General features: G+C 35.8%; 2 protein-coding genes across 2 annotated transcripts; both read left to right on the plus strand.

Moving 5' to 3' along the window:
- Positions 1 to 45,137: 45,137 nt before the first annotated feature.
- On the plus strand, positions 45,138 to 67,577 carry LOC145681957 (sodium channel protein Nach-like). The gene is made up of 4 exons (XM_081753559.1): positions 45,138 to 45,407; positions 49,684 to 49,890; positions 65,643 to 65,799; positions 67,428 to 67,577. Exons 1-4 carry the CDS (start codon positions 45,220 to 45,222, stop codon positions 67,575 to 67,577), a joined length of 702 nt encoding a protein of 233 aa, XP_081609685.1. The 5' UTR covers positions 45,138 to 45,219.
- Positions 67,578 to 69,216: 1,639 nt separating this feature from the next.
- LOC145681512 (sodium channel protein Nach-like) lies at positions 69,217 to 107,754 on the plus strand. The gene is made up of 6 exons (XM_081753158.1): positions 69,217 to 69,348; positions 73,516 to 73,792; positions 82,146 to 82,199; positions 90,181 to 90,346; positions 101,903 to 102,009; positions 107,308 to 107,754. Exons 1-6 carry the CDS (start codon positions 69,274 to 69,276, stop codon positions 107,532 to 107,534), a joined length of 906 nt encoding a protein of 301 aa, XP_081609284.1. The 5' UTR covers positions 69,217 to 69,273; the 3' UTR covers positions 107,535 to 107,754.
- Positions 107,755 to 122,410: the final 14,656 nt, after the last annotated feature.

Here is a 122,410-nt window from a genome sequence, read left to right on the forward strand (position 1 = left end):
CACTTAGCACGGATTTTATTTTCAGTCTACATACATTTTTCAAGTTTTCGTTAAAAATTAAGTAACTAAAGTTCTTTACCATTTTTTTCAGATAGTTTTATGTTGTGACTTTTCAAGTTCGTCAGTTCTCAACTTTTGTCACATCTTGAACCTTATTTTTTCTCACAGACAATCAAGGGGTCACGGTTTCAGATGACTTTATTGTGGAGAACATTGTGTCCGTAAGTGTCGGGATTCTCATTCTTCTTCCCACGATCTCATTTCAACGTCTTAACAGTAATTTTTCCATTATTATTTACTTTTTTTAATCATCCATCTCCTTAGCCTAACGGAAAAACATTTGGACGTTAGTCTTTTCTTTTTCTGATAGACAACCAAATTATTTGCATAATTCTTCTGTGTGTCATCAAAGGAGAGAAGAAAAAGTATGACACTATCTCACTCAGCGAAGAAAATTTCCGTCTCACTCAGGGAAGAAACTTTCCGTAATGTTTAAAATCGGAATACTTCACCTGTGTGTGGTACAGTATCTGAACCCCTCACGAGTTCTGATTCTGTTGGATGTGCTTTTTTCACACACGCATTTTCCTTAGTGTTCACTGCTGAGCTGGTTGCAATTTTACAAACTTTACACTCTCTGAACGTCATATACACAGGACCCTAATTTGATGTGACACTTGAGTATCCTCCTTGATGTGCGAAGTAAACGTCCTTTCGTCTTTCAAGTCCTCTTATAGTTGCTACCCAGAAGGAAGAGAGCTCTATGTCCCCATACCCAGCACGAATCTCCGTTCGCTGTTCACTTCTCAGTTCCATCAGCGCAGGCAGCACGAATAGGACCACATTGTCAATAAATTGCACATATTCAAACCTGCATTTGGTTTCTGAATCACCAATTCAGGATCACCTCACAAGAGGAACAAATTGTAACTCGACTTCGCATCGGCCATTCACACTTAACATACGGATTTCTGCTTCATGATGACGATTCATCGTTGTGTGCATCCTATGGATCTAGGTAAAGGTTTGTAGGTTGTCCTAATCATGCTCAGCCTCGAACTGACCCTTCCTTAGTAGCAAGTCTTACCAACACTGCTCAGAGATAACCACCGAAGATTCAAACTTTTGTGTTTCTTCGTCACCTCCTATTTGTGTTGTAATTGTCTTAGTGTTTATACTTACGTTAAACCATCTATACTCTTTAGTACAGCTTATTGGACCATTTTTGATGTATGCATTCTTCAGCGATGAGGGATCACTGGTCTTGCTACTGTGAAACTGGCCATAAATGTTCAATAAAGTCGGGGAATTGAGTGGGTGGGAAGAGGCATTGAACTTCATCCAGATGTTCCTCAAACTATGCCTGAACAGTTCTGACAAGGTACATTCGCGAAGTGTCCCTTCGGGATTCATTTAAAATTGATTCAGATGCAAAGTTCTCCGCGGCCCAATCATTTTAGCGGCCTATACCGGTAATTTGCATATTTATGGACCATATCTGGAATTCAATCATACACTACTATAACGCTCGGACACAAAATTTCTTTTAGTTTCTTTAGATGTAAATGAACATGAATGTGGGCATATGCAAAACAAATTGGATCAAGTATTGCTTCTCTGATACATGTTAACCACCCTAGCCGCCATCTTGGATCCTCTATATTGGATTCAACTTTCGGCTTTTCAAATGGGAATAGGTGCAAGTGATCCATCAAATTCATGTACAACTTTCTCGGAAATTCATTGGTGTAGTGATTTTTACCGTAGCTTGTACCGTTTGCAACGTATTGCATATAGAATGTCAGACGCTTCACGAATATTGAACCAGATAGAAAGTTGAGCAGAGTCCGTGTGTATATGTGATCTTTTGCGTGATTTATCGTTGACGAAATATTCTCGGAACGTACGTTTATACATATAGACTCACAGACAGCAATACGGAAATGGTAGGTCTTCACCCAAATCCAATCAATGCCTATTTGGATTTACAATAGGCATTTTGACCGTAATACAGTACTTTCTTGTTATATTCCCATTTGAAAAACCGGAAGTTGAATCCAATATGGCGAATCCAAGATGGCAGCCGGGGTGGATAACATGTAACAGAAGCAGTACTTGATCCGACTTGTTTTGCGTATGCCCACATTCATGTCCAGTTTCATCTAAAGAAACTAAAAGCAAATTTGTGTCTGAGCGTTATAGTAGTGTATGATTGGATTCCAGATATATGAAGGCCCATAAATATGCAAATTACCGGTATGGGCCGCTAAAATTAGTACATCACACACTGGGCTGCGGAGAACTTTCCATTTGAATCAATTTAACACGAATCCTGAGGGACACTTCGCGAATGTGCCTTATGTGTATTTTCTCTTTCTTCCTAAGGAAACATCTGTACACACCTGTTCACAAAAAGCTGGAAACTCGTTCAGAAACTAAGTCCGAAAAAGTGAGCCTAGATCCGTCGCAGTTCCCGCAGATCTATACACAGGGAATTGCATGTTCCCGCCGTTCTTTATATAGACACTAGCTGCAAACCGTACTATCATCCGAGCGATGTGAAAATGTAAAAACAAAATCAAACTACTTATTTCTGAGAGTAATATTGATTGCACACCTCATACACAGTTCCAATATGCAAAATCAACCATTATCTTAAGTAGAAATTGCTGAAAACGACAGAAAATGGATATTTAAACCTCCAAGTAGGAACCTGTGCTTGGAGCTATTCTATTATCAATATTATAACACAATCTCTTGTAAGTTGCGTCTGTAGTCAAGCGGGTTTAGTACTGCTACTGACATTTCTGAAACGAAGGGGGACGGTTTGAGCCTCCGTGCGGAAAGTTATGGTTTTTCTTTAAAAAAAAAAAAAAAAAAAAAAAAAGTTTTTATAAATATAAATTTGTACTGTTAAATGATTGGAAATACATTATCCGACGAACTGTCACTTTTCAAATCCCTGTCACATTTTACTAGCCCGCCATGCCCATAATTCATATACGAAAACGCTAAAATGAGAAATGTGAACACAGTTGAATACCTAAAACCACACGTCCAACATGATAATTATTCATATATATATTTCGGGGGACTTTGCTAACTTCATTCTTGGAAATGTGAACTTTCTACAAGATATTTCATTCACTTTACAATATTTTATTTGAATAAACATAAAATTTCGAGGGGGAGGGGCATCAAGCCCGGAAGTCCCCTAAAATACACTACATATATATGCTTGTTTTTTGCATTACAAAAACTTAGGGTACCTCATAATCTGGATTCTTATAAAGCAATTTGAACAATTATTTAAAAAAATATGTACAGCTTAAAATCGGATTAAATCGCAATGCCAGTAATCTGTAATATCTTACATTTATATTTAATTACATTGAATGTGTACTTCTTTTTTACTGTATAGCATGAATATTAGCTGCTACATAATGGGGCGTTTACACTTAGTCGATTTGCGTTCGATTCAGTTGAATTGACGTCACTTTCAACTTAATCGACCGTGTAAACAGGAATTCAACTTAATCGCTTGTTGATCGAAGGCGACTAATCGACTGGCAACTGAATTGAAAGACGTTCTATTTTCTGTGGTTGAAATAATTGAACACATCCATCGATCTGATTCGGCCTAGTTGCTTCGATTTAGTGGCAAATGCAGTGAGTCGATTTAGTCGTGCGACTAAATCGACAAAGTGTAAACGCCCCATAAGAAACAATTATCTATAATTGAATTTAAGTAGGAAATCGATATAGTTATAAGAAGCTTGTGAAAATGAAGTGTATAATAATGGTTGTATCTGAAATAGATGTTTCGTAATGGTGTAATTGGTTACCCCGCCAGCTTTGGAATACTGGGCTCTTCAAACTGTCCATTTTTAGGGATGCGCAGAGTCGAGTCGAGACAGAATTTTCCTGACAAAATTCAAGTCGAGACGCAGCTCTTCCAATAGAAAAATATACATTTGTCGAGTCGAGACATCACTTTTACAGCATATTGTCGAGACGAGACGGCCTCAAATCTTGTCTCTTGCGCATCCCTATCCATCCTACCTAGATAAAATCAATTTTGGATGCAAATATTCAATTTCTTTTAACGATAATTGTAATCTACGATACAGATCGAAGTAAGATATTTGCTTGAACTGCTTTATCACTCACTCAACCTTCGTATACTGCAATTATATCTAATTGTGGCATAAATATTTATTATTAGAATGTAAACACTGAAGAATATATATTAACACACAGGGAGGAAGAACTCAATGCTCGTAGTAATTAACAAATTGGTCGCAAGGCTATTTAAAATTAACTCTCTTGAAATCTAAATCATCATTATTAGAAAGCAAGAGAACCGTTTTCTTAATGTGAACATCATATAAGAGATTGAGGAATGTGTATTTGATCGAACAGAATATATGAAACTAAATGGAATGGCATGTGGAACTGAACTTGAAAGAGGATAGGATGTGTAAATGAAAAATGAAAGAAAGCAATGGTTAATAGCAGTAGTCACTACTTACAGCAGATTAGTAATCTAACCCCCCTCCCCCCCAAAAAAAAGTTCAATTCTGAAACATAAGTGCGTCACATTTTCGTTTCCTAACAAAATTGAAAAATGGATTTTGCATATTGTTCGTCTATACCCCTTCGATATAGTTAGCTAACAAACCAAGTACGGCCGACTGACTAGACGTCAAGTGAGTGAAATTTATATAGGAAGTTTCGATACAGCGTTCACCGAAGTGACGTAGACGTGGTGTTGAAGCTTCTGGTAGGTCCTATTTCGTAATGGATTTTAGGTCGGTGAGATTTCTTTATACGTATCAGAAAGCTCTTTAACTCCATACTAAAGGCGTGTCGTATGATATATATTCAAATCGTCAGGTATTCAGACAACCATGAGCCCAATTCGTTTTGCTTCACTGTTCAAAAGTTTAACTTGAAATAAATTCTTACTTTTCCACGGAAACACAAACTGTTTTAATGCTCATTTTATTATGGGTGAAATGTATAATTCTGCAAGTAATAAAAATTTACATGTCCCTCTCCGAGATTCGATCCCTCATCCTTTGGCTCAGCAGTTTGACACGTAGACAACTAGACTAATTGTTGTGTAACAGCTTGCAGGAGAATCGGTTTGGATTGCACGAAGGAAATTGAGGGCATTGATTATAGCTGGATTGAGGCAACTACCATGTGCTCCCATGTATACATAATTTCGAAATACTTTATCCTTAAGATTACAATGATGAATTGTTTCTACAGTACAGTTAATAACGGCTCAACATATTACACTTAAAAGAGGAAAATGCAGATTTACTGAATGTTTTCGATTGTGAACGTTGGAATGTGGGTTCGAACCTATCATCTTTGGTTTACTGTTTCCTGAAGACGCTCGAAGTTGAACTGTTTGCCTCAAAAGACCAATATTACACAGTCCAAGTTCAAAAACTAGTTCTTATAGCAACTATAGTGATTTTCTAATTAAATTAAATTTGGAGTTAGCCCGTGCCGTAAGCGTCGGTGGACTATCGATGGATATCTAGCGACCTCTCGCCAAAAATTGGTGGCCCCACTTCCATTTTGAAAATTATACCATCAGTGGGCCACCGGTGGCAGAGACGCGACGAAATGCCAATGAATTACAAAATTACTCCACCAAAATGTTAAATAGTCTATATGCATGATTCATTTACAATGCAATGAGTCTAAGAAGCACTTACAAAATATATATAAAGTTCTCCCGGAATGGCGCGAAACAGCAACCTTGTGATGTAGAAGCATGGGTTACTCTTGACCCCGGAGCTCACTTTAGGAACATTCGTGAGGAAAAACAAATATATAATAATAAACGCATGCACATAACTGGCGATAAGTCGTTTCGGTCCCTTCGCCGATTCTCCGCGACGAATCGAAAGACGGACCGAAAAGAAGTCATCGCCGCTACGTGGTGGTAACTGTATCACCCCTATTCTAGATATCTGTTTCGACTCGACGAAACCCTGCCACCAGGGACACTAGCGGCAATCTTTCGATGCGTCGCTATATCGACGATCGACATTTACCGGCAAGTGGGCCATTAGATATTGGCGACGTTAACGGCATTGGGTCAAGTTTCATCTCGCAAATGTGAGATATTCTATTTTTGGCATAAATTTTAACTCCTCTCCTGTGTTAGGATACGTATCTTAATAAAAATGGCGTGACAACAAGCCAGTCCGCGCATGGCACCCTAAAATGTTCTAGGAGGGTCTATCTTCATGGTTGCTATATATTATGTTTGGTATTTCTGTTTGTATACATTTCATGAGTCAGAGGGCGGCCCATCCTGCCCCCTTCGGGTGCCCATGAGTCAGAGGTAGGTGAAAGTGTTAACTAATAAAACTCATTTCAAATGGTTAAGCCATTTTTTGTTCTGATAGACGTCTTTTTCATTTATATCCTATGTAGATAGATAAAGATTAATAGCATTATTAGTGTCTTATTATTTGTTTCATTTTTACCAAATACTTTTTTCAACGTTTAAGTCCTTTAGGCTAAAGAAGACGGGTAATTCATGCAAATAAATTCTAGTTCAAGTAAAATTTTAATGGACCCTTAACGGGAATTGAACCCGCGACTATAAGACCCAACAACGAACGCGCTAGGCATTAGATATTAAAACAAAACTGACTTACGGAACTGTCCTCAGTAACTGATTTTTTTTTTTATTTGTAATTGTTTTAGTCGGTTTTATAGTTTTAGCAGTACCTCTTTAACAACAGGGGCACGAACATAGAATGATCACAGATAGGTAAAAACACAAGCCTCTCCCTGCGGGAATAGAACCTGGTATCCCGTACACCAAAGCAGGCCCTATCCATTGGGGGGCTAGGGTAGTCCAGCCCCCCCTAAATTTTTACTGGCCCCCTAAAATTTTCATGGTAGGCTTGCAAATGAACTATAATAGGGTGATGAACTATGATATGGTTGGGTCGGCCCCCCTAACTTATACCGCCCCCCTAAATTCTTGGATGCTACCGGCCTGCACCAAAGGCACACGTGCTAACCAGTGGACTATCTGTGTAGGAGCAGAAATAAATATATATTGCACATTCCGACGAAACGAAAACGTCCCAATGAAAGCAATATTAAAGGAAAAATGGAAGAACAGTGAGCTCTTGACATCAACTAGGGCCCGATCTTGTGGAGTTGAAACCCTTTGAAGGCCAGTGCCAGGTTTTCTAGACACGTTACCTGTTTCTGAGTATTTCTTCCACCAAGTATATGCTGTAGAACAGGGAACACCAAGACGTTCGCTAGCTTGTCTCACACTCATACCACCAAATTCAACAAGAGCAGTAAGCTGCTCGCGAACATTCTGACCACGATGAGCCATGACTAATGAATGAATTGCAGCCGTTTGGCTGTAGGTGATTTCGTTACTTGTAGGCTTAAGTGGAGATACTCGTCTACTGCGACAAGGCATACGTCATGTTTTCGTAGTTCAGCATTTTTCACGAAAAAAAGTGTTAGAGTTGTGTGACACACACACACACACACACACACACACATATATATATATATATATATAATCTCAGGAACATGACTAATTTACATTTTTGACGTCTGTGTTAATGTTTTCATACATAAATTCTGGAAATGGCGGACTAGTAAATGTAACAGAGAATTGAAAAGGGACAGTTCATCTGATTGTTTTTCCAAGCACTTCAAAGTAGAAATTTATAACAATGTTCCCATATATTAAAAAAAAAAAAAAAAGGAAGAAATAAAAAGGCACTCCGCACGGAGGCTCGAACTGTCGCCCTTCGCTTCAGAAATTTCAATCATCATTACTAAACCCTCTTGGCTACGGAAGCACTTAGAAGGAAGTGTGTTATAATATTGATAATTGTATCGCTCCAAGCGCAGGTGGACACTTAAAGTTTTAAATAGTCATTTTCGGTCTTTTTCAGTAATTTCTACTTAAGATTAGAGATGCAAGGGCTCGGAAAAAAACCGGCTTTTTTGGGAAAAAACTCGGTTTTTTCTGCTTTGCTTTTTTGCTTCGGAAATTTTGGGCTTTTTTCAAAATACTGCTTTAAATTGATAAAACGGACTTTGTATCGCTTCTCTATAACACAAAAACTCATTTAATTAGTGGTTGATGCTGATAATAATATAAAACATCGAAAATAAACTATGAATTTCGAAAAAATATTTCAAACAATTTTTTTTCAACATATTTACATTATGAATTCCACAGGATTAACCAATGTATATAATAAGAATTTTTTAACCTCCTATATACAAAAGTAAGCAGAGTTGGCAAGAACCGTGGTTGTTTTTGAATATGCCAAAAACCCGTTTTTTGGGGGATGTTTAAACCAGGCTGTTTTGGTTTAAACCAGGCTTTTTTGACTTAGATTTTTTGCTTTATGTATTTATATTACATATTCACAGAAATAGCCTAAGTTTGTTTCGCCTTGATGTTATTATGCAACAGCGGGGTTATGCCGGAAAAACTCCCATAAGCTTAAAGAAGTGCGGTCAGTAAATTTCTTAAGTTGAGAATCTCCCGCCCTAGCCATTGGGAAAATCCCGTCATTACTTGAAATGTAAGACAATAACGGGAAAATCCTGTTATTGCTTTGCATGTAAAATTTAAAGGTCAACGTACCATAATCAGTACGCTAAAACTGAGGTATTAAATTACAAATTTAGTACGTACGTATCATTGAAAGTCCAATCCAAGCTAATGTTGGAAGCTACGTAGGCAATCGATAAATTTTGCCAATTTCTATCAATATATTTAAGCAATATTGGCTTCTTTATAAAACAACACGCATTTAGGCATGTAGAAATATACAATTTGGTTTGTTTCGTATATTTAGGCTTAACATCCTTACGAAATACCGAGGTTATCAAGGAGAAGACTCGCTTAAACTGACATCCGAACCGCTACTTGGGTTACGCATGAAAGAAGGATTGTGGTTCGACCGAGAATTGAACATGGGACACCTTGATTAAAAGGTGAAAGGGAAATAAAACTATTGCAGGTGGTTTGATATCTGGAAACGTTACCATGAAGTTCACACGATTCGCATTTTTCATTCTTTTTATTTTTTTTGGTTTAAACCAGTTATTAAAAAAAAAGTTGGTGTAAATCAGCCAACCCTAAAAGTAAACACTTCTTTTTAAAGAATACACAAATAACTAGCAAAATAGTATGTAGTATTTTTAATTCAAAATATTCCATACCCTCTTTTTGAAACAAAATAAAATTAAAATAAAACATAAGAGAAATACTTAGATTTATATGATACACTTAAAGGCTGCACATCTAGAGCTTTTGGTTCTGTATATTCTGGAAATTCTACAGTTAAGTTTTATAGAACCACCATCACAGTTTACCCAATCCTCAAGTTTTCTGAATTTTTAACAAGAGGGATTCAACATATCATTACGGAACTCCCCCCCCCCCCAAAAAAAAAGACTACGGAATATATTTAAGTTAAGCTAAATACAACTGCACAACAAACATGACTGAGTGATTAGCTTTTGCGCTTCTATCGGGAAGTCCGGGATTCAACCAGCATTCGACCATTCTGACAAAGCTTTTCTTCATTCCATCTGTAAATGTAGAAATAGTGCGTGTACTGTGAGTTGGACGACTTCCTTTTTTATTGTTTTTAAATCGTTATTATTACTAATTACCAGCAGTGACGGTTTTGCGAAGGTTAGGGGGCGGTCTTTCGGACTGAAGCCCGTTCCCCAAAGTTACGGAATGTCTGCAACAAACGAAATATCTATTATTTATGCCTTTACTCATAAACTTTAAGCTCCCGTCAAATAAAAATTACAAATGTTTAAAAAAACTAAACACTAGTAAGAAACCCTTCCCAAAATACTTTTCTAAATCCGCCACTGATTCTCAGTATAAAATGATTTTTAAAGTTGTATCCGGAAGATTATTGCTAAACATATAAACGAAACGAAATATTAGTTATGCCTGTACTCATAAACTTCAAGCACTTCCCAAATAAAATTAGGACTTTTTAGGAAACGAAACAATCAGAAAAAACCCTCCTAAAGTACTTTTCTAAATCCGCTACTGATTATTTGTATAAATTGGTATTCAAGGTTGTGTCCGGAAAATTATTGCTAAATCACTTCACAGCTACAGTATAACAGAAATGTGGAAGTACGGTTTGACGGATATATTGAAAAACGTACGCTTTGACGGATAAATAGAAAAACGGGCAAGTTTAACTTTTGCGCTAGAAGCTAGAGTACTAAAAGCTCTTAGAAATGAAACACGGATGGCAAACTAGAGAAGAAAAAAGATGTCGATAACTCAAAAGTTAAAATAAAGTTGAATAGCCTCTAAAATTACCCTCAAATACTACATTCTTCATGTTAGCTTTAATTCGTAAAACATGTGCTCCATCCATCTTGATGGTGAATTTCAGAGCGAAATATCACATTCAGGTCATGGAATTTTTATCTAACTATAGAATATACTATAAGAAAGCTATTTAGATAGAAAAATCATGAAGTTGAAAAAAGCCAAAATTTCCAAAATTCTCGTTTTTTTTCCAAAAAAGCCGGCTTTTTATGTGAAAAAAACCATCGATTCAAAAAAGCCGGCTTTTTTGCATCTCTACTTAAGATATTGATTGTTTTTGCATATTGGAACTGTGCATGAAGTGTGCAATCAATATTAATCTCAGAAAAAAGTAGTTTGATTTTGTTTTTACATTTTCACATCGCTCGGATGACAGTACGGTTTGCAGCTAGTGTCTATATAAAGAACGGAGGGAAAATGCAATTCCCTGTGTATAGATCTGCGGGAATTGTGACGGATCTAGGCTCACTTTTACGGACTTAGTTTCTGAACGAGTTTCCAGCTTTTTGTGAATAGGTGTATACCATAAGATACATATGGTTACCACAAATATACAAACACTGGTATCAATTAGTTCTTAGAAAGTAATAATAGGACCACGAAATTGTAGCCTAGATCAGCACCTGATGGTGATACTGTTTAATCGTACCTAACATGACTAAATCAAAATTAAATTCGTGTGGGCTGTACGAAACTTCAAATAGTGCAGTAACGAAGTACCGGTTGTAATATACCTTACGCTCTGGATTTAAGCAAATTGACTTTTTTGGATTTCTTCCAAATGACCCACAACCTTATTCAGTATCTTTCATTTTTCTCTGATCACCTACTTTTTGTGTCAAGATCAGAAATAGTTTCGGTAAAGTTTTGTATCAATCGTTACTGCTGTTTGCAGATGGTGCGTTCCGCTGGATTCGAAATTCCTTTGTGTGTAGGTAATACATTTGAACTTATATACCACTACACGCATTTTATATGAAGACATAACACGTTGTGCACCTCCGTTTTATACTTAACAAACTCCAGATATTGAACAGTACTATACGAAACCTCGTGAGTTGGAAGATGAAATGTTTGTTAGTCGTTTTCGAATTATTGAGGAATTAATTCCATAAGAGACTTACGTTGTAGGAACCACTTTCATTACAGTGTTCTACGGATCACCTTATTCTTGCTCCCTTCGAAATCAAATTTATATATTTGGTCTAGGAATTAATTCGTGCGGGTGGACAAGAGATGGCGCAACGAACGGAGCGTCCCACAGTTCCGTGTATCCACACATGGGTTGCAAACCCCTGTCATCGCGTATCGTTCGTAGTATAGGGCAGTGGATTAAAGCGTCAACAACACCAGTTTGTAGTTAAGTGAACATGGCGCAATTTGTGCCTGATAAAGTGTTTTTGCGGGATGTCCTGCTGCATTACTTTAACATGCAGAAAAGTGCGACTGAAAGTCATCGTATTTTGGTGGAAGCGTATGGTGACCATGCTCTAGCTGAGCGAACGTGTCAGAAGTGGTTTGCACGGTTTAGAAGTGGTGATTTCGGCTTGGCAGACCAAGAGCGAGCTGGACAGCCAAAAAAATTTCAAGACGAAGAATTGACAGCATTGCTCAAGCAGGATTCGTGTCAAACGCAGGAAAAACTTGCAGCAGCATTAAGCGTTGATCAAACAACAGTCTCCAAACGCTTGAAAGCCATGGGAATGATTCAAAAGATGTCACATTGGGTTCCACATGAATTGAAAGACAGAGACGTTGAAAGACGAAAAACCATTTGCGAATTGCTGCTTCAACGACAGAGCAGAAAGGGGTTTCTGCATCGAATTATTACGGGTGATGAGAAGTGGATCCATTACGAGAACCCTAAACGAAAAAAGGCCTGGGTGAAACCAGGTGAACCAGGTCCATCACAACCAAAACGAGATATTCACTGTGCAAAGGTTATGCTGTGCATATGGTGGGATATGAAAGGTGTGGTGTACTATGAGCTGCTGCAACCGGGTGAAACTATGAATGGAGAACGTTATCGACGACAATTAATGCGTTTGAAGCAAGCTCTGGCCAGAACACGACCAGAATGGGAGAACAGACATGATAAACTTATTGTTCAATATGATAACGCTCGCCCACATGTCGCAAAACCGGTCAAAACCTATTTAGAAAATGTCGGATGGGAAGTTTTACCCCACCCGCCGTATTCACCAGACGTTGCTCCTTCGGACTACTACTTGTTCGATTGCATGAACAACGATTTGATTGGACAGCGGTTTACTTCTTCAGAAGATATCGAAACATGGGTCTCTGACTGGATCGCTTCCAAGGATGAGGACTTCTTTCGCCACGGAATCCGTACATTGCCTGACAGATGGGCGAAAGTGGTGGCTAGCGATGGACAATATTTTTCTTAAGGTATTTATGTATTTTGTGTTTGTACTACAGCTTCAATGTGTGCGTACCAACCGCACGAATTAATTCCTAGACCAAATATATTTTAAATTGTTTGAGCATATGCCAGTTCAAGTATGTTTATATATTTTTAAAGTATTAATTAAAATTCCATTAATTTTATTTGTATTAACAGAAACAAAGAAATTATTTTCTAAAAATAATTCAAACCTATCCAGAATACTTTATAATACAGCTACGTAAATTATATTAGAATCTGGTTAATTGTACCTTATTAAATAATACCGGTATCTTATTATTTATATAATCCATACCTGTTTCAGATTCTCAATCATTGTATGTGAAACGCAGTTAACTTGAAAATATATATTTTTTTTTAATCAATCTAAAAGTACCACAAAAGCAGACCTCGAGGATGACTTGTGGTTCGCCAACCACAGTTTGAGTAACTGTGACCTAAAATATAAATTAAGTATGAAGTATTATGATTTGTTTCTGGTTTTATGGATACTTTCAATTTGAGAGTGTAAGTGAAGTTGTATGAACAAATGTAACGTTAACAAGTATATTACTACAATCACGCGACACAGATCAACAAGGGCGGGAAACTTATTACTTGAGATACTGAAGATGAAAGTACTTTTCCTTGTATCTGATGAAAAGACTAATTTTCCATAGTTTTCGTCGCTCTCTGGTATCTTCGTCAGTGTCGTCAATTGCGCTGCTAGGCGATTATATATATATATATATATATATAAAATATATTCCTTCCTATCCCTGGTGTCCCTTTTCTTAAACGTGGCCATTTGAAAAATACGTTGTAATGATAGCGAGACGTAGTGCACCTTGACGATTGGGCAGTATTTTCATGTACTCTTAATATGTGTTGCACTATCTACCGAAGCATAAAAGATTTATGTAGTATGTTGCAAAAGCAATGAGAACTTGGAGACGACGTCTCATTGGGTACAAGGTAAAGATACATTTTTCTGCAGTATTAAATTTGTATCCTAGTCTGTGTCTGTTTAACATGTCTGAGACTTACGATATATTTTTGTAAGACTTTTTTTCAGTTACATATCTATTGTTCCTTGTTCAAAATTAAAAAGAAAAGGTATTTTTTTTTTCGTTCTTCGATGTCGCATGTTAATCGTAGTGCTCTGGCGTTATGTGCTTAATTGTGTTTGCTTTTGGCTTGTAGTACAATGAAATTGCGTAAATACGGATAGCACCGTACAATTTTCAATCGTCTTCTGTTGAAGTAGTCACTCACTTAGCAGTTGTCTACCGAATGTAAAATATGCAAATTATGATTTACATCACTGTTGCGGACCTTTCTGAACTAACTGGAGTTTAAGGAACTCAGCTCAAGGATTAAGCTAAGATTGCTCATATGTGAGGGAATCTCGTAGTTTTTTTTTTTTTTTTTTTCATAGCTCTGGCCGTGATTTGGCTGCAGACAATCGCACCACGAGGGCCGTAACTCGTGATAGAGAATACTGAGCGACGTAAGTTAAACTCGACAAATATAGGGTCTATTGTATCTTTTTATTGAACTAAAATACGTAAAACTTGTATATATAGAAAGAATTAACATTAAAACATATTAAAAAGTCATTTTAAAAGTTATGGGTGAAATAGCCGCTGTACAGTCTTCTGCTATCGGCAAGAGTTTGGATACAAATTTTGCAAATCTTGTGTGTATATGTTCTGGGCTGGAACTCAGAACTAGGATGTCAGCGCCTCCATATAGCCATCATCCTCGCAGGGGAAAGTTTGTGACATATCCTTCCGCAGGTGTTCTTGTATTGTTGAATCACACCTTCCGCTGGATAGTGAAGAGACTTTGTATTAAATAACTTAGTATACCAATGCATGGGCTTTCTTGCCAATGCTAGGCACAACCTACAGGTAATTCATCTTTCCTATTCTCATTAAATGCTGGTATAGAATTTTTAATCATATATAAATAAAAGAAATTAATAATAGAGAACTGAGTGCATCCTTATTAATCAGTTCCATGTTGAATAGACTACGATGTGGTCAAGTACCAGTTATAGTTTATAAAGACGTACACATTGTAGGTGTGTGCTTATTTTACCTAATTTTGTTTTGTAATTGGATGTAAAGTTGTTTAGTGGAATGATGGTTTTCACTTGAGCGAATTGATATTGCTGAATTTACATTAACAATTCGTTCCGTGAAGGAAATTAAAGAAGTTTGCAAGTTTTAACAAGATCTCCACAATTAGAACAGTTCAAGGTTAACATAAAATGAGAACAGGATCCACTCTGAATGCAAAGAAAAATAAGCCTCGAAAAGTGAGGACATTGGAGGTAACCGGTATAATTTGCAGTGATATAACTAGTAATCCCAGAAAATCTGTCGAGATCAGACTTGTGTATGTATTTCAACATGCCACTTAAAAAAATTAAAAGAACAGGCACCACTAAAACTAGTTACTTCTTGCAATCAGCTCTTGAAAGACAGGCGGTGGATGGTTATATCTCCTGTTCTTCATTTTGACATGTAATATGTGTAGTCTGCCATGTTACGTCATTTCTCACAATGCCAGATTGTAGCTGCAGAATTATCTACTTAGTATGAAGAACCTCTTCACCTGGAAAAGAGGTGTGTCAAGAGTGTACGTTAGCGTTTCGATATTCACTTAAACTAGCAACAGCTAACAATATCTAGGATAATCAGTTGTTCTGCTCACAATTAACTGAAAATTAAGAGCAGCATGACACATTTTAACAAGATGATGCGATTTGCTCACATCTAATAAAAAGTACAGTGCTTCTAAACACGCTTGTCAGCAAAGGCCTGCGTTTTATATTTATGGGGAGCTTTGAGTCAAGATTTATGCTGGTAAACCTTGGGCCACAATCACTTGAAAGAATATTACACTTATCGTTTAAAATCTATCGCCACATAAACACGGTAATAGACAGCGAGAAGAGTTTTTCTGCAAACGATTCTATCACAAGACAAAAACATAATGCAGGATTCCTACTGGTCAGGGAAAATGGTGCAGGTGTGGGAAGTTCAGGAAAAAAGACTGGAAATCAGGGAAAGCAAGGGAAAATTTTATAAAATATGTTTTCTAACATTAATTGTATACCAATTTCAGCTTAGTCAACCATTATAATGGACGTTGTTCAGGAACCTCTTTATTTCCCTTGGAATACATGTTCCAAAAAATCCTTTCTTATTTCTTGCCTTCGTGATAAAAGGAATAGGTCTAGGCCGGGAGCGCACAAACAAGGGCCGCTGTGCGATCATGACATAAATAACAAACCTCGAGTGCACAAAATATGATGCGATGATACTCCATTGTCAAACAGTTTTTGGCAATAGTGATTTTTTTTTTCTTTCCAAAATCACTATCGAAACAAATATTGCATTATCACTAGGCACAAAATTAGTTAACTTATTTAGTGCTGGAGAAGAAAACAGAATTTGGAGATAGATCAACATACTACGTATCATGTCTTTATACCTTCATATTGTCAGCATATACTTAAAGTAAATTGCTGTTCTCTATTAACATAAGTTAATCATTTTCAAAGTAAACAGCAAGGATAATTGTGCATAAATGAAATTCAAGAAACCTGTTTTAAATTGTCTAAAACTGATACACAAACAAACTTAAATCTTCCCCTTGACGAAAGTTGCACATTTAGCGGCACATACTGTGGTGGTTGCTGGTGATGCTCACTTTTTCGATTTTATAAATGCGAGCTAAAAATTGGTAAATGTCAATTAAAGACAGATCTTTGATATAAAATTTACTATATAATAATATTACGTACGTATGTGTTATACTTCTTGCTATTTATCATTTCATACAAAAACATCTTCCCATATTTTTCAAAAATTGAAATAAATGTGGCAATTAATCGTGTTACAATAAACGTCCAGCGGCGCAAATCTGTCTTCAACATTGAGAACGGGGGGGGGGGGGCATCTAAGACCGTTTTTTGTTAAGCGATGCTCAAAATATTTGTGAAGTTGAGAAACAATCCTGTGGAGGATCAGGGAGCAGAGTTGTCTTCAACATTAGAAGGCGGGCAGATTTCAGGCTTATTCTGGGGGGATATCAATTTCATCTCACTTTCCTTCGTGGTAATCGGACACAAATCATCAGTTTTTCCCAAAAAGCACATTTCAAATCGGATTATTGGGGAGGACAGTCCCCCAGTTCCAAGATTGGAGGGGACATGTCCCTCTCATTCCCCCAGGATTTGCGCCAGTGGGAAAAGGGGTTTATAAATCCGCAATGACAATTTTTTTTTTTTTTTTTTTTAAATAAACACCAACAATCAAATTGTTGCTAAGAGTTAAGTTTTTCTTATTCGTGTGGCAAAATTCAGTGAGTGTATTCAGGTACCGGTAAGTAGAGGGGTCTATTTTATTCCCCTATTTCCCCAATTTTTTTCTAGTTGCGTTGAAGTTAAAAACGTTACTAGGCGTTACTAGGAATGAGGGAACAGCATATATATAAGAACTAGCATGAATGATAAATCAATATGCTAGTTTGTAACTTGGGTGTTAATATTACTTAGGAGCAACAGAGGGAAGAGGAATAGCGCCCTGGAATAAATTCCTCTATGGAAAGGAAGCTTCGACGGTTGTTTACCTTAATGGTATCTTCTTCACGTTCCTTTCCCCTTTGTAATTTGCAGCGCTGAGGCCCTATATACAATCAATTGGCATCTTTTCAGGCCCGGCAAATTCCCGAAAGATGCCTGGATGTTTATGTAAATGTAAGTTATCTTCATATTTCTCAAACATTAGTATTTTAAAACATGTAGATACTATTTAAGAGCACTGAATGATTTATTATTATTATTATATTTTAAAAATCCAAAGTTGCAGCAAACCAGCTTTTTTGTTTGTTTGTTTGTTTTAAGTAATTTATTCTCTCAGCAACTTCTGTTCTTCATAGATTCATGCAATCCATAAGGTACTAAATCGAGAGTATACATTTCTGAGTTTTAAAAGAAGTTTTGTTTTGTTTGAAACTTTGTTTCCGTTTGTCACAGCCAGCGGTGCAAATCTGTCTTCAACATTGGGGGCGGGGGGACAGGTAAGATCATTCCCATTTTTTAATTATTTTTTTTTTATTTTAAGCGATGTTCGAAATATTTATGAAGTTGAGAAACAATGCTGTGGAGGATTAGGGAAGCAGAGTTGCCTTCAACATTGGGAGGCTGGCAGATTTGAGGCTTATTCTTGGCGGGACATTAATTTCATCACATTTTTCTTTGTGACAATCGGACACAAGTCATCACATTTCTCTCTCAAAAAAAAAAAAAAAAAAAAAAAAAAATCGGATTATTGGGGGACAGTCCCCTTCAGTTCCAAGATTGGAGGGAACATATCCCCCTCATCACCCCGGGATTTGCATCAGTGTAAACGTCTATTATGTTTCTTGATATTTGTCTCTCTATGTAACAGAAACAATCTCTCATATAATTTGTAAAACAAATCCAAAAATGACAACGCAGCATCGAATATTGTGTGTTCGCGATACCATAAGCACTTTCTTTCGTTTCTTTGTGAGCTAGTGGAACACACCCAAGGAATATTCTGTTCAAATTTCACGTTTATTTTTACCTAAAGAAGTACGATCTAAGTGATGATGAGCGAATCACTTCCACTCTTTTATATAGATTATGGTATTAGTGTTACCCAACATAACGTCGAGGAAGAATTTTCGACCGAACTCTTCCAATAAACACGTTTTTAAAGATACTTTCACACTTTTTTTTTTTTTTTTAAGACGAAACAGCCTTAAATTTCGTCTCTTGTCTAACACTATTCTTAATCTTTGTTATACTCCGCATAAAACATTTTGTTTCAAACAATGGAAAATTTAATATAACATCCTTTAATACAGCTCATTTGAATTATACTGACATAACCTAAGAAATTAATGTGATTTATTGAAGAATCCGTACATACAGCGTAAAAGGACAGTTTGTTTTAAATAAATATCGTCTGTAATTAATTATTTTCTTTTTCTTAAGTCTTTTAAGCAATCTTATTATTAAAAATCATAGTAATTTTTTTATCTACCTTGTGGCAACCCTGCGTATATTTTAACATATATGAAAATCTCAACCCCCGTTCTGGTCATTAGCCAAGATTTTCGCGCCTGTCATGGATTTCCAGTTCATGATCAATAGCAAGATAAGATACTTGAGGAAATGTCCAACATTTTAACGGTTGGGCAAAACATACTTAGGCAACTGACCCGATCCCCCTGGTTTAATGTTTGTACTTAAAATCCAAAATATAGTTTTGCTACTACATGTGTTTGAAATTATAGTAATTACTTAATTTCTTATTGAATGAAAATTCTGAATTTAAGTTTGGGGGCCGTCCACATATTACGTAACGTTATTTTTGACCAATTTACACCCCCTCCCTCCCCTTGTCACATTTCGTAACGCAAGGTGGAATCCCTCCCCTTTGTTACATAACCCAACGAATTTTGTCTCTTTCAAAGACTCATCACTGCCAGTGATTTTTTTATTCCATTGGCATATGATATGCTTCCAATTTGAAGAAATTTATTGGAATAATTTCTCCATCAACTACTTGTATTGCCAGGATATTTTGGGGCATACGTACAGTATTTGCGTGTGTGATATTTTTATCTATCTATCTACATTAACCCCATAAGATTGTTTAGTTAACAATTTTTAATTCTTCGAAATTGCATGTTGACCTTTCTCCAAGGAGATCATATGTCGCCGGTGATTGGCAAGGAGAAAATACTGCCAGAAAATACAGGTGAAACAGGATCTAAATAACTGACATCGGCCTCATTTTCGAGGATCCAGATTGCTTCGTGTATTTGAAGTTCGCCACTGTCGACGATGCAAAGAAATTCTCTAATTCGTAGATCACAGATTCGAAGTGGCTACACATGTGAAGGAGGAGGGACATCTTTGAGAACAAGCTTTCGAGCATCATCTTAGGACTTTGGACTTCAGTTTACCTTTTTTTTTTTTTTTTTTTTTTCAAAATTATTATTGTTCTCAATCAGTACCAGAATCCGAATAAACCCGATTTCACCAAAAATATTCGAATCCAAAAGTTAATTCATCGGATATTGTTTTTTTTTTTTTAAGTTTTTAATATTTTTTTTTTGCTTCAAATCGTGGATCGTTCCGTCGTGGAAAATATTATTTCACGAAAAAGTGTTTCTTCTGTTTCATATGCGAAACATCTTACAGGAATAGAGTAGGCTAATGATTCAAATCTAAAGTTTTAAATAATATTCTCAGAAATAGCGATACGAGTAGGAACGCGAGGACATTTTCAAGCTGTGGTTACGATCACTAACAACTAACTCCAGAAAAGCGTGTGCCGTAAATTCATTGCGGCGGTAACCACAAAACGGAGTTTTATTTTAATGTAATATACGAAGTGTTCATCACCAGTAATGCTGGTGTCTAGTAGCATATTCGAATCCCTTCTTCATGATTCAATTGATATAGGCTATATGTTCGCAATTTCTCAAAACAATAGAAATATTTCTTTATTTTTTAAAAAGAAAAGAACTAAATAAAATTATTTGTTTAAAATATTGCATATAAACCTGAAAATAAAAATAGAAATTACAGCAAAAAGAAAACATGCGTTACGTACACCCTCCTTCGCTCTTGTTACACCTCGTAACGTAAGGCCAAACACACTGCCCCCCTTTGCCGCGTTATGTAATATGTGGACGACTCCTTACTTATTATTAATTGCCATATTAAAAATACACTAGCTCACATACTCACACATAGGTATATTTAATGTGTGTATATCCTTTGTATGTAGATAGATAGATAAAAATATCACACACGCAAATACTGTACGTATGCCCCAAAATATCCTGGCAATACAAGTAGTTGATGGAGAAATTATTCCAATAAATTTCTTCAAATTGGAAGCATATCATATGCCAATGGAATAAAAAAATCACTGGCAGTGAGGAGTCTTTGAAAGAGACAAAATTCGTTGGGTTAAGTTCTGACCCGTTAAGCTCGTATTCTATAACTGCTTTAAGTTCGAAAATGTTATTCCCCTTGTTTACCCCCATTTTTAGTATTTCTGCGCAAACAGCGGCTTGCATGTGCCTCTAACGGCCGAACTTTGACCGTTCTTGATTTTAGAAACGCTCATGCGTACACTAGTTGTAAGTAATTACTTGGCGACATGTGTACCACATTGTCATTAAGAAATCATAAGTAATAAAAAAATAAAAAAAACTTGCTGCGACACATTGAAACGTTTCGATTGCGAGCCTAGCGAGCAAGAAAATTTTTAACAAATTTATTTCTTTGATACCGACAACAATGTTGATTTAATAGGGCGCGAGTACTTTTCCGGGATGGCGCGTCGTTTACTCATTTTCAGCATTCTTTCTTCTTGCTCGTTCGGCGCCCAATTGCTATCAACGCCCGGGGCAATCGCCCCGCTCGTACCCCCAGGATACGGCTCTGTTAATGTGATAGTTATCTCTGCATTTCTCTAGGCAGTTTTTCGGAATAAAGCCTTTTGAAAGAAGTAAAATTTCCAATCCCTTCTTATTTCCTGTTTATTAGAAATACGTCACATCATGATTGTAGCATTTGGATGTATATTGCGCCGCGCCGCACCTTACACTTGCATTAGTACAGTTGGATAATCTTCGCTTGTGAAACCGTAGTATCCTTAGATTGTAACACTGAATAATTAATGAGATATTGTAAGTTTTCGTTTAATATGTAATAGTCTGATGTAGAGTTCTATGAACAGCTTTAGTAGGGTTGGCAATACTGCTAATGTAGTGCTATTGTATAGTAAGTCAAACAACATCCTCATGTCAATATTTGTATCGTATAAAATTTCAGTTTTTTTAACCTTTTAATTTTAATGTTACAAGTATATTTGATAAATGATCCAACCTATAGTTCTATGATAAATTGAATCGTTGAGTTCGAAAACCGGTCATCTCTATGGAAGCTAATTTGAGAGGAGTGACAAACAAAACTAAATTAATCAATATGTATCTGACATATATGGTTATTTCCATTTTTGGAATGTAGACAAATGTCAGTTCTACGGTCCAAAAATGAAAACAGCTCTATATGCCAGATGCATATTGACTAATTTAGTTTTGTTCGTCACTTCTTTCAAATTAGCTTCGATGGAGATGACCAGTTTTCGAACTCAACGATTCAATTATAGAACTGTTTCTTTAATAGTTTTGTGATGTTACATGTTTTATTTTCCCTGGCATTATGGTGGATAATTGGAATCGATTATACATTAAGAAAACTGTTTTGTTGTTTTGTTCACTTTAGTAGTCATTTAAATGCGGTTGTACTCAACAATTTTGTTTGCAGACACTTTGCGTGACTTCTTGAAGAGGCAGAAGGCGTAACACTGTTTTACACAAGTAGCGTGATCCTAATTGTTCAATACCAATTGCAAACATATAACCTAGCTTCAGAATTATCATTCAAGACTGACTTCTTGAGAAAGAGAAGCTACTGAAATGACAAAATAAACTTTCACAACTATTCGTCTCTCGTTAAAGACAACCTTTTTTATATATACTTCTTAGTTTGTTCTTTGGTAGTAAAATGACCGAAAACAAAAGAACAGCAATCTTTCAAATGGAATAGAGAAGTGCGACGCAGCGACGATGATAGATGTTGTTAGGATAGGGAAAAAAATGTACATTCAAGAAGAGTCAAAGAAAGCTATTACAGCACATGCCACTTTGAAGCCTGACAGAGATCTTCTCTTAACAGGGAAGAAAGAAAAGAAAACTGGTCTGAAACTAACTTCTACAACGACACGTGTGCACGCAATGAACAGACATATTTATTTATGTGCTTTAAAATTGCTTTAAACTTCAATGAATTGTGTGTTATTTATGTTTAAAGTTTATTTCTTTGATTCAGACGCAAGAACATACCTTTGATTTTTATCAAAAGTTAGTCTCAAATGGTCTCTGCCATAATCACTGCAGTTAAGTGCTAATGTAAATAAGTAAGTATTAATCTAAGTATTAATTATTGTTATCATTAAAAATAATATAATATTTTGAAAATAAATTAAGATATTTATTTTAGTTCAGGTTTTAAATTGAGTGACTATTTGAGATTTCCCTAATGAGCATATAGAACTTTCTTCTAGTGATTTTGTCTCAATTTGACGTAGTTTTTTTTTTCATGGAATTCAAGTATTAATGTCTTAAATATTAACAAGCTTGACAACTGAAGTACATGTAGCCAATAAAAATCGTCCTTATGTTACTATGTTTCAATGTTCTCGATACAAAAATACATGAAGTTTTAGCAGTGGAAAAAATTCTATAACAATTACAGTAGTACATATACTGCTCGCCGTTAAAAATGTAATACTAAGAAGAACACATAAAGGTAAGTTCAAACTTTCAGAATATGTAGAGCGTGGAAGAATAAACAATTGATTAGCATGACAGCACTATGAAGCAGCAGAAGCATCGAGTATGCCATCTAGTGATATAAAACAATGACAGGCCAAAGAGCAATAGTGAAGTGGTAGACGAAGATTGGTGTTACGTAAATGTATGTGCACCTGCACACAGTCACAATATGCATTGTCTACTATATTAACTATCGAATGTTTAAATGTTGATTTTTCTTGGCAGAGAGGCTAACCTTATGATTATACTGCTTATGCCATGGTATGCGAATGGAAATGAAAAATGTTTGGCTCAAAGCCCTGAAAAAAATTAAGCTGACCAGCCGAGGATTTAACTTGGGATTGTGTGGGCAGCACATTGTAAAGCCCACGGCATATATTTTTTAAAAGCCTTACACAATAGTCTTGTTTCATATAGATGCTGAACACAAATATTAAGTTCCAATCAATTAATTAATACTTGAAATTATCCGGTTTAAAACAATTGCATTATAATGATGGAACATGTATGGGAAGGATTTTGTAAGTGTAATATTGAAGTTCGTTAATATCCTGCCCAAATGTGATACTATTTGTCTTAAGGACAAGATAAAGCATATTTCCCGTCTTTTCACTTTATGAAGATTATCAGCCAAAAACAAAAATTCCTTGCACAAGGTCATTTAATCCATATCTTAATACGTTATCGGGTGACTCAAATTTAATATTAATTTTAGGATTGTACTGAATTCGGTTTAGAGTAGGGGAACTCATTTTAAGGTATAATCTTCAACTGATTAGGGGAGAGGGAGGACATTGGTACGATTTATTATTTACCTGAGTTTTTAGAAGATATCGTCAGCTTGAGAAACATGATTTTCTTCGTACTTAAACTGTGAGTCTTTACCTTTCATTTACAATGTACAATATTGCTTCTACTAATGTCCTACCTGGAGTAAATTACATTTTACGAAAGATCTGCAATCTGTACCAATCTTCCCCATGTAAGGGCAGATTGGTACTGGCTTGCAGCACATTGGTACGAGTAAAGTGAAATATCACACAGACATGTTGATAATAGAAATAACTTAATTTGTTGTTTTATTTTTCCATGAAATATTTTGAGATATAATATTCTATTAAATTTCCACAAACTCAAGTATTTTAACAATAGATTTAAGGACCTACAGCAGCAAAAATGCAAAATAAAAACATGTTTCATAAAAAGAATATGAAGATTTGTAAGAATCTTTAGTAGTTCAACAGATCTAGTTCAACCTGTTACAAAAAGGTAAAAAATAAAATAAAAATCCAATGCTTGCTTGGGCTTTCATCAAAATTTAAAAGTTCCGCAACCTATTTACAAAGATAAAAACGTACTATAAATGAGGTTCTGTCTCTATAAGGAAAAATAGAAGTAAATAATCCAACGGCTACCTACAGTTTATAAAATTTTGAAATCTTTCATACCTCAACTACAACTACTAACTGGAAAATATGTTGTACTTTTGGTTCGAGTGTACCCCTTGTCTCCAAATGAGGCGGAGCTTTGTTATTATAAAGGTAACCAAGAAAATTCTGTCGCTTTTTCACCCACAACCTTCGAACGTCGATATGTCACCTAACACGTACTTGGAACATGAAAAATTGTCCCATTAGCATCGACGACCTTCTGCCAATGTTCTGGAAGGACATGGATTCCATCGCGATAGAACAGGTGATAATTGGATCGTGCAATGTCCGGGGAGTATGGCGGATGCAGTAGTTTTCCATCCAAGACATAGAATGGTGTACCGGGTCATCCTAGCAACGTGGGGCTTAGCGTTGTCCTGTAACAGGAGGACCGCTTTGTGATTCAGATGTGCTGGCTCCAGAGTTTTGAGTTGTTCTTGAATACAAGCCAACTGCTGACAGTGCACAGTTGCATTGATGCTCTGACCAGCTGGTAGCAGTTCCCGATGCACAATGCCACAAGCATTTCACCAATCAAACAGGAGGACCTTCTTTGGTGCAGTGCTGGTTCCGGCTGTTTTTGAAACGGTGGATGGGATGCTAACATATGATGACGGCGCCGTGGAGCTTTGTACAGGCCTACTTCTCATTATATGGCAACACCCTGTCCAGAAATGGCTCCTTCCTCAAACAAGACAACAAAGAAACACAGGTGTCTGCTCGCGTCGCCTTCTGGCCCGGATCCAATCATATGGAACCCATCAACCCAACTTATAGTGCTTCCCAAGTTGATAGAGGTGCAGCCGAACGGTTTCTTCACTCACAGTCAATTGTAGTCTTAGTTCCTTACATGTCTGGCCACTGTTCGCCTTAATTGGTGCCTGAAGATCTTCATTTTGTACATGTGTTGGTCTTTCGGCACGTGGTGCGTCTTCCAATGTTTCATCACCGTCTTTAAATTTGTTAAATACCCGTTGCACTGTCCGCGTATTCATGACACCCTCCCCAAAGGCCTGGCATATCTTCTCCCTTGCTACAGCAGCGTTTGACCCCAGTTTGAACTCGTACACCATACTCGCCATTAGGGCTCTGTGGAGATCTCATGTTCACTATGTCATTACGCAAGTTTACTGTGTAACTGAACTGCCACAATCAAATAGTATGTTTGGTATATCCACACCAACAACTGACCTTCGCATTATCTCCATTCGCATTCAACTCACGGCGTGAGAGCAAATTGAACACAGACCTCCACAAAAAGCGACAGAACTTTCTTGGTTACCTTTATAATAATAAAGTTTCAAGAACTTTGCCGAATAAGTCAAATAGTTTGCTGAAAGTCGAATAAATGACGCTTACTATATGCTGGCCTCCATGTAAACACGACTCCAAAAGTGCATTACCACCTGCAATTCTCCTTTTCCTGCAATAGCAGGCAACCCAAAAGCTCAGCGGTTGAAAAAGCAAATTCGAAAGGCGTTGGACTAAACGTCAATTTTGTCACAAATATATCAGTGTGGCAAACTGCAAATAAGAGAATAAAACAAATTGTTAAGAATGACAATTTTTTTATTGTGACGGAGTTGGATGACATCAAAAGTTACAAAATGACTTACTTAAGCAGTTCAAACAAGATGAATGGTAAGAAACAGATATAAGAAGAAAATATTTCTCTCTTTCCTCCCTCCCCACCCAAAAAAGAAAATCATAAAAAGAAAGAGTTATATAATATAAAGGTTTCATATAAAAGCCTAACAGCACAAAAACAAATTGCTAAACGAAATGAAAAAGAGAGAAACACAGAATAGGGGACACCAGTGGCGTACCAGACTTGCGACCCTCCCATGCAAGATAAAGAAATGGGACCCTAGTTGTAAACCCCATTGTTATAATAATAATAATAATAATAATAATAATAATAAGGGTCCCTTATACCTCGCCGTCCCCCGAATATCGATATCGAAAATTTAGAATGATATATTCATGTCCATATATTCGTGATATCGAATGTTGATATATGATAATATAGATATCGACGATAGCGATGCATCGACATATCACAGGCCCAGATCCGAGAAGTGATGCTTGAAATATACTGGAATCAACAATCAAATTCTAAATAAGTTCTCCATTTCCGTATTCAATGTTGAGGGGGAAGGGTGTGAATCCGAGTAGAAATTTTAAGAAAAACAAATGTTAAGATAAAAGTAGGTTTTCCGTCTCCCCTTGAACACAAAAATTAACAGAAATCAACGGTATCACAAATCAGCGACAGTAAACATATTTAACATAGTATACCAATACACACTATAACTTTCCACAACCAAGCAAGCCAGAAGATGAATTTCCTGTGATATTAAAGTGGAATGTTCTACAAAATAGTCATAATTCATTGGCCATATTTCTATCAGTACTTTGGTACGGACTAAGAGCTACAAGACTAACAAAACTAGAAATTCGAGATTTCATTCCTTTTTTCTCTCAGACTAAAAGACTTCTGCATTTTCCTGAGATTTTCATTTTCTTAATATGTCCCCTATCCTGGGCTAATTCTAGCTACCGCGGTTTCGAGGTAATCGGTAAACGAAAAAGTAAAGTTTGTCGACTCTCAACTCTCGACAGTTTGTGAGAAGATATTTCACAGTTCATTTTGTTATTTCTTCGTTACAAAAACACTTCTAGTTGACTCTATTCATGGTAAATTACTGAACTTATAAACATTTACAATTATTGAAAAATGAATAATTATTTTTTAAGATAAAATTCCTTACAGTTCAGTAGAAAGCAGTAGTAGATGGAAGTGAATGAAAACATTGTTTATTTGTTGAGATGTGCAAACTGAATGTGAATAATAAGTGTTTCATATTCTCTTGTCCAGAGGCGGATCTACGATGGACTTCTGGGGGCTCGGTGGTTGATAATACTCCTACTTAGAGCTACTTTTAAGAGCTTCAAACTCTGGAATGGGTTTTATTTATATATAAAATAAGAAATATTCCCTTTCTGGGAGGCAATCGCCATGATCGCCCCCTGGATGCACCCCTGCTCTTGTGTAGCAGAGTTTGAAGACATTTAGTTCGTGTATGCTTCTGATGATGCCTATTAGGGATGGCCACATATGGATAATTTTTTATTCTGATATCGGATAGAAACTTATCCGGTTGATGGATAACAAAACGGATGACGGATAACGGATAATATCCGGATAACGGATGATATCCGGATGACGGATAATATCTGGATATCGGATAATATCCGGATATTGGATTTATCCGGATAATTTATAAAATTAAGATAACATAAATTAAGATATCTAGATAATAGAACATTCGGATAACTGATTACATCCGGATGACGAATAAAGGATAATATCCGGATAAAGTATATGGTTTTAAAAAGACATAATAGGAGAGGGACGTATCAGTCCTTTCTGCTCATGGAGTTATTAAAAGACGATTATCGGGCACTGGTCTTTATCATAGAAAGATATAGCTTCTTAAAATGTTTCCTAGTAACTTCCAATTTCCTTCCTCTTGTTGTGGGGCGCGGTGGCTCAATGGTAGACCGCTTACTCTGGTGCGTGGGGTACTTATTATTTCGATCCCGGCAAGAAAGTTTGCGGTGGACAAGATCGTATCCGTAGGTTCTCTCAGGGTACTCCCGCTACTTGCCACTTTTCATTCCATCAATTCTTCTATTATCATTGACTTGCTGTAATCATTGGGCGCGGTGGCTCAGTGGTAGAGCGCTTCCTCTCGTGCGTGGGGTCCTTATTTTTTCGAACCCCAGCCAAGTAAGTTGTGTGGTGGACAGGATCGTATCCGTGGGTATTCTCAGGGTAGACCCACTTCTTCCCGCTTTTCATTCCAACAATTCCTCTATTATAACTGACTTACTTTATTCATTGGGAACGTTGGCTCAGTGGTAGAGCCCTTCCTCTGGTGCGTGGGGTCCTTATTGTTTCGATTCCCGGCCAATAAAGTTTGTGGTGGACAAGATCGTATTAATCGGTTTTCTCAGGGTACTCGCGCTTCTTCTCACTTTTCATTCCACCAATTCCTTTATCATTGACTTGCTTTAATCATTGGACACGGTGGCTCAGTGGTAGAGCGCTTCCTCTCGTGCATGGGGTCCTAAATCTTTCGTTCCCCAGTCAAGTAAGTTGTGTGTTGGACAGGATCGTATCCGTGGTTTTTCTCAGGGTTCTTCCAATGTTGCCATATTTCATTCCACCAATTCCTCTATCATCATTGACTTGCTTTAATCATTGGGCGCGGCGGCTTAGTGGTAGAGCGCTTCCTCTGGTGCGTGGGGTCCTTATTGTTTCGCTTCCCACCTAAGTAAATTTGTAGTGGACAAGATTGTATACGTGTTTTTTCTCAGTGTACTCTCGCTTCTTCCCACTTTTCATTCCACCAATTCCTCAATTATCATTGACTTGGTTTAATCATTGGGCGAGGTGGCTCAGTGGTAAAGCGCTTCCTATGGTGGCCTAATTAAGTTTGTGGTTGACAAGATCGTATCCCTGAGTTTACTCAGGGTACTCCAGTTTCTTCCCACTTTTCATTTCACCAATTCTTCTATTATCAGTGACCTACCTTAATCATTAGGCGCGATGGCTCAGTGGTAAACCGCTTCCGCAGGTGGGCCAAGTAAGTTTGTGGTGTACAAGATCGTATCAATGGGTTTTCTCAGGGCATTCCCGCTTCTTTACACTTTTCATTCCACCAATTCCTCTATTATCATTAACTTGGTTTAATCATCGGGTGCGGTGGCTCAGTGGTAGAGCGCTTCTTCTGGTGGGCCAATTTAGTTTGGGGTGGACAAGATGGTATCTGTGTTTTCTCAGGGTACTCCCGCTTCTTCCCACTTTTCACTTCACCAATTCCCCTTTTATCATTGACTTCATTCAATCATTAGGCACAGTGACTCAGTGGTAGAACGCTTCCTCTGGTGCGTGGGGTTCTTACTGTTTCGATCCCCTGCCTGATAATTTATGGTAGATAATATCGTATCTTTGGTTTTTTTCAGGGTACTCCTTCTTCCTTCCACATTTCATTCCACCAATTCTTCTATTATCATTGATTGCTTCAATCATTTGGCGCAGTGGGTCACTGGTAAAGCGGTTCCTCTGATGGACCAAGTAAGTTTTGATGGACAAGATCGTATCCGTGGGTTTTCTGGGGGTACTCCCGGTCCTTCCCAGTTTTCATTCCAGCAATACCTCTATTATCATTGACTTACATTAATCATTGGGCGCGGTGGCTCACTGGTAGAGCGCTTCCTCTGGTGGGCCAATTAAGTTTTTAGTGGACAAGATCGAAACCATTGTTATTTTCAGGGTACTCCCGCTTCCTCCCATATTTCATTCCACCAATTCCTCTATTAATATTGACCTACCTTAATCATTGGGCGCGGTAGTTCCGTGGTAGAGCGCTTCATCTGGTGGGCCAAGTAAGTTTGTGGTTTACAAGATTGTATCCGTGGGTTTTGTCAGGGTACTCTCGCTTCCTCCGACATTTCATTCCACCAATACCTCTATTATCATTGACTTATTTTAATCATTGGACGCGGTGGCTCAGTGTTGGAGCGCTTCGTATGGTGTGCTAAGTAACTTTGTAATGGACAAGCTCGTATCCGTGGTTTTTGTCAAGGTACTCCCGATTCTTCCCACTTTTCATTCCACCAATTCCTCTATTATCAGTGACCTACCTTAATCATTAGGCGCGATTCCTCTGGTGGGCCAAGTAAGTTTGTGGTGGACAAGATCGTATCCGTGGGTTTTCTCAGGGTACTCCCGCTTCTTCCCACTTTTCATTCCACCAATTCCTCTATTATCATTGACTTACTTTAATCATTGGGCGTGATGGCTCAGTGGTAGACCGCTTCTTCTGGTAGACCAAGTAGGTTTGAAGTAGACAAGATCGTATCCGTGGGTTTTGTGGGTTTTGTCAGGGTACTCCTTCTTCCTCCCATTCTACCAATTCCTCTATTATCATTGACTTGCTTCAATCATTGGGCGCAGTAGCAGGGTGCTTTTTCAGGTTGGCCAAGTAAGTTTATTGTGGAGAAGATCGTATTCGTGGGTTTTCTCAGGGTACTGCCACTTCTTTTCACTTTTCATTCCATCAATTCTTCTATTATTATTCACTTGTTATAATCATTTGGAGCGGTGTCAAATTGATAGTTTTCTAGGGTCGCGAAAGCGTTTCTAATAACTTTGGAATGTAGTATGTACCCAATTCAAGATAGGCTTTTTAATCGTATCAATTTCTCACTTTAAGATGAGGTTTCTTACCACCTCAACTAGTATATGTATCAAGCCAGCCTTCGCAATCGAGAAAAATTATGTAGATGTATGTTTCGTCTTTTAAATGATATACTACATGTTAAAGTCAGAGATTGAGTGGGTCGGTGGGTCAAATGGATCAAGATTTGTGAGTAGGTTTGCGGATCGTTGGTCAACAAGACGTGATCCACTGCGGAATACCACTCACCGTGACTCACACTGACCCATTGACCCACTGACCCATTCTGCTCAGTGCCTTGTAGATACCATTTTCTGAACACTGGTGAATTTATCTACGTTTTGCTTTCAATACCTCCATTTTTCTTCTTTTTTCATTTGGCTCTAATGAAAAAAGTTCGGGCTCTTTTGGATTTTGATATTTGCAATTGTAACAATGGCAATAGGACTTAATACTTGGATTTTAAGATGCAGGCTGTGAGTTGTTAGATTAGCTAACTACTAGAGAAAATTGGTTTATTATAAATATAACTTCTTTAGTCACTAGAGATGATGGCGGATCATGGATGAAAGTTAATGACGATGTATTTTAGTTGATCACAGTTGATCACAATGGTTCAGAGTTGTTTATAGTTGGTGGTGGGTCAGAGTGGGTGAATGGGTTACGTTGGGTGGTGAGTCATTGTGAGTCGCGGTTTGTCGTGGGTCACGATGTGTGGTGAGTCAGTCTGTTGTGGATCAAGGTTTCATTGACCTGCCCCATCTCTGGTTAACATTGTACTAAAGAGGAGAGGCTCCGAAGGTGTTCGTCGGCGATTTTCTCAAATTTTACACATAGATAGTACCCCACCAGAAAGCTATAAATCTCGAAACGGTTGACAGTACCATCTCACAGAACTCGAGATAAAGGGATTTGTTTGATTGGCTAAATTAAGACCTTAACAATTTATCTTTCTACAAGCGAGATTTTCTTCGTTGTTTTCGTGGCGAAGTCAGAAGAATACGCGGCTAGTAAACTTAAGGTTGAAGGTTGGCGCCATCCTCGGGGTACTTGTTTTTTCTAGTGTTTTTACTCACCTGAATATAAACAAATCAGGCATATAGGCGATTTAACATATTTTGGGGGAGTAATTTTGTGGTTCGTTGGCGTTTCGTCGAGTCTTTGCCGATGGTGGTATAATTTTCAAAACAGAAGTGGGGCCACCACGTATTGTAGTTGTAGGATCCCCAACTTTTTTCGAAAGGTCGTCAGTTGCGCATCGGTGGTCCACTGACGCTTACGGCATGAGGTCTTGTCTCTGAAAACTAAGAGAATAAAGAAGCATGGTATCCATGAAGCCCGTTGGTACACATAAAAGTCTGAAACGATGAAACAGATGTCAAAACTGGAAAACACGTATTTTATAAATTCAATGGTGCCCCGTATCGAGGTAAAAGATTTGCACCAAGGTCCCCCGAGGGTCTCAGGAGTGGTGCAACTCAAAATTTGAAAATGGCAAGGAGAATCAAGTAGTATATCATTTAAAAGTATTGCTAAAATTAAAAAAGATGGTAAGAGTATCGAGTCTTTATGCTAAACTTGCGCAAAGTTGCGAGCGTTCAAGATGGTAATAAATCCTTCATTGAAAACTCCGTGATCACCTCTAGAAATGTGAAACTGATATCAGAAGAGGTAAACACTTGTCTTACCATTGCAAAAGTATAATGCACCAAGGTAAAACAAGAAGTGCCACATTGTGGGTTTATTACGTCACTAATATTAAATTCTACGTTCCATGGTTGTGTCTTTAGGCTAAAGGACAGGGTAATTGTGAATTATAAAATTAATGGTAGAATACAGAAATGAAAGGGACGTTGGAGCATTATACTTTTTGTTCTACGTTGGTGCATTATACTTTGCAATGATAAGACAAGTGTTTACTTCTGATATCGGTTTCACAGTTTCATATTTCTAGAGGAGGCCATGGAATTTTCAATGAAGGATTTATTACCATCTTGAATACTCGCTATTTTGCTCAAGTTTAGCTTGGAGACTCGAGACTCTTAAAATCTTCCTTCTTCTAGCAATATTTTCAAATGATTTACTACTTAATTCCCCTTGCCATGTTCAAATTTTGGGTTGGACCCCTCCTGGGACCCTCCGGGGGCCCTCGGGAAAATGTTTTACCTCGACACGGGGTACCTTTGAAAATACTAAATATGTGTTACCCGATTTTAACATCTGTTTCACCGTTCAAGATTTTTAGGGGTGCCAACGGACTTCACGGATACCATGCCGTAAGCGTCGCTGGACTACCGATGGGCAACTAACGATCTCTCGTCAAAAATTGACGGCCACGCAACAACGATCTGCGATTGCTCCACTTCCGTTTTGAAAAATATAGCACCAGCGTCAGAGACACGACGGAACACCAACGAACCACAAATCTACTGTACATCTCCAAAATACGTTAAATCGCCGAATATGCGTGATTTGTTTATATTTAGGTGAGTAAAAAAACACTAAAACAAGTACCCCGGGGTGGCCGCGAACAATCAACGTTACGATTACTACCCACGTGTTCTTCTGACTTCCTCACGGAAACGATTATAAAAAGCTTGCTTGTTGAAGGATAAATCATTGAGGTCTTATTAGCCGAACAAACTCCTATGTCTCGAGGTGGTACTACCGTGAATCCTTTCTGATTTATTGCTTTCTGGTGGGGTATTATCTATGCGCAAAATTTGAGCATAATTTGGTGCCTCTTCTCTTCAGTACAATTTTAACCAGAGATGGTGTGAGTCAATGAAAATTTGATCCACGACTCACCATGACCCACTCTCACCCACCACTCAAATGACCCATTGGCCTACTCTGACCCACCACCCATCGTGACTCACTCTGACTCACCACCAACTAGAAACCATTCTGAACCATTGTGACCAACTCTGACCCACCAAAACCCATCGTCATCAACTCTGACTCATGGTCTACGTCCTCTTCATTGACTAAAGAGGTTACACTTGTAATAAAGCTAGACTGTGAAATTATCACTTATCGGAGTTTGAATTCCTACCGTCAATCGCTCAAACACCTCTCAGTTACAACACCGGTGGATCTAACCTTTACGATATACAATAATAAAGTGCTTATCATCTTCCAAATTAAGATGAATTTAAATTTAACATATATAATTATTTCTTTGTTGGCTTACAGATACATTTCAGTAGAAAATAGGATGACATTTGAAAGTATTAAATCAAGATAAAGTAGGCCAACGTAAAAAAGGAAAAAATAGTTTTTCATATAATTAAGCATGCCGTACTAATTTCAAAATGCCGATGTAATTAAGCTTGGAATACAAATTTTATGGACATTTTTCTCACAACTTTATGGCTTGATTGACTTATGCTCTGAACGCTATATATATATTAAACACCAGCTCTAGCAATTATTATAATAGAAAGCAGTTGGTATAAAATTCGAGGAACTGTAGTTTTCATTTCTCAATTTGTTTCTCAACTGATATCAATCGTTTTCGATTATTTAAAAAATCAACCCACTAACGATTTCCAATATATAGAGAATGCCCCCGGTCATAAAAGAAAATTTTTAAAAATGCCGGTCACGTTCTGTTTATTTTTAATAAAGAGTTATATACTGAATTTCAGCTAAGTTGAACAGCTTGTGAGATACTCAATTTTTAGCAAAAATTCGGACCCCTACTCCTTCCAAGGATATATAATATAATGAAAGTGATACGCGTATGATAACTTCCCAGTTGGGATTGGGGCCTGATTATATACCAAACGTCATTTCATTTGACTTTGCAATTTGACTGTGATGATCATGCAAACATAGTTACTTTTAATTTTTATATAATAATTCATATATTACAGGTGATTCAAAAATATGTTTTTCCAGCAGTTAGCTCCTCTAAAATCTCACAGGCTGCATCTCAAAATCGAACTACTATTGCTATTGCCACTCTTAGAATTGCAAATATCAAAATCTAAAAGTGCCTGAACTTTTTTCATTAGAAACAAATGAAAAAAGAAGAAAAATGAAGACCTTGAAAGTAAAACGTAGACAAGCTCACCAGTGTTCAGAAGATCCTGTCTACAATACAGTCAACAGAATGGGTCAGTGTGAGTCATGGTGAGTGCTGTTTCGCAGTAGGTCACATCCTTTTGACCCACGATCTACTGACCTACCCACAAATCTTGACCCATTTCACCCACTTACCAACCGACTCATTGACCCACTCCATCTTTGATTTTAACATGTCTTATTTCATTTAAAAGTCGAAACATACATCGAGACAATTTTTCATCGATTGCAAAGGTTGGCTTAATATAATAGATGAAACGGTCATTTCTTCTCATGGTGAGAAATTGATATGATTAAAAAGCCCATTTTGAAGTGGGTACAAACTACCTTTCAAAGTTATTAGAAACGCTTTCTCAACCCCGAAAACTACGAATTCGATAAATATTTCAGTAATTTTTGATGTTTTATTTTAGCTCTCCCAGGCCATCATCCTGTGAAGATGGGAATGAATTTGGATGTAAACTCCATTGTGGACGTCACTATCCATCTCAACGACGGAGAAAATTATTGGGTAAAACACTAAGATCAGTCGTTCTACATTATTTTTCCATGTCACACATCCCAACTTCCATAACTTCATACTACTACAATATTTTCTTCTTAGATTGAAAGTAATATGTCCCCAAAGTTTCGTAAAGGTTGTCCCAGACATTCCGGAGTTACGTTGGACCATTAGTTGGGTCCATTTCCTGATAATTTTGTGTTCGTATAACACAAATTTGTTATAATTTCATTTGTATTTCTTTACGTCACATTGGTCCATAGACTTCTCATATCTTCTGGTTTGAAATACATAATTACAAGTAGAATCTTCAAACTTCAGAAAGATTGCGGGATGCTTATCCCAACACTATTCACGAACTGACAAATCGCAACTCTTAAAAAATTGTAATAAATTTAGAAAACATGAGCCATGGCAACAATAATTGCAAAGTGCCAGTTGTAATATTAAAACATGCGGAGAATATCAGGGGTGTTGGCAATTTGAAAGATCTAATAATGAAAGTTTGGTGCACAATAGAAGCAGTCCTAAATACATACTGGTTAACTATAGAACAAAAATAAGCACACCATTGGTTTTTTGGGGAAATTTGCTATTAAAATGAGGTATCACATGCTATTTTTCATTTTTCAAACTTCACTTTAATTCAAAATGGCGGATTTCAAAATGGCTGCCGTCAAGGATACCCTTACCGTATTACTTACTTCTAGGCATAATAATTATTACCGAAACTTTTATCCACTTATTATCATTAATACGCGGGTTAGAAGCGGAGGTAAGGGACTTTCGCACGTAGTAAGTGAACAATTAAATGCTTGTAACTTTTCTCCAAATCAGCATATCTTAAAAAAGAGCTTCACCAATGTCTTCCTGATTAAATTCTAGCCAGAAATTATGTACCATATTACCCTATTCGCATTTAAAAAACTTGATCTTAACTTGAAATGGCGGATTTCAAGATGGCTGCCGTCAAGGTCATACCTACCATACAACTTTCCCTTAGGCCTTATATGTATCTACATGGTTTTCTTTCATTAACGCTTCGTTTACAAAGGTTAGTAAGGAACTTCTGCAGTAATCTCTAATAACCACATCACAACTCTTAAAAATTATAAAAAAAATAGAAAACATGCGCCATGGCAAAAATTTCTGTCATCACAAATAATTTATATATGCTAGAAAAAGTTCATTGAAATCGGAGCCGGACAATTGGGTGATGTCCCTTGTGAGCCATATTTGGGTGTGATTTTGCACCGGAAGTTTTACTCACACTAATATAAATTTACACAAGTTCAGCCACAGTTTACTCGAGACAGAATATCTTGCAGTTCACCAGAAGACGTCCTTTTGCCTTACTGGTTTGCGATCTAAAAGTTTTTTTTCTGTAATAAGCTTGCACAGTTATAAATGGTGGCCGACGGGACGATGATTCTTTCGAAAGAATTATCAGAACCCTGGAAATTTATGAATTGTAATCTTCTTCAATGTTCTTGAACATTACATCTCGATGAAATTAATTAAAGTCACCGAAACGTGAAACACGAATTCGGAAAACGCGATATGGGCTATTTACGTATACGAAATGGGCTTTTGATTTAAAAGTTTATGAGTCCTTTTTTTGTTAATATTGTTAATTCTTTTGTTGAACACTGTTCAACATTATTTATGCAAACACTAGAAAATATAATTAAACATAAAGAACATTACATTAAACAACTTTTTTACATACCATTTTGTTTGTGCTTAAGTCTGGCCTCTCTTTTCTTTCTTTGTTTTACTTAAAACTACACATTCGAACAGAAATACGAAATTACAAACAAAATAATAACTTCATGTAAAAATTATTATTAAATATTAAATTAGAACAGATAAACATAATTTATTCTTTCCTTTCCAAAGTTTCATTACTACATTAAACATTATTATACGATATACGAGATATTGATGACATAAGAAATATAATTAAATATATGCATATATATTTCACATGATATCAAAATATTTTCTATGAACTATTAATTTCACTTCGTGAAATATATTCATATTCAATAACATCAACACAAAATTTTATTAATATGTAATATACAACAAAATATATTTTCACTTTGTCGAGATTTAATTTAAAATAATTTCGGCGCATTCGAGTTTCACAACTAAATCTTTACAGAGTAATAATTCAGTTGTAATTCTCTCTGACCACTCAACAAGGCCTGTCTTGCAAAATTTTAAGATACCTACCCACTTTAAAATCATTTATTACCCAACCCGGAGATGAGTGTAGAGGACAGAACATAAGGTTAAAAACTTAAAATAATAAAGATAGGGATTTTAAGAAAATAGCCTACGCCGGGCTTCACAAAATATAATATTACCCAATAGTTGGAGGGAACCTCATCTCAATGTTTTAGCGTTCAGCTTGGCTTGTCTTTCCATTACTTAGGAAAACAATATTAACGGCCATCTGGATATCGCATAGCTGGTCACAGATGCCTACTCAAATAACTCTAAAAACTTAACATGTTGTCATTCCTTTTCCTTTTTTTTTACCATGATGTTATTTGCTTTAAGTACACTTATTCAACAAGATATAAGGATTTTGTAGACTGATCAATGCAAATTCCAACACGTCGGACGAACATTGATTTTTGCAATACAAGAAATTCAAATATTGATCGATATCTGACAGCTTTTCTAAAGTTTTAATTACTCTACTATGATTGACACGTGACTTTACGTTTTGGGACAAAAATACAGGTAATGCATTGCAAGTGACAGTTTCAACAGTACTTTCCAAATCTGAATCTTTTAACTCATTTGAAATTACATTGTGATATTTTTCTGAACTATGGTTCACTGCTAAGTCAAGCCAAAGTTTCTAGTTAATGAATCAAACAACTTAAAAGTTTTGCAAACTCTAATACGGTTCAAAAAGAATTTTTATATTTTTTATAATTTTCAAAAATTTTAAACATAGCTAAGGTCAAATTTCCAAAATGTATACACAGTCCGGCTTTTTGCAAACATTTTTTTATCCTATTCCCATTCTTGGTTTCTCGAGCGCAACAGGAGTTTTGAGTTTTGTTCCAAAATACTTAATGAACATTTCCTTGTAATTAACTGTGTGGTTTCTACTACAAATATTCACTTTGACAAACATTAACTTCGCATACGATTTTTCACCGTCAACAATGATGACACCGAATTGTATAGTGGCAGACACTTTAGCTTTCGACTTACCACATTGCTTCACTATCTTGCGATTTCTACGTATTTTGTAATTTCGTTCACTACATTAGTTTCCTTTCAAAATTTTAGTGCAGGAAACTTTCTGCCTGATTTTGAATGAAACACTAAATTCACTTTCCTGATCAAAATGGTTTTTCATTTTCCCTGCATGATTACGCGTTGATACGGTAACCAGATGTTTGGACCATCTAGCACAAGTTCGTTTGACTAAACTAGCTTTGGCTTTCCTGTCACATCTGATTTCAATTTTCAAAGTTTTGCTACAACACGGTTTTCTCACCTGATTATTAAGTTTTTCACTCAGTCATTCAGTCATTTTCATTCAGTCATTCACATTGAAGCACAAACATTACAAATTTAGCATGCAGATAAAACTAACCATACAAATAAATAGGAACATTTCATTAAACAAAATCAATTTAGATTAACATGTATATTTTCGGGCTGTCGTAGAGACGTTTGTTTTACTGCCTTCTTTACTGTTCACAAATACTTACATGTTTATATCTCAAAAGATTATAAATTAATCTTTATAACATCAGTTTTCAATTCAAACCTGTATTATATTGATCGATTTTTAGTTTTAGCCCATAATACTATTCACTAACGCGGAACGCACATGAACAATAACGGTACCGACGCGAAATTCGCAATGTTTGTTATTAGATTACATATTGAATATGTATTCGTGATCACTGTTGAAGTATTAACGATTTGCATTCACTAAGCTTTTATAATATTGCCAATTTCACAATTTTACATTATATCATCAGTGCCTTTCAACATCCGTCGCTCCGTTTTTCTGTGTGTTCTGAATGAACCCATAAGCAGAATTGGTTCGACTGTATCCCTCCGCCACTGCTATATTGCCACATCATGTCTTATTTACACGTGATATAACTAATTCACTAATTAGAAATATTTCTTCAGCCTTAATGCAGTGGTGCCCACCCCCCTTATGTCCATGACGCACCCCCCCAAGTGTCTATCCGTAGGTGTTCTTCCATGAAAAAATCTTCTTTTCGATTAATTTTACCCCCCCCATCAAACATATTTATATGGATTTTTAACCCCCCCACAATATTTCAATGACGCAGTTTGCGTCATAGCCCCCCCTTGTGGGCACCCCTGCTTAATGAATTAATATTGAAGGGAAAGGTAACTAAATTTTATATTTTGATGATTATAGTCCGATGATTGGCGATATACAGGGGGACTACTTTTTATAAATCATTCTAGTCCTCCGCAAGTTTACTCACTGTTTCTTGCCGCATATCTGGGCCATATTTGGGTGCGATTTTGAACCGGAAGTTTTACTCATACTAATACAAATTTACACAAGTTCAGTCGCAGATTACTCAAAACAGAATATCTTGCTGTTCACCAGAAGACGTCCTTTTTCCTTACTAGTTTGCGATCTAAAATGTTTTTCCTGTAATAAGCTTGCACATTTATAGATGGTGATCAGAAAAATTGAAACACCTGAACGAAATTGCAACTTATTCAATTCGTATACGTATTACACAATTCATAGCTACATATAAGTAACAACACCTGCTAAGAAAAAGGTTTATCGTACGGTTTTTCACGTGAAAGAGCCCTGGTTCAATTCCCGACGCGAATTCTCATGACTTCCTGTTATGTCATACACAATTCATAGCTATATATAAGCAAAAACTCCACACTGCAAGCAAAAATTTAGCGTATGGTGGGAGAGGCCTGGTTCGAGTCCCGGTGCAATGAAAAATCTAAATTCTCTGTACCCCCCATATTACATTATACTATATCTTAGTGAAGTTATAATTCCATAAAAGTACACCGAGTCATATGGTATTCAATGCCGGAAAATTTGCAATCAAATTCCGATTAAAAGAAACACTTCTTTTCCCTTATACTTCAGACAATTACAATATGTTTTTACATGTATTTCATTTGCCAATATCCCTTCCCATATAAAAAATGAACAAATATAATACAAGAAAACTACAAAGTTGGTACCTATTAATATTTTTTCTTCCGGTGCCTTCTATGTATCAATTTCCTTCTTCCTACAGTATACTTGCGTTTCTTATCTCTTATACGTTGTATGAATCATGCAAATAAATCGTTATTTTTATACGTCTAATAACCTTAAATCTTTCCAGAAGCTTCGAAACTGTTCTTTCCCCTATTCCAACGATAATAACCAAATAAAATCTGGAACTTTCCAGCAATTTCTTTCACTCATTCAAACGACCAACATCAGCTGCTGCGTTACATGTGATGCATATAAATGAATCAAACTTTATATTACCTTGTTCTACGTGTGTGATCTGCATATTTTATTTTCGAAAGGTCTTTGTGTATTTTGCTTGTCCAATTAGCGTTTCTTTAGCCGGAAAACATTTATTATATGTCATGTTCTGTTTTCCATATACAATATCCGTACGCGTGTGTATATATTCATTTCCGAAAGGTCTTTCTGTATTCTGCTTGTCCAACTAGCATTTCTTTAACCGGAAATATTTATTATTTGTCATGTTCTATTTCCATTTACAATATCCTCACGCAGGTGCATACATTATCGTATTTCTTGTGTCATTTACAAGATCATTACTATGCGGAAAAGGGTGTATCTATTCTTCAAACTGACAACCGCCCGTGTATTAGAAACTGCTAAAATATCAAAATTATCGACACTTATTAATATTTATGAATGTCGAATAGTGTCCCCAGATCTACTACATACAAAGGACGCGATGACTCATTAGTAGATGATGCATTGTCCTGCCCAAAGGTCGATCTTTGACCCGAAGGTTCCTGGGCAAAGTGAACCCATGATGGCTTGCCATAGCCTTCCATGTAATGATGATAACGTCCCAAGAAACGGAACTAGAGTAGGATCCAAATAACTTGTGTTCCCACTGGGACTCGAATCCAGGATTCACCGGGAGCACTGGATGGTCAATAGGAGTAACATTATTTCGCTTGTGCTTATTTTCATGGTAACTGTGGGGGCAAAATGTGGGCTAGTAATAATCTTCGATAACTACAGCAGGAAGCGCGCGTTAATCCGAATATTTGCTTGAGCTGTTCGGGTTATTAAATTGTTTGGCGAAGAAGGGGAGTGCTCAAAAGCCACGAATCCAGTTACAAACGAATATTTGTCAAGGCTTAGTTCTAATCTAAAACATGTACAGTACCGTATATGTAGTTCAGCATTCAAAAGTCATTTGAAACCGTTTTGTATTCAAGAAAAGTAACCTGATATAGTCCAATAATTCACAACTGTTTCTGTTTGAGAAACCAGTCTAAAAATATCAACTCCGCTAAATGTCATTCGGGCAAGCGCAGGTTTCGGATTACGGTGGGTTTGGATTAACACGAGCATCCTGTACTGCTAATGGAGAAACAAAATACGGAAATGTGTAATTAAATGAGTTCGAATATAAGCAAGTCACCTATACTCATGAACAGTAAAACAAGCTACCAATCATGTTTACCCCATGCGAGGGGAAACAATATTAGCAATTTTAGCCGTGCTAACTTTATTGGTCCACAGCAATTTGCAAATTATCTGGGAATGTTGGGGAAATCCCCCTTTAAAACTAGATACACCATGTAAGTTTTATTTTTTTCTTGTTATTTTCTCCTGGAGTAAAAAGTAGAATTAGAAAGGAAGGTTTACATGGATTGTAATGTCAAATAACAAAATTCAAGGAATAATAAACACATATTCCTCCTATCAGTATATTTGAGGGGCGGAGGAAGACATTTTAGTTTTCTTTCCTAAAAGGAACTTTACAGTAACAATACTAATAATGTATAAAACAATAAAAGCACGTATATGTCAATAACTGAAATTCAAGTAGAGATACTAACAAAAGTTATTTTTTTTGTTTCATGTGTCTGCGGCAATTACCAGTGATTATTTTTTTAAAATATTTTCTTCCAACCCTACCAATTCGGTTTAAATTGCTTCGTAGTTCACGAGGTCCTGGAATGTAAAACCTGCATAATTTAAAGGTTAATCACGACTTTTGGCATCATTATATTACTACAAGTATCTGTCTTAAAATCATTGTTCATTGCAGAGTTAAACAGAGTCCTAGAACATTTTACATTACAATCCAAAGTAATACCTATAGCTTTTGTAGTACAGGATGTCACCTTCATTACTATACTTCTATTGGGGTGAGCGGATGGGTGGACGAGGCCATCCATCGGGTGGGCAGGCGCCCACCCTCGCCCACCCTTGATACCGTCCCTGGCTGTAATATGAATGTTGAGAAGTAACCTCTATATGACAAATAGCTGCAAATAAATACACTATATAACCTATTTATTGCTATGGTATTATTTTCTTACTTTGTATTTAACTTTCTCATATAGAATACCGACCTACTGTGAACACCTATATCAGATGTTATATTTTAACCATAATAATTACTATGTTCTGCAATGATTATGTTATATATATATATATATATATATATATATATATATATATATATATATATGATGTATTTTAATGTAATTATTTTATGTAATTTTTCATGCATTGCGGAAAATAGAATTTAATAAAATAAGCATTGATCCAGATGGGAATCGAACTCACAACCTTACGATTTGAAATCCAACAGCTTCCTACTGAGCTAACACAATCAGTCTTCGGAAGATGCTTCTAGCGATGTATAACGGTTCTCTAGATAATTATGACATTTATATCCACTGCAAACGCTGTTTTTTTCTACTTTGACTTTTATTTTACTACTTAGGCGAGAATTATATTCTATGTCTTAACTTTCAGCATTATTTTACATATGGAAAGATTCGTTTACGTATCTAAATGTTCTATTACGTATGGAGAGCTAAATGACAAACAAGCTTGTGCTGACATTAATACAAAGTTTCTAAATATTGTATCATTAAGTATTTCAATCAATGTTGCTTTTTATATACAATTGGTAACAAGTCTTATTATATTTAAAAGAAGAAAAACACATCTGCAAAATTTTTCTCGATTGCAAAGGTTGGCTTCGATGTTCGAACCTGGTTTACTTTTTTCCGAAGATACCCGAATTTTTGCCTCAAAACAGCAATAAAAAATGCGCTCAACCTTTTCGAGACAAGGGGTACATTTTTTGTCTTTCTTGATTGTTGCTATATTTCTATTATGTGTTGCGTAAACTGCATTAGCTAATGTAATATGCTTTATTATTATTATTATTATTATTATTATTTTAAATAAAGATTCACAGCTTCAAAAGTTTTAGTACGGCCAATAAAATGTTGAAGTGAATTTATGTTGTATAGATTGTCTCATACCATCACAAGAGGCAGTGTATCCGTCTACCCATTTATGAGAGAAAATCTCAAGAACTGCTTGATGTACCATCATCACAAATGTTTGGGAATCGAGTTCGTTGATGGACATAATATTCAAACCCAAAATGGTAGGAATCAACCAGTGGCGGATCCAGGATATGATCAAGGGAGGCGCTAAACCATAGTTTACCGTTTTATCCAGTGTAAAGCAGAATTGAAGCCCATTTTATCCAGTGTAAACCTTAGCGTCAAGGAGGGGGGGGCTATAGCCCCTATAGCCCCCTTGGATCCGCCACTGGCAATCAACCATTTCCAGTTTTAACCTTGATCACTATAGAGTTTAAACGGTAATAATAACGAATTTAGATAACGAGAAGCGGTTTTCTGCAGTCGATCCACTTCCTGATATTTTACTTACATCATTAACTCACTATTAAACCGAGAAATGATAGGAATCCAGTACATCTTCCGGTTCTATATTGATCTTCTCTTCGCAGAGCAAAAACAATAAGAGACAGCCGGAAGCATTCTTTCTTGCAATCTATTCAGCTTTTTACGAATAGGTATCATCTCTCTTAACTCTCTATTCAAACCAGAAGCTGCAGAAATCACAAACTTCCGGTTTAATGTAGAATTTCTATAGAGTAAAAACGATAATAAGTAGCGATAAACTGTTTTCTGCAATCAATTAAGCGTCTTAAGAATATACTTCATCTCTACTTTAATCTCTCTACTAAAACCGGAAGTGGTAGAAATCTATTACCACTTCCGATTTCAATATTAATTCTTTAGGAAATATCACACCGTATATAAACCAAACTTACTTACGTGGTATACACGTGATACTATTACTTGTTCTTTGTGACAGACAATATAAGTTTAACCCCTAGGATGATATGTTCGAAAAACTTCTAAAATGTTCTTCCAATACAAATCATAACAAAAAAAAAAAAAAAAACTTACAAGTACTTCACACCTATAAGAGAAAGAGTAGTTTTGTCATTATTTTGTAGTTAATAAAGTTTCTTGGTCTTTTTCAGATTTTTACAATGAGTCAGACCAAACAGTTATCTTTGGTAAAGTCAATTTTCTGTCAACATGAAAGTATAGTATACATTTGGTTATAGAGAATGCTGCACAAAGGAAAACCTAAAACTAAATTAAACGGCAATACTGTTGAGTACTTCCGAAGAAACATTTCTCAGAAAACACACAAATGGAGATGTGATATTTTACCACATGTGAAGGACTACTGTACTAAGTCATCATTGCATGGTCTCAAATACATATTTGAAGAAAATCGTCATTGGACCGAAAGGTAAAAGAAATTAGATTAAAAAAAATACATCCATATGTTAAATATTAATTGAATTATACATGTTTCTTTAAGACTTCGTGTAATTATGCTATCCTGGTTTCGTATAGCATACCGTGAATAAGTAGTAGCGAAAATTCAATTTTATAAAATGTAATATTTTAAAGAGAATTAAGTTCAAACTTGCTTACTCTTAATACTTTAGCTTTTAAGTTGGTATGTACTAGTAGCGTGCACAAGGGAGTGTTTCTAGGCTGTAATCGCTTTTCAATAAAAAAGTTATGAGAAATAAACATTGCTATATTATGCTATGTATAGGCCTATAGAAATCTTGAAACGATATGAGCTTGAGAACATCTATCTCTATAGACATTAGAAATTATGCTTTTTTTGTTTGTTTCAATAAATTACATTAGCTATTATAAGGAAGTTTTGAAATTAATAAACATGTATGGAATTAATAATGAACTTGTGTAGGAGTAGGAAATGTGCCGGAAATGGAAAATTAACTTAGCTCATCCACGACTAATTAAGAATCACTATATTGGGGCCGCAGTGACTGAGTGGTAGAGCAAGCGTTCACCTCTGGTGCATGGGACTCTTGGTTCGATTCCAGCTCAAGCCGATTGAGAAATAAAATCTTCGAGTTTTTGTCCCACGATTATGCCGGTCAAGCTAAAGGAGTCGGTGATTATGAGAAATGAATGAAATGGTAGAATGAAGAAAGTTTGAGGAAACGGGAGAACCCCGAGAAAACCCACGAGCACGGTGTTTGTCCACCACAAAGTCCACACGGCGCGAGCTGGGATCGAACCAGGGACCCCAAGCACAGGAGGTGAACGCTCTACCACTGAGCCTCCTGTTACAAGACATCAATAAGCCGCACATGGCTAGGATGATCCGGAACATCATTCTACGTCCTGGATGGAGAACACTATTGCATCCGCCATACTCACCGGACATTGTATACCGTCCGGTTATCACCTGTTCCATTCCCTGGACAATCACCTTAGAGGACTCCAGTTCAAATCCCTATTAGAGGTGGAAAATTCACTTGATACTTCTTCGCTTCACGGTCCACTATTTCCTACCGCGATGGAATCCATGGCCTTCCAGAACGTTGGCAGAAGGTCGTCGATGCTAATGGGGATTATTTTTGATCCTCCAGGTACGTCTTAGGTGACATATCGATGTTTAAAGGAGGTGGATGAAAAAGCACAGAGGTTTCTCGGTTACCTTATACATATATTCATTTATTTATATTGATACCAATTTTTATGCTTGTAGCTCCTTTGAGATAATTTTAAAGATAATTTGAGTTGGTATTATGGATAACATTTTTTGAAATGCATCTTTAGTTGTAAAACCATTATCATATTGTTATTAAATGTAACTCAAATAAAAAATAACATTAGTATTACAACGGCTTTATTTGCACTTACCTTCATTTGTTGAACATATGTGTGCCTGATGTTAATCCAGTCAATTTCGAATGACAAATAACACTAACATTTTCACGTGTTGTTTAATAACACTTCTTAATTTCACAAACGAATTGTTATTGATTTTCAAAATTTCCACCTTTTTAACTAAACATTAATCACTTAAGGCCTAACGTATGGTAGCTATTGCCCTAAAGTTTGCATATCAATTTAAAAGATACATCTAATAATGGTTGGTTCTTAATTATTGCATTTGAGTATAATTTACTGTCACTATTGGCTTCTTCGCAGAGATATTTTGTCACAGAATTTTAGCGATTGTCGTTAGAAGCACAATAACTGCAGCAAGACGACTTACTGACAAAACATCTGCAAGACAGTGTTTTGCAGGTTGGTTTTGCGTGTGCTAGGTGGAATTAAGATATCTGGTATGGCAGGCTGTGTTATCAGAAGTGGACGTATGGTTTTATTGTCATCTAAGAAAAAAACAAACTTGGTTAAATCTAAAGGCTCTGCAAACTGAATGGTGGAGTTATTCCAATAGTAGAGTTGAGCTGTGCATCTCAGTACATGTTGTCGGAAATAGTTGTAGGTGACCGGTAAACAAACAATGTTATTAATTGCTGATGGGGATTGTAGGAAGTGAATGTATCTACTTGCATCACAAGAGTTTCCGTTTTTTTTTAACAATCTTTAAATAGACAAGCTCTAGTTGGTGAAGTTGAGATAACATTCAGGTCTTGTTGCTGTAACAACTGTAGCACATGTAAAACAGAATCCGATTCTCTTGCTAAACTGAAAGCATACTGTTTGTTTCCTACTTTGCTCGTCGAGTCACAGCCTGTAAAGTCATGAAGAGCTGGTAAACTTTAGGAGAATTTTATTCCAAGTGCTTCTGAAGCTATATGACATCCTAAACCTCTTTTCCTTTATCCAACACCAGTGACTAACCACACACTCTGGCAACCGTCGTCTTTCAAATTATGCCAGTATGGTATGGCTAACACGAACACACCCGTATCTAGGCTGTAAATTATTAGGGTTACACTTCCTTTGTTTCTAACTGAATCAAACACATGAAGAAAAATTCTTGTGTCTGCTTCATTCTGGTTAGTTTTCAGGTTTTCATACGTTCTCATTAATTGATCTTCATGTTTTAGGCCACTGTCGTTTTCGTTGTCAACACTATCAGACACTGCAAATTGGCTGGATTAACATCAGGAACACAAATGTTCAACAAATGAAGGTAAATTCAAATAAAGTTGTTGTAATACTAATATTATATTTTCATTTCAGTTACATGTATTAACAACATGATAATGGCTTTAAACTAAAGTTGCATTTGAAAAAATGTTATCCATACCAAACTCAAAATGTCTTTAAACTTATCCCAAAGGAGCTACAAGCATAAAAATTTGGTATCAATTAAATAAATTAATATTCTAACTAGTGATACCCTGTATTTGGTCATTGGGCTTACGAAGGGTAAATGCGGGGTTGAGTATTGAATTTGCCCATTTCTCCAGTGTATATTTTCTTATAAAAGAAAGCCACATATTTGAACTTTGAGGAACGATGACAACACTGTTATTTGTCGTACGCAGGAAAAAAATCTCACATGTACGCCAGACATTTGAAACAGTCATATGAAAACAATGAAGTACTTAGGTGCAATAGCAAGGGAGATAAAAATTCGGAAGCTCGTACCACTCTCCACTCCCCTTATATATTTGTCGTCTACCTTCACGTTGTCTGGCAGCCCTAGCGACGCCCCTATTAGTCACAGGACCATGAACAATACCTCGTTGGAAAGCTTATAGAACACAGATTCCAAATAGGTAACTTTTATGTCCCCATGACCAACTTGTAAAAGAAGAAGAAAAGAAAAACATAAAAACACGTTTTTAAGTTCGTGGAGCTCTGGCAACGCTGTTGTTTTTCTTACGCAGGGGAAGCACAAAAGTTAGCTCTCTGAAATCTGTGTCCCACGTGCTTTCCAAAGAGGTATAGTTCATGTCCCTGTGACAATTAGGGGCGTCGCTAGGGCTGCCAACGTGACGATAGTCCATCGAAAAATATGTACAGAGTGACCATCGGAAGTAGGTACTTCTAAAATTTTATCTGAATTGTTATTGTATCTACGCCATTCATTTTATTATATGATTGTTACCTATGTATGTTGTACATGTGAGGTTATTTTTTTCCTGGTATGACAAACAATAATGTTGCCAGCGTCCCACAAATTTTACAAAAATAGTTTTTCATCCTATTTTTATTTTCTTCTTCTTCTTTTACGTGTTCGGAACTGGGGCACAAAAGTTACCTCGTCAGAATTTGTGTTTTCTAAGCTTTCCAACGAGGCTCATGTCACTGTGAAAATTTGAAGGGACACTAGGATCGCCAACGTGAAGATCTAAGATTTTCTGCGCTCCACCACTTTCCTCCCTCCTCCAAGTTGTCGACCACGCTGGTGGACGACGACATCGGTTTTCACGATCACTATAGTGCCTATAACAATAATCAGCAATAAAATTGCGTTAGGCTTTCCATGCATGCTCAACCCCCTTCAGATCCCGGCCTAATATTATGCAGAACACTAAACTTGCTGTTCATTACAAAACTCATCAGCCTTTGGTAATCAATAACCCGCGTAGCTTGATATGAGGCTTTATTTTGTTATGGATATTTGAAACAAGTGACCTAGAAATGTAATTACCTTGACATCACAATTGTTGTGAATCAATTTGGAAATGCGTAAAATTCGTCACGTTATCATTAGAAATTGTGTATTTTTTTGAAAAAATGTTAGTGTTTCTTTTTCTTTTCTTTGTTTACAGAGCTTTATGGTTGTCATTGAGTGCAATGGGACTAATTGCATCTGTCATGCTCGTATCCTTACTTTATGACGAATACAGAAACAGGCCAACAGTTACAAGTCTAGAAACAATCAATTATCCAATATGGAATATTCCATTTCCAGCAGTAAGCGTCTGCAACTTGAATCGCATTTTGAGATCTAAAGTTTATCAATTTGTACAACAGCTGTAAGTATCTTCTAATTTAATAATTTTGGTTTAATAAAATACAGACAGATTGCAGTAGGTAGGGTTCTCTGTTTTGAAATAATGCATATATTTGTACTGTTATTATGGTATATGTTTCATTTGATTCTTCTAGACCCATTATAATCTCTTTTATGATAATCTACAGCAGTTAAACATGTTTGTTAAGGAAGGCATCTACAATGTAACGCAATAAACGGATACAATGACTTGAAAAAGTATTCGTACAGTTACTATTTTGTAAAGAATGAAAATCTGTTTACGATTGTTTAACGAGTAAATTAAGTTGAGATGATATATGTCATATGTATGAACCCTATGCATTTATGTCCACACTATCTTACATCTTACTGTACCAGTTGCGCCATGTATTCAGTATAGTTTGTTGGTTTTACGTCTTACTCCCGTCGAAAAAGTATTTGTACATCGTAATTTTGTTCATAGTAAAATACTTGCGAAGCACTCTTATAGTAGAGGCGGTGTATGAAACTCCATTACACTTTTTTGAACACGGAATGCCGCTTTGGTCACTTCTAATTGGAACCTAAGAGAGTAATTTAAGAAGATGCGCCATTCAAATTTTCTCTTAGGATCCAAGATGACTGCTGTTTTACAAAATGGCGTCCGCAAATCGAAATTGCGTTAACGTTGACTAATTATACCGTGTAAAATTCGGCAGTATAGATATGAGCCATAGTTTGAAACAAACCTTCTGATTTATATAAAGGTATGTCATTATCTATTAACAAGGAATGTTAACATTTTAAAATCAGAATTGTATTTACTAATAAAATATATCATATTGAAATTTGGAAATAAATTTTTTATCATTTTATATTATTTGTTTTCATTATTATTTCCTTTCATGTGGGTTTTTAAAAAAATTTTCGTACGTGTAAATACGTTTTACATTATCGTACTTAAAATATTCTGTGAAAAAATTATTTCTTGCAACTAAAACTTTAACATGTTTATATCAAAAATAAGTTTCTGCATTTTATAATACGTGCATGTGAAAAAACTTTCAGCAGTTAAATGCATGTATGCGAATAAACAAACTTTCTGCATTTTACGATTTACGTATGTAAAAACAGTTTCTGCAGTTTTATAACGTTAAAAAGCTTTCTGCACGTTATGATACGTGTATATAAAAAACGTTCTGCATTTTATAATATGAAAAAACTTTCTGAATTTTATATTGCATGCATGTGAAAAATAAGTTTCTGCATTTTATAATGCATGCGTGTGAAAAATTGGTTTCTGCATTTTATATTGCACATGTGAAAAATAACTTTCTGCATTTTTGATTCACGTATGTAAAAACACTTTCTGCATTTTATATTTCAGGCATGTAAAAAAAACTTTCTGCATTTTATAATGCACGTATGTGAAAAATATGTTTCTGCATTTTATGATTCACGTATGTAGAAACATTTTCTGCATTTTATATTGCACGTATGTGACAAATTACTTTCTGCATTTTTATGATTCACGTATGTGAAAAACTGCATTATATGTATATAAAATAAAAATGATAATATAACATTACGGAGTTTTTAAATTAATTACTAGATCAGTTTCGGTCTTTTATATTTTCCTTTCCCAATGGAAAGTCGGTGTTAAGATTTTGATTGTCAATATTTTATTCCCTCGCATTTTTTAATATCTCGTAATTATTTTTAATTGGATCGTTTCCCTTGGAAACTCGTTAAATTTTCGTGTATGTATGTATATAAAATAAAAAATCATACTATAACATTACGGAGTTTTAAAATTAATTATTAGATCAGTTTCAGTCTTTTATATTCTCCTTTCCCAATGAAAAGTTGGTGTTAAGTTTTTGATTGTGAATATTTTATTCTCTCGTATTGTTTAATATCTCGTAATTATTTTTAATGGGATCGTTTCCCTTGGAAATTCGTTGTTAAATTTTCATGTGAACGTATTAAGAACTCGATGAACAATCTTCGATTGTGACATTTTATTCGTTCGTTTGCTGTGCAAACTCAGCTTATTTTTTCCGTGTTATTTGTAATAACACACGATGTTAAAATAGTTGCGAGAATAAAATTCTTGTAGAAACTCAGTTTGTTTTCTTTCGTTTGGAAATTCATTCTTATGTATATTCTCCTAATTTTTAATGGATCGCTTCCATAGGGAGCTCACAGGAATTATATTCCCAAAATACTAAAAAAAAATGCGAACTTGTAAATAATTCAATGTAAAATTTTCAAGAAAGCAAAAAATACCCAGCAAACTTTTTAAAAATACTTCAAAGTAATAGTAAAAATTTCTAGAAAAATAAAATACACTAATCAAATATCATTTAAAAAAACGAGTTTTCAAAAGGAAACGATAGAATATATAAATAAGTTTCACCTTGTAAAATACCGATGATACCTTTTATTTAGGAAAAGTTTTTAGTAAATAAAAATCAAAGAGTGAATTTTCTGTATATATTTATTTAATATTATATATCTATAAGCAAAGATACAAAAAGAATAATATATATACAAATAACACACACACTCAATTATAAAAAAATATTATACTGACACATTAATACACACATAACTATAGAAAAATATATATACAAATAATGTTATATACAAAAAGAAATCAGAGTGCATCGTTTCTGTCCTTTTCTAGTAAAATGTCCACTAATATTTCAATATATTTTGTGTTTTTAGTAAGTTGTTATATGTTTTCACAAACAATTCTTCGTTTATTTCACTATTAAGATGTGATCTCACATAATCAGCATACACATCATTTCTCACATTTTTACTTGCAATAAAGCTCCAGGCTTCAGCCTCAAGTGTTAATTTATTTCTAAAGCGACATCGATGCGCGAATTGATTGTAATAGCTCATATAACATCAATAGCAAAGTAAAACGCTCTTTGCTCTCCAATTTATAACACTGTTTTTATGTAGTTTTCATCTATGAGCTCACACTTGCACTCGCACTTTTCTTCTTTGCGCCACACTGATAAATCTAGTGGATATTTTTGCGGTGAACATACAAAATCCAACGGTAAAACTTGGCGGTGGTGTATCTGGTTTGCAATCGTCAAATTCTTCAAATAAGAAGAATTTCATCTTCCTCTCCTTCGATAAATAGGTCTGCAAATGATGGTCTTTCTTCCTCTTCTTCTTCTTCTTCTTTTTCCACTAAGGTCGATTTCATTGAAGGATTTTTTAATACTGATGATACTGCTGATGGCAATGATGGACCAAGTGAAGCCTGTGGCAACCCATCTAAAGATGGTGGACCAAGGGAAGCCGGTGGCGACCCATCTGAAGTTGCTAGTGGTAATGTTGAATCTACTGCCAATAATTATGGAGATCAAAGTAGAGATGTAGGAACTAAAACTGGATTATTTCTTAAATCAATAATTTCTCTTTCTATAATAATATCTGGAGAAGCCGGCGAAAAATAGCACGTTTCCTCCTCGATAAACAAGTCCGGATATTCACTTATGGTTTAAACTTTTCTTGGGGGATTCAACAAGCTCAAACGATAAATCCCAGTCTTCTTCCTTGCGGAGCTCAATTTCTCGCTGTAACTGAGTGTAAAACGACTCCATGATGATACTGTGCCAGTCTTGTCTTCATACCCCATATATAAGGAAAACTACCTACGACGTCATATCAGGTGGTACTTTAAAACAATTTTTCAAACACTCCTCCTCCAACAATTAAAATATTTTCACATATACTTTCCTAATCATCTATAGAATTTTCATAGGTATAGGGGCGGAGAAAACGTGTACTTACATTTTAGTTATGTTCTCATATCATTCAGCTAATCAAAACATTCTTTTGAAACAACATCATTAGTGTTATTTACATTGTGCTGCAATCATTCACATCATACAGCGGTATTCCTTCAATAATGTTATTCATATCGCGCACTAATCAATCACTTGTCATCTAGGTACAAAGAAAAGATTTACATGGTCTGTGTGCAAATAAATAGTTCACATGTTTTTAAAAGAAAATCTGTTATTCATGTGGTCATTTACATCTTCTATTACAACAACATTCCATCATTATTCTTATTAAACACAACATCTACCAACCATTCACATATTGTCGCTTTCAATACACAAGGGCGTAACTTACTTTTTTTGTGATTTTGAGATTTTCAATTCTTCCGATAAATGTCAATCGTGTCTAGCTGCTGGGAAATTTTTGTGGCTGTACGGCGAACCATTCAGCTGTGCGGGGGTCATTTTCATAAGGTCGTTAAGAGATATAAAAGCAAGTTGTTCAAAGCATAAGGGCTTAAATGACACATACGCCCTTCTGTATTAAACAATCTGAATACACAATAATATGGTCTGGCGCTCATACGCCACAATGCGAACCGCATTTTTTTAGTCTCTGTATGTAAATGCCGCCATGGATTGTTTAGATTGTTGATTTGGATTTGTTTAGGGGTTTGATTGTTAAAAGAGACTTAGTTAGTGACGTACACTGGATGTCAGTGACAAAGTTTGCCGCGTCACGATTCAGAAAGGACTTATACATGGAACTGCTGGTTCAGAGTTGCGAGATAAGCATGTTCCGAATGCATTGGGACAGGAAACAATCGAAGTTGCGAAATCACACATAACATCAATACCTCGGGTCGAATCCCATTACTGCCGAGCTTCTACATCCCAAGTTTATTACAGAAACCCTGGCCTCTCTCTCTTTAAATTGTACGATCTCTACAAACTTTACTGTGAAGAAAAGGGTCTGGATAAAACACGTATAATTGGTCGTACGTCTTACTGGAAGCTATTGAAAGAGATGAATGTAAAAATTCACAAACCGAAAAAATATCAGTGTAAAGTATGTGTCAAGTTTAGTAAGTTGTCCGAAGATGAAAAAAGAGCAGAACTGCAAAATTACGAGGAGCACAAACAAAAGAAGGATCAATCAAGGCTAGAAAAGAGACTAGACAAGGAGAATGCATTCAAAGATAGAACTCATAAGGTGATTTGTTTTGATCTTCAAGTGTTAACAACGCCATCCTGCAAAACCGGAGTTGTGTACTACGCGATTAAACTAAACGTTTACAATCTTACTATTTACGATGTTGCTACTCACGAGGGCTAGTTATTTTGCGGACGAAACAAAGGCAAACAGGGGCCCAGATGAAATTGCATCATGTGTTTTTAAATACTTACGCAAATTATCAACAGAAGTTGAACACGTGACCATGTATTCCGACTGCTGCTGAGGACAAAATTTAAACAAGAAATTCGCATCAATGTGTATATATGCGGTGAGTAGTACTCATATAAAAACGATTGATCATAAATTTCTTGAGCCGGGAAATACGGAAATGGAAGTTCATTTCATGCATAGTGCCATTGAGCATTCGAAAAAATATAGATGTGTTCGTTCCAACACAGTGGTTGACTGTTGCTCGAATGTCGCGCAAAAAGCCGTTTCCATACGAGGTACACTCGATGACAATAGATGATTTCTTTGACTTCGAGGAAGCACGAAAAACTTTTCTACCATGGAGCAAAGATCAAAAAGGCAATGAGATTGGATGGCAAAAATTGCGATGGATAGGATTCAGTCAAGACGATTTGGGGACAGTTTTGTTCAAAACCCGAATGAGGGATGAGTTTTCCAGATTTTCGGTACGCAAAGATTCCCTGAGAAGCTGTACACTAAACCAGCCTACACTCTACCCCGGTATTCGACCTATTTCTCAGAAAAAAAGAAAGTCTTGGAAAATTTGTGCGATATAGGAGTAATATTGCTAGATTACCACGCATACTTCTGAAATCTACAAAGTGATGAAAATGTCGAAAATTTTGTTGAGGTCCATCGTTGAAAGGATTTTCCTTTGTGTCAACACAGCCATAATGCTTACCTAAAAGCATATTTTTTATATTCTATAGTGTGTAGTCAAAGTTATAGTTTTCATACAAAAATATTATATACAACATAATAAACACTCTTATAATTATAACAAAAGAAAAAACATTAACTGTAGCATCAATGCTCATTATGTACAAAACTGTAAAATATGTGAAAAATAAAGTTACTAAACATACGCCATTATTGTTATTTTAGAACTGGAATTTAACATATATGTGTTCACAGCATAAGGGCGTAAGTTAAAACTTCGCAATTTTATCAAGACATACGAACAGCTGGAAAGTCATATCTACGCGGAAAAGAACATTTGTCCCTCGCCAATAAGCGTCCAAAAAATTAAAGCTCTCCTGAAAATAGTAAAAACGTTATGTTAACTTGAACATACTACAAAATCTTCTTTCGCTTCTCCTGTAAAACTTTGAAAATGTTAGTTACGCCTTATGTATTGAAAGCGATGATATCATCTACGTAAAATAAAAGGGTCAATATCCTTCATACTACCAAACTTCCTTTGTATTTGCATTCGGTATCACATAAATGTGACAATCTTCTATTGTATTCGCATTCAGTACCGCATCATGTTTCAACAGGATCATCAGTTCTTTTGTATTTGCGTTCAGTGTCGAGTCATGTTCTACCATTCGTGGTGCCAAACTTCTTTTGTATTCTCCGCTGACACTGTCTTATTTTCATCTAGCATGCCATTAAACTTGTTTTTATTACTCTAACGGTATTTTATGATGTTTATCTACCGCAAACTTAATCTTCTTTATATTCTCCGCCGACAATGTCTTGTGTTCATCTACAGCGGCACCAAACATGTTTTTATTACTCTGTCGGCATTCTGGGGGTGGCGGTGGCTCAGTGGTAGAGCGTTCACCTCCGGTGCTTGGGGTCCCTGGTTCGATCCCAGCTCACGCCGTGTGGACTTTGTGGTGGACAAACACCGTGCTCGTGGGTTTTCTCGGGGTTCTCCCGTTTCCTCCCACTTTCTTCATTCCATCATTTCATTCATTTCTCATCATCACCGTCTCCTTTAGCCTAACCGGTATAACCGTGGTACGTAAAATTAAAGATTTCATTTCATTTTTTCTGTCGACATTCTGTGACGTTTACCCGCGGTGGCGTCGGTCTTCTTTTGTATTTGTCTTCATGTTTTAACATGTACCTGCAAGGTCATTACCCAGCAACGCCATCTTTCACTCCCACCCAACCGGTTTCCAAAAAGGGCGCGAAAAGTTCAGTTCGTGCCTTGAGCATACCAGTATAAGACGTACGAGAACCACGCTCTATACGAACCAGCATAGCGTATCATGCCAGAGTATACGTACTGCGTAAAAGAGTAATATTTTACATATTACAAATGAATAAAAAAGTCCCGCATGAATAAAGTTTATTCCCTCCCATCTCTTAGTATTTCGAAACAAAGTTTCCCTTGAGTATGTATAACATACGATTTGCGAAAAATAATATGATCACAACATAGCTGTTCTTCGGAGTATGCCTTACGATACGACCAAATTTAAAAATTAATATAATCACATCATAGCTGTTCTACAGAGCATGGTTTAACATGCGAACAAATTAAATAAAATAATTAATCAGCTTCATTTCGAAGCGAAAGAATAATAATTACCAATGAGTATGCTATGCATACGAACGAATAAAATAAAATAGAATAATATTATTGAATTAAATAAAAATAATGCCATTTTGATTTTTCCCAAGAGTATGTTATGCATATTTTCACAAGAGTATGTAATGCATATTATTCTGTAAAGTTTTCTGATCCATGTCTCAAGTTTTCTGCACCTCTGATAGCTAAAATACATTCACTAGAAAATAGTGCGTATGCACACGGCCAAGTACGTACACTTCCGGGCAAAGCAATTTTATGTCAAATATTAGTACTTAACAGTAGCATTAGTTTTAGAAATTGTCGGCGCAGTGGATTTATATATATATATATATATATATATATATATATATATATATATATATATATATATATATATATATATATATATATATATATATATATATATATATATATAGCATATTTATTAACATGAGAGGGGTGGGATATAGCCCACATAATTTTTCCTTTGTAATACCTCCAGGGTAGTAAGAGGAAAAGAAGAGATATTTCGTTTCCAGACATCTTGTCGGATCTATAGTGATTATTTTATTTTCTTCTTTCAATAATATGACAGAATACATTTAAAGATAAATAATTTTCTTTCTTTCCTATAATTCCACAGAAAGTTCGCCAGAATAACTATGGAGCTAGATCGTTATTAAATATCAATTTCTTCAAAATAGTAACAATTTATTAGACAGTTCTACAGTGTGCGTGAATTTTGTATTCGCGACAGATTGATTTGCTAGCCTCCAGTATGCCTAAATTCGTGGCGCGCATACCTATCAACATGAGACATTTTGTCGCTCTTAATGAGCTGAAGGCGGACCATGAAACATTCAACCTGAAATCTACAAAGGACTAAAAATACGTTAAGACGGGGTGTTAGTCCCAATTTTCTTTCAGTATACAGCTAATTTAAATTTAATAACCCATACCTTCCAATGAAAAATGAAAACCAGAAAACCAATTCTCTTAGTATGTCAAGTCATAGTACTTCTTCTATAGAGTTTTGTGCACCATGTCTCGAGTTTTGTGCAACTCACAAACCCAAAAAATAACTACTTTGAAGATAGTGCGTATACCAATAGCACAAGTGCGTACAGTGCCAACCAAATTTCTTGGTATATCAGTTGCTAGTACTCATTCTGTAGAGTTTGATGCACCATGTCTCGAGTTTTGTGCAATTGAGATACCCGAAATATAACCACTTGAAAATAGTGCGTATACCAATAGCCCAACTGCATACAGCGCCGACCTAATCTCTTAGTATGTCAAATGTTAGTATTCCTTCTGTAGAGTTTTGTGCACCATGTCCCGAGTTTTGTGCAACTCATATACCGGAAATATAAACACTTGAAAATAGTGCCTATATACTAATATTCAAAATGCGTACAGCGCCAACCAAATCTCTTAATGTGTCAAACCTTAGGACTTGTTCTTTAGAGTTTTGTGCACCTTCTGTCGAGTTTTGTGCAACTCATATTCAAGAAATAACTTTCTTGAACATAGTGCGTATACCAATATCCCAAGTGCCTACAGCGGCTACCAAATCTCTTAGTATGTCAAATGTTAGTACTCCTTTTGTATAGTTTTGTGCATCATGTCCCGAGTTTTGTGCACTTCAGATACCCGAAATATAACCCCTTGAAAATAGTGCGTATACCATTATCCCAAGTGCGTATAGAGCCGACCAAATCTCTTACTATGTCAAATCTTTGAAATCCAGCTGTAAAGTTTTGTGCATCATGTAACGAGTTTTGTGCCACTCAAATACGCGAAATACAACCACTTGAAAATAGTGCGTATACCAATAGCCCAAGTGCATACAGCGCCGACCCAATATCTTATTATGTCAAGTGTTAGTAGTCCTTCTGTAGAGTTTTGTACATCATGTCCGGAATTTTGTGCAACTCATATACCGGAAATGTAAACACTTGAAAATAGTGTGTACATAATAATATTCAAAATGCGTACAACGGCGCCAACCAAATTTCTTAATATGTCAAACCTTAGTACTTCTTCTCTAGAGTTTTGTGCATCATGTCCCGAGTTCTGCGCACTTCAGATACCCGAAATATAGCCACTTGAAAATAGTGCATATACCAGTATCCCAAGTGCGCATAGCGCCGACCAAATCTCTTACTATGTCAAATGTTAGTTCTCCATCTGTAAAGTTTTGTGCACCATGGAACGAGTTTTGTGCACCTCAGATACTCGAAATGTAACCACTTGAAAATAGAGCTTATACCAGTATCCCAAGTGCGTACAGCGCACACGAAATCTCTGAGTATGTCAAGTGTTAGTACTCCTTCTGTAGAGTCCCCAGTTTTGTAGTTCTCTTTTGAACCTTTGTGAAGTTGCCCCGCCCCTGCACGCAAAACGAACGATTGATTTTGGTTTCGAGTATAAATTTATAAGTTAAGGGGGGATGGGCAACATACACAGGTGCACAGTGAGTATTACGTCAAATATCAATATATTGTTTCTTAAGTGAAATATAACACAGTGAAAATTGTTTGTGTGAAATTACGAAGAATAGATATATAGCTTATCACTTCGCTTATTACCTTAAATAGTTTAAGGAAACTATTATTGCTTATTTTTAAATACTTTTATCTAATATTTTGGCCTACTCGTTTGATATATACAGCATGGTTTGAAAGAGGCGTACCTTTAATTAGTGTTTTCTGACGGTTTTACGTTTTACCCACATTTATTTGGTAACATTGCTTGGCATTATCTGGTAACATTGCTATAATACACTGTTGTGATACAGCAGGATGTAGCACCAGGGCACTTCGCGATTCATGTGCGGAATTACCTGAATCAGACGTTTTCTGGCCGCTGGATTGGAAGAGGTTGTGCATCTTCACCTGCTCCCTTTGCCTGGCCTCCAAGAAATCCCGATCTGATGACACCAGACAATGCTCTTTGTGGTTTCATAAAGCAACAAATAAGAAACACTCGATATCACACAACGCAGGAATTACGAGCAGCTGTGGAACACGCCTTCAGCCTCGTGACTCCGGAGTATCTCCGCAAAATATCTGCGAGAACTTGGCGCAGAATTCAGCTGTGTTACGACATGGATGGTGATCATACCGATGTTTATGACTCTTAAGACTTCAAGGTAACTGTGTACAGACATTCTACCATAATTAGGACTTTACTGTTGAAACTGAAGCGGGGGGTACATCCACTTCCAGACTACCCTATACATTCTTTTCTCTGTGCAGATTACAAGTGTGTTTGTTCCCGACTAATTATTTGATTTGTCAGTTATTTAATATTTAAGTACATTTTAACTAAATCTTTTCTTTATAGTTTATTCGGTTTTGTGGTTTTCGTTTTGATATAGTGGCAAGTGTTTTAAACTTGAGTAGTTATTTCTTTCCAAAAGAATAAGACTTGTATGTTGCATTGACATTCCTATAACTAAATTATTCCAACAGATTCTTGAATCCCATAAACAGCCTTTCAATAAGATTATTATCTTTATTATTATCTACTTAAAAATGGAGCTGCTATTCAGGTATTTGTTCATGTTTTATTTTTGTCTCTGCGTTAGACTGGGTCCATTTAGTTGTAGTGCAACATCTTCAAATTCGAAATGTACCTAGCTTAGAATTTTGTCTACTCAAGAAAACATTTTGTACCACTAAAATAAGGGAGGAAGGGCAACTTCCAAATTTGGTCAGTTCGATCACCTGTAGTGCGATATATTTAAATTCGAATTTGAATTAGCTCAGAATTTTGTCTAATTTTTGTCCATTTTTGTCCACTCAAGAAAATATTTTCTACCATTATAATAAACGAGGGAGGTTCACTTCCAAATTTGGTTATTTCAATCACCTGTAGTGGAACATCTTCAAGTTCAAATTTTAACTAGCGCAGAATATTGTACAATTGTAGTCGATTTTTGTCCAATCAAGAAAAAATGTACCACTCAAATTAAAAAGGAGGACCATTTCAAAATTGTTTCCACTTTGGTAACCAGCAGTGTGACATCTTTAATTCGAATTTTAACTAGCTTAGCATTTTCCATTTTTTGTAGGTTTTTGTACCACCAAGCTAGTTAAAATTCTAATTTGAAGATGTCTCACTACGGGTGATCGAAGTGCCAAATTTTGAAATGACGTCCCTGCTTTATTTGAATAGTACAAAATTCTTTCTTGGTAGTACAAAAATGTACAAAAATTGGACAAAATTCTAAGCACGTAAAAATTCAAATTTGAAGATGTCGAACTACAAGTGATCGATGTGGCCAAAATTTCAAATGGCCCTCCCTCGTTTATTTAGATAGTAGAAATTTTTCTTGGTGGTACAAAAATGTAAAAAAATCGGACAAAATTATGAGCTAATTAAAATTCGAATTTGAAGATATCGCCCTACAGGTGAGTGAAGTGGCAATATTTTGAAACTGCCCTCCATTCAGAAACGGACAAGATTCTAAGTTAGTTAAAATTCCAATTTGAAGATGTCGCACTACAGATGATCAAAGTGATCAAATATTGAAATAACACTCCCTCCTTTATTTGCATGGTTCAATTGTTTTCTTGATTGGTCAAAATGGGACAAAAATCAGAAAAAATTCTGAGTTAGTTAAAATTCGAATTTGAAGATGTAGCACTACAGGTGATCGAAGTGGCAAAATTTTGAAATTGCCCTCCCTCGTCAATTTAATGGTTCAAATATTTTTCTTGCTTGGACAAAATTGGACAAAATTCTGAGCTAGTTAAATTTCGAGTTTGATGTCGTACTACAATTAAATGGACGCTTTATACTAGCTTCAAAACTTTTCATTGTTGTCGGGTTTGTTTCTAACATTTGGCTCTGAAATGAGAATTTGAAGCATTGTTGCACTGAGCTTATTTAATATTGCCGAAGATAAGAACAAAATATTGAATTTCTGTTAGTTCTCACAAAATTCGGGACATGATGCACAAAAATTCACAAAATGAGTACTAATATTTGACACACAAATTGCTTTCCCCGGAATTGTACGTACTTGGCCGTGTGCATACGCACTATTTTCTAGTGAATATATTTTAGTGATCAGAGGTGCACAAAACTTGAGGCATGGAGCAGAAAACTTTACAGAATAAATATTAAAATTTGACGTACCACTGGTGTTGGTCAGCACCGTATGCACTTGGACTAATGGTATACGCACTATTTTCAAGTGGTTATATTTCGGGTATCTCAATTGCACAAAACTCGGGACATGGTGCACAAAACTCTACAGAAGGTGTATTAACATTTCACATACTAACACATTTGGTCAGCGCTCTACGCAATTGGGCTATTTTGTATACGCACTAGTTTCAAGTGGTCATATTTCGGATAACTGAATTGCACAAAACTCGGGACATTGTGTTCAAAACTCTAGAGAAGGAGTACTAACATTTGACATAGTAAGAGATTTGATGTGCGCTCTACGCAGTTCGGCTATTGGTATACGCACTACTTTCAAGTGGTTTTATTTCGGGTATCTGAGGTGCACAAAACTCGGGACATGGTGCACAAAACTATAGAGAAGTCGTACTAACATTTGACATACTAAGAGATTTGGTGGGCGCTGTACGCATTTTGAATATTAGTATACGCACTATTTTTAAGTGGTTATATCTCAGTTACCTCATGTGTATTAAACTTGGTTAACCGTGCACAAAATTGCACGAAATAAATGCTTATGTATGACATGACTTTGGCCAGCGTCTGTAGTATGCAAATTCCAGTGCCTGGCATACGCACTATTTTCATGTGTTTATATCTCTGTTATTTGAGGTGCACATAACTCGGAAATGATGCACAAAATTGTACAAAACAAATGCTAACGATTTATGTAACTTTTGCCGGAATTGGTGTTATGCAAACTCCAGGCCTGGCATACGCACTATTTTGAAGGAGCTATATCTCTGTTATTTGAGGTGCACAAAACTCGGGAAGTGATGCACAAAATTGCACAAAATAAATGCTAACGATTTATGTAACTTTTGCCGGAATCGGTGTTAGGTGAACTCCAGTGTCTGGCATACTCAATATTTTCAAGGGGCTATATCTTTGTTATCTGAGTTGCACAGAACTTGGGAAGTGGTGCACAAAACTGCACAAAACTCGGTCTAGAAATTGATATATGTTTTTCTAATTTTCCAATTGGACGAACTCAGGCCTGGTATACAGTTGAAAAATTTAAATATGAAAAAATTTAGGTTTCTTAAGATGCACAATACTCGAGATGTGTTGCACAAAACTGCACAAAATGTGCACAGAATTTATTGTAAGTTTTGTTTGAATCGTTTTCTAACGAACTCCAAGTTAACGGACCTCAATGTTACGCTAGAAGAAAATATTCTAGGATTTACACATATTCTAGGATATAAAAGGTAATTTCAAGTGGATTAATTTTCTTTTAAACAAGAACATAAGGTTTTGAACGCAGGCTTTTAATACAGTAAGAATTACCTTCACTTGGCCTCTTATTAAACGGAAACTTATCTTAAACGGAAATATTTCCGGTCCCATGAATTTAAAGATAAAGAAATGAGTTTGATTCCTTTGATTAGACGGAACCTGTGTTGCGAACAACGAATATTAAACTTTTTAACCGAAATTTTCAAGTTCCGGAATGCAACGTTTAATTTTTTTTTTTTTTTAAGAAACTCTGAGTGGTTAGGTATATGAGCTACGTTGTCTGCCAAAGTCTTCGTTTTCTTGTTATCTTACTTACACATTTCACCTTTAATCCATCAAGCCTGTTACGCCATGTAAGACCCTAGATATTGTGCGAGTTTTTGAACGAAGAGTTATTTTCAAATAGCAATAACTCATTCTCTAGCTGGTCTAGAGACATGGAAGAAGAAGCATAATAGGCTGTATACAATAGATCAAAAGGGCGCTAAAAGTACAGGGAGAAGTACTCAAAATGGCATAGCATCGATTTTTTGTCTTGGTCTTGGAAAACGTATTTTTTGTGTATATGTGTATGTGTGTGTTCACTGTAAATTTTATGTATATTAATTCATAGCAGGAATAAATACTGTAATTGAATACGTTATGTGCCATTTTATTTTATCTCACTCTTTTCATTATATGTATCTACATTCTTTAATCCTTTTAAGCGTATATTTACCTTCGTTAACTATAAAACTATAAACGGATTTTTTTTGAGTCCTGTTCAATTTCACTAAACAGATTTTACCATATGCTTATGCCATAAACATTTATGTGCTTGCCTCAGCATATTTATTTTTCAGATACTTGGCGCATTCTAATCTTTTTTTATTTGTATTGGTATTTGTAAATTTCCAATACAAATCTCTCTCTCTCTCTCTCTCTCTCTCTCTCTCTCTCTCTATATATATATATATATATATATATATATATATATATATATATATATATATATATATATATATATATATGCGTGTATAGATAGCTTGATGTATTTTAATTTCAAATACTGAACTCTTTGAACTACGAAAAAAAAATTGTATTCAAGAACCTGTAGACGCTTGCGAAGTTAAAAACATAAAAAGCGAACTTGCGTTTCTTAACGCTCATTTCAGTTTAATTCCAAAGATAATAACGAGGTTAGAAGAGCCGGGAGTAGGACTTTCTAGTCCATTTGAGCTGTTTGAGTCAATAACGAAACAGACTCTGCCAAGACCAATTGGACAAGCATTTTTTCGAAAAGCACAGTCAATAGATGCGAAAAATCCTAGCATAAAACTCTTGTCTAATATAAATAAAGTGTTCGGGTACAACGAAGCACGAATCTCAGATTTATTGGCAAGTAACATTGCTTGTTTGAAATACTGTCCCTTAAGGACCTGTGACACGGAAGAAACATTTTCGATGTAGAGAAATGTTTTGGCGGACAAAAACACAGAACCTTTTTTGCCGGAATGTATTGAATACTACATAGTTCTGTAACATGAATGGATCATAGCCAAGTATATGTAGTTCAAGTAATACAACTTCTTTTTTCCTAAAGGTAAAATAAAACTTCTCATTTAACTTTAGTTTATGATTGGTGCATATTTATCGTTTTTAGTGCATATTTGCATATTTTTTAGCATGTTTTCGTAATTATTAGCGCATATTTGCATGCATATTTTGCTGTTTTCTAGTGCATATCGATCCGAAGTCGACTGATGAGGACTGAATTACTTATTCTTTTATGTAATTTATCACTCTAACAGGAAACTGCCTCATGGCTTTGACCAGAATAAATTATATTATTATCTTCATTATCTTGGAGATTTGTTTGAACCCGAGTCTGTATCTACAGATAATTTAGACGAAATCCAAAGCATATTGAGACAAAGTAACGTGTCAATTGAGGAATTAATGAAAAGGGTAAGTTGGAGAAAAGATTTTGTAAAATACGTATTAAGTAAGACCAAGAAATTATAATATTACGATTTTTACTATTAAGTCTTACATTTCAAATGACTATACAACCCTATATCATAAATAATAGCCTATATATCAAAATGTATTGCGTTATGTCTTTGCGTTAAGGCGCTAATCAAATTTTAGGATGGTCTCACTAGAAAAAAACAGAAAAAATCCTGGTAATCTATATGTACCCACCTCTGGCTTAATTAAAATGTGATTTATAACTTATAATACTGTATACAGTTTAACAGTACCGGTATGAAAAAAGTAAGTTAAAAATACGTTGAGTACAACGTTTACCGTATTAAAGCTGAACGTATAATATTAGGGTGTAAATATAATGCCATCTCATCTTAATTCCTGTGATTTAATCCGAGAAAAGGTTATCCCTGGAGGCAGATCCTATCTGCTTTTCCTAACTTAGTTACTCTAGTAACTAGCTACTGGAGTCATGAAGTCAGGAGATCTGAAGTAGGTGGATATTTTTCCCCAATAGTTAAAACGAGTACATGCAGAACGGGATTTTATAGTACTATACTAAAAGCGTAACTTAGGAATAAGAATTTGGGATCATTATTTAAAGACTAAAATGTGGCTTTATTATATAGACTTAATTTCTCATATCATTTATATTCTTCCGATACAAGGGCACCCATAGATTTATTTCCTAGGGAAGCAAAATCAGCATTAAAATATATATATATTCTATATGCATTTATATTCTGAAACTCATCGACGCACGGTATGAGGTTCTTCATAGATAAAATATTGCGTTTTTATTCTTAACTTAAACATATAAGATGCAAATATGAAGCTGTAATGTAGAAACGAAAATGCAAATAAATTATTCGAAATATACCATTAACATCAGTAGGACATTTGCTTGTAATCCCTAATGTTTTACGGTCTCCATACTTATTTACTTGTTTATACTCAACTGCAAACTTTAAGGGTGAAGCATTATGAAGGGTACCATTCCGTATCATTTGGTACATTGTTTGATATAACTTTCAGTGGACGGAATATTCCGTAGTGCCGTTCTACGGTTGCGGAAATGTCACGATGTAAATTGCTGCGATTTCTTATAGTTTCAGTAAACCAGATACTTAAGAGATTTAAATGAAGAGGCAGTGCATCATAATTTGCTATAACATATTACGTAAATATAGACAGACTAATATGTAACCTATTGTATTGTATTGTATTTATTTTCATCCTTTTTCATACAAATTGTTCACAACGTGAACGTATGAGTTGGACAGGTACATACGGAGTAATCTATATACTCAGTAGTTTTACTGACTAAACAAATTCAAGTAAATTTCGAACCCTAATTTAGAGAACTGATCTCGGTCATATAACTTCCATACTGAAAAAGAAGGTTAAACACCAATCAATCGTGTTCAAAAATTACCAAGATTCTTCTCAAATAAATAATAATTTATTTGAAATAAATTCTGCTGTATGCTATTAAAGTTTAAAATAATGTTTATTAACTTCTTTAAAGTAACTAGTTTATTAACTTGTATATTAAAATGTATTATTATTATTAATAATAATAGTACACAATTTTAATTTTTTAACAGTTGGGGCAACCTTGTGAGGACTTGTTTGTCAGATGCAAGTGGAAAGGAAGAATTCGCAATTGTTCCGATTTGTTTGAAGTCTGGAATACAGTTTACGGATATTGTTGTTCTTTTAACTACCTCGGAGTCAAATACATTAAGGAAAGGTAGACGTATTTTCTTATAAATTGTGCAGTTTGAAAATATTCAATACCATTCTTAGGCTAATATGAAGGGATGTATAATATCAAATTACAGTTAGTAACTCATCAGTCCCGTCCGCTGACATTGTTCAAAAGAGTGGAAATCAAAGAATAATATGTAGGTATTAAAATTTCTCTGCATATTTATGTTTAGAATTAAAAATTAGTAGTTACGGAAGTAAGCTGTGTTGTCGACACATTCCTCATTGTGAAAGAATTAATGAAGAAAGCTTAGATTCTGGCGCGCTGAAGTATCTGACCTTTCATCTCACTCATTCATGGCGCTAACCGTTCGTATTGTGAAGATTGTATCGTCGTTCCACTGATGTAGAATGTCCAGAATACTCAGATCTCAGAGAACGTGTAAGACTATCTGAAAATCTTAGGTGTTGAAAGACATTTAGTAATCGTATTCTCGCTTTTAGGTTTTGAAAGATATTTAATAATCGCATTCTCGCTTTAGGTTTTGAGAGATATTTAGTAATCGTATTTTCGCTTTTAGGTTTTGAGAGATATTTAGTAATCGTATTCTCGCTTTTAGGTTTTGAGAGATATTTAGTAATCGTATTCTTGCTTTTAGGTTTTGAGAGATATTTAATAATCGTATTCTTACTTTTAGGTTTTGAGAGATATTTAGTAATCGCATTCTTGCTTTTTTCCCGACAGATTGGAATATGTAACTTTCTCTGAGTTTTTCTTTTTTACAGTCTATACCCGTAATGTATTACTATTCTTGTTATTTTTAAAGAGATTATGATTTATCCATACCCTTTGTATATTTACTTTTCATCCTCATCTATAATCTCTATTAACACCGAAAGTGATAAATATATCACTACAACTTTTGGCTTCAATATTGATCTAGATAGAGCAAAAATGATTAGAGATAACGGAAAACGGCTTTCTGGGAAAACGATTTGTGCTGAGATACCATACATATTACTCATTGCTCACTTCCTCCATCTACCACACATGGCTGGTCCAAGTATGAATACTTGACGGATAGTCATTCAATCCCTGTTGATACACCCTTGACACTGTCGTTCTGAATATCCCACATATGCGGCTGCTACAGATACACTGGCACCAGACATTCGTGCCCTCACAATTTGCTTCGGTTAATGTTACTGACATCACCTTGTTTGCCAATGAAGGACCCCTTATGCATTCGAGTGAATTCGGGAGTGATGCGCGCCTTCTTTGCTACTTACTCATAGCGTGGAAGCCACGTGTTATCAGTATTTCCAGCGCAAGTTCATTCATGTTGAGTGTTCCTATATTAATCAATAGATCACATCAACTTAAACCAAATAATATGTTTGAAGGTAAATTATCTTATGTAGTTCTTAAGAGAGAAAAGAAAAATGAATTTTTGTGGTATTGAAAAGTTTGTCGTTCATTTCCAATAATAATAACATTGACAGCTTTTATTTTGCTGAAAGAAATTATTATTGATTTTCGTACTGTATATGTAGCAAAATACACTATTAGCTACAAATTGTATCTGGTATTGCTTGCCTTCTGCTAACAGTGACACTCATACTTTTTTCGCTCATACTACTTGTAAAATATCATTCCTTGTTTAATATTTCTTTGGTTATAGAGGGTATCCAGATTCGACAAAGAGAAGAATCCCACAGAGAAGTTCAACTCCAGGTTTCAAGATGGGTTTAACAGCTATTATTAATCCAGCTTTAGACGAATATTACTTCTCACTGCTTTCTTCACATGGTGTTAAGGTAAATTCTTTAATAATTAATTTCTTCTGATCAGAATTTTGCATAAAATATTTCTAATGACATATTATTATTGACATATGTTGCATATAATGAAAATATTAATGCTAATGATGTGGAATGATTTGTTATTGAAAACTCTGTTTCTAAAGTGAATGTTTATACACTAATGTCCCAAATTCAAGAAAATATTTATAAATAATAATCACATTTGAGGGTATTCATGATTATAACAAACTTATAATTATATTTAAGGGTATTTTTGTTTCCGCTGAGCGATATTAAGTTACATTTGTTTATGTTTAATACTTTCTAAGTCATGTTTAAATCAAGACACTCATGCACGGAATTTATCTTTATTTTGAGATCACCAGCAAACAATAATTTTTCTCTATTAGGTATATGATGTAGAAGATCATTAACAAATAATAGAAATAGTAAAAGGCCTAGGTTGAGACCCTGTGGAACTCCTGATAACGCAGAATACTTGCCTATTTACATTTTTTATAGACAACTGTGTACTTAAGCTCACTTATATAATTATAATAAAAATAAATTTTAGTGATGCTTGAAGAAAATGAAGACTACAGTGGAAAAAGGAGGAAAGTTAGTTTTTTTTTATATAATTCTACGTAATTGCCCTATTTTCCACTGACTTACCTACTTCTTCTCCTGTAGGCAAACACTTTAGCATTAAATTTCTTAGTGACTAACCTTCTTACTGTGTTATTTAGTCCATGCAAATTACACCTTTCAGGCTACATTATTTTGCTGTTAACACATTTTCGACCATTTCTTGACTTACCTCCTTTTCCCCCTGTGGTCTTCAAATGATAATAATTAATTTGTTTAACAGCATTTTATGGCTTAGTTTGTCAAAGGCCTCCTAATAGTCAATATATATTACGCCAACTTGACTTCTTTTATCTATAAATAACAAGTAGCTATAAAGTCAGTGACTATTGCTAGATTAGTTGTTCTTGATTTTCGAGTAACAAAGCCATGTTAATCGGTTGAAACTGCTGGTTTAACATTATCAATAAACTGTTTATACAATATCTCTTCAAATGCTTTAGCAAAAGTACATAAAATTGATATAGGCCTAAAACTAATAATTTTACATTTATTATTAGAGTTAACTATCGAGCAGACTAAAGAGGATTTCCATTTATCAATGAAGGTGCTAGTTTTAATAGAGAGGTTGAAAGCGATTCATAGTGGATATTTAAATATATCAATACAGCCTTTGATTAGATACTAGAGTATTCCATTTTAGGTCCTACAGCTGTTCTAGAAGATTTTAATTCTATTTCAATTTTGTATAAATAAATTTCATTAACACACAGCTTTTCTAGGATTTCATTCCTGTTACTTGATAAAATGTTTGCCACAGTCACACTGATGAAGAGGACACAAATACGGAGGCGAAGTATTAAGCAGAGGTATTAACTATTTCGTCATTATGATGGAGGTCCCATTCTTCGAACTTCAATGTGCACTCAGGGAGATGTTTAGTACTATTTTTAAGTAGTTCCAAAGTTCTTTAGGATTACTGTTAATATTTTCTTCCGAATTTTGGATAAATTAATTATATATTGCCTTGATGTGTTTCTTAATATGCTTACACAATTCGACATTTTTTTTATAGACGTTACTTGAGTCGGTAAGTTTATATTTGCTATGATACTTCGCTTTCATTTTGAGTTCTTGAATAATTTCCTTCGTGAAACAGCGAGGTGGAATATTCCTATCAAATATGGTATAGAAACATCATAAATTTTTTTTACTAAATCGTTAACATTGTGATACTTCTTAAAGCAATTTCAATCTACCAACGAAAGTTCTAGATACAAATTTAAGAAGTCAGCTTATTTAAAGTTCTATCCGAAGACATTATTCTTCTGCTTCACTTTTACTGTCGACTGTTGTTTGATGTTTATTACAATGGCCGGGTGATACATACCTTCTTTAACTAAAGGCTATGATTCTCTACTGACTCCACATACCTTCTTTAACTAAAGGCTATGATTCTCTACTGACTCCTACTTCTGACAGATTTGACAAGACAACCTAAGGTTCCATTAAATTTACTAACAACATTATTTAATAATTCATAACATTATTAACAACATTATTTAATAAACCATAAAATTATGTAAATTTTTACATTCACATGTACCGTTTTCAAAGTTAAACTCACTGGAATTTATCTCTGACAAACCACTAATCAGAATAATCGAGGAGCTACCTTGAGGAGAGTTAATTTCAGTTCAGGTAAACAATTCATCATAACACTCAATGTTAGATTCAAGTGGATATGTCATTTCTCCTGACATGATCAGTAAGGTTAATTTATTCTTGAGGGTGTTTCTTTAGACGATTTTCTACACAAAGAAACTGCTCCGGCGATTTTCTTCAAATTTCATAAATAAATATTTCAATAACGACTTTACCAGTGGGTTTTCTTCAAAGTTTTCCAAAAATGTCTGTTATAATTATGTTCATATTTCGTAAATATTTCAGTAATAGTTGCAGCATGACTTGATTTAATGTAAGAAATGAGAACGAGAGTGCAGTGGTCTCTATCCGTGCCATTGATTGACGTGATTTATTTTTTAGGTAGAGAGGAAGGGGATAACTCATTTGGAGGGGAAAAATTAGGTAAATTGTCTAAAGTGATTATTATGGCAAAACAGATATTTTGAAAAAAAGTGATTATGCAAAATACAAGTGAAAATAATGATTAGTACGCTCATTTTTACTTAAAAAAAAAACAAAAAAAAAAAAACAGGGCGAATCAGTGAAATATAAACAATAACAGGAAATCCCTAAATATGTCCAAAATCTTGCAAAACTCACCAAAACAATACGAAAAATAAACAACTTTCACATTAATTATGTTATGTTTTTCCATTCATCTTAACACACCATTCAAAATATGTAGGCTACTTGAGTATAACTCCTGACACTTAATACAAAATGTATTTGGTACCGTAACTACTCGAATATAAATGCCACCATAAGAATTTAATGTATATTTTGAGAATTCGTTAAAAATGCGAAAATAAGCACCCATGTACGACCCCAGAGAGTTAGATGGCACTTATATCCATTTTGAACAATACAAGCTCGGACTTATTCATGTAGTGTTATGAACTGAAGCAGAACTTGACGTTGTCAACATTTTCAACTCGTTTTCGTTCTCAATTGTTACGTATTTTGACACAAAATTAAACAATGGCAATATTTTTTTTTTAATTGACAGTAGAATTAAGAAAAAGAAGCCCGTTTTAAGACAAAATTTTCTTACTCCATACACGATATATACATGAAATTATAAATGAAGCACCAAACAGGTTCACTACATTAAATAAAAAGAACAGCACATAAAAGGTAAAACAAAAATGAATCGTGGGCCCATTTCCGTAGGCCCTAGAAATAATATTTATTCGTATGGCTTTGAGATTTGTCAATATTATCCCCTTAATTAATTTGTCATGTATGGAACGGGCCCAGGGGCGTACGGGAGGGCCCAAACAACTTTTTCTAGAGTTCCAAACATTAATGCTTGCCTCCCGAGAAAAAAGTAAGTTATGGCGCTGCTAACAGCATATAAGATATGAGAATAGAATGCAAGTCAATATATAGAATACAGCTTAACATAACAGTAAATTCTGATAATGGTGCATAGTATATCAAAGAAGCCCTGACTGACTAATGGATTGATCAACGCTCAGGCCAAGACGTTTAAGCTAGAAACCTGAGATCTGAACAGGATATGGGATTTTTGATGTGATGTTCCACTAGAGAATGATTTTTTGGAAATTCGCCGGGAAAAAGGGGAAGAGGTGTAACAATTATTATCTTAAAATGTCCATATCTCGAAATTTCTGAATGTTACAGTCATGAAAATTGGTATTTGGACTTTTCATCTAAACTAATTAAACACTGGTTTCAGCGTTTTTAAATGTTTGACCTAGAATGGAAGAAAAAGGAATGGGGTGTTTCATTAAGATACTCGTACGAGACGTTCGAATTTTGTGTAAAACGAATTCAGACGACTTCTATGTGAAAAGTGCAGAAGGAAAAACGCATAGTATCGCCCATAGTAAGACGTGCTAGACGTGGGGGCATTTGCTAGTTAAGTACATTTCTTTTGCTTTCTTGTAGGTGATTTTTCACGGTCCTACTGATTTTCCTCAGTACGGCACAGTCGAGAAGCTTCTGTCTTCGAAAACAGAGATGATGTACAGTCTGTCCGCTCTCACTACGTACAGTACTGATGCTGTTCGCACAGTGGGAATTAATCAGAGACATTGTATGTTTGAAAACGAAATGTCGTTGAAGTACTTCGATGCTTACAGCTTTGATAACTGTATGACAGAATGCCGGCTCAATCATACAATTGAATTATGTGGATGTGCACCGTTCTACTATCCTAATTTTGGTAAGTTTAGTTTCTTTTTACCTAATTGATTGGTTAAATACATTAATGTCGATAACTTAAGCATAACGAAAAAAGTTGCATGTATGGGCCGGGAAGAATGTCGCGAGGGTGGGGAGTATGGTGGACGTTGGTATTGCTTGTGAGATGTATTGAACCATGCGTGATAAAGAATCAGTCTGGCTCTCTGTGGGAAGAAATAGAACATTTATACTTAAAGCCAAAATGCGCCCATTCTCGTATGACCCAGCACACCTTTGATTCTGACTCCGTCATTGCTCAGAGGTGGTTCTATATGCCTATGTTCGGGTTTCAGGGGCGCAGTCGTCGCACAGTTTCTGGTCATGATTGAAATGCCTATCCCTAGCGAGCCAACCTAGTGGACGACTATCTAGCGATGAAAGACAACGAACACATCGTGTGCACAGCGCGATGTCCCACCCTAAACACGATTGAACAAACTTCGAACGCATTATAAAGATTTATTAGGAACTTCCAACAGCCCAGGAAGACACCAGGAACGCTACAGTAATTTTAATGAAGAATGGAATCAGATACCCCAAGAGCTCCTCAGGAACCTCGTCCTCAGTATAGAGCTTCCGTGCCACTCATATATGGCTGTTTGAGATGACCATACCCCGTTTTGACTTCTTCCAGTCCCACCAATGCATCTTATTGTTTTTGTATTATGTGTGATTTGGTCAATTTCTTAGTCTGTGTTATGTGAAACATGCCATCATGGTTTCTTGCAGATGGTGCTTGTTTCGTGTGATGTATGTGTTATGTGGGTATTGTGTTTCCATGACCCCCTTTGGTGCGATACCTGTACGTTCTTTGTACCCTATGTCCTTGAACAGTCATTATGCTTAAGTTTTGCTCGCCAGTGCAGTACGTACTTCCGCCAACACCTCCCATATTTGCTTTCGGTGTATGTGGTCTGGCAACACTGCAGTAAATTTGGCAAGGCTGCAAACAGTGTACAGGAGAGTGAACAAAGAGGCGAGAGTGTAGATTAACTAAAGTGTAACTACTTCATAATTATTAAACATTAAACTGTGTTTATTATATTGATAAACATAACCAGCATCTCATAAGGACCGTAAAAATAGTAATACTAAAGTATGTGTACAACAAAACTTCGTAGAAAGCATAAGGTGTGGTATAGGGATATAATCAGACAAGACCATAACTAGTGTACAGGAGGGTGAACAGGAAGATGGGAGTGCAGGTTAGGAACTGACTTCCAGACGAGCGACGCGCTATAACCGTCGTGGAACTAATGTCCTGTACATTGACGGAGCCAAGGGAAGGCCTGGGGTCCAGATCCCCTTGCTTAAATTCTTGGTTCCCCTAGTGCCCCCCCACACAGAGTGATACTGCTATAGGTCGACAAACGGTGAGTTGAGAGTGGCCACAAGTGAAACTGCTACCGACACATCTCTCGACAACATCACATAGAATATTGTATGTTGCAATAGTCTGCTTTCAGAGTATAAAGCTCCAGACTCGTTTTTGTTTGTAGTACAGCAAGATCTAATTAATCGAAATCTGTAAGGTGCATGCATGGACCCCACCATCTGAACGTTCCTTTTTACCTCTGTTCCTTATCTGGTTATCTTCTTTGTTTTCGACAAAGAACCAGAAAAAAAAACAAAATCAGTCGGCATTCTCATTCGCTTCGATGTTGAAAGTCATACTAAAATAAGAGATGCTTACATACAAATAGCATGCACTTCAGTAAAATATTACACTTGTGTTGGACGAAAGAAATCTTCGTATACTAAATAATTTATTTCCATTGATTATGGCGACATAGAACAAATGCATAGCATCCATTAAATAATTTGGTATTATTATTATCATTACCAAATAATATCGAGCCGGCTTGTTTAATATACAGTAAAAGAAGGGAGCAGAAGTTTTTATTATTTCTCTCATTCTGTTGTTCGTATCCCAATCGTTCGAGAAAATTAAGATACTAAATACGTACTACCAACACCTACTATTTGCTACTGATACTGGTTCTTCTCGACTACTTTCTTGTCTTGTCTTTAGTACGTCCTATACTACTAACTAAAGCCTGGGGAAGCGAGTCTAACAAAAATCAGTGATTCTTTATTAATAAATCGTTCAGAAGTGTTTTCTTTTAAACGATTTTAACCGTAGCTTAATCCCAAAACTGCTACTACTAGAGAAATTCTGAAATTTGTCACAGAGCCAGTGCTACAATCTCCTGATTACTAACCATCAAGTAACATACCGAGAGAGGTAACTTGGTCGCGGCAGTAATGCTATTTTGTGTAAAAGTGGTAGTTACTTCCGTGACCAGGTTATATCATCTTGTTATCTGAAGTTTAGTAATCAGAGAAATATCAGGAGTTTGTGAGATTGGTCCACAGATATTCTATTCAGTATGTTCAGTCCATTAATACCCATTTTTATCACAGATTCAGACTATATTTATTCTTCGTCCATTTCTGAGAAAATTAAGCATTAAGCAGTTTTGAGAAAATTACATTGTAGGAATTATGGAGAACAGTAAATCAGTGGCGACATGAATTTTCAACAGGATATACTAATTAATGTCCCTCCTTGAAATCTAAGCTCAAAGCTAACAATATTAATTTAGCATCGACTACAGGATAGTAGCGTTAAGTTATCTCAACTACATTTGAATTTATTTTAAGGCTTTAAACATTCGAGGCTCAGAGAATAGAAATGAACGAAATGAGTCAATAGGGCCATAATTTCCCTTGTGACACCGAAGAAGAATCTTGGTAAACTCTTCAGTCGCAACATTTACCCACGAGGAAACGATCACACAATCTTTCGAATCTTAAGTTGATGTTCTACCGCTGAGCTATGGTCATTCGGTGTGGATGTGAAGTGTTTGTGTATTTGAATTCAGGTCAAATTCTAAAAACTAGAGAAGGTAAACAAATGAAAACAAGGAAGAAAAAGGCGACGTATAGTTCTTTCGCTTTAAGAGGACCCTATTGAACTGTCTGTTCTAACACTGATATTAGGGAAAGAAAAACACATTTCCTTTTATTGTTTCAAACATGTTCACTTTATCATTTTAATAAAGTAAAGGCAAATTCACTATTCAGTTTGAGAGCTCAATGGTAAAAATAACCAAAAATAATTGAACTACGGCCAGATCAAAACAAGAGGCTGCAACCGGGGCAGTTGCTCCGTGCGCAGGCAAACTAATCTGTGTGTTAATTGGTGTAGATGTAGATGAAGGGGGTGATAATCGCAAAATTTGCCCCGGGCACCAAATGTCTAGTTTCGTCACCGATTAAGGTACCATATTTTTAGAGCGTGAAATCGGAACATTTTTCTGAAATTTTAAGAATACATGCCAATTATTGGCAATTTACATTAAAGTGAAACTTAAGCCTCAAGAGCAAGGCTTAAAGTTTAAAGTGGCTGGAACGGAAAATACATGTGCTGTTGGAGTTCAGTTCCTGTTTCTGTGCGACGTTTGTCTCTTTAAGAACATTTGTTCTTGTTCATTATTATTATTATTATTATTATTATTATTATTATTATTATTATTATTATTATTATTATTATTATTATTATTATTATTATTATTATTACAGTTTATCTACCAAACAACTATTTATATTACTATGCGGTATGAAACCAAATCTGGAACTTGTGATATTGATTTACTTCCATCATTCCACCCGGCAAATTAGTGTGATCTGTAAAATATTTTCGGGCTGGTAAAATTTGAGGTGACTGCTGCTATGCTGTAACTTTGAGCTTCGTCTTATCTCAAGTAGATGCAGACATGTCGGAAGGTTTGATTCTTTTAGATTCACTAGTTCAAACTGTCCAAGATGAGGTTTGGAGAATATGACTCTCGACGAACAACATTCGGATCAATTAAAAGAACATTCTTGGACACCGCAACGAAAAAGGTATTTGTTTTTTCTCGTGCATTGTACGAAAAACACAAAGAGAAAACGCAATAAAAATGAAACAAGAAAGAATATTCCATGTAAAGTACTTTGCCTCTCGATAAATCACGCGTCTTTGTGTTGTAATAGATAACAACGTGGACTAACGCTAATACGGTCATCAGATCGATTCCCGCTAAAGACATTTTTTCTTTACCAAAATAAAGTTTTTTAAATTATCCAGTCAAATGAGAAAAGCAAATTGTGTAGAAACACAACATTTCACTTTGATAGGCATATTTACGCGAAAAAATATGACCATTTCTTGCAGACCAAACTACGAACAATGAATTAGAAATTAGCGTTTTTCAGTCTTTTTATAAACAATGACCAGTGTTACTGTCGATAAAGCAATACACCAGTGATCGCAAAACCGACGATCGCGAGCTACTGGAGTGTAAGTTTGTAGACAATAAACAAATATAAGATTTTAAAAAAATGCTAGTTCTTTTAGTTGATAGCTTATAGTAGAATTTAAAACTGTACAGTAACTTCATTCATTTGGCTATCCCTGCTCTATATTATAGATTTTAAAGTCACAGGTTTACGAAAATAGTCTGAATTATTATTATTATTATTATTATTATTATTATTATTATTATTATTATTATTATTATTATTATTATTATTATTATTATTATTATTATTATTATTATTACGACAAAAGAAGGAAAGTAAAAGTCACATATTCGAAGCTGTTGATAGGAACATAGAAGATATATATGTCAGATGTTTCTTAGGTTTACACTTGAACGCAATATTATTTTTACCTTTATGGATTTACATATAGAATTATCATTTTATGACAACAATAAATGGAGTATAAATATTTGTCAGCTGATAACAGTAATGAATTTTGTTTCGGCCTAATTCTAGGTAGAAAGGTGAGGTGACATCTCAAATAGGATCGTTCTGTGACTAGAGTTCGATCACTAATTGCAATTTGTGCACAGTTAGGAACAATTCTACAATTGCTAAGAATTAACAATGTTTATTCTTGATCAGTTTTTAACCTATATTAATAGTAAGGATGAACCTTATGTATTCACCAATTGTGGGCTAAACACAGTACGTTCCCAGACAGTACGAACCAAGGTTGATACGGATGAGTAATTTTATTGGTATTTCACCTGTGAAGAAAGTCGTCTCAACTCTGAGACTCAGAGAAATTGAATATTATTCATGTTTGTATACATCAGAAGTATCAACATTGCAAATGATATTTTTAATTACCTCAGATGGAATCGAACCCAGAACTTGAAGATTGTGAAACCTACCTTAAGCCACTACCCTAAGACACACCTGCTGAGGAAGAGGGAAAAGATTAGATGTGCAGTGAATTCAGCAAATTGCACACTTTTACGATTCCAATGTTGTAATAGTGACGAAAAACTCTGATTTTAGTCACGATAAAATAGTAAAGTGTTATGTAGAAAGAAGTGTCCAGAGAACTAAACTTTAAATTGAAAAACAAAAAGGCATACAAATACGCAAGACATTCGAACCCTTAACTGGCACTCCTCTTGACTGAAATCTGGTGTTTCAGATCACTGATTTATTTAACTAATTTAACGAACCTTCCTCAGCATCTTATGTTACCTGTTTTTACTCGTTTTACTTCATTTTACTCGTTCCATTCACTTTTACAATTTTTCCAGTAACTCTTAAGAACAGGATAAGAACAAAGAAAAGTTGAGGGTAGTTAAAATCACAAATACTCTTCGTGCGTTCTTCCCTTTTCTGAAATAAAACAAAATATTGTGAAAATGCAATTTTTGGTCTTCTGTCTTTTGTTTGTCAAATCTGTAGAACCAAACCAAACAAAAAGCAATATTAATACAGAAGACGGTCAGCCTCTTAGCTATTCATGACGTAACAATTGCATGGATTCGAATAACTCTAGTATATCCAGAAATAATCACTTGTCATCTTTTGCCAAGACACGTCATGACTTTTCCGGCAACCTGATACTTTAGATGTTAATACGCAAAGTTCATTGATCTCATCACTTATTCATTTACTCTCTTATGATCATCAAAACCTTTAGGGTACTTCCCGTAGATATGGAAGATGAAATGTAGTATCCATACTTGGTTTAGCGTGCAAGTAACAAACATCATAATATTTGTCTCCCCTTAACACCTTAAAATGGAGTATGTTGATTCTTCAACAAAAAAGACGTGAAATCCAATCAGAAACTTTATAAAATATAAAATGTATAGCTAAGTCTCCACTAAATAAGAAAATAAACTAGTAGTTACGGAAGATAGAAATAGAACTTATTTCGACACGGTGTTGATACATTTCAAAGAATGCAAAAATAATGTCGGTCCTCTTTTCCTCTGAAAATTAGAAGTTAAGGTGAGGAAGATCTGTAATGTAAATCGGGACCATCGTTAAAAACGACGAGGTAGCCTGAACTTTAAGAACGTTTCGTGATATTTCCTCATTGAAAAAGGTCTATATAACTTGTTTTCGAGTTAAAGAAGGAAATCTAGAGTAAGTCATTATGACACTGAAATAAGAAACTTCTCCTTATACGATCATTAATATCTTGTGTACTGTCTTATATGAAATGATTTTAACTAGCTAATAGTTTGGGTAGAAAATGAAGTGACGCGATAGGTAAGTGGTTTACGCATTGAACTTCTATTCGGCGATACACGGCTTTAAATCCCGTAAGATTCAAACTTTTTCAAGTGTTTCAATTTCAATTTCAATTTCAATGCATACTCAGTTTGACAAGCAAAAATATTTTCCTTTTCCTCAGAAAGATAAATATGTTTGAGTGAGAAGAATTGGAGAAGGTCTGTCAATTGAGGAAATGATTTACAAACTTATTTCCTGCAGTTGTTGTAGATTTGATATTTTCATCTACTTTCAAGCATTTTCTGATTCATGCGTGGTCAGTGTTTTAATTCTCTGAACGTACACTATATAAGGAGATAAAACATTACATACACACCATTGTTGATATTAATATATAGTGTTCGTTGAACAACACGATCCGAACTATACAGATTCAGCTCAGAATGGAGAACTATTTCGTTAGTCACATACTCTACAATTTAACGCATAAACATCTGTCTCAGTGCTACCAACTGCTACTAGTACCGAAAAAACTTTCGTGTAAGTTAGGTTGCATCTGTTCAGGCGTTTTCAGAACTGCAAATGATCTGGACCCCAAGTAATGGAATTAGAGCACTCAGGGGGGTAATACTTATGCTGGTAGCTGTAGTGTTATGCAATTGACTTATTTAATCTCTGCACCAATTTCAACGGTACAGGTACTATATAGAGGTGCTATATTTCTTGCAACGCGTGGTTCAAAGGAACAAGGTGAAAATCAAACAAATGAAATTGTGAAATTAATAACCTTTTATTGACGGAGTGACTTTTGATGACAAGTAAGATTAATTACTAGCGACAAGCTGTCACAAAACATTTCGTTTCAATGGGGAGGTTTGGATCCAACCGTATAGCTACGTTCTAGGCGATCTTGGATCAAGGGAAGGCCTTTCTTGACCGGCCGTACCACCTTTATTCATGCTCGTTTTCAGACTGTTCGTTAAATGATCCATGCAAGATGATACTAAGTTACCTCTGACCTCTTTTTCTATTTTTTTTTTTTTTTTTTGCATTGAGTCCATGATTAGCATGCCCATAATAGTGAGTAGAACATGAGAAAACTAAGCTTAAGAGTCAGTACTCTTGTTTCTGATTCAGTGAAATCATGCCCATTATACTAGCGGAACAACTTTAAATACAATATTTTTCTATGTTTATACAAAAGCGATAGAACATTGGAAGGATCTGACCTATTAGGCCTTTATATACAACAGCCTCTGAAGGATCATTACAATTTTGGCAAAAATCGTTGTTTAAGTATGGCACCCAACTCCATTTAATGATGTGATAGTCGACAGCAACCGTTTCTCAGTTTACTCTTCTGCAAATGATAATATCTGATTTTCGAACAAGGGCACCTCCTAACTCAGTGTTTCGGAAACATGTAATCTAACCAGTTTTATTAAATTAGGAGATGTAATAATTAGGTTGCAATTACGGTACTTTAGCTCTCCTGTATAATAGATCAGATATTCCATTCTACTAATTTAAATGTTAAATACCGATATAAAATGCAGCAAAAAACATAAATTTCCAATTATTTTGGTTTCTTTAATGCATGCTCATGTTTCACATATATTTATTTTTTATACGTTTTTATAACGGTTAGCGTTTCTATGTAGTTAAAGAAGAAAATATTTCCTTGTGCACTAAATTTTTTATACTATTTTATGGCAATTCAGACCTTGAAACAATAACATTCATACAAAAAATGTATAATAGAAATTATTATTAAACTTTAATGCATTATATTTCAGGCGGACATAGAACATGTGACTTCACTGATATCTCTTGTTTGGTGAAACATAAAAGTGAGTAATAAAATTATTTTATTCAATTTTAACTGCTTGTTTTTCTTTACTAATATTACGTAAAGATGCGATAGTATGCACAAGATACACTGAGAAAAATTTTATTTTTAGTGTAGAAAATCCTGAAAGGCGAAGTTTAGCAGGATTTTATATTATACACAAGATTTTCTATGCCAGGCTACTACAAGTTTGTTGTTTAACCAGGAAAAATTTGTACAACCGAAAATACACGAAAATCATTTATGTCCTATTTCAGCACGAGCAAGAAACAAGAAATCATGGTTATACCTGATTGTGTTCGGATACTATATAATCCCATTGTTATGCACATTATAGATTTTCCTTCTGGCTGGAAATAAATAACTTTGAAATCAGAGTTCAAATTTCACCCAGAAATCTGTACGTAACCTATGGGGTAGACCAAAACCGTGTGTGTGGGTTTCCTCTTACTTCCTTCATTCCATCACTGTCATCCATCTCATCAGCACCGTCTTTCTTAAACCAGAATTTAGAAAGTCTGTACTGAACACGTAGAAAGAAGGACTTACGCACCATTTAGAGTGACCTGGCTTCACTCTTTGCAACGGAGTCCAGAAGATTTGCATCTGCAGATTGCAATTCTGCCATGATATTAACAACATCAGCAAAGATATCGGACGGAATCGATGGATTTTTCTTCTAAATATCTACGATTTTTCTCTCCGTACATATATTTAGATGTCAGCCCTAGAAGTAGGTAACCGCAATTAGAATGCTCGACTTGTATCGTGGCGGACATAATTTTTTGACCAGGTAATGGTGACTGCTTTGACCCAAATCCAGAGTATGAGAATTAAATCCGTCACACCTTTAGTTTCGTGTGGAGAAGAAACAAACTTATGAACCAAAGGTTTAAGAACAACTCAAGTTATTAATATAAACTATGCCGAAGATTATTGACTTAGATCATGATAAAAGAAATACGGAAGACGTTTTGAAATGAAGAAAAATAACATACAACTTTCCAAGCGGAGGCAAAGACACCTAACATAACCACACTAAAGACGAATCGTTTACCGCATAGTGATCATGGTTCAGTGGTCAAGGCGCTCGAGTAATAATAATAATAATAATAATAATAATAATAATAATAATAATAATAATAATAATAATAATAATAATAATAATAATAATAATAATAATAATAATAATAATAGTAATAATAATAATGGTATTGAAAGTTTTAAAGTTGCACTAAAATTTGGAAAACTTACTTAAAACTAGAGATTTCGGGGAAGGGGTTCCGTACCTTCAAGACACCTCTGCAACTACCCAAATTTTAAACTAAAGCGTCCCACTAAAGTTTCATGTAGAAAGTATTCTACTGTATATTTTAAATGAAAATAACTGTAATAAAAATAACTGAATATCACGTAACAGTAAGGCATATAATAAACTAATTTTTAGGATATACAGAGGTAATTATAAAAGCTTTCCTACAAAAATACCTACACGAACCATAATTCAATGAGCTCTGAAATACAAAGTAACAAAATAGCCTATAAGATTCAGTCTACAGAGCAATTGTTACCTAAAAAATGGACATACAATATTTCGAGAATCAAGATAAGACGAGAAGTGTTTATGATACTTTTCATCTCGTCTCGATTCTCATATCCAAATCAAGACGATAATTTGAGTTAGTCTTGCCCCGTCTCGAATGTAAAGTGTTAATTCTCAAGTAATTTTGTTTGTTTTAGAAACGAGATGAGAAATTCCTCTTCTCGTGGGCAACATTAAACAAAACCGAAATATTCTTTCCAAATGTCAAGTTTCTGCTTGTAATGGTATGACCTGAGCGATTATTAGCTCCTAACTTTTAATCTTCTACGAGATAATAATAATAATTATTAGTTTATTATTATTACTATTATTATTCCTTAAGATTTGATAGTTCAAGTATTGAAACATCCGAGTATCCAAATATCTGAATATAATAAAACGTATGTAATCGCCGATCAATCGCCATCAGAAATCCCAAAGTAGAAAAATGCCCGACGTGGATTCGAACCATGAACCTCCAGGTTACTGGTCAAGCGCCTTTACCACTGAACCGCCGTAAACAATTCGTCTTTAGTCTGGTTACGGTAGGTTTCTTTGCCTCCGCTTCCAAATTTGTATGTTATATTTCTTCGATTCAAAACGTCTTTCGTATTTCTTTTATGATGATATAAGTGAATAATCTTCGGCCACATTTATATTAATAACTTGAGTTCTTCTTAAACCTTGCTTCACAAGTTTTTTTTCTTCTCCACACGAAACTACAGATATGACGGATTTAATTCTCATACTACGCATTTGTTTCAAAGCAGTCACCATTACTTGGTCAGAGATTTATGTCCGTCACGATACATGGAGAGCTTTTCGGCGACAGTTCAGTATTCCACGCAACAATGCCGTTTCCATCTTAGTGGGTGCGTGAATAAGCAAAACTTTCGCTACTGGGCTGAAAGTAACCCCGAATTATTCATGAAAGACCGCAACATTCTCCTAAAGTGACAGTGTGGTGTGCCATGTCACAATTTGGCGTGGTAGGCCCTTACTTTTTAGAGGAGAAAGGAGTGTCCGTAACAGTGAATTCCACACGCTATGTTTCAATGTTGAAAAATTTTCTGCAATCCAGAATGGACGAGATTGTTGAAGAACGACTAGTGGACTTGTGGTTCCAACAGGATGGAGCTACTTCTCATACAGCTCGAATTTCACTTGATATTTTGAGAGAAATGTTTCCGGGACGCCTCGTCTCTTTGAGGGGTGATGTCGAGTGGCCTGCGCGGTCACCAGATTTGAGCATTTGTCACTATTTTCTTTGGGGATATCTGAAGGAAAAGGTTTTCAAAAGCCGCCCTCACACCCTACCAGAGTTAAAACAGCGGATTATTGACGAAGTGAATGCCACACCCCTCGATATGTGTGCAAGAGCTACTCGAAACTTCAGGGATCGTCTACAACAATGTATTGATGCTAACGGCCACCATCTTGTGGACATTATTTTCAAAACTAAATGAGTGTACAGTCACCCACATAAGTACCTGGACCACAAGTAATGGAATTATAACAGTCAGGGGTCCAGGTACTTATGTGGGTGATTGTACAATGGTATATTGTACTAAGTTAGAAAATAAAAACATTTTTTCTCTATATATCCAGATTTACTTTTTATTGCTCCTTAAAACTGCTTAGTTGGTTCTGCCGCACCCTGTATATGCGCGAAGTTGATACCCTTTCTTAAATTCGTTGATGTCCTTGAATATATCTCGATTTTTCTTTTACTTTTATCTTCAAGTTCATTAATTTAAGGTTTCAAAAAATCGCGTTTCTCTCCTCTAAACATTTTGGAAGTTTTCCCATCTGATGTCATCGAAATTTAGTGTAGTTATATCATTCGGATTTTGTAGCCAACGCAGTTTCACCTATTTTCCCTTCTTCGTTAGTTTGGTGCATTTCTGGTTGAACAATGATTTGTTCCCACGTATTTCCGTGTACCACAATTTTTCTGTTGCTGAAATGTTAATGCTATCCCTAATTTGAACCCAAGTATCCTCAACATTAGAGCTCTCAGAACCTTCTAGAAACGAGAATTTATTACACTTCAATCTGGTATTCCCCTGGTTCTCCTCTAATTTCTTTAAACTAAACCTCTCGGTTTCAGATGTTGAATATTTCCTTTATTCAACGATAATCTCTTTCTCTTGTTATCACTGCTACCTGATAGTGATCAGTGTCACATTCGGGTCCTCTGAACGAGCGAACATCAATTATGCTGGACTGTCTTCCTCTATCTACTAAAATGTGATCAATTTGATTGTGTGTTCTTCCATCTGGTGAGGTCCATGTGTATTTATGAGCGTCCCGATGTGGAAATTTTGTACTCTTCACGATATGGTTTTAGGATGTTCCAAAGTTCACGAAACTAACCCCATTGTCATTACTTTCCTTATGCAGACTTTCCCTATAACCGGTTTGAAGAGACCCTGTCGCCCTACCTTCACATTAAAATCCTCTAATAGGATGTTCATGTGGTAGCGCGGGACTTGGTCGAATACCCGTGATACTTCTTAAAAAGTGTCTTTTATATCGTCATCTTTATCTTGTGCTGGGGCATAAACATTTAAAACAATAGTATCACACCACCGACCCCTAAGAGTATTTAAAGAAAGTCTATCATGAATAAGTTCAACCCGTCCAGATTGATTTTCTTTCCCGATTTCCAAACAAGCGCCATATCATCTACAAACCGTATGCACCTAGTCATTCTACCTCGTACAGAAATACTGTCTTCATCAATATACTGTAGGTTCTCCTTCAATATCTTCGTCGGCGAGAGACAACATCGCTGTCGAACTGTCCTTCCTATTGCACTCTCTTCTGTCTAACACTTACTTGTTGGTTCATGTATAAGTTTTTATAATTCTTTGATTTTTTCCATTCCAACCCAACCTTATTTAGAACTCTCATCAACAAATCAGAGTTCACCCAGTCAAAAGCCTTTTCTAGCCCAGTAAATACAACATATCATCTTGTCCTTTTCCCATAAATCTTTCACCGATTACCTTTAATAAGCCAATTGCAACGCATTATAAATTGGCCATCACAGTTTTAAAGGATCAAATGATTTTACATGTCTACAACGAAACAATAGTTACCAGCTGAACTCATTACAAGATGTTTACACATACGTATCAATTTAATGCAAACGTTTGAAAAAAGTGCAACTTACCAGATATGGTTTTGGGCCTCAGAAAAGCTCGGATACGACATGCAATTGAGTCATAGAGTTCATGAATGGTAGTAAGTAGAGCATTACACTTACTGCCAGTATGGAAAGATTCGTGTCTCCAAAACTAATGATATTCAAATATGTTCAGGACCGAGGGTTAGGCCGGCCAAAGGAGATGTTCAAGTTCGTTTCGATTGTCAGAGAGCTACAACGCTAAAATAGGTCCAACAACTCTGTGAATGGGGGCATTATCATCCGTAAATATAGTCTCATTGCCTGGAAACAACATCCGGACCATAGAATCAACATGGTCCCTTAAAACGGCAACATATTCACGAACAGTGGCGCGACCAGTAGGCATCAGCACAGGAACCACTAAAAGCCAGGATATTGCGCCCCACAGCATCTCAGAGCCGTCGCCATGTTTCACGGTTGAGCGGAGACACTGCAGACCATATGCTTTTTTGGGCATCCGCCACACATAAACACGACTCTTGGAAATAAAGTGAACAATAACTCATCTGACAATATCACGCGTTTACAATGAGCAGCGATGCATATTCGCGGCACCATTGGAGTTGTGCTAAAGCGTTATGATTCCTTATCAATGGTTTCGCCAATACAATCCGACCACGTACTCGCAGTGGATTCCGATTATCGACGCAATCCCTGCGAGGGGTACAATATATATATATATAATTCTCTGGTCCATTCTTGGTATACTTGTTTTATGTGTCTCGGCCGATTTAGAGTCTGACCTACCGTCATTTCAAAATAACTACTTTTCATCAAAATCGCCTCGTCAGCAAGACAATTACAATGAAATTTAGTCCCGTCAGCTAAAAATTAATCAAACTTGATTTTTTTACAATTTCTACACCTCAGTTCAGATTCATTTGGTGAAGTCGAATTTCTTTTCATAAGCATACAATTCAGAAACAATATTAAAATAACTACTATTGATTCTGTTATTTGAGAAATAGGAATTCTACATGCTATTTAACATGGGAAATTACTTGGCAAGGAACACTGAACATTTGGTTACCACGAGAAATATATTCCATGGCTTAGTCACGTACACAACTGAACCACTTTTACACATCTATTGCAACAGATAAATTCTCATGTACGTTGGATGTTCATTAAAGACTTCCCCTGATAGTTGTAAAATACTTAGTGTAGAATACTTATATTTTACATATGGATTGATACATACCTCTATAGGCTATGAAGAGGATTTCATCTTTTAACTCCTAACATTTTCTGTGCTACAGACACTAAACTGAACAGAGTATAAAGATGGATTCAATTATCCCGAGCAGTTATCAAGTTCCCGTACTTAAGAGGCCTAACACCAAAGGAAACTTTTGTGAAGAAGAAAGAAACCTTTGATGGAGAAGAAGCTCCATTATACGATTGTCAAGCATTGGTATCAGAGTTCCAAGTGTGGTCGGATTTTCGTAGAAAGGGCCTCATTCCAAGGTGACTCCAGTCCCCATTGATGATGACACTATTGGAAAAATGGAAACAGCTATCTTGAAGGTTCGTCGTATAACCCTTCGTCAACTAGCCGAAGATGTCAAGATAAATGTGAAGTCTATGGAAAAATTAATTCATGAGCACTTATACATGTATAAGGTGTCTGGCCGTTAGGTTCTTCTACTGCTGACATCTTTCCAAAAGTAGGAACGAATCACCAGAAATCTTTGACCCTATATCACGAAAACCAGAATTACTTTTTTTTTTTTTGACAGACTAATAACTCAGAATGAAACATGGATCCATCACTATGAACCAGAGATTAAAGCCCAGTCAAAGCAAGCAAGCATACGTACTCACCAACTCCAAAGAACACCCATGTTCAACCCTCAGCGGGTTAGGTTATGCTGATAGCTTTTTGGGACCAGTATTATGGAGTAGTGACGATGAATTTCCTGGTCTATTTTTCACTGCTGTAGAATTTACAGGGTTCCATGATGACCAAAAGTGTCCGTATCCTTCAAGACAACGCTCCTGTTCACAACTCGCATGTTGCTCTTAAACGGTCATGAATTCATTGTAGATGTGTTCATGATTAGGAAAACCTGAACTTGAACAATTATGAAGTCATTCAACAAACATAAAGACATTTGTGAAGGGAAACTATTTCAAACATGATCAAACGTTGATTTCTAAGATCAAGTCATGACTTCTGAAACATAATCTGTAAACTTCTACAAACAAGGTTTCCACAAGAGAATAAAGTGATGGGAACAGTGTATAGGGATTGGAGGTTTCTATGTAGAGAAGGACTAATGCCTATAGTAAATTTCGTTCATTCCAGTCAATGGTAAATGGGTCAGGGAAAATCTTTAACGAACATCGCACATACATTTCTGTATATGATATGCATCACTTGACTAACTTGTATATCTTAATTCAGATAAGAATATTACTATCACAATTGCATTTGAAAAGAGTAATAGGTTTTACGTTTTGTGAATATTATAAACAATTTTAAAATAATACATTTTGTGAATACCCACTTCATGTAACAGATCCTCATCACGGGGAAAGGGTTGGGCTGAAAGAGCAGCTTTGTTTATCTTTCATTTATCAACCGTCCATTTGTATGTTATTTGCCCGCCCTCTCGGTTGCGATAATCTCAAGTAAAATTCAGCACCATATACAAAGTATCAAATAATTTTATAATCTAACAGATTTGAAAATGCCTTAATTAAAGAAAAAAACTATATTGAATACCGATCATGATTTACTTAATTAAACTTTGCATAATCAACATCTATAACTTTCCAAGAAAGATTAGGACTATAATTTTCAAACATTTTTTATTTCAAAAATCATAACACACATTGATAGATAAGGTTTTCTTTCTTCCACTACTGTTTAATAAAGATTCTACAAATACTTCCCCAATATCTTTTTTTTTTAACATTGCGTTGTTGAAATTAATAAATATCTGAAATTCATTAGAATACAGTCTATTCTACAATTCACGCTATTCTCTTTCCTGATTCTTTTTCACTTCTAAAATATATATTTTATCCTAATATTATTGTTTTCTATGATCGTGACAGCCACGTAATATCAGTTGAAATGATTGGTTGAAACATTTCCTTGCTCATTGAACGGAACTTTAAATACTACATTTTACCTTAAGTGTATCTTTCATTTCGTATTTTTTCTATAATAGTAATTTTATTTTTGTGTAATGTTGACAGACACTCTTCGAACAATGAAGCCTCCAGAAGACATTCCAGGTCTCGAAGAAGAATCACAGGAGGCCATGTCCTGCAATTGCTTTCCGTTGTGCACTGATATAGTATACAATGTTCAATCAACTTCATCTAACTTCTTTAATAGTGTTTTTGATAGAGCCCATATCTTGTAAGTATAATTTGAGTTATTGAGAAAATTTAATCAGCTTATTACCTAAAGTATCTTAGAAATGTATCAGAAAAAACAGCAAGTTTTCTGATTATGGAACTCTTTCTTATATGATATGCAGGTTATTATATAAAACCTAAATAGCAATAGTTATAGTATGGTCGTAATTATAGTTTTGTGGAAACTTGGTTAAATCCAAATCTTAATTTTGATGGCCACAACTCGGAAACCGAAGGTCTGCACAGGGTGATAGTTCACATGCATACTAACAAGTCAAGATCTACTTTCATGCGAAGTTCGATCAAAATCCTATGGGTTCTGTCCTATTCTATTCAACCCTTGCGAATATTTCGTTATTAGAGTTGCCATGTTGACTTTATCCCTAGTATTGTTCGTATGTTATAATGTGTTTAATAGTTACAGTATGAACTGTAATCAAAATAGCTCGGCCTCTAAGCTGAATAGCGTGTTTTAAGTTGCATTGTGCACACTAAAAAGTTGTAATAAATATAGCTTATTAATGGCGCAGGCGCCATATATTTTCATATTGCTCAAAGTTCGTATCATACTAAAAATATAAAAAAGTAAGATCGTTAAAAGGTTAAAGCTCGTATATAAGAATTTGTAACTCATCTGGCAGTCATTCTGATCTCAGTTCCCAATGCTCGTATGCGTTCTACAGATCACTTGTGTATTGTCCTCGTGATTTTTTTTCTAGAAAAATCAAATACAGGATGAATAGTGCTGTATTAATATATATCATTTTTGGGAATTGTGGTTTATGTGTGATTGCTAGACTTTGGATTTTTGCATATTTACATGTTTTTTTCCTGACGTGATATTGATATGCTCTTTAAACAGAAATTCGTTTCAGATGTTTTGGGGTAAAATAGCAGAGTTTTATAGTGCATATATTTGCATATTTCGGAGGTTAGTGCATGTTTATGTCGTTACTGCATATAAATGCATTTTTAAAGGAACGACCAAATTGATAATTTTTAACGTCCAAGAACTTTCCTCATAAATGGAATTTAAAGTTTCTAATATAAATAGACTCGAGATCTTGAAATGATTCATTTTTGTCGGTTTAGAATATCTTCCAAGGTCATGTGAAAAGAGAGTAGAAAGGAATGAGTGATTCATCCTCCCTGCAATGATGTATAACTGCCACCTTTTCGGAAGAAGATATAAATAACGGTGTCAAATCACCTACAACAAAATTTCCATGTTACACATCCAGGAAGTTAAAGTTGCTACTGTTGTGTGTGTGTGTGTGTGTGTGTGTGTATGTCGACTTGAAATTGTGTTGTCCTGGGGCAGTATAAGAATATCAAAAGAAATATCTGGGTCCGTTTAGCTGTACTACGACATCTTCAAATTTGAATTTAACTAGCTCAGAATCTTATCCAATTTTTTGCCAATTTTTGTCCAGCCAAGAAAAAAAATGTACCATTGAAATTAACAAGAGAGGGTCATTTAAAAATTTGGCCACTTGAATCACCTGTAGTGAGACATTTTCAAATTCGAATTTCAACTATCTTGGTGGTATAAAAATCTACAAAAAATAGGGAAAATTTTTAGCTAGTTAGAATTTGAATTTAAAGATGTCATACTACTGGTGATCATTTGAAAATTTTGAAATGGCCCTCCTTTGTTAATTTGAATGGTAGAATTTTTTTGATGGTACAAAAATGTAGGGAAATTGGACAAAATTCTGAGCTAATTAAATTTCGAATTTGAAGATGTCGCACTACAGGTAATCGAAGTGGCCAATTTTTGAAATGACGCTCCCTCGTTTAGTTTAATAGTACAAAATGTTTTGTTGGTGGTACATGAATGCAAAAAAATTGAACAAAATTTTAAGCTTGTTAAAATTCGAATTTAAAATGTCGCAATACAGGTGATCGATGTGGCCAAATTTTGAAATGACCCTCCGTCGTTTATTTGAATGGCGTAACAGTTTTTCTTGGTTGGACAAAAATGTACAAAAATTGGACAAAATTCTGAGCTAGTTAGAATTCGAATTTGAAGATGTTACACTATGAGTGATAGAAATGGCCGAAATTTTGAAATGGTCCACACTCATTTATTTGAATGGTACAATTTTTTTTTCGTAGGTGGACAAAAATGGACAAAATTCTTAGCTAATTAAAATTCGAATTTGAAGATGTCGCACTATGAATGGTAGGAGTGGCCAAAATTTTAAAATCACCCTCCCTCTTTTATTTGAATGGTACAATTTTTTCTTGGGTGTACAAAAATTGGACAAAATTCTGAGATAGTTAAAATTCGAATTTGAAGATGTCGCACTACATGTGATCGAAGTGGCCGAAATTTTGAAATGGCCCTTCTTTGTTAATTTGAATGGTACAATTTTTGGGGGGGTGAACGAAAATGGACAAAGATGCACTACAACTAAATGGGCCCGAAAAATTTTCTGGAAGTTATCTTCTGAAACAATGGTTTGAAGTTGAGAGACATTAACAATTCAAAAATAAAATATATTTTGCAAAGTGTATGCTAAACAAGGAATATTTTCAAAGTAACCAAGCTTGTTTTCAGAAGATGACATTTCTATATTGTTCGACAGCAAAAGCTCAGCAGTGCTCTATCGTTTATCCTTATATTTTCATAGCAGTTTCAAGTCTGGTAAGGAGTTTGTACAATTATGAAACAACCCAGATGAGGCTTTTTTTATGTTCGACAGAGTTCATCCCAAAGAAACCGTTGAAAAATGTATTTCGGGAAAGAATGAACAACCATTTTGAAAATGAGCTCTAAATTTTTAAAAATATTTCCTTTACAAAGTATAAAACTTGTTGCAGCAATTACTTGCTGAGATAAGGAGATAAGTTCACAAGTTCTCCTTTAAGGAGTTTATGAGAGTATTTAAGTATAACTTGTGTTACTTTGATACGCACCTCGGTCTTTCGAAACAGACTTTCCTACTAAGTCTTCTGTTATGTTTTCGATAACTTTACCTTCTTCCCATCCATGCTCCATGTCTCGCTAAAATCACTTTATTAAATTTAAGGTATCAATATTATACATTGTAAATTATTGCTGTTTGAAATGGACAATGTTACGCTAGAAGAAAATATTCTAGGATTTACACACAATTGGATACAAAAACTAAATTCAAGTTGATTTATTTTGTTTTAAATAAGATCATACGTTTTTTGAATACAGGCTTTTAACACAGTAAAAACCGCCTTCAACAGGCCCCTTTTAAGCGGAAATATTTCACGTTCCCATGAATTTTAAGGTTAAAAAAATGTGTTAAATTCTCTTGATTAGGGGGAATCTGTGTTGCGAACAACGAATGTTAAAATATACTTTTTAACGGAAATTTTCAAGTTTCAGAATGCAGCGTTCAGAAAAAGTTTAGACATTCTGTGAGAGATTAGGTATATGAACTACGTTGTCTGTAAAGGTCTTCGTTTTCTTGTAACCCTACTTACACATTTAACCTTTAGTCAGGGGTGTAGCCAAGGGGGGCCCATCGGGGCCGGGCCCCCCCAAATGGTTTCCTGCCCCCCCAAATGACCAACTTTTAAAACATCATAGTAAAATTATCTCGCTTCTTTCATTTAAAAGTAACAAAGTTTATTGACAATTAATAATTTATGGGAAAATAGTATGGAGAAATATTGTTTTTCCATACCGATCGAAAAATAGTATAGTATCTCTTCCTTATACTGATCGAAAAATAGGATACTTTTTGTGACAGCAGATTACACAATTTACTGCGATTTATATTTGATAGTTTGAAGACAAAACGTTTTAAGAAGGTACTACAAATACCGCCACAAATCAAAGGTACTAAACTGATTTGTAAGTACAGTATATTTTATATGCTTTAACAAGTGTTTTAAAAGACATAGAGGATAGAAAATTTGGTGAGAAACAATGCTTTTATTCAATTTGGATTTCATTCGTTCTCTCTTTTATTTCTACCCAGTGTAATAAAGTAATTATGTTTTTTTTAGTCACGAATAATAAATAAATATATTTGTCAGGAAACAGTAAAGAAATTAAGTGAAATTTCAAAGAAAATCAATCTTGTGTAAATAGGTTCTGTATACAAGGTCTTAAATTTAAATATGAAGGTAACCAAGAAAAGTTTTGTTGCTTTTTCACCCACCACCTTCGAACATCGATATGCCACCTAACCTGGAAGATGAAAAATTGTCCCCATCAGCATCGACGACCTTCTGAAAACGTTCTGGAAGGCCATGGAATCCATCGCTTTAGAACGTGGTGGGCCGTGAAACGAAGAAAGTATCAGGTGCATTTTGGACTTTTACTAGGGATTTGAACTGACGTCCTCTAATGTGACTGTCCAAAGAATGGAACAGATGATAATCGGACGGTGCAATACCCGGGGAATATAGTGGTTGCAATATTGTTTCCCATCCAAGGCGAAAAATGGTGTCCTGAGTCATTCTAGCCACGTGGGACTTAGCGTTGTCCCGTAAACGAGGACCCATTTGCAATTCAGAAGTAATGGCTCCAGAGTTTTGAGTTTTTGTTGAGCACAGCTCAACTGCTGACATTACACAGTTGCATTGATACTCTGACCAGCTGGTAGCAGTTCCCGATGCACGATGCACCAAACACACAGAAGGACCTTCTTCTGGTACAGTGCTAGTTTCGGCTGTTTTGAAATCGGTTCATGGGATACTAACCAATGATGACGACGCCGTGGAGCTTCGTATAGAACCCACTTTTTATCACATGTCAACACCCTGTCCAGAAATGGCTCCGAAACAGTAAATAAACACAGGCGACTGCCGCGTTGCCTTCTGGCCCGGAGTCAAAATATGAGAGACCCATCGACCCAACTTGTAGTGCTTCACAAGTTGATGGATGTGCGGCTGAATGGTTTCTCCACACACTGAATTGTAGTCCCAGTTCCTCTTTGTACATGTGTTGGTCTTCTGGCACGTGGTGTTTTCGGGTGTTTCGTCATCGTCCTTAAACTTGTTAAACCATCGCTGCAATGTCCGCGTCATCACGACACCCTGACCAAAGGCCTGGCATATCTTCTGTCCCTCTACAGCGGCGTTTGACCTCCACTTGAACTCGTTCAGCATACATGCTCCTATGACGCTCTGTGGAAGTCCCATGTTCCCTCTGTCTTTACGCAAGTTCACGGTGTGTCTGAATTGCCACAACCAGGTAGTATGTTGGATATACCCACAACAACAACTGACGTTCGTCTTATCTCCACTTGCATTCAACTCACGATGTGAGATCCAATTGAACACAGACTTCCACGAAAAGGGACAGAACTTTCTTGTTTACCTTTATAGTTATGCATAAAAAGTATAACGTTTGGTCCCGGGCAGTAGTTCTTGATTAAGCATAATAAAAACTATATTGAATATAATTTATGCATAATAATAATAATAATAATAATAATAATAATAATAATAATAATAATAATAATAATAATAATAATAATAATAATAATAATAATAATAATAATAAGAAGAAGAAGAAGAAGAAGAATAAGCTAAAATAGTGTTTTTAGTTTTGCAGACTAGCAGCAACACATTTTTTTGGCTTTGTACATTGTAGCTGGCCCCCCCTCAAAAACGACGGGCCCCCCCTACACAAACCTGCTGGCTACACCCCTGCCTTTAGTCCAAAACTATTTAAGGTACTAGATACCGTTCTACTTTTTGAACGAAATGTAATTTACATAGTAATTTCCAAATACCAATAAGTCATTCTCTAGTTGGTCTAGAGACATGGAACAAAGAGCATAATATACACAATAGATCAAAATGGAGCCAAAAGTAGAGGGAGGAGCGCTGAAAAGGGCATAGCATCTACTTTCTGTTTTGGCCTTTCGAACCGTATGTAGGCTTTTTTTTTTTTTTTTTTTGTTCACTGTAAGCTTTATGTGTATTAATTCATAGCCTAAATAAATACTGTAATTGAATTCGGTAAGCCTATGTACATCATTTTATTTTATCTCACTATGTCCATTATGTACCTTATTTTCTTATGCGGAGATCTATCTTCGTTAGCTTTAAAACCTTTAATGGAGATTTTTGGGAGTCCTGAACAATTACGATAGGCAGGTTTTACTATATGCTTATGTCAGAAATGTTTATTTACTTCTCTGCTCATTCTTTTTATTTGTAAATTTATATATATATATATATATATATATATATATATATATATATATATATATATGTATATATATATATATAAAAGAGAACGCACAAATCCTTTGTTACCTCATCACGCTAATACGGCTGAACCAATTTCTTTTATTTTTGGGGGGTTATTAGGATTTGGACCCTAGATGGTTTTTATCATATCACTTTAATTTTTAATTACCAGTGTCTTGAGATAATTGACCATTCAAGTGTCCATAACGTACAAATCCTTTGTTAGTTCATCATAGGTAAAAATAAACGTATTTATATGCAACCCGCATGACCGTGTAACTCGGCGGGTTAACATAAATGACAGGCGATATAATGTTAACATTTACTGCAATCTACTATGGTTTTTATCATATCACTTGAAAGCGAAAACTTCCGGGGTGACCGCAGCGAAGCGGGGCGGGTTAACATAAATGACAGGCGATATAATGTTAACATTTAATGCAATCTTCTATGGTTTTTATCATATCACTTGAAAGCGAAAAAGTAAAAATTATCTAAGTAACAAAGTTTATTGCGTTCCGGGGTGACCGCAGCGAAGCGGGGTGAACGCTGCTAGTATATATATATATATATATATATATATATATATATATATATATATATATATATATATATATGTTATATAAGTAGATGTATTTTGATTTCATGTACTGACTGTAAGCTGTTTAAACCCGAAGATACTAAATGTATTCAAGAAGCCGTGAACGCTTGCGGAGCTGAAAACATTAAAATCAAACTTGCGTTTATCAATAATCATTTCAGTTCAATTTTAAAGATCATAACGAGATTAGAAGAGCGATGATTAGGACTTCGTACTGCATTTGAAATGTTCGATTGAATAACGACACAGACGCCACCAAGACCAATCAGACAAACATTTTTTCGAAATCACAGTCAACGCGAGAAATCCTGGCATAAAATTCTTGTCCAATGTAAATAAAGTGTTCCTGGGAACAACGACGCAAGAATTTCAGATTTATCGGCAAGTAACATCGCTTCTTTGAAATACTGTCCCGTGACGCGGAAGGAACATTTTCGATGTACAGTAATGTTTTGACTGATAAATGGAGGTTTTTGCCAGAAAACATCGAAAACTACATAGTTGTGTATTGTAGCATGAATGCATCATAGTTATACACAAGTATATGTAGTTCAAGCAATACAACTTTTTCTCTAAAGATAATAAAAATAGGAAAAAGGGAATAAAAGGGGCTGAAAAATCAATCAAAAAGGTGCTAAAAAGGTGATAATAGGATATCTTTATTAAGTGCTATAGTATACAGTTACATGCATATTCTTTATTCATTTTAAAAGCAAATATTTTCAAAATCTTGGCTCTAAACATTTCACATAAATTGCAAAATTGTTTTATTTAATCTCAAGTAACATCGCTTCTTTGAAATACTGTCCTGTGACGCGGAAGGAACATTTTCGATGTACAGTAATGTTTTGACTGATAAATGGAGGTTTTTGCCAGAAAACATCGAAAACTACATAGTTGTGTATTGTAGCATGAATGCATCATAGTTATACACAAGTATATGTAGTTCAAGCAATACAACTTTTTCTCTAAAGATAATAAAATTCCTCATTTAACTTTAGCTTTTGATTGGTGCATATTTATAATTTTTAGTGCATATTTGCAGATTTTTAGTGCATATTTTCATGATTTTTAGCGCATATTTGCATGCATATTTTGCCGTCTTTTAGTGCATATCGATCCGAAGTCTAGTGATTGCATATGAACTGAAGTACTCGCAAGATTAATTATTGTGTGCCTGTTAAGTGTGAAGTGGAGTATGAGCATAGATGGATTTATCATTAGACCTGAACTAGGGGCGCGCGTTATACAAAAATGTAATAAACAAGACGAAAAAATCCGGTAAAACTTGAATAATAGTGATAATAATTAATGGCCGGATTTTAAGATGCAAAAATATGGTAGGAAAAAGGGAATAAAAGGGGCTGAAAAATCAATCAAAAAGGTGCTAAAAAGGTGATAATAGGATATCTTTATTAAGTGCTATAGTATACAGTTACATGCATATTCTTTATTCATTTTAAAAGCAAATATATTCAAAATCTTGGCTCTAAACATTTCACACAAATTGCAAAATTGTTTTATTTAATCTCAAACTTGTACAGCACTCAACATTCTTGTAGTAAAATTGTGGTTAAAACTAGCTCGGTACTTAAAAAAAAAATTGTAGCTTAAAAAATCGTTACATACTACTGGGTTTTCAGAAACTGGTTACACTTGATTATGCACAACATGTCTATGTTTTCGAATGTTAGTTTCTGTCGCTTGGAGCTCAGGAGATTCTTGTATGCGGAGAAACTTCGCTCAATTTGAAAGGAAACCAGTGTGCAGATCTTGTAAGCACACGGAAAGGAAATTCAGTTGACGTCGCAAAGGTTTCTACGTTCCGATTGTTTCGTAAATTCAATTCAAATTTCTCCCTAGCAAATCCGTCAAGATGAAGTCTAAATTTATGGAATATTATGTGTAAACCAGATTGAAAATAAAACATATTGTTTTGTCCATTTGAAAAAAAAAGATAGAAGAAAGGGGCAATAAAGGTGCTGAAGGTTAAAAAAAGTAAAAAAAGGGGGAAATCTTATTAATCTTACAAAAAATGTACAACATTTACGAAAAAGATGGAACAAGGTGTGTTCATTTCAGTTCGTTTCATGCTCGGAAATACATATTTTGAACTTTGGTTATTATAACAACTACATTTTTAGAAAAGGTGCTGCACCTTAAAATCCACTCTCTAATTATACTATTTAAAGTCATAGTAAACACCCTCCAAATACATAGTAATTCATTGAATGAGTCTATTGGTTTCAATCATTGGAGGCTGAAGTTGAGTAGATTTTGATTTGAAGTTATCGTCCCTTTCAGCAGTGAGGCTATATGAGACGTGGTCATGGGATTCAAACAGCGTAACATGGGATTCGAATATATTAGCTTCTGCCGGGAATCGAACCCAGATCTCCCTATCAAACGCGCGTTCGCTATTCACATAACTACGAGGAAGTAGGGGTGTTCGATAAGGCTGAAGACCTATCGAACTTCGGGAGTGAAAATTTATCGAGTTGTCATCGGTTACTCGAAACCGTTTGAGTATTTGAAATTATCGAAGTTTCGGGTATTATCGAAATTTCGAGTATTATCGAAGTTTCGGGTATTATCGACATTTTGAGTATTATCGAAGTTTCGGGTATTATCAACGTTTCGAGTATTATCGAAATTTCGAGTATTATCGAAGTTTCGGGTATTATCAAAAATAGTAATGAACAGTTCGGTTCCTTCACCTCTCCAATGATTTCTTCTTGCATCCAAACTAGTCAAACAGTTTTTTACATCTGATAAGTTATTGCAAAGTTGTATTTGTCGAAATCACATGTAAAATTATTTTTCTGCCTGCCCCGTTATTGGCGCAATCGGCAATGTGACTATTAGTAGACTAATATTGTCTTGGATTCCAATTCCATTCGGGTGATGCATGTTTTCTCTTCCTCTTCCTCTCTTCTGACAGACTGCTTAAACCTTGTACAGATCTGTGGGGAAAAAAACTTTTCCTTCACTACATTGCTAAGGAGAGAAGTTTTAAAATGAACACTCTGCATATATGTAATACATATTATATACAATTATGATAACCTCGAATACATCGTTTCTTTCGAACACTCGGATAATCCCGAACTTTTCTAAATATTCAAGCGACTCGACAAATGCGATCATATTGATATATTTCTGTATTTTCTGCTTTCAAACAATCCGAGATTCTCGAACAGTTCGAGTGTCTCGAAGTTGTATAATGTTTCTTACATTTCGAGTGCCTCGAACACTTCGAGAGTCCCGAACATTTCGGGAGTCTCGATCATTTTGAGAGTCTGGAACATTTCGAGAGTCTCGAACATTTTGGGAGTCTCGATCATTTCGAGAGTCTCGAACATTTCGAGAGTCTCAAACATTTCGGGAGTCTCGAAAGTTCGATAATTCGATAAAATTAAAATTCTTTATCGATGAAACGGTTTTGAAATTTAATCGGATTGTTATCGATTACTCGATTATCGGAACTGCCCTACGAGGAAGCTCTAAAGTTGGGTGATATTTTAACATCTTACTTCCAGTATAAGGATGGGCGAGGCTCTGCAAAGTACTCCTGACATTTTATCAAGGTACCAAAATTTGTTAAAATTTATAGATACAAAAATGTTAGAATAAAGGTATACATAAATAAGTTTATATTTTGTTTTCTATTGTGTTAAAATTTTGTATGTTCGAGTGAGGGACGGCAAACACTTTTCAGTCTAGAGACGGGAAATCATTAAATCCGACTCAGCATGGGTGACGATTATAGGGGCTAGTAATAAGTAAATTACAAATATATAATAATTACAAATAGGAAGCAAACGTATTGTTCTTTTCTTAAAAATGAAGTAAAGAAAGGTTTTGTCTCGTATGAGATTCATTTTGGTAGTAGTTCTTTCACCAAAATGCAACAGAATCTCTGTCAGAATTTACTGGGATAAGAATCTTTGTTTAAAGAATCTTTTTCCTTATTCTGGATATTGTTAAATTATGCGTTCGTATTCATAAATTTAAACTTTATTTTATTCATAATCACGTATAGATAAATACATCTTTTATGGTACGTTGATTTATTTTGTATAACATGTTGGAAATTGGACAAAACATTCATTGCAACTACAAAATAACGTTCCTAATATCATTACAATACTTCAGGTTCCTAATATCATTACAATTACAATAATACAATAATCATTACAATACAATAAATAATATTTTACTTGCGTAATTGTAATCCTATTTGTAGTTACAAATAATAATAAGTGTTACAACTAATACTTACAATTAAGATATTATTTGTAACACATAGACTCAAATCTAACTTGTGCACATAAATTCATGAAGTTTCGTTTAGTAATCTTTTTAATTTAGGGAACACGACTGATTTAGCATTCATTTATATGAATTCCGTATAAAAGATACAAATATCGGTTTAAACTATTGTCCGCGTTAACATTAACTGAATTTACTAGTAGGAATATAGCTTAGTACGAGACGTATTGCAATAAACAAATTAAATATTTTAACTCGAGTTATTTACATGTACATAAGTGATAGAACTACAGAGTGATGCTTTTATCAGTAAAGGTTGCTGAAGTATTCCAATGATATTATGAACGTTACAAGTACCATCTGTGAACTTTCTTTCAGTAAATTCTAGTACGTAATCTAAGTAGTTAGAAATTACATTGTTATTTGCTAATTTCATTTAATTCACTAATAAGCTAATGAATTAGATTACAATCTTTTCTACTTTTTTGCTAACAGACATGGTATTAATATCACAGAACACAGCATTTTACACGTGTTCTTTCAGCAAGTTGGAATAACACGATACAGGAGAGATGTGATTTATGCCTGGAATGACGTCCTTGGTAAGATTTTTAAATTATTTTTTAAACACATATTTGAATCATAAATACGAACAGTTTAGTATGGTTAGTACTAAAACACATGATGTGAAAGGTATTTATTTTCGTCGTATGAACATTGGACTACATGATTACACGCACAGCTGTTTCCAGGATAAATTTAATTTCTCCAGGTAGAGAATTAAAAACTACGTAAAGTCAATTTGATCTTCATTAGTTACAACTAGCTGCGAAAATCCAGCTTTTGGGGAGACAGAGATTTCCCTCCATAAAAACGGGCTTTTACAAAACAGAAATTTAAGCTTTTTTGACATACATGATTTTCCTATTCAAATATTACCATTGATTTCTTGTAGTGGATCCTACAATTAAAAAGTACATTTACAACTTTCATCACTTATGAGTTCTATGTCCAGTCCGGGATTGGCTATCTTTACTGACTTTCAAAATGACATTTCATTGGTTGCCAGGAAGTGTAAATTATGCAATCCAGCATGGCACAACAGGCATGTTGGTAGCTTGACTACCTTACAATGTGCTTGAAAGTTATACTATACTTTTTGATATGCGTTTTACTAGTTCCTAAACTCAAATTAGGAGACTAGGAAAATATATCCCAAATCAAGAAAGAATCAATTTTTGTCTTGGTATAAAATTTGGTTTAGGTATTGTTTTCCGTTCGGGATACACTTTATTGGGAGCTTCAGATATTATATTAGAAATTAATGTAAGTTCAGTTTACAAAGTTAGGCATTAAACTTGTGCTTTAGGTACGATGTTCGTTTAATAGTAGTGAAAGCACATTATTTGTAGAAGTTACTCTTTCTTTACTGTTCTGTCGTATCAACGCAGTTCATATAGGAAACTTGGATTTAGCGTCTTAAGCTTCTTTCACTCAATAAATGCTCTGTATAAAGTAGGTAGATAAATTTGTTCCACGTACCCTCCTTCATAAAATGCGTCTTTAGCTCGAAAGAAGTTATTAATTGAAGTTCTAGTTATGCATAATGTATAAATAACAACTTTGTAACAATTCGTCTAAATACTACCCTTTAAGAAGAGTTATTAGTAACTTTATTGTAATAAAATTTCACTAAAACATTTTTTTGTCATTAAACATTACTTTGATAGCTCTGTAAACAATTCGTTCGAACTACAAAATCAATTTCCTCATTTCTTTCATATTAAGTGTCCATCTTGATTACTGAACTTCTCACTGGGTCATAGTGGCTCAATGGTAGAGCGCTTACCTCTGGTGCGTGGGGTCCTGGTTAGATCTCCGGCCAATTAAGTTTGCCGTGGACAACATCGTGTCCGTTGGTTTCTCGGGGGTACTCCCGTTTCCTCCTACATTCTCATCCCATCAATTGAAATATTTGAGGATTAGGAGAACAATTCACACATTTGATCCTGCAGTTAGGCCGTCTATAATCTAAAATTGAAAATTTTCTGCTTCCTCCGTGCTGTGGAGCAGGCCTATTTTGATGCATGTATATCTCACTGATTTCATACAAAAATGGCACGAAATTTGGCAACAATGACAATTGCATTAGGTTTCGCTACTAAACAGTAATATGCTGTAACATTGTTTACTTTGCACAAATTTTCTTTCGCGATTTAAAAAATGAGGATAAGAAATGAAAACAATGCGCTTTGACCTCTTGGCCTTTACGGATATTTCATGTTGAACTCAACAATTTTTCTCTCCGTGCGTGGCATCTTTCTCCCCCACAAAGAGTTTATATGTGCGTGAACACCTTTCCTTGTGCTACACCTTGCGTTCTGTAATACTACCATTGGTTCCACATTTTATGTGTATAGGGGAGAGGCGGGTACATTGGTACGATTTTTACTTACCCGAGATTTTAGAACATACCGTCAGCTTGAGAAACATGATTTTTTTCCTACTTAAACTGTGATTCTTTAGCTACATTTACAATGTACAATATTGTTTCTACTAACATCCTACCTGGAGTAAATTACGTTTTACGAAAGGTCTGCAATCTGTACAAATCTTCCCCATGTAGGGGCAGATTGGTACGAGCAAAGTGAAATACCACACAGACTTTTTGATAATAGAGATAATGTAATTTTTTGTTTTATTTTCCATGAGTATTTCAACAATAGATTTAAGGACCTACAGCAGCAAAAATTCAAAATAAAAACATGTTTCATAAGAAGAATGTGAAGATTTGTAAGAATCTTTAGTAATTCAACAGATCTAGTTCAACCTGTTACAAAATAAATAAATAAATAAAATAAATAAAATAAAATAAAATAAAATAAATAAGTAAATAAAAAATAAAAAAATAAAATTAAGAGTCCAATGCTTCCTTGTGTTCTTATCAAAATTTAGAAGTTCCGCAAGCTATTTACAAAGATAAAAACGTACTATAAATGAGGTTCTCTCTCTATAAGGAAAAATAGAAGTAAATAATCCAAGGGCTATCTACAATTTAAAAATTTTGAAATCATTCATACCTCAACTACTAACTGGAAAATATATAATACTTTTAGTTCGAGCGGTACCAATTGTCTCCAAAAGAGGCGGAGCTATGTTATTATAAAGGTAACCAAGAAAGATCTGTCGCTTTTCCACCCACAACTTTCGATAATCAATATGTCACCTAAGACGTACGTGGAAGATCAAAAAATAGTCCCATCAGTATCGACGACCTTCTGCCAATGTTCCTGAAGGCCATGGATTCCATCGCGGTAGAACAGGTGAAAATCAGATAGTGCAATGTCGGAGAGTATGGCGGATGCAGTAGTGTTTCCCATCCAAGGCATAGAATGGTGTCCCGGGTCATCCTAGCTATTTGAGTTAGCTTGTCCAGAGTTTTGAGTTATTCTTGAATACAAACCAACTGCTGACAGTACACAGTTGAATTGATGCTCTGACCAGCTGGTAGCAGTTACCGATGCACGATGCCACGAGCATTCCACGAAAGACACAGGAGGATCTTCTTCTGGTGCAGTGCTGGTTTCGGCTGTTTTGAACCCGTTCATGGAGTGCTAACCAATTATGACGGTACCGTGGAGCTTTGTACAGGACCCACTTCTCATCATATGTCAACATCCTGTCCAGAAATTGCTTTTTCCTCAAACAAGCTAGCAAAGAAACAGAGGTGTCTGCTCGCGTTGCCTTCTGCCCCGGATTCAATCATGTGGTACCCATCGACCCAACTTGTAGTGCTTCCCAAGTTGATGGAGGTGTTGCCGAACGGTTTCTTCACTCACACTGAATTGTAGTCTCAGTTCCTCACATGTCTGGCTACTGTTTGCCTAATTGCTGCTTGAAGATCTTCATTTTGTACATGTGTTGGTCTTTCGGCACGTGGTGCGTCTTCCAGTGTTTCGTCACCGTCTTTAAACTTGTTAAACCGCCTTTGCACTGTCCGCATAGTCACGACACCCTCACCAAAGGCCTAGCATATCTTCTGCCTTGCTACAGCGGTGTTTGACCCCACTTTGAACTTGTACACCATACTTGCCCTTAGGGCTTTCTGTGGAGGTCCCATTTTCACTACGTCCTTACGCAAGTTCATTGTGTAACTGAACTGCCACAATCAGGTAGTATTTTGGGTATATCCACACCAACAACTGACCTTCGCCTTATCTCCATTCGTATTCAACTTACAGTGTGAGGGCCAGTTGAACACAGACCTCCACAAGAAAACGACAGAACTTTCTTGGTTACCTTTATAATATTAAAGTTTCAAGAACTTCGACGAATAACTTTCAAATATGTTGCTGAAAATCGAATAAATATGACGCTTACTATACGCTGGCTTTTAGCGTCCATGTACAAATATATATTTGAGGTTGATTTTGTGAGACATGTGCCTTTTAAAATCACACATGTTATGACCTGGGGGAAAGAATCTTAACATTTTTGCTGTCATGGCTTCTAAATGGTTAAACAATTTTCCATTCGAAAGCTTGTGTACCTATCGGCTATACCTATAGTTTCGGAAAGTCGGAAATATAATAAAAGGAAAGTTTTCTATATTATTTTGGTTATCTTTATGCTTTGATTACGGAAGTCAAGTGATCATACATGAGATAGCCTATAGGCCTATTATTAGTAACTTTTTCTACTTGATGTTAATCACAATGAAAACTGTGATACGTGAGAAATGCACAAAGAGTAGTCTACCTTCATAATTACAAATAGAAGGGGTAGATTGGTACAGAGAGGTGGGGGCACGTTGATTCGTACCAATCCACCCCACACGCATGAGTACTAATGTGCCCCAACTAAACTTCAGGATCATTAATTCCTATAACTGAAAAATTAATCCACGCAGGGCAATTTAACATAAATGAAATTATTTGTAAAGAATTACACTTTCATGCGACATTCATAAGTTTTCAAAAACACTGGTGCTTATTACAAATGTAAGCTTACAAAAACACAAGTGAAAACTTACTTTTTCTCTAAGAAATCGAGTTTTTTTTTCTGCACAGAGGAAAGAACGCTGCGTCCATCCAACAACTGTGCCTCACGATGTTCGTTTTCCACCAATGTTGCCAACACCAAACTGTTGTCCATTTACCTCTTCACCGTGGAAAAATATCTACCTCGTACATATGTGCCCCGTGTACCAATGCCCCCCCCTCTCTCCTAAACGGAAAATGAAAGACATTTTGATGTTTAAGACAACATATAAGACATGCCATAAAAAAAGAACAATCAAATATCAACTAAATAGACCTAACGAAATGATTTTCAACCATAGTGTGTCTCACAAATTTGAAATATTTTTCTTCTTTTTACGGAAAGATTAATTCATCGTAGAACTGCCGATGAAATATATTTTCCATAATTGAAAACAAAAACTAATAAATTATTTATCATTCTGAGAATACAGTAGCTCTCATAATAGCGTCGGTTTCAAATCTCTATCTTCAGTGGCATCCCTCGCAAATATCAATATACAGTTTTTATCCTTCATATTTACCATACCAGTAGAGCGCAACATCTATCTCTTTGAGGTCCTCAGACTTTGATTCAATACCTTCTCTGTGTTTGAAATGTCTACATCACTACTACCTTCGAATCTATTGAGAATTGGACTCATGTTTTGTTCTTCATTATGATCTTTTACTCAGAATAATGTATAAGTGTACTATTACTCATTAAAATCAGAACTCACAGCTACTTAATTCAACTAATCCTCTATCCTTATTCAGTAACATAAGATATTTTAATCATTTTTAATTTTCTCTAGGTAGATGATACAATTTTACATTTTAAAAAAATGTTTTATTACTTTTCTTATTTTTTTTTTATTACAGCATCGTTTGGAGGTATATGTAGTCTGTGCATTGGTTGTAGTCTACTAAGTGGATTTGAACTGGTTTACTTTTTCTCTCTCCGACTCTACTTATCGTGGACAGGCAAGCATTCCTCTAGAAATAAACAAACTGTATTCCCTGCAAAAGTAAAAGTACCCTTAAGAGTGTGTCCAGGTTATCAGCAGACAACTAAAAGGCGTTGTACGTCACAAAATTGGATGGAATAAATATATGTTGTGTGTACAATACTTAAAACATGTTGCTAATAGAGAAATAATACTGTAAATAAGGATCACGACAGGATAGAAAGAAAAGACACACCCATCTGACTCTTGACAGAACTTCATTCCCATCAGTAAATAAACCTGTTTCAAGATGACGACTTGAAACTAAGAATTTAAGTGGACGAATAAAAATACAGGTTTGTTCTTGTTAACCGTATGTAGAAATAGACAAAATTCCTGAAAGAATAGTGGACATTAGTTGTTTTAACATGACTGTACATTGTATCATATATGTAGCGTGCCGAAAAATAATGCCACTAGGCATCTACGCCCAGATTAAGTAGATGCTTTATATAATCTAGTTAATGATTCAAATGTTATTATTTTCATTACTGTTTTTGACAGTTTAAAAAATGAGCGTTCTCTCCTTGTAAGGTAAAGTTAGATAAATCCAGTGGTATATAGCCTACTGGTTTGATTGCTTGGGCTACCACTAACCTTTATATCACTTGTAAATTATTATTATTATTATTAGGGGTCTATTATTATTATTATTATTATTATTATTATTATTATTATTGGTGTTTATTTTTCACGTTATTATAAAGTCCTCAAAAGCAAGATAAACCTTACAACACACTTTCCTTTTATCAAGTAGATAAACATGATTTTCTCTTCGCTAGCAAGATTTAGCTTTTTATTACTACGGAAACACGATCGTACATTTCTACCTTCATTTGTTCCATGAAGTATCCCTATATTTTGCTTTGGTTGGGTGGTAACCCTAGTCACCAGAGTAAATGGAAGCTGTCAAAGTAATAAAGAACGCTGAAATAGGCGATTAGTCAATGAAGGAGCCTCAGTCTGTAAGAACCTTGGCAACAAAACGCAAATAATGAAACACGTATTTATAACAGCTATGCCACCTATCACAAAATACTATAAAACAAAATTTTCATTGCTTTGACACAAACGACTATGGAACGAGGCTCAATGTGTCCGAGACAATTTTCAGAGACCCCGAAAATGCCTTGTCATTACTTGTACAATTTCACTTTACTCTTCACTCACGCCCAAGAAACCGATTTCTTTAGAGGCAACTGCTGTTACGTTGCAGCCCGTTCGTACGCTGTGGGCGGAGGTGGAGCGAAGAGGAATGCGCAGATACGATTCTTGCTATAGTAGCTAGAGAGTGGTTTCTGCTGCGTTGTCATAATATAGAAAACCTCTTAAGTTAGCGAGGCAGACCGCATGCAAAGAAGTTAGTCGATCTTTCTAAATACACACAGTTCTCAGAAACTTGTATCATTGAAAGAAGATACTAAAGTCATCAATATAATTTAGTTTATGTTACTATATCTTTAATTTGTAATATTCTAGAGCTACCGTCGGTAGGCTCGGTAACACACAAAACACACAACTGGATAAATCTATTCCTCACATTAGAGTAGTTACGATGACTCTGAGGATAGAACGCTGAGAAAATGTCTAGAAACACATTTACAGATCTGTCAATTACTGTCAATTAATAATAATTATTATTAAATTTGTATCTTAAAATACGAAGAGTGATCAGAACGTAAGGTTACAAAGCCTCCAATGAAACATGTATCTATTATTTCATACAACCAATAACTGTACCAATCACTAGATATTACATACATTAGGTTATTTTTCGACATAGTCTCCATATCAATTGAGGCACTGGTCGCATCGTGCGATGAGTTTGAAGATTCCCTCCTGGTAAAAATTCTATCGCTGCGTGTTCAACCACGCTGTCACGAAGTGTTTCAGCTCTTCGTCTGAAGCGAAGCGCCGTTTTCCTAGGTCCTACTTCAAGCGCGGGAACAGATGAAAATTGCTTAGAACGAGGTCCAGGCTGTATGATGGGTGGTCGATGATGACCCAGTGAAACTGCTTCAACAGCGTGGTGATCTTCTAGGCTGTATGCGGGCGCGCGTTGTCGTGAAGGAAGATGACGCCTTCAGTGAGAAGTCCTGACCATAAACCTGGCAGTGGATTTCAGCCAGCCAGCTGCCAGTAAATTTCAGCCTTGGTTACATGTTTCGCCCACAGAAATTGAATAACTCAGAGAACTTTTTCACGAGACCAGTTTTCCAAACTTGTCGCCATTTGTGTTTACCTACAACAAACGCCGTATGTGGCGGGTGGCTGAATCTGTACAGTTGCCAGTTCCATGTATTAAAATTACACACACTCCTCATTCCTCTATAGCAGACGAAACTTCAGAAAACTCGGCCTTGTAACCTTAGTTTCTGATCCTCTCTCGTAATCTTACTACTACATCTGTAAATTTTGTACATTTTACTTTGAAACAATTTCATGTATAATGTTTCTCAACAATAAATACACAAGCTATGTGCTCTTGTTTGCATTTTTTAGCTTCCTTCCTCGTACAGTTTCTTCATAATTGACGAAAAATCAAAACAAGTAATTTAATATAGGCCTGGTTATAGAACTAACTTTCATTCCATATACAATGCTTATTCCATTCCACACCATTGTGCTGCCTATTTTGGGGTTTCAATCTATTTCTGGGCATTTAAACCTTTCTTAAATAGCTTGGTAATGTAGCTAATGCTGTAATAATATAGTAAGGCAAAAATAAGGTAACAGTGTGTTTTTTTTATTTTCCTTTCTTCTTCTTTTCACTTTTTCTTAAAATTTACAATGTAATGCCTCAGAATAGTTGGATCCAAGTTTGAACAGCAAACTCCAGGAGGAGAGTTCGTCGGAGTCCGATAAAATGGGGCATTAGCATGGGCGAAGAACATTTTTTAGAGCGGGTTCAGATCCCTAGAGTCAATATTATGTTTGGTACTTTTTATTTGTATTAAGGAGCCAGGGAGGGGAGCTAGGCCCCTCTGCCCCCTCCTTCGGGCGCCCATGAGCATTTGGGATACAAGGAATCCAAGTTCAATCACCAAAAATGTAAGAAAAAGATATGTAAACCTTGTACGTTCCGTTTAAATACAAGGAAAAGCAAACACTGTAGTGTTTTAAGCACTGAAAGGAACTTCAAGTAGACATCCTTAACATGAACTATGTCCAAAATGACCAAAAAGGGACTTGAATCATTTGTGCATTGAGTAACCCAAGTGATGATCCAAAACACTTAATTATGAACTCACAAAAGTTTAAATTATATATAAACCATTTCAAAATAGAGGTTACAAGTCGTTCAAAATCTCTAATGTACTAGAGCAAGTATTGAGTCTGTGGAAGCATATAATGGAGGTATGTATTCAAACGGGCGTTGGCCATGTTCAATAAATAACTATAAGTAATGTGTAATCAAACTTTTTCCTTATCTGTATTATGTAATATAATGTATCCCCTTTATGTATGCATGTGCTCAAATCGGAAGAGCAAAGTAAAGTAATACAACTTCATTTTAAGTGTGTTTCATTTTAGTATTTTTAAAAATAAAGTATATATATACTTTATTTTGATAACAATGAGAAATCTGTGTGCTAAATACTAAATAAATGAGCAGTGCAGTATATCAACCTTTAACTCTATTTGTTGTACGCAGGGGCGGATCCAGGACGGACTTCTGGGGGGGCGGTGGGTTGTAATACTGCTACTTAGATCTACTTTTAAGAGCTCCAAACTCTCGGATGGGTTTTATTTATACATATAAAATAAGAAAGTTTTCTCTTCTGGAGAGGGCAATCGCCCCGATCGCCCCCTGGATCCGCCACTGGTTGTACGTAGCCCTTTCCTATACTTTCGAGTAATTACTAATCATAAATAAATAGTAGGTAGTTTAATTAATCTTAATTTCCAAACTTTAGGAGCGTATATGTTCATTAAACACACATGTTTACTGGTATTGTAGGAAATGAAAAATAAAAGTAAATTAAAATAACTGATGCTAATGTAAAATTACCAAACCTTGAAATCGTCTCAAGTGTCTACTGTAAGATGATATGTCAAATCACAATAACATTACAGCAGTGTGTTAGTTTTGAGCTTACTTTAGAATTCAAAGCTTTAGTATTAATATCAGTAGTGGTTGTAAATGATGATTTCTCAACCACCTATTTTACTAGCCTCAAAGAATGATTCTGAACTCTGAAAAGTAGCGTTTAAACACAAATAAACTTTTGCTCTTCACTCTCAAAAGTTTATATTTTAAAAAAAAGAAAGAAAGAGGGAAGTTAACGTTTGTAGTTGCATGAACGCTGCAACTACAACACATAACATTAATCATATGGCAGGGAGTTATTTCGAAACACTGAAAAGCGTTTATATTATACTTGCACATTTATATCTTTCCCCATTGACGACAAGTGGTTGCAGTTACTTAAAAACAACCAGCACTCTACTTAATAGTACAGGGTTTTAATAAAGTCTGGACGGATTTAATTTGCTTATAATTTTCATAAAAATGCTCATAATGAAATCAAATAAAGTGCAAACGGTAGCGGAAGGATTAAATTTTTAGTTGGCAACACTGTTACCGTATCAAAGATGGCATCGGTGAAAGAGAAAGCGCAATGTGTTCTGTGATACGCAGAGCTAAAATCACCAATTCTGGTGTGTCGAAAGTTCACCAAAGAGTTCAAAAAGCCGGCACCGACTGAGAGTGCAATCCGAAAGTGGCATGCTAAGTTCTTGGAGACAGGAAACGTCCTGGACCGTCCTCGAAGTGGGAGGCCGCCAACATCGCCTGCAACAGGGAGCAGGGTAAGGGAAAGCATCATCAACAGCCCACAGAAGTCGATTCCTAGTGGCGCCCAGTTGGAGGTGTGGCGGTGAATGAACTGAGCTGGTGCAGATTACAGGTAAAAATTTAATCCTTCCGCTACCGTTTGCACTTTATTTGATTTCAATATGAGCATTTTTATGTAAATTATAAGCGAATTAAATCCGTCCATACTTTATGAAAACTCTGTAGTTACGAATTTCTCTATCTAGCAGCGTTTCACTCCATTCTTTTAACTCCTTTATGGACAAGTAACAGAGGAATGGTAAGAAAGAAGAGTGCTTGAGAAAGTAAACTCGCACCGAGAAAAGAAAAATACGATTCAGGTGGTGGTGTCGCATACAACTGAATTCGGGTTACTCATATCTTCACGACAGTAAAATGTTCTGTAAAAATTCTCCAAGTATATTACTAGTCATGCTACTTCAAACACTACTCATTTTGTCTTGTTTAATTCAAATGTGCCTGAAGAATATGGTAGTGCTTTTATTTTTAAGTCTGTAAATGAAACACAACATACATAATTATTAAAATGCACTTTATACCTTATAGTATAGACTATGTTACATTCCATTTACGTAGTGCTTATTAAGAATAATGGAGATCTGTATAAAAAATAAATTACTTACATTGAGTTCTAATTGTTCATTACCTTTAAAGCGGCAATAATTTAACATTATACAGGGTGTCCAATATACAATGCAACCCGGAGTTTGGGATAGTAGAATTTTTGAACCTGAAGCGATACACAATTAATGGTTATACCAAAATGAAGCTTTGTTCATGCATATATTTAAGTAGGAAACAACTATTGAAGTACACTAGGAACCACACAGTGTTGCCAGATGTAGCCGAAGGTGTAATTATATATATATTGCAAAACATATAAATTGACTCATAACTCATACGTATGGATATTCTGTCGTTAATTTTCAGTTCGTTTAGTGGGAGTAGCTTGGAAACTATGGAGCAGAGAAAATAATTTTCATTTCCACCCATAACTAATTGGATGAGGCCTCTGTAAGGGGAAACTAAGGGAATCGTAGTTTTCATAAATTAACACTCTGAATTGGCAACATAGCTGATATTTCAGTGCATCAAAATGTGTGTTAAGGATCTGTCTACATTGTGCAGTTCCTGAAAACAACGAAAAAGAAACTTTGAAATTATCATGATAAAACTTGTACTTACATGCACCCGGCAACACTGTTATTCATTCCTATGGGGTTACTTTAAGGAAAAGATATACAATTACAATTCTCGAACTATACAAGGCCTGGAACCGAACATTCGCAGTGTCATTAAGAACATTAACACTTCTACTTTTCTTAAAGTTGCTGCCAACCTGCTGAAACGTGTGAACCAGTTTTTGAATCAAAACAGGGGTCACTTCTAGCATCTGCTGTAGAGCTGACAACTCATTGCATGGTAGTAGCAGTATTAGCAGTTAGCAGCACAGTAGTAGCAGTGTAAAACATGCTATATAATATGTTGCATCTTGGAGGCGATTCGTTGGGAGATGGGGCGCATAGGGCGCCACCCGGTAGTCCGGTGGCTTTATCCGCCCATGGTTTTATTAGAAGTAGTGCTTAGGACTCTGTGACAGCAAGGAGAATATGTGTCACTATTAGAAGGAGACGTACAACAATAGCATAACCTGTAACTTTAACAGGATATTTATAAATATACAGGCAGTACACACGTAATTAATATGTTCCAGTAGAATAGAAATTATCAGTCATTACTGGCAACAAGCAATACGTTTTAGTGCCATAAAAATTCGTTTCTTTCAATTTTCTTGGAAACTACGCATAAGAATTTACCCTCGAGCATTCATTTTGTTTAGCTTACTATGATCTATCTTTGATGCAAGGCTCATGTTTAGACAACATTATGATTAAATAAATGTTACTTAAAGTTTAAAAGGAGATCATAATTTTGATCTATATATCATTAACCATCTGTATAATAGTGTCTTGTTAGTATTATGCTGATAAGCTTGATTAGTACATACTTCAACCAATGTTCGTAGGTTTTCTTAAGTAAATTTCCCTCGATTGATACAAAATTTTCCCTTATCAAATTTTCCCTAGTTTGAGTGTGCAATTCCTATGACAGAAGTTATGTGATAACAATAATTTAGCTATATTAAATAAGTACCAATCATATTTGTTTTATTCATTTACTTCTACTTTTATTTTTTATTTTTATTTATTTTTTTTTTTTTTTACTTTTTTCCATTCCTTTCTACACAGAAATATACACACAAATACACTCAGTTAACGGTGGGTGCAAATTATGCTACCTTGAACGCAGACACATAAAGAATTGCTATTGTATTGGTTTATTTCTGAAGAACAAAGAAAAATTTAATAATTGATATTTGTCAATCAGTCAGCGCGAGCATTTCCCTGGAGTTTTACGTTTCGTCGAAAAATTCCCTTTTTCCATATTTGCTAAATTTACCTACAAAATTTCCCTAGATTACGGAAATTTTCCTCAAACTACGAATACTGGACGGAAGAAGAAACTTGAGCTGCTAAAACCTCACTATTGAATCGTCTTCTTCGGTTACTTCTTGCCTTAGCGAAGATCGCTCTCCCGACATTTTATAGGCGGTAGATCGGAAAGACGGAAGAATGGGATGAATCTTTAGATATGATTATAAGATGCGAAATAACGTAGATCATTTTAAATATAGATAATAGGCATAAAAAACAGGTGGAGATAAGGTGAAAATGATCGAATCGACATTAAGTGGACCAGAACCAAGAAATTTATGGAGAATGGCGAGAAATGGCAGGCGATGTTGCTGAAAGACAGGACATGAGAAAATGAGATGATTGATGGTTCCAGTATCGAGACCACAATTACAAAAAGGTGCAGTGCGTTTTCGGAGAAGAAATAAGGGTTGGGGAGTATAAAGAATGTGAAGTATATTATGGAGAAGAAAATGGAGGAAGAAAGGAGGGAGAGTATGATGAAGGAACCAAGATAGGGAACGGAGAGAACAAGGATGGTGCCAGTACCAATGTGCCTTTCTACATGAAGCATTATAAGCAGTTCAGCGTTGATATTGAAGTGTAGTAAGTAGCGAGAAAAGGTCAATAGACGAGACTGAAAGGTCAATGGGAGTGCCGTGATGGACTCCAAATCGGGCTGCAGCATCTGCTAGGGAATTCCCGAGTATACCCATATAATCTTTAGACAGATCTTTATAATCTTTAAGCACGTGGTAAAATTGAGGAAAGTACGACGATGTAGAAGGAGACGAATTTCAGAAAGAATCCAAGAGGATTTCGAAGTCCAGGGAAAGATTGCAGGGATTGAAGTAGAGATTTAGAATCAGTGGCGATGCAAATAGATGGATACTGATGCTGAAAAGAATGAGGAATGGTCGGAAATAGGACATAAGCTTCAGTGAGAAAAGTGTGTAATAATTGAGTAGTTTGAAACTGATTCGTTGCTGGAGAGAGGAATCGTAAAAGCCTGATCCCAAAGGTAAACCCTGGCCAGAACCGTCGCAGTACAAATGCACAATGTGCGGAGGGAGAGGAGGAATGGAAGAGGTGAAATGATGTTCGTAGGAGGCGAGAGTGGAAAGGTGGGGAGGAGGGTATTGAGAAAAAATGATAGAAAGGGATTGGGATAAAACAGGATAGGCAAGGAGGTACCAAGGAAGAGTATACGCGCGGTGCATATCTAACAGATATGGTGCAAGGTCAAGGTAACTAGTGTATATGAAAGGGAGAGATGCGAGATATGGAGATCGTTTGGGGACTGTATGAAGGTGTCGGAGCAAAGTGAGTTTACAGAGGAGATGGGATCGTGTAAGTTGGAAATGTTGAAGACAGTATTTTTCCGAGAGGTATTTAAGGTAAATTGTTAATGGTGAGATTCGGGTTTCAGAGTAAAGTGCTGTGGCAGCAGTTGTGGTAGGAAGGCTAAGAGTATGACACAGAGTAGAATATTGAAGGGATTGGAATCGTTGAAAGCCCCTAGAAGGAGAAGGGGAACGAAAAAACATCATACGTTAAAATACGTAAGTAAACCTGTTTATATAACAGAAGAAGGATACGGAAATCTGTAGACCAGGTAGAAGTGAAAATGTAGCGTATTAAATGTAAGAAGGCAGATGTTTTTTGATGTAGAAGTTGATAAAGGGGGATACAATGTAAAGAAGAATTCAAGACGATTCCGAGATATTTAACAAAGGGAAGGCGAGGAAAGGTAATACCGGTAAAGGAAAGGGAGGGTAGGGCGGAAGTGCGTTTACGAGTAAAAACGAGAAAGGATGTTTTGGTCCAGTTAATTCTTAAGCCGTGGGTAGAACACCAGGTGGAAAATGTGGTAAGCAGAAATAAATTGGTGTATAGCGAATTGAGGGGACGAAGAAGGAATATAGACATCTGAATTATCACAATAAGAAAGAACTTGAATGGTGTTACTGGTTTGATGAAGTATAGGAACCAGAAAGATGTTGAATAAAAGAGGAGATAATACAGAACCTTGAGGAAGACCTAGGGAAGTGGTGCGTCCAGCAGAGAGGTGGGAATCGAGGCGAATATACAAGGAACGTTATACCAGAAGGTTGTATATAATACGGAGATATTTAGAAGAAGTGGCTTGTTGCCAAAGGGTATCTATGAGGCCATAAAGGGGAATAGAGTCATAAGCCTGAGAGAGGTCAGTGAATACGGCAAAAAGAAACTGGGTACGAGAAAAAGCGAACCAATAAGAAAGGAAAGACGTAAGTAAAGCTGAAACCAAGTGAACAACAATACTGTTGTTTATAAAATAAAAGGTGGTGTTCGAAAAACCATTGGAGGCGTTGTTTAAGGAGATGTTCGAAGACCTTTAAGAGACATGAGGAGAGGGCGATAGAGCGATAATGATCAGCGATGCTTTGGTGGGTCTGAGAATGGGAATAATGAGGTATTCTTTCCATGGAAGGGGGAATTCGTTCAGTAGACCAGACAGTGTTATATAAGGTGAGTAGAAATTTCTGATACGGTGAAGAAAGATGTTGGAGGTGACTTAGCGTATGCCGTATTTGTCAGATGAAGAGTGGGGTAGACGGGAAAAGATAAGAGTGAGTTCAGACATGGTGAAAGGAAGATGGAGAGGGATGGATGGCTCTGGGGTATAAAGAGAAAGGCGAGAGGAGGGAAGAGACATGTGGCAGGAGCTAATTGGAAATTGAATTGGTGAAGCCAGGGAGAAGAAAGAGATTCGCCTAAGGGGGAAATCTTATTACGGACGGACCGGTAAAATTTCCAAATTGAGGATAGAGAGGAACCATAACGAAGGCGGGAACAAAATTGTCGCCAAGCATTACGACAGGTTTGTTGAAGAATACGGGTCGTGGTGGCTTGGGTTTGTTGATATGCCAGGAGGTTGGAATAGGATCGAGTGGCGAGGTATATTTTAAGGGTTTGGCGTCTTCGGAAAATCCATTGCCGACATTCCCGAGTTTACCATTTGAAATAATGAGAAGGGACGATGGAGGAAAGAATTGGGTGGAAGCGAACAGAGTGGGAGTGTCTTACTGCCTGGGAAAGGCGAGAACATAAGGCAGTGTGAAGGAGTAAAGGATCACGGGACGAGTGAGGAGTGATAGATGGGCCAAACAGGAAGATTAAACGGACCAATCAAGGTTAGTGGAATATGGACGACCTGTAGGGGATAAGGAAGGAAATGGAGAAGCATCATTATGTAAAATGATAGGGAAGTGATCACTACCATGCGGGTGGGAAGAAACGGTCCATGTTAGGTTGCTAGAGTAAGCAGGTGAACAAAAGGTAGGATCGGGAGCAGTTAGGGAGTTCGTGGGAACGGGGGAAGGCATGTGCGAGTGCCCGTATTCAGAGGAGTACAGGCTAACGTGGGAAGTAAACGATAAAGGGCAGAGCTAACAAAGTTGAAAGAGGGAGCTCCCCAGAACGGCTGGTTACAATTAACGTCACCGCCTAAAATTCAGGAAGGGAAAAAGGAAATTGAAAAGATAGAGCCAGAAATGATCAGGAAGGTGAACATGAGGGGGAATATAAAGGTTTACCAGAGTGAGAGTGTGAACGGTGACCATTTAGCATTGAACATCTGGATATTGGATGGGATGAGCATGTAGAACATAAGGAAGAGATTTATGAATGCCGAGAGAGTCCTCCTCGCCCATCAAGGTGAACATCATGAAGCCAATGATAGGAGGGAATGTTAAAGGGGTAGGTATCAGTAATCCAGGTTTCTTGGAGTAGGAGAAAAGACGGATGGAACAAAGATATGAGGTGATGTAAGGCATATAGCTTACTGCGAAAACTCCTCATGTTCCATTGTATAAGATTGGAGAAGAGTGAACCAGATGAAGTTTTAGTGAATGGGATTGTAGTAGTTTGAGTATGGTGATGCATGATTTATAGTCGGGAGGAGAAAAATTATGTTGAGATTTTTTTCAAAATATGAAGAATAGCAGAAACAGCAGAGCAAAAAGAAGGTTTGCCGTTGGTGACGGTTTCTGAAAACTGTGTCGGTACTGGGAAGAGAAGAAAATGCTAAAGGAGATCGTTCTGTTGGAGGAGATGGGGGCCGAACGGAAACAGAAGAAGAATAGGAACTAAGAGAGAGCTTTTTTCGGGCAACTGAAGGAGAGGAAGGAAAATGAGAACAGGAAGGCTGAGAGATAGCAGCAGATTATAAAAATGAAGCAGATGTAGGGATAGAGGACGGAGTGAAGTTGGGAATGGCGGGATAGGAAGAATGAGAATAGAGAGATTGATCTCCCTTGAAGGAGCGTTGAGTGGGAGTAGTAGTTAAATATCGACGTTTAGCCTCGGTATAGGATAGGTGTTCTGTAGCCATGAGGGTGTTAATTTGAATTTGAATTAGTCGTTCTGGACACTAAGGGTATGTAGCCACAGGTCACCTGCACAGTGCTTGCACTTGGGAAGTGCGGAGCAGGGGAAGAAAGGTGGCCGGGTTGGCCTTACGTGACATAAGATTGCTTACCATGACAGACTTGCTTAAAATGGCCGTAAAATAGGCAGTCAGTATATTGTTTTAGGCTTGGGACATATGTTTCAACGGAGAGGTGAAAATAGTAGAGTGCAACAGGAGGGGAGAGTGTTGGCATCAACAGTAACAACGATTGTTCCGGTGCGGATTGAAGAGAATGTGGTATCCATAACATACAAAATAGGAGCACTACAGCGCAACGCATTGAGAAGTTCATCGTCGGTAAAGGACGGGTCGACTCCACGTAAGATGCCCTGACAACAAATTGCATAGTTGGGAATGTAAGCACGCCAATTATGTGCCGTCAATAATGGGTGTAGAAGGAAGGCATTGGCGGCTTTGCCGGTACGAAAAAATACCTTTAAGCCATGAAGGCTAAGAGTACGGACGTCTGTGACATCAGTAAGATTATTATTATATAGAAGCCTGCCAAGTTTCATGGGGTGTTGTTTATCCAGGGAAGAAGTAGAAGCAACGTGTATGACAAAAGCTCCAAGTTGATGTCCCTTGTAGGAATTTGTATTAGTTTGTGCATAGAGCACATTAGAATGATGGGAAGTTGTTGAATTGGAAGGCGGAGAAGTATCCATATTGGCTGGCTGGAACACTTGTCCATCAGATGAGGCTACCATGTTAAGCAGAGAAAAATTTGTTTAAAAACTCACCGAAAACCAAAATGTAAGTCACACTAAATTTCAACACACCCAGAAAATAATACAACACAAGTTATTGATACGCTTTCACCACTTGAAAGACACCACAAAGCGCAGAGTGTAGGTGCAACCAAGTTGAAAGCCACTCCAAAACTCCTATTGAATCGTCCAATAGAAGACTCCCTTTGCATGAACCTCTTGGGATCGTCGAAAATGCGACCCCGTTAAGGTGTGCTTGCGTGTATCAAAACAAAACCTATTTCTCGTCTTTCAGTATTAAATTTAAATTCTCATAAATTCTCTCTCTGGGAGTTTTTCCTTAAAAATTTCAAACTCTAACGCAAAGCAAAAGGTGCAATAATCAATTATGATTGCTGTGCATATTATAGTAAACTAAAGTGCAGATTTTGCATTGTGTTGATGCAAAATGTAACGAAATGAGGTCTCCTATGTGCACTTCTACCTGTAATTTTGTATTTAGGCATAATTGTCCGACCATTGATAATTTTGTCAAAGTTGGATCAAATTGCAAGAGGGCTTTAGTACACCACTTTCTAGTTACTTCTTTAATCTATACTTTTATCTGCCTCTGTTTTAATCTAATAATGTAAAATAAACTCGTAAATGCCTTCATAGTATGCCATTCAGAATACATAACGAGAGAAATTGTATAATATATATATACTATTAAAATATAGTAGCACAGCCAGCCAAATAATTCGATGTAAAGTCAATGTTATACACCAAATACCTCGCTTTATCTGATATTAATATCACCTTTTCATCAATCTAAAATGCTGATTTTCAATGCACTGCAAATTAGAAAAAAATATTTACTTTACTTCTTCTGCTGTAAATAATTCTTTCAAACATTCTGCATGCTTATTTCGTGAAGCTTACTTAAATAATCGCGTTCAGAGTGATGACATGCGTGCAAATTGATAGGATTTCTTAAGAGTAGATTTACGTTTGCGGATGAGTGTCATAAAATCTTGTACAAAACATAACCATTACAGCGAACACTAACCAATTCATGCTAGGTGCCACTAAAAGAACGAATTCTATCTAAATAAGAGCAGATCAGCAGCAGGGTAAAAACGAAATGAAATGAAATCTTTAAGATTTACGTCCCACAATTATGCCGATTAGTCTAAAGGAGACAGTGATGATGAGAAATGAAGGAAATAATGGAATGAAGAAAGTGGTAGGAAACGGGAGAACCCCGAGGAAACCCACGCACACGGTGTTTGTCCACCACAAAGTTCACTTGCCGCGAGCTGGGATCGAACTAAGGACTCCATGCGCCAGAGGTAAACGCGCTATCACTGACCCACCGCGGCCCTCGGCAGCAGAGGAGTCTCGCGCGACAGAGCCGGAGTGCGTCCGTATGAAGTAGGCGCGACATCAACGTTGTTTATGCCTTCAGACGAGACTAATGAAAAAAACATATCGCAGAAAAAGCGCACTTGTATAGGTTAGAGCACGTCATAGTTTCACTTTTGTAACTCTATATTTGTAAGCACAAAATACATGGGGGTTTATGCAGAGTCATCTGACACATGATTATTGTCATACTAGAATTCGACTAAGGCTGGGCCTTCACTGGACACGAATGCGATTGCGAATGCGAATGCGAATTTCATAGCACGACTAAATAAATTGGTGTGCCTCAACTAGTTCCGACCTACGAATTGCGAAAACCGGCGAAAAAATGTGAATGAGAACGGTCCCAACCTGCTGGGATTGTTTGTCCGTATTCGTGCGAATGGAGAGTCGTCTTGTAGTTGAGTCTGCGGAGACGGTGGAGATGGTATCTCAGAGAGAAGACTGTAGGGAAGTCCTCGTCGAATTTCCAGAGCGATGACTCTGTATTGATGCTGTCGGTCTTCCTGTAGTAGACGATAACCTGGGATGCGTAGTTGGAAATGATGAAATGACCAGACTTCTTGGAGCAGGATTATGGTAGGTTGAAAAATAGCACATAGTCGTTGTAAGTCCGCTTGCTTGCCCTGTGATCGATGAATATTCCACTGTAAAATTGTTATTGAATTTGTTCACGCCATCCTAAAATATGCGAGATAGTATTAAGTGCAGGTTCCAGGTCACTATCGTTAAGAAGGTTGGTACTCTCTAGTTGTTGAAACAGCACAGTTCAAATGGCTTTGTACAGATTTTTGAGTGCAGTCGGAGGAGGGTCATTGGGTGTGTAGTCTTGAGTACGTTTTGGAACTATCAATTTCATCAACATTTATTCACCCCCGGAATCTCATATTCCTGCTGTCTACTGGAACCGTTTGTTTCATCACTTCCAACACACCACTGTCATCGGAGGAGACCCGAACAAGAAGAGCCCTTTGTGGGGCAATGTAGCAACAAACGCGGCTGGTACGGACCTGATTATGGCTCTACGGCACAGTATCTATCTACTAGCAAACGACGGTACTTCAACTAGACTGCCTTCACTTCAGGCTAGAGCTAATGCTCCG

The sequence above is a fragment of the Thermobia domestica genome, chromosome 3, assembly GCF_964235325.1.
Source record: "Thermobia domestica chromosome 3, izTheDome1.hap1.1, whole genome shotgun sequence".
Classification (NCBI taxonomy): domain Eukaryota; kingdom Metazoa; phylum Arthropoda; class Insecta; order Zygentoma; family Lepismatidae; genus Thermobia; species Thermobia domestica.

Bases quoted from the DNA above. Each gene is read 5' to 3' on its own strand.
- LOC145681512 (XM_081753158.1), top strand. From the start codon at position 69,274: ATGGGTTTAACAGCTATTATTAATCCAGCTTTAGACGAATATTACTTC. The intron at 82,200-90,180 runs GTGAGTAATAAA...TAATGTTGACAG, and splicing joins TTGTTTGGTGAAACATAAAA to ACACTCTTCGAACAATGAAG. The intron at 90,347-101,902 runs GTAAGTATAATT...TTTTGCTAACAG, and splicing joins TTTGATAGAGCCCATATCTT to ACATGGTATTAATATCACAG.
- LOC145681957 (XM_081753559.1), top strand. From the start codon at position 45,220: ATGCTGCACAAAGGAAAACCTAAAACTAAATTAAACGGCAATACTGTT. The intron at 45,408-49,683 runs GTAAAAGAAATT...CTTTGTTTACAG, and splicing joins AATCGTCATTGGACCGAAAG to AGCTTTATGGTTGTCATTGA. The intron at 49,891-65,642 runs GTAAGTATCTTC...TCACTCTAACAG, and splicing joins TATCAATTTGTACAACAGCT to GAAACTGCCTCATGGCTTTG.